This window comes from Carcharodon carcharias, chromosome 12 (genome assembly GCF_017639515.1).
Source record: "Carcharodon carcharias isolate sCarCar2 chromosome 12, sCarCar2.pri, whole genome shotgun sequence".
Lineage (NCBI taxonomy): Eukaryota > Metazoa > Chordata > Chondrichthyes > Lamniformes > Lamnidae > Carcharodon > Carcharodon carcharias.
The window spans coordinates 150,031,755-150,134,057 of record NC_054478.1 but is presented as its reverse complement, the minus strand read 5'-3'; the positions used below and the strand labels follow the sequence as shown (position 1 = coordinate 150,134,057).

Below are 102,303 nucleotides of genomic sequence, written 5' to 3'. Positions count from 1 at the left end.
CACCATTTCCCCCTCCTGTTCCTCCACCATCGCCCCCTCCTGTTCCTCCACCCTCTCCCCCTCCTGTTCCTCCACCCTCTCCCCCTCCTGTTCCTCCACCCTCTCCCCCTCCTGTTCCTCCACCCTCTCCCCCTCCACCACATCTTCCTCCACCATCTCCCCCTCCTCTTCCTCCACCATCTCCCCCTCCTCTTCCTCCACCATCTCCACCTCCCCCTCCCCCTCCACCACATCCTCCTCCACCATCTCCCCCTCCTCTTCCTCCACCATCTCCCCCTCCTGTTCCTCCACCATCTCCCCCTCCTGTTCCTCCACCATCTCCCCCTCCTGTTCCTCCACCCTCTCCCTCTCCACCTCCCCCTCCACCTCCCCCTCCACCACATCCTCCTCCACCATCTCCCCCTCCTCTTCCTCCACCATCTCCCCTCCACTTCCTCCACCATCTGCCCCTCCTGTTCCTCCACCATCTCCCCCTCCTGTTCCTCCACCATCTCCCCCTCCACTTCCTCCACCATCGCCCCCTCCTGTTCCTCCACCCTCTCCCCCTCCTGTTCCTCCACCCTCTCCCCCTCCTGTTCCTCCACCCTCTCCCCCTCCTGTTCCTCCACCCTCTCCCCCTCCACCTCCCCCTCCACCATATCTTCCTCCACCATCTCCCCCTCCTCTTCCTCCACCATCTCCCCCTCCTCTTCCTCCACCATCTCCACCTCCCCCTCCCCCTCCACCACATGCTCCTCCACCATCTCCCCCTCCTCTTCCTCCACCATCTCCCCCTACTGTTCCTCCACCATCTCCCCCTCCTCTTCCTCCACTATCTCCCCCTCCTGTTCCTCCACCCTCTCCCTCTCCACCTCCCCCTCCACCACATCTTCCTCCACCATCTCCCCCTCCTCTTCCTCCACCATCTCCCCCTCCACCTCCCCCTCCTCCACCATCTCCCCCTCCACCTCCCCCTCCACCACATCCTCCTCCACCATCTCCCCCTCCTCTTCCTCCACCCACCTCCCCCTCCACCCCCACCCCATCAGCCTTTGAAACCCTGGGCTGGGCAAGCGGGAGCGCCGCGCGGTCTCGAGTCTGTGGGCGGCGGGCGCGCGCGTGCGCACGGCTCCTCGCCATTGTTGGCTTTGTCGTGGGCGCGTTTCCCCGCCCCCGCCCCCGGGGGCCGGGAGCGCGCCGGGAGGCCGCTGATGGTGTGTGTGTGTGCGTGTGCGTGTGTGTGTCCGTGCGCGCGCGGGCGGGCGGGCGAGGCGAGCGGGATACATTGTTACCGGGACGGGGCGGGATACATTGATACATTGTTACTGTCCCGACATTGTATCCAGAGGCTGGGAATTCACCAGGAACAACTGGGAAAACTCTCCCCGAGAAATGGAGCCGCAGATCCAGGTGGAGTCTCCGCTTTTTGCTCCTTTTTCCTGCGTGTGTGAGAGAGAAAAACAGGGAGCGGAGTGTGGAGAGGGTGGGATTGAGGAAACTGAGGGGGAGGAGGAGGAGGAGGGGGAGAGAGTGGTAGTGAGGGTGCTAGAGAGTGAGTGGGGAGAGGCTGTGAGGAGAAAGGGAGATGGGGCGAGTGAGTTGGCAAGGGAAGGGTGAGGGGGAGAAGAGGGGATTGAGGGGAGAGGGTGTGAGTAAGGGTGAGGGGAGTGGGAGGGAGAGGGTGGGAGAGTGAGGGTGAAGGGGAGGGAAGGCTAGGCGAGGGGGAGGTGGGCGGATGGGGGACTGATGGGGAGGGGCAGTGGGAGGTGGAGTGAGGGTGAGGGGAGGGGGAGTGAGGGCCAGGGGAGGGGGAACGAGGGTGTGGGGAGGGGGGGCGTGGGGAGTGGGGGCACGGGGAGGGTGTGGGGAGGAGGGGCGAGGGGAGGGGGAGTGAGGGCATGGGGAGGGCGAGGGGAGTGAAAGCAAGGGGAGCGAGCGGGTGAGGAGGGGGAGCGAGGGGAGGGGGAGTGGGAGCTGGAGTCGAGCGGAGCTGGAGGGGGAATGGACGGGAAGGGGAGGGGAGTGGGAGGGAAATGGGAGAGGGGTGTGGGCGAGAGGAGGAGGAGCGGGGGTTTGGGGGACGGGAGTGGGGTGAGGTGGAGGTGAGGGTGAGGGCTAAGGGGGAGCGGGACGGGAGGGGGCGTGAGGAGGAGCGGGAGGGGAGTGAGGTGAGAGCGAGGGGAAGAGGAGCAGGGGTGAGGGCGAGGGGAGGAGGAGCAGGGGTGAGGGCGAGGGGAAGAGGAGCGGGGGCGAGGGCGAGGGGAAGAGGAGCGGGGGCGAGGGCGAGGGGAGGAGGAACGGGGGTGAGGGCGAGGGGAAGAGGAGCGGGGGCGAGGGGCCTGAGGGCGAGTGGTCGGAGGAGCGGGAGGGGAGGGGCTTAGGGCGAGGGGCGGAGGAGCGGTAGGGGAGAGGGTGAGGGCGAGGGGAGGAGGAGCGGTAGGGGAGGGGGCTGAGGGTGAGGGGAGGAGGAGCGGTAGGGGAGGGGGTGAGGGCGAGGGGAGGAGGAGTGGTGGGGGGGTGAGGGCGAGGGGAGGAGGAGCGGTAGGGGAGGGGGTGAGGGCGAGGGGAGGAGGAGCGGTGGGGGGGTGAGGGCGAGGGGAGGAGGAGTGGTGGGGGGGTGAGGGCGAGGGGAGGAGGAGCGGTAGGGGAGGGGGTGAGGGCGAGGGGAGGAGGAGCGGTGGGGGGGTGAGGGCGAGGGGAGGAGGAGCGGTAGGGGAGAGGGTGAGGGCGAGGGGCAGAGAAGCGGGAGGGGGGTGAGGAAAGGAGGAGCAGGAGGGGGCTGAGGGCGAGGGGAGGAGGAGCGGGAGGGGCAAGGGGAGGAGGAACGAGGGGAGTGCGAGCGAGGGGAGGGGGAACGAGGGGAGTGCGTGTGCGGGGAGGGGGAACGAGGGGAGTTTTGGCGAAGGGAGGGGGAACGAGGGGAGTGCGGGCGAGGGGAGGGGGAACGAGGGGAGAGCGGGCGAGGGGAGGGGAACGAGGGGAGTGCGGGCGAGGGGAGGGGGAACGAGGTGAGTGCGGGCGAGGGGAGGGGAACGAGGGGAGTGCGGGCGAGGGGAGGGGGAACGAGGTGAGTGCGGGCGAGGGGAGGGGAGTGAGGGGAGTGCAGGCGAGGGGAGGGGAGCGAGGGAGTGCGGGCGAGGGGAGGGGAGTGAGTGGAGGGGGAACGAGGGGAGTGTGGGCGAGGGGTGGGGGAACGAGGGGAGTGCGGGCGAGGGGAGCAGGAGGGCATGTGGAGCGGGTGGGCGAGGCGAAGGGGATTGAGGGTGAAGGGTGCGAGGGCAGGGGGAAGGAGAGTGAGGGGGAGGGGGAGCAGAGAGGGGGAGTGAAGGGGAGGGGCAGTGGCGGGGAGCTGGAGTCGAGCGGAGCCAGAGGGGGAGTGGAGGGGATCGGGAGTGGGATTGGAGGGGGTGAGGGTGAGGGGAGGAGGAGCAGGAGGGGGTGAGGGTGAGGGGAGGAGGAGCAGGAGGGGGCTGAGGGCGAGGGGAGGAGGAGCGGGAGGGGAGGGGGCTGAGGGCGAAGGGAGGAGGAGCGGGAGGGGAGGGGGCTGAGGGTGAGGGGAGGATGAGTGAGGGGGAGGGGGTGAGGGCGGGGGGGCGCGGGTGAGGGGAGTGGGTGGGCGAGGGGAATGGGGAGTGAGGGCGAGGGGAGGGTGGAGAATGATGGTGAGGGGTGTGTGGGGGGAGTGAGCGGTAGTGAAGGTGAGTGGAGGGGGAGTGTGGGGGGGGTGAGGGCAGGGGAGGGGGAGTGAGGGTGGTATGGGGGTGCGGGGGGGAGTGGGAGGTGGGTGAGGGGGAGTGGGTGAATGAGGGAGAGGGAGGGCGAGGGGGAGGGGTGGGGTTGGGAGTGGAAGAGGGAATGAGACCCCCCATTCTTTGAGGAGTTGACCATTGACCGTATTGGCCTCAGGTGGCAAGACTGGACTTGGGCTCTGATCCCACTTTGTTGAGGGCTGAGCTGGAGCTGTCTCGATGCAGAGAGTCTGGATCAGGCAGCCTGTGACCAGTCCCTGGGCCTGACTTTAACTTTGTGCAAGTGAATGGGATTGAGTGGGTTAAAATTCCCCTGTCTCCCAGCCTCTTTTAAACACAAGGTGCTGAGTGCTTGCTCCCTTGCTTGAAAGTATGTTAGTGTGTTCCTAAACCCCGCTGCTTCCCCACCCCCACCCCCATCCCCCATCCCCCGCTTCCCCATCCCCCTGCTTCCCCACCCCCATCCCCCTGCTTCCCCACCCCCATCCCCCTCCTTCCCACCCCCATCCCAGTGATTAACATTTGCCCTTCTGTTTTATTTTCAGTAAAGCTAATAATTCATTAAATGTAGCAAATTTTTAACCAATGTTAATTTCTGTTATGACTGTGGATTGTATTATCAAAGCTGCATTCGGTATGTCTGGTATTGGGTATCAGTTTTGGTGCTGTTCCGGTCGTGCTGAATTGTGCAGTCGTGGTGACTTCATGGCTTAAAATATTTTTTTAAAGGGTTTAAAATGAGTTTATCTTTATGATCCTAGAATTGGATGTAAATATGCCTTTGGGTTTGTCGCAGTGCATCTCGCTCATGGCTAACAGAGGCAATTGGAATGTGTTGGCCACCCATATGGAAAAGCATCTATTCACGGTGTTGATAGTCGCCGAGATTGGTGGCAGTGTAAACTGTGTTTAAAAGAGAGACCTACCCGGTGTCGTATTTTAATGACTGTTAATCTTAATGCAGCCTATCTCGATCTAAATTTACAGGTGTGCACTTTCAGTCAGTTCTGGTTGTTTGGAGTGGGATCTTACCTTGTGTACAGTACATTGAGCCTTTGTGATCTCAAACTGGGAGTAGCCAAGTGTGTTGTGTGAGGGGTGGGGACGCAGGGACGGGTGGAAGAAAGAGGGAGGACACCAACCAGCGCGGCTTTATGCTGCAGGATAAGGGGGGCTGGATGTGACATGTCCGTCCCAGTGCTATTGAATGCCGCAGGTTATGTCTTTGCCCCTTACCTTGCCTTGCTTTGCCAGTGGTCAGAAGATGGAAGTGGTGGATCCAGAACTTTTAATGAGCTGGCCGGTGTTCTGAAACCCGCACCCTGCAGTGTAGCTGGCTGAGCCAGAGTTCTGGGATCTGCCCCATGTAGGACTGGTTCCAGGGGAAGCAGTGGGGTAGAATATTCATTTTCCATTTCATGCTGTAAGGCTCTCAGTGATACGGAATCAAAATACCGCAGGTGTTGGAAATCTGAAATAAAAACAGAGAAGGCTGGAAATACTCAGCAGGCCGGGCAACATTCGGGTTCCGGATCGATAACAGCCCTTGGTTTATCTTAGCGATATAAGCAAGGCGCTACTTTTCATTATTGCGACTTTGGGAAGGCAGAGTGGTGTGTGCACGCGTGGGTCTGTCTGCGTGTGCGCGTGCACCCGGGTCTGTCTATAAAGCCACCTACCCTGAGCATTTGATTGCGGCCCTTTCTGTTGTTAAATTGTTAATATGAGCTGCATGGTTTGCTGTTGTAAGCACAGGTGACGCACCCTCCTCTGCAAACGTCAAGCTGTGCATATCCAGCGGTAATATCAGTGTTTCTAACTGCGCCTTTTCATTCTCAAATGTTTGAGAGATTCCCAGCTAGCTCCAATTTGGGTTTGGTTTGTAATGTTTCGTTTCCAGATTTAAGTAAAATGAGGGACAGGACAGCTTTTTTTTTTCGAAAAAGCTGGAATTATTCAACAACTCAGCCAGCGATTGTGGTGAAACTGAAATCAAACCAGCCGGCTTTTCCAATCTTGCAGCCTCTCTGTCGGAGCATCTTTTTTTTGCCATGGGGTTTTGCAACAGCTGCCTACAAGCTATGACTGATGTACGTTTTCACGGGTTCGCTACCAGCAAGCATACCACTGTGCTTTTGCTTGTTTTTAACCAAGTCATTGTGGCACATCATTTGAGTCAAGAGAACTTTATGCACTGATACTGGAACTGCAGTATAATAACTCACAACCTGCAAGAAATAATCTCAAAGGGGAGGGGGGGGGGCTGTAACATTGCCTTTTCCAGATCAAATACTTTTCCTCCTGCTCTTTACCCCCACCCACCCCTCATCCCCATGTAATTTCACCCTGGTTAACTTTCACAAGGGTAAATGTGCAGAGACGTGTGCAAGCAAGGACACTTGTATTTGGCCACCATTTTGTGTGTATATTTTCAGTGACTGCAAACAGAGTTCTGCATTGGCACACGTCCAAGGGTGGTAGGGGTGGGGGGTCCCCACTTGGCACAACTTGCGAAAGCAAAGTGGTACAGTGTGATCACACGCAGGAAATCGGAACAGGAGGAGAGGCCATTCAGCCTGCCATTCAGGGAGATCATGGCTGATCTGGGACCTAACTCCATAGACCCACCTTTGCCCGTGTGTTCCTGACCACCCTTGCTTAACAAAACTCTGCCACTCTCAGGTTTAAATTTGTGGAAGAGAATTTCAATTTTTACCACCCTTTGTGTGTGTGTGTGTGTGTGTGTGTGTGTGTGTGTGTGTGTGTGTAGGAGCATCTCCTAGTTTCACTCTCGAAGGTCTGGTTCTTATTTTTAGACTCATCTAAAAGTCCTGGACCTCCCCCCCGCTGCTGACCCAGTGGAAATAGTTTTGCTTTATCTACCTTATCAGTTCCCTTTTAATATCTTGAAAATGTCAATCAAATCATCACTTAATATTCTAAATTCCCGGGATTACAATCCTTGTTTGTTTCAATAAAAGGAAAATACTGCAGACGCTGGACATATGAAATAAAAACAGAAAATGCTGGAAAAGCTCAGCAGGTCTGGCAGCATCTGTGGAGAGCGGGACAGAGTTAACATTTCGAGTCCGTACAACTGTTCTTCGGAAGAGTCATATTGGGCTCAAAATGTTAACTCTGTTCCTCTCTCTACAGATGCTGCCAGGCGCGCTGAGTTTTTCCAGCACTTTCTGTTTTTATTCAGAGTTTGTTTAACCTCTCCCCATAATTTAACTCTCGGAGTCCAGGTGTCATTCTGGTAAATCAGTGCTGCGCTTCCTCCAAGGGCTGAGGTATGTAATATTCCTTTTAGAGATAGCAGCATGTCATCATTAGAAGGGAATTTTGTCATGTGATCCAGCCTCAGTTTCACTTCAGCATGTGAGCGGAACACAGTACACTCAGCCCTGCTTCCAGCCAGGTACTTATATGTTCTCTTGTGCCTGTTTTTTTTTAATTCATTCACCGAATGTGGGCTTCACTGGCTGGGCCAGCATTTATTGTCCATCCCTAATTGCCCCTTGAGAAGGTGGTGGTGAGCTGCTTTCTTGAGCAGCTGCAATCCATATTGTGTAGGTACACCCACAGTGCTGTTAGGGAGGGAGTTCCAGGATTTTGACCCAGCGACAGTGGAGGAACGGCGATATATTTCCAAGTCAGGATGGTGAGTGACTTGGAGGGGAACTTTCAGGTGGTGGGGTTCCCATGTATCTGCTGCCCTTGTCCTTCTAGGTGGTAGGGGTTGTGAGTTTGGAAGGTGCTAACTAAGGAGCCTTTGGTGAATCCCTGCAGTGCATCTTGTAGATGGTACACATTGCTGTTATTGTGCATCAGTGGTGGAGGGAATGAATGTTTGTGGATGTGGTGCCAATCAAGCGGGCTGCTTTGTCCTGGTGTTAGGCTTTTTGAGTGTTTTGGGAGCTGCACTCATCCAGGCGAGTAGGGAACATTCCATCACACTACTGACTTCTGCCTTGAAGATGGTGGACAGGCTTTGGGGAGTCAGGAGGTGAGTTATTTGCTGCAGGATTCCCAGCCTCTGACCTGCTCTTGTAGCCACAGTATTTATATGTCTGGTCCAGTTCAGTTTCTGCTCAGTGGTAACTCCCAGGATGTTTACATTGGGGGATTCAGTGATGGTAATGCCATTGAATGTCAAGGAGCGATGGTTAGTGTTATAGAATTGATTTTCCAGGCAACTATTTTTGGTGGAAACATTGAACTTTATTTACAAGACAGCAGCAGCTACATATTTGCATCTAGCTCTGTAAAGAAGAACTCTCTCCCAGAGGTTCCCCTGTGCTGCTAGCCCATTGGTTTACACAGATCATGTGATCTTACAACACAGGATTATTCTTAAAGCTACATCATACGTTTATCAGAGCTATAATTACTAGACCCTTCCCCCTTTAAATCTTCTGAACATTTTGTATTTACAAGGATATTTATCTCATGACATTACAATATTTACACAGGGCATGAAATTACAAATTTACTCTTTCAAGTGGTTTCCTGAACCATGTGGAACATCGTAGCTCCACGACTTTCGATTCATTGACTGGAACTGCATTAACATCAGGTACCTCATTAGGCACAGGCAGTTCAGTGTCTTCCACTCCGACAGAGACATCGGGCATGTCTGTCCTTGGCTGAGCAACTTCAACAGGAAGCACAGGTTCAGCAATGGTTACATGTGGATCATCATTTGTTGGGATATCTCCCTTTTTCTTAAATGATCCACATACTTATGGATGATCTGGCCTTCCACTTCCACATGGCACAACTATGGTCCGGTCACAGAGCTTACTTGACCAGGTAACCACTTCGATCCTCCACTGAAATTCCTTACATGTACTGCTTCTCCAACAGTAAATTGTCACTCACAACAGTGCAAATCATGAGTCACTTTTTGGCTCCCTTGACGTTTCTCCGCCTTCGCCTCCAAACTGGGAAGTATCAGGTTTAGTCTTGTTTGAAGACAGCGCCTCATCAGTAATTCTGCATCCTCTTTCTACGTAACTTCCTCTTTCTACCACAGAATTTAGTCTGGGCTTTCTTTTTGACTTCACTGTCAGCCAGACTCCCCCAGGTGAAATCTCAACTTGTCTTAGTTCACTAGTTGAGCTACCCAAGACTTCATTATCTACTCGCATCTTGGAAAGTTCTATGATTTTTGCTTTCAAAGCCTCTTTAGCTTCATTCAGCTGATTCTTCAGCTCTTCTCTCTCCTTCTTATATCTAGATGAAAAGTCTAGATGTTCTGATGAAGAGTCATACAGACTCAAAACGTTAACTATCTTCCTCTCCGCGGATGCTGTCAGACCTGCTAAGTTTTTCCAGCTATTTCCATTTTTGTTTTTGTTTCATATTTCCAGCATCCACAGTATTTTGCTTTTATCCTTCTTGTATCTGTTGGCTTCCTCCTGGAACCTTGAACATTGCTGTATATTCTCTGCCAACTGGTTCTTCAGTTTCAGAAAGAGGTTAAATTCTTCCTGTTTCTCTTCGTAATTATCCAGAGGTACAAACTTTGACCTGAGGGACCCTTGTCGCGTGTGAAGGTCTTTCAACAGGTTTTCCTTTTCTTTGCAAAGCTCACTCGCTTCATCTTGAATTCTGTAATTCAGCAGAGTCTCCTTGAGTTTCTTCTGCTGCTCTTCCATGTCGTTGTTTAAGACAATCTTCAGGTTGCTGAATGCTTACGCACCCCTTTTTCATCCTGTTGCAGTCCTTGGACACTCCAGGCTCTTTCTGAAGTACCTTGCCTTGTTCATTTTCCAACTCAGGAACTCTCCCTGTTTCCTTCTGAAATCTCACTGGCCGATCAAGGTTAATTTCCCTCAACCAATTTTGACCCTGAAGGCTTGGTCCTCTGCCTTCTAACACCATCACTGGTATTTGTGCTGTTTGGTGTCTGTAATGAACGGTTACTCCGGTGACAAAAACAGAAACAGAAGTACCTGGAAAAACTCAGCAGGTCTGGCAGCATCGGCGGAGAAGAGCATAGTTGACGTTTCGAGTCCTCGTGACCCTTCAACAGACCTGCAGAGTTTTTCCAGGTATCTCTGTTTCTGTTTTTGTTTTGGATTTCCAGCATCCACAGTTTTTTTTTTATTTTTGTTACTCTGTTGATACCTTTTACCTGGATTTCTTCACCTGTGTACATTTTCAGCTTGGAGGAGGTTTGTTCCAAATTTAATTGTTGATCACCTTTATTTAAATATCTGAAAGTGTGTTCCCCTATTATAGTGGTAGAAGCTCCCATGTCTACTTCCATTTTCCACTTGCAATGTGACAGTAAATGGCTCTGTCTTCCCAACTTTCATGTTGAATAAGAAATAAATGTCAGAATTGGTTGTTTCTGGCTTTTCCACACCATAGACTTCATTAGACTTTGTTTGTTGCCTGGAAGCCTGTTTAAATCTCGCTTTGCAATGTTTCAACATGGGTCTGCTTTTGTGACAAAAATAACACACTATCTTTCTAAATTGTTAACCGTTAGGAGTATGATTGTTTCCATATCAATAAAAATTAGTTTTCGACCTTATTGCTAAGCTGTTTCCTCTAAGTTTTCGTTTAGCGGGGGCTGTTTCCCACTTTGTGGTGGAGTCCTGGCTTTTTGCGCCACTTTTGGCTGATTGTGCCCACCCAGTGAGGAGAATGGTGCCATTTTACGCACCTTGAATGGCCTCTGAATCCCTTGCAGTGCTTTCCATTTCAAGCGCTATTTCTAACGCTTCCTTAAAATCAAGATCTACTTCAGCCAGCGATCTTCACTCAATAGCATCCTCTATGTCACGAACCAAACGATCCCTGAGCATGTTTCACCCAAGTCACAATGTTCCGTTAGTCGTTTCAATTTCGCCATATAGGTAGCAATGGTCTCCCCGGAGCTCCTATTCCGTGAATTGAACCTGAACCTCTCATTGTGACTGCGGGCTTGGGTTGAAAATGCCCCTTAATGAGGTCTGCTAATTCACTGAAAGTCTTTGAATCTGGGGCACTGGGGGTCATTAAGCTTTGAATTAAACTGTAGGTCTTGTTCCCACAAAAACTCAGGAGAATTGCTCTCCTCTTTTCCTCCCCTGTGATTTCATTGGCTTGAAAGTAGAATGCAAGACATTCTATATATTGAGACCAGTCATCTGTGGCTGTTTCAAAGGGATTGATTCTGCCAAACTGTGACATCTCGGATGAGTCTATCTTCCTTTCCTTTTAATTATCTTAGAGTACTCCCAATCGCTGGGTGAGGTACAGTACTGGATCTGATTTATCCTCGTCGCAAGTTTGTTACAGAGTTGCTTTTCCAGGCAACTTTTCTTTGTGGAAACATTGAACTTTACTTACAAAACAACATCAGCAGCTATATGCGTGCATCAAACTCTATAACTAAAGAACTCTTTCCTAGAGGTTTCCCTGCGCTGCTAACTCATTGGTTTACACAGATCATGTGACCTTACAACACAGGATAATTCTTAAAGTCCTACGTTTATCAGGGCTATAATTACTACAGCTAGATTCCCTCTTGTTGGAGATGGTCATTGCCTGGCACTTGTGTGGTGCGAATGTTACTTGCCACTTGTCAGCCCAAACCTGGATATTGTCCAGGTCTTACTGCATTTGGACATGGACTGCTTCAGTATCTGTGGAGTCGCAAATAGTGCTGAACATCGTGCAATCATCAGCGAACATCCCCATTTCTGACCTTATCGGGGAAGGAAGGTCATTGATGAAGCAACTGAAGATGGTTGGGCCGAGGACACTACCCTGAGGAACTCCTGTAGTGATGTCCTGGAGCTGAGATGACTGACCTCCAACTACCACAACCATCTTCCTTTGTGCTAGGCATGACTCCAACCAGTGGAGAGTTTTCCCCCCAATTCCCATTGACTTCAGTTTTGCTGGGGCTCCTTGATGCCATAACCGGTCAAATGCTGCCTTGATGTCGAGGGCAGTCACCTCACCTCGGGAGCTCAGTTCTTTGTCCATGTTTGAACCAAGGCTGTAATGAGGTCAGGAGCTGAGTGGCCCTTGGCAGAACCCAAACTGGGCATCAGTGAACAGGTTATTGCTAAACAAGTGCCTCCTGATAGTACTGTTGATGACCCCTTCCATTACTTTACTGATGATTGAGAGTAGACTGATTGGCCGGTAATTGGCCGGGTTGGATTTGTCCTGGTTTTTATGTACAGGACATACCTGGGCAATTTTCCACATAGCCGGGTAGATGCCAATGTTGTAGCTGTACCAAAACAGCGGAGGTGTCACATTCTGGAGCACACGTCTTCAGTACTATTACCCGAATATTGTCAGGGCCCATAGCCTTTGCAGTATCCAGTTCCTTCAGCCATTTCTTGATATCATGTGGAGTGAATTGAATTGGCTGACGACTGGCATCTGTGATGCTGGGGGCCTCCAGAGGAGGCCAAGATGGATCATTCACTCAGCACTTAGGGCTGAAGATTGTGCCAAGTGCTTCAGCCTTATCTTTTGCACTGATGTGCTGGGCTCCTCCATCATTGAGGATGGGGATATTTGTGGAGCCTCCTCCTCCAGTGAGTTGTTTAATTGTCCACCACCTTTCACGACTGAATGTGACAGGACTGCAGAGCTTAGATCTGATCCATTGATTATACGATCACTTAGCTCTGTCTATGTCTTGCGGCTTATGCTGTTTGGCATGTGAATAGTCCTGTGTTATAGTTTCACCAGGCTGACACCTCATTTTTAAGTGTGCCTGGTGCTGCTCCTGACATGCCCTCCTGCACTCTTCATTGAACCAGGGTTGAACCCCTGGCTTGATGGTAATGGTAGAATGGGGGACATGCTGGGCCATGAGGTTACAGATTGTGTTTGAGTACAATTCTGCTGCTGCTGATGGCCCACATCACCTCATGGATGCCCAGTCTTGAGGTGCTAGATCTGTTCAAAATCTACCCCATTTAGCACAGTGGTAGTGACACACACTATGATGGAGGGTGTCCTCAATGTGAAGGCAGGACTTCGTCTCCTCAATGACTGTGCGGTGGTCACTCCTACCGATACTGTCATGGACAGATGCATCTGCAGCAGGCAGGTTGGTGAGGATGAGGTGGAGTATGTTTTTCCCTCGTTGGTTCCCTCACCACCTGCCGCAGACCCAGTCTAGCAGCTATGTCCTTTAGGACTCGGCCAGCTCGGTCAGTAGTGGTGCTACCGAGCCACTCTTGGTGATGGACATTGAAGTCCCCCACCCAGAGTACATTCTGCACCCTTGTCACCCTCAATGCTTCCTCCAAGTGATGTTCAACATGGAGGAGCACTGATTCATCAGCTGAGGGAGGGTGGTACGTGGTAATCAGTAGGAGGTTTCCTTGCTCATGTTTGACCTGATACCATGAGACTTCATGGGGCCTGGAGTCAATGTTAAGGACTCGCAGGGTAACTCCCTCCCGGCTGTATACCACTGTGTCACCACCACCTCTGCTGGGTCTGTCCTGCCAGTGGGACAGGACATACCCAGGGATGGGGATGGTGGTGTCTGGGACATTATCTGTAAGGTATGATCCTGTGAGGATGACTATGTCAGGCTGTTGCTGGACTAGTCTGTGAGACAGCTCTCCCCATTCTGGCACTAGCCCCTAGCTGTTACTAAGGGAGGACTTTGCAGGGTCGACAGGGCTGAGATTGCCGTTGTCGTTTCCGGTGCCTAAGTCGATGCCGGGTGTGTCCGACTGGTTCCATTCCTTTTTTGAGACTTTGTAGCAGTCTGACACCACCGAGTGACCCGCTGAGCCGTTTCTGGGGGGTGTTAAGGGTCGACCACATCGCTGTGGGTCCGGAGTCACGTGTAGGCCAGACCAGGTAAGGATGGCAGATTTCCTTCCCTAAAGGGCATTAGTGAGCCAGATGGGTTTTTACGACAGTCGACAATGGTCATCATTAGACTTTTAATTTTTTTTTTAATGGCGGGATTTGAACCTGGGTCTCCAGAGCATTCCCCCGGGCCTCTGGATTACTTGTTTAAATAAATGAATCCACAACATGTTTATGCGGTCCCTTACGAGTGATTGATGCCTTTATTTCATGATAAAAGCACAGCCTCTTGGTGCGCAGAACTGCTGACAGTAACTCCGGGTGTGATTTAACCAGGGCTTTGTCTAGCTGAAGCATGATTTCTTACCCCTCTTGTATTCTAGTCCTGTAGCTATCAAGACAATCATTTCATTAGCTTTTCTGATAATTTTCTGTTCCTGCCCATGATCCCCCTCCCCCACCATCCTGCTGCCAAGCCTCTTTGGACCTCCAGGGTTGTAGCTTTTCACTATTCAGGCAGTACCCTTTTCTCTTCTGTTCGGTCCAGAGTGGATGATCTGACATTTGGGCTGTGTTGAAAGCTGTTTTGGCACAGTTTTTGCCCTTTTACTTCATCTGTTAACTCTTTGTAGCATTATGTTTCTATAACAGCAAGCGGAAACGTACACAAATATTAGCCTCTAACTAAAGTCGATACCCGTGTTTTGCTGTTATATAGGCAACTCTTTATGCGCTCACTCTCAGATCTGCCCAGGGAAGGCTGTGGGAATTGTCAAAGCTCTGCCTGTGTGCGGAGCAGGTTTCAATTGATGGTCTCATGTGGCTCAGGAATTCCTGCAATACCGAGGCAGCACCAGAAACATAACTTCTGTGAAGCGGAAATAGCCAGTCTGGAACTTCCTCATAACTCGCTCCAACCTAATTGTCCTCTTTCCCCTTATTGCTCAATTTCCTCTCCAGACGGATTTTGTCAGGCGAAAGTCTTTGTGAGTTTGCCCAGGGTGTCCTTAGCTGCAGACGTGGGGAAGGTTCCGAGTTCAGTGCTTGGTCTGCGGAGAGCTACCATTGATCTTTGTGCCCTGGGTTAGTGGAAGTAAATTCACCTGTGCTTTTCTAGCCTAGATTGCATTGGGCATGCGTGCGGTGGTCAGGATGACTGAATCGGATTTTGCTATTAATACTTCCTGATGGACTGAGGGGCTGATATGAGGATGGTCCGTGGGGGCTGAGTCAGCACCTGCCCTAACCAGACATCCACACATTCTAGAAGGTGTCATGACAACAACAGTGATTCTCCCCACCCTAGCCGAGGGGCAAGTGAAGGGATGCAAACATTTGCAAGGCTCTGAGGGAAAAGGGGGTCAGTGGGACTAACTGGATAACCCTTTCACGAGGCGGATTAACATGTGGGCTGAGCCAGGTTAAAGCTCATAATGCAACCACTGGCTCAGAAGGCCCTATTTCTTCATGGATTTTATTTCACGTAATGGATCTGGGCCAGGGGGTTTGTCCCCCCTGATTGCCCAGGGGCAGCTTACAACAAAACCCGACCCTGGCCTTGTCTGAAGTCTCTCTGCTCGGCACTGCCTCTTCCAGAACAGGAGGAAATTGGAAAGTTTATGAAATGCTTTTCAGGGAAGCAGCAGTACCTCTTTCCGATGTTGTAAATCATCAGTTTGTGTGGCTATAGTTCAACTCTAAAGTGGTAAATCACCCCAGAAGCTGTGTGTATCTGAAGTTATAAAGGGTGAAATGGTTTCTGCACAGCCGAACCTTAATATATGTGTGGGAATAATTGTGTTAAAGCCTAGCACGGTGGCAGTATTACAATTTTCAATTCTTTTGGTGTGGATCGTTGGAATATGGTTTCATTGGCACAGGAAATGGTCAGTGTGAAATTTCTTCTTCTTCCAGTCTCATCTAGTGTTCCTCTCTCATTATTCCATGATTTCCTTGCCAAAGGCTTGGAGTGTTGGCTGGCTGTTTTTGGATCCCTCACCTCGTTGGCCGTGGGTGAACCAGGTATGTGCCTCACTTCGCTGTTGAGGTGAGGAATGAGGTGGTGAGTTGGGGGAGGCAGGAGAATTGCAGCCAAATCTTATCACGGAATCATGCAGGACAGAAGGAGGCCATTCGGCCCGATGTGCCAATGCTGCCTCGTGAAAGAGTTATCCAGTTAGTCCCACTGACCCCCTTTTCCCTCAGAGCCTTGCAAATGTTTGCATCCCTTCACTTGCCCCTCGGCTAGAGTGGGGAGAATCACTGTTGTTGTCATGACACCTTCTAGAATGTGTGGATGTCTGGTTAGGGCAGGTGCTGACTCAGCTGTGATGCCCTCGATGGAATAGTATTCCTGACACTCAGCACAGTCAGTGTGAGTCCGCATTTGCGGGAGGAAAGGTGGCAGAGATGGAGACAGTTTGTTGCCGCTTTTAATATCGTATGCGTATATTTCTGTCTCATTGAGTACTGCTGCAGTATAACAGCAAATATAACCAAATACTCGCAAGACTACCGATTATGACACTTTTCTCATATTCGTTGGATAGTAAACCGCAGTGGGGAGTTCTGCTCTGTTTCAGCTTTAGCTTTTCTAGTCCAGCGGGAAGTACTGAGTTCGGATCCTTGCCTGCTAACCTCATCAGTATTCCGTTGGACCCGTGAGGATTCTGCAACCCCCGTTAAACTGATGCCAGTTAATTAAGGAACATAAGCTGCCATTCAGCAAGATCAGGGCTGATCTATTTGTGTGTCCAGTTCTACGTTCCTGATAGCAATTGTCGGAGCTCTACCCAGAACATTTAAGGTAGCGTTCGGGGATGCATCAGCCTGAGTGTGGTATGCTTGCTGATTTTGTAATGCCTTTAGTAGCCCAGCGCAGAATCTGTGGATATTGCATTGAAGATGCACATCTCCCTCTTTGCTGAACTGAAATGTTTTTCCACTTTGCAATGCAAGTGCTGAAGATGAAGCCAGGAAACATTGGCTGGCTGGAGCAGAGAACAGTTGCTTGCGGGTAAAGCAGTTCACTGTCTTGTAAGCATTTGACTTTTGGCTTTGGAACAACCCAAATGCTATCAATTATGGTCAGAAAACTGTAAGCTGGTTCTGTTTTATTATATCCTTTGGCTGAGTTAATTTATATCTTACAGGAATAAGCCCAAGCAGCGTTCCTTTTGGAGGGTTGTGGGACTGGAGCATTTGCCCTTTTGTTTCTGCTGATTTCCGATGTTTCGATCCTTCTGGAAAAGTTGGAGTTCTAAATATATGTGGGGTGCTATTACGCTCAGAATAGCTGGGATAGCTCCTCCAGTAAATGATTAATACTCCAAACTTCTCATGCTCAAAGCAGAGAAGGCTCCACCGTCAGAGAGTGTAGCCATGAGCTTATTCGGACCATGAGGTTCAATTCCAGAAGATTGGAGTTAGCTAACCAGACTCTAATTGGGAATGCCTCGATTGACTCCAGTAGTTAACGAAGACAGTGCGGGGTTGGGGGCGAAATCAGCGAGGACCCAGCCTGCAACGTGTCCTGTGCCAACTGCTCGGATGTGGGATATCTAGTGAGCACAAGTTCCAGCTCGGCTGTGGCTCACTTGAAGGAAGGGCTTACTCACTGGAGTCAGCATGAATTGGGATCTGGGGACCTGAGGCGGTTGGAGGGGGGCCGGCGGGGATGGGGGGGTGGCGGGGGGCGGGGGGGGGGTGGGGGTTGGGGGAGGGATGGAGGGTGGGGGGGGGGAAGAGCAATTTTCCTCTTTTTAATCACTACATTTCTGGATTATTGCACACTCCTGTTATGTTACAAAGGAAACCTAGTAATTATAAAACTGCAGCTTATTACATTTTCCACTCATTTCACTTGTAAAATAGGTCGCTGTCTACGGATTTGATGAGTGCAATTTTAGGCCTGTCTTTTATTTCCCTTGGTGCATTAGAGATGTGTTATTTTATTTCCTCACTTCTCTCCCGAAAATAGGATCTCTTTGCTGTTTGCCCTCCGGTATATCCACAGGCGACCACCATGCAAGTGTGAATCTCAACATTCACCACCACCACCAGGTTATTCGAGTGAACGACTCTCACTTGACCTGCATCCGCTTCAAATCCGACATGGATCACTGAATAAGGATCAGGAGCAGTAACACGGCTTGAGTTTTTAAACATATTGTTCTCAATATCAGGGGCACTGAGGCCAATTGTAGAGCCCCAGCATGCTGCTGTAGCTGGGATACACTGCCCACCGGTGAAGAAGTGAACCTGGACTGTTGTATAAACCAATTAATTCATTCGAGGAGAGTCGTGCATTACCAACAAACACCGCTAGAAAAATCGGGATGGGGGGGTGGTGGTGGTTGGGAAGCGTGTTAAATGTCAGAAAAATGACAATTTGTAACAGCTGTCGGTGAGTTTTAAAGGGATAATCCAATCTCCTGGTTCTTGAGACATTTTCAAATGCGTTTTATTTTGTTCGTGTTTCTTGATGTTGAAGGAACCAGCTAAATGAAGGGTGCTTTGAGTTTACTGCTGCTCCCTTTGTTCCTGAGCAAATAAATGCAAGCAACTTTCCTCTAAAGGGGACAGAGCCTGAGTCAGCAGTTCTTTCAGTTTCTAAGGCAACTGTTGCTGAAGTTAAACTTTGGATTCCAGTGTTTGAAAACATTTCCTTCATGCAGTTTTGTAATGCTATTTTAGAATGGCATGGGCAGCTGCAAAACCTTGGAACAGCACTTGGCTGAGTGCTGGTTGCACCTCTTAGCTTTGAGGCACGGGAGAAAGCTACATACCTAATAGCTTGAGTGTGAGAGGTAGCACAGAGTGGATAAAATAAGGTCTGTCTTTCAGATTTTACTGGTAAGTCATATAATTTGTAGGGGAAACGATACAGCACTTTGGTTAGATACTTTCAACTGCACTGTGCTCTGGCCAACAGTTTTGTTTCAGTAAAATCATAAATCTATTGACCTCTGCCTTGAATGTACTCGATGACTGAGCACTTACAGCTGTCTGGGGTAGAGAATTCCAAAGATTCACCACTCTTGAGTGAAGACATTTCTCCTCGGCTTGGTCCTAAATAGCCGGCGTCTTATGAGACTGTGATCCAGGTGTTCTAGATATCCCAGCCAGAGGAAACGGCCTCCCGGTGTCAACCCAGTCTTGCCACATATAAGATTTTATGTTTCTATCAGATCACCTCTTTTAAACTCCGTAGGTCTGGTCTGCTCAGTTTTTCCTCTTAGAACAGTCCTCACATTCCTGGAACCAGTCCAGTGAACCTTTTGTGGCATTGCTTCTTGGGCAAGAAGGTCCTTCCTTGGATAAGGAGACCAGTACTCCAGGTGTGGCCTCACCGATTTCCTGTACTGTGTATTAAGGCTTCTTGATTCACTCAGCACCTCCCACTTGTTTTACAGGGACTCTATCACTGCGTCTAATCAGGGGGAAGCCTGGGGTAAGTTGTACAGTTGCAATGACCAGTCAAATGGGAGTTTGTTGGAAGTAATTGAGCTTTTGTAAAGTGACAAATGAAGTTCGGATGTTTTATTTTCAAACCCCACTTCCTGCTTAGATCATCATTGGCTCAGACTGATACAGTCCTTGGCTAACACATTTATCAGTGAACACACAGAACATTGGAAGCCTGTTTCAGTACGTTATCCCAGTGTTGGCTCTCCATTGACCAAATCAAATATACACAGTGGTGTGCCTCCCTATCAGCTCCCTATCATAACTGAGTAGTGGTTGGTTGATTTGATCCTCTTGCCTCAGAGATCACCCCTCCTGGGCTCACTTTCAGCTCAATCTTTGCTTTATATCAACATGGTACCATTCCTTCAACTGTCAACGTAGTTTGAAACGGAACAAAAACAAAAAATGCTGGAAAAACTCAGCAGGCCTGACAGCATCTGTGGAGAGAGAGAGAGACAGAGATAACGTTTTGAGTCCATATGACTCTTCTTCAGATCTAAAGGGTGGTAGAGATGTGGAATATATACTGTTTAAGGGGGGGTGGGGTGGGACAGGTGAAGCTGGATAGGAGGTCAGTGATAGGTGGAGGCAAAGGAGAGATTGCAAAAATATAGGAAAAATATTTGATAAAAGGGGATCAAAAAATCATTGAGTTCAACAACTTCAGATCATGAGCTCTCTCCTCCATCCTCACCCCCCTTTCCGATCCCCTTTCTTCAAATATTTTTAATTTTTCCCCCCTATTTCTATTAATATTTTTAAAATTTATTTCCATTCGTTGTTTTATCCCCACCTTTTAGCCTATTTCGATCTTTTCTCCCACAGCGTCCCCACCCCACCCCCAATTGGGCCATCTGTCACTGGCTCACCCTGCTTTCTACCCTTAATGTCACCGTTAGCACCTCCTTTAGCCAGTATCACCACCATCAACACCTCTTCTACTTTCTGTTTATGACATTTTTCCCAACTCCCCTGTGCCTCCACTTATCACTGGCCCTCTACCCAGCTTCACCTGTCCCACCCTGCTTAAACAGTATATATTTCACCACATACGGACTCGAAACGTTATCTCTGTCTCTCTCTTTCTCCACAGATGCTGTCAGGCCTGCTGAGTGATTTCCAGCATTTTGTCTTTATTAATTGGAAATGTACCTGTGCTGTGAGTGAATTGGTTGAGGAGTCCATAACCTGGGGCATAGATTTAGGATAGGAGGGTAAGATGGGAATTTAGGGGAAATATGATGAGGGTCTGGAACTCAAAACCTGAAAGGGTAGAGAGGCAGAAACCCTAATAAGATGTGCATTGAAGTGCTGTAACCGACAAGGCTGCGGACCAAGAGCAAAGTGGGATTAGGCTGGATGGCTCCTTGTCAGCCAGTGTGGTCACAATGGGTTGAATGTCCTCATTCTGTGTTGTAAAATTCTATGATCTCTTTAAAATGCCGTATTCCATCAGTTGAAAACTGCACGATGAAGTGCAGAAGACCTAGCTGGTTGTAATTTTAGAAGGTTTGAAAGTGCAAAGTTGTATGAAAGTGGAGTAACTCAAAAATAGGCTTTGCTTCAGCGGTGGATGGTCTTGCATGACATGGGGCTCAATTCCAGTGAGCACAATTGGGCAGTAAGTTAAATGTCACCGAGAAGCCATCACCTTAGCTGGTATGGCAATGTGGAAGATTTTGTACCTGCAAGGGTGCCTTTCTGTGGTTGGAGTAGATCTGGAGCTGCTTGGTGATGGGTCTCCAGGAAAAGGGAAAAGGCATGTCATCCCCCAGCACTGATATCTCTCACCTTAACATTATTTTCCTTTTGAAGGTCAGGAAGGTTTTGATCTGCATTTCCGCCAACTCCAGCATGATGCCACCACCAAACACATCTTCCCTTCACCCCCACTGTCGGCATTCCGTAGGGATCGTTCCCTCCGGGACACCCTGGTCCACTCCTCCATCACCCCCTACTCCCCAACCCCCACCTATGGCACCACCCCATGCCCACGCAAAAGATGTAACACCTGCCCCTTCACTTCCTCTCTCCTCACCGTCCAAGGGCCCAAACACTCCTTTCAAGTGAAGCAACATTTCACTTGCATTTCCCCCAACTTAGTCTACTGCATTCGTTGCTCCCAATGCGGTTTCCTCTACATTGGAGAGACCAAACGTAAACTGGGTGATCGTTTTGCAGAACACCTGCGGTCTGTCCGCAAGAATGACCCAGACCTCCCTGTCGCTTGCCATTTTAACACTCCACCCTGCTCTCTTGCCCACATGTCCGTCCTTGGCCTGCTGCATTGTTCCAGTGAAGCCCAACGCAAACTGGAGGAACAACACCTCATCTTCCGACTAGGCACTTTACAGCCTTCCGGACTGAATATTGAATTCAGCAACTTTAGGTCTTGACCTCCCTCCTCTATCCCCACTCCCTTCTGTTTCTTACCCCTTCCTTTTGTTTTTTTTTCCAATAAATGAAATAGATTTTTCTTTTTCCCTCCTGTTTCCATTATTATTAAATATTTTTACATCTTTTATGCTCCCCCCACCCCGACTAGAGCTATACCTTGAGTGCCCTACCATCTATTCTTAATTAGCACATTCGTTTAGATAATATCACCAATTTTGACACCTATGTGTTCTTTTGTTCTGCTGTCTGTGACATCTTTTGATGATCTGCTTCTATCACTGCTTTTGCCTACAACCACACCCCCCTCCACTTCTCTCCCCCCACCCAACCCCAACCCCCCCACCACCTTAAACCAGCTTATATTTCAACCCTTCCTGGGATTCACCTAGTTCTGTCGAAGGTTCATGAGGACTCGAAACGTCAACTCTTTTCTTCTCCGCCGATGCTGCCAGACCTGCTGAGTTTTTCCAGGTAATTCTGTTTTGGTTTTGATCTGCGTTGGGCAGCTGCATGTGACTCTGGACTGAATAAATCTCCATTGTGCTTTGAAATCTGCAGCAATAGTCACCAATGCCACTGGTGTAATTGAACTTTTTCTAAAGAAGGAAGTCTCTTGATGCACTCCCCGAACTCTCACCCTGTTGAAGGAATTGAATTCTAACCCAGTACTGCGCTCGTAAATGCTGTTGCATTCATCAATTATATAATCACCTGCTTTAGATTAACTGCTGGACAAAACATGGATTGATTTAATTGAAATTGCTTTGGAGGATTGAGTAAAAACCCAACTAGCAGCTTCATTATAGTTACTTTTGTGACTGAATATATAGGTACAAGGTGGCTGAACTGATATTTTCTTGCATTCTGTCATGTGTCTCGAGTTTGGAGCAGATTTGTACTACCATATTTGCTTACACTAAATTGTCTTGGAATTGGTTCAAATGTGAAGTATACTCCGAGATTTGGTCCTGGGTAGGTTTTGTATCAGTCTTTGGTGAGTCACCCCCACTAGGGCTATCTGTACCTTGCTTGTCCTGCTTTCTACTCTTAATTAGCACATTCATTTAGATAATATCACTACCTTCAACAACTCTTTGTTCTTTTGTCTATGACATCTTTTGGTTATCTCCACCTATCACTGGCCCTCTATCCAGCTCTACCCCCACCCCCTTAAACCAGCTTATATTTCACCCCTTGTCTAATTTTCCTTAGTGCTGTTGAAGAGTCATTCAGACACGAAACGTTAACTGTGTCCCTCTCCACAGATGCTGCCAGACCTGCTGAGTTTTTCCAGGTATTTTTGTTTTTGTTTTCGATTTCCAGCATCCGCAGTTTTTTGCTTTGATTTCAGTGAGTTTATACTGGCGGCACAAGGTCAGGTGAAGGATCTGCCACACCCTTCAATTATCAGTGTAAACAGGAAATATTTTGATTTGGTAAATGGGTTTTCTTGTCAACTGTGGGTGCTTCACTCTGAATTCCTTGCCCTATACTTGGGGTATCGCCTGGTTTGACACTCTTGAGGGAGTTGTGTGCTTGTAGTTGTAAGTGGCGTTGCAAATTGTCGGTGCTGCATCTGATTTCCTACTCCCACATCGTGACAGTATCCAGTACCCCCACCATAGCTCAAGTTCCTTTTTCGCTGCATTAAAGATTCTTCACACCACCCCCCCCCCCCCACATCATACATTTCATGCCCACCTCTCATCTCTGTGCATTTGTTCCACCCCGTGTCCTGCTTTAAAACCCTCTTTCTCTACCGCCCCAACCTTGTGCTGAATTATTCCTCTCTCACCCTCTGCACTGAACGTCTCATCCACTGTATTTACAATCACCAATTCACCTTGCACTCCCACTTCTGATTTCACCGCTGCCTCATCCTCCCAGATAAACCCTTCTAAACATCTTCACCTCCATCTTTAGCATTGTCACCTCATGTGGTCTCACGCTCTCAATCACGAGGCCATCCCTGACCACTTCCTTCTGAGCCTCACCTCTGTCCAATCTCATTTCTCTGTCCACTCTGGGGGCTGAGGTGGAGGGAAACATAGCACTTGCAGCTGTGCTTTCAGACATCCAAATGCCTCACCATTTGCGTGCATTCATGAGAAACCTATGGGCCTGTTTCTTTCACTGTGATCATCTATTGAGCTGTCTCTGCTGCTTCTCCCCATTTCTCCTTGTCCAAGAAGTCAAACCTGCCTAAGGCTCCCACTGACCAACACCCCCCCCCCCCACCCCCCACCCCCCCAAGTTGTCCTGAGCCCCTCTCTTTCTTTTATTTCTCTCCTATCTCCCCCCACCCCCCCACTTCATGCCTTCTCTCAGAATCACAGTGCAGAAGAGGCCCTTCGGCCCATCGAGTCTGCACCAACACATGAGAAACACCTGACCTACCTACCTAATCCCATTTACCAGCACTTGGCCCATAGCCTTGAATGTTATGATGATGCCAAGTACTCATCCAGGTACTTTTTAAAGGATGTGAGGCAACCCGCCTCCACCACCCTCCCAGGCAGTGCATTCCAGACCGTCACCACCCTCTGGGTAAAAAAGTTTTTCCTCACATCCCCCCTAAACCTCCTGCCCCTCACCTTGAACTTATGCCCCCTTGTGACTGACCCTTCAACTAAGGGGAACAGCTGCTCCCTATCCACCCTGTCCAAGCCCCTCATAATCTTGTACACCTCGATCAGGTCGCCCCTCAGTCTTCTCTGCTCCAACGAAAACAACCCAAGTCTATCCAACCTCTCTTCATAACTTAAATGTTTCATCCCAGTTTATTTCCACACATGAGACCCTCCTCCAGTTCCTTTGACCCCCATTCCCACTAATCTGGACCCCAAGCTAGCTAATGCTGCAAATGTCCTGTATCATCATGTACTATCCCCCATCTCAATCAAATTAACCTTTATCATTCCTCTCCTTTGTTTTTTTGAAAAAAACACACAGGATCCTTCTGCCCTTGACAGCTCCCACAGATTCCCAGCATCCCATTTCTCTCCAGTGTTCTTGTATGCTGTTGCTTCCCTTTTTGCCCCTCTTTCCCAGAATTCCACATTTAAATCTCTCCAGTTAAGTTTGCACCCTGCAGCAGCACTTCAATAGCACTAAGCAAAGTCACAAGTTGCACTGACTGTAACCATGGTATCTTTTCCCTCCCTGTCCTCTTCAACTACACATTCTTTCACATGCTTGACCACAGCATCCACCTCCACACCCTCTTTCCCATTGTCCCGCTCAGTGGGACCGCTCTTTCCATTCTAACCTATCCAATCAGAACAAGAGCGTACCTAGCACTGGGTTGTCTTCCCATCCCTACATCATTCCCTGTGGAGCCCTCCCAAGGATCAGTCCAAGAATCCCCCCAACTTCATCTGACTGCTGCCTCATTGAAACATCGTCAAGAGACATGGTGTCAGCTTCCCGATATACGCTGACAGCACCTAGCTCTACCTCTTCACCTCTGTGCTGTCAGATGACTTATTTCACAACCATTCTTGATTTAACCCCAAGTTCCTCCAGTTGAGCATTGGGGTGACTGAAGCCATCATCTTTGGCTCTGCCACCAACTGCTTGTCATTGCCACTGATTCCACACCCCTCCACAGCCGTGGCGTCACATTCCACCCTAAGTTGTGCTCCCAGCCCCTCTATCCACTCAGTTTCGAAGACTGCCTATTTCCAGCTCTACCATGGCCCATCTCCACCTGCCTCAACCCATCTGATGCTGAAAGCCTCGATGATGCTTTATCAAGCCCACACTCTAACGTTCTTTTGACCGGCCTCCCGTCTTCCAGCCTTATAAACTTCAGCTCATCCAAACCTCGCTTTCATTCTGGTAGCTGTTGACCATCAGAGGCTCCTGGTGACTCCCAATGCCTTTACTTTAAAATTCTCACCTTTGTTTTTAAATCGTTTTATGGCTTTACCCTCCCCTCCCCCTCAAATTGTCAGATTTTAATTAATATAAGTCGAGAGATAAATTAAACATGAGATGAGAGTACAGGTCAGATCAAGACAAGAAATAAAGATAAAGAGCAAATGCTACTATAGAACAGAAGCATAAAAAGACTCTTAAAAATAAAGAATGAAAGGTCTTAGTACCAATGAATTAAATTGCCTATATAGCAATGCACACAGCTTTGGAGGGGAGGTGATGGCATCAGTGGTATTGGACTAATAGGGCCCCAGGGTAATGCTCTGGAGACCCGAGTTCAAATCCCACCACGGCAGCTGGTGAAACTTGAATCCAATAAAAATCTGATGGTGACCATGCAACCATTGCCGATTCTCTTTTTTAATAAAAGATCTGGTTCGCTAATGTCATTTAAGGAAGGAAATCTGCCATCCTTACCCGGTCTGGCCTACATGTGACTCCAGACCCACAGCGATGTGGTTGACTCTTTGTAAAAAAAAAAATACATAAGTGCCCTCTGAGTGAGGGCAATTAGTGATGGGCAATAAATGCTGGCCTAGACAGCGACACCCACATCCCATGAATGAATAATAATAAAAAAATAAAACTGGGAAGCCAGCAACGAAGGAAGATAAACTGGGAAACAAGTTGCCAAACAAAGCAATAGAGCAGCAGTGGAAAATATTTAAAACGATGATCATTAGAGAAATGTATTCAGCTAAGAAACCAGAACAAACTGGCTAATAATGAGACGTCACGGATGAGTAAGTATATTGGCCTGAAGTTTCAGCTCAGCTTTCTTCATGCAATTCGCCCAAAACCAGTAAAATCAGGGCAAAGGTTTGTGGAACTTTGAGTGCAAACTGCAGTCAATGCGCACTGAGTTTCCATGTCCTTTTGCACTGGCGGTAAAAAGCATTGCGCTAGTAGCAGACCCACCTTCAAAACTCGCCCCGCTCCCGGATCCGGTTCATCACCAGGCCCGAGCTTCCATTCACTGGGCCTACGTCAGGCAGGCTCTGAAAATTAAAATGGTCCTTTTGGGTGCAAGGACACTTGTAGATACCCTTTGAATGTCATTTGCTTAACATTTACTAAGAAGCTGTGGCATCGCAACAGAACCAGCAAATAATTCTGTGTGGTTTTTTTTAAGAGTCATTTTCAGGGCTGTAATTAAATTCAGGTTACTCACAGGTGGTTGACTGGCCATCCGAATTAAAATCATAAAGCCATTTTCAGTTATATTAATCAAACCGCACCAGGTTGCCGTTCTTAAATAAAGCAGGGGAAGTATTTTGAAGCAAAACGCTTCCCAAAAAAAGCATTCTAAAATGGATTGCCTGACTGCGCTGGTTCACGGCTGATTTTACATTTGGCAGTATGCAAATGGGTTTGAGCTCAAACTCGTGGGGAAAGGAACGCTTATCAAAACGAACGAGAGCTTCACCCGGGTTTTGCTGAGTCCGTCCAAAGCGGAACCTTAAATTGAAGCCTTCGAGAAAAGGGGACACGCTAAAGACATGGACAAAAAGGAGGTGACGGTAAAAGGCATGAGGGAAAGGATTGGAAAGGAGTGAAAAAAAATCCACAGTGCGAGCAGATAAAGTGGAATGGTGATATTAAGTTATCTAGGAATGGCCAGGTATCCCACCGACACACAAAAAGATTAGGCAGTATAGAGATGGAGCCACCGCCGCGTTAACCCACAGATACGCTGAAATGGCAGAAATACTGATTAATTGCTTCAGTGTTTACCTTGGAGACCAATGCAGTCAACATGATACTAGAAAAAGAGATTGAAAAATGTTTTTGACAGGCTGGAGGAACGAGCAGATAAAGCTCTGGTCTCTGGATGGATTGCATCCACACATTTTAAAAAGTTGTTCTGAATGAGATAGCAGAGGCACATATTTTCATACAGAGATTCATCAGAAAAAGGGAATAGTGCCAAAGGATTGGAAAATAAGTAATGCTATGTTTATATTTAAGAAGGAAGGTGGAGCAAGTCCAGGGAACTATAAACTAGTTAGCTTAACAATGATGGTAGAAAATATAATGGGATCGTTACTCAAAGATACAATGTAGAGCCGTCTAGAAACTGAAAATATAATAAAGACTAGTCAGCACAGATTTCAAAAAGGGAGGTTATGTTCGCACATTGGATGTAAGGGACAGAAACAGACCATTCAGTACAACAGTCCATGATGATATTAATACTCCACATGGACCCCCTCCCACTCTTCCTCAACTAATTCTATCATTGTAATCTTCTACTCCCTTCTGCCTCATATGCTTCCCTAGATGATATTCACTTCAGCCACTCCCTGTGGTAGTGAGTTCCACATTCTCACCACTCTCTGGGTAAAGCTTCTCCTGAATTCCCTATTGGATTTATGGGTGGCTATCTTTATATTGATGGTCCCTAATTACGCTCTTCCCCACAAGAGGAAGCAGTCTCTCTGTATCCACTGTGTCCAAACCTTTCAGAATTTTAAAGACCTTGACTTGCAGCCTTCTCTTTTCAAGAAAAAGGAGACCCAGCCTATTCATCCTTTCCTGATAGGTGACCATGCAATTCTGGTATCAACTTATAATCTTTTTGGAACTTTCCCCAGTTCTGCTATATTTTTATAGTATGGTGACCAGAACTGTACACAGTGCATCTGTGTGGTCAAACAAAGGCTCAGTGCATGTTTAGCATTCTTTCACAGGATGTGAGCATTGCCGGCTAGGCCAGAATTTACTACCCATCTCTAATTGCCCCTTGAGAAGGTGGTGATGAGCTGCCTTCTTGAGCCGCTGCAGTTCATATGGTGTATGAACACCCACAGTGCTGTTAGGGAGGGAGTTCCAGGATTTTGACCCAGTGACAGTGAAGGAATGGATTCCTTGGAGGGGAACTTGCAAGTGGTGGTGTTCCCATGCATCTGCTGCCCTTGTCCTTCTAGATGGATAGGTTTTCTACTGTTCATTTCTATCCCTCTGGAAATAAACCCTGTGGCCCAGTTTCTGTTCCTCTGGTTTTATTAACCTGTGTCTGCACTTTGTGATTCCTTTGCTCCTTTATTCTATTTAGATCCTTATTTTCCAAGAAATATGTGACCTCCTTATTGCTTTTGCCAAAATGCCTCATATTGTTTTTGCCAAAATGCTTCATGTTGAAATCTCTTAGCCAATTATATGTCCATTCTACAAATTTATTCATATTTTCTTGTAATTTGTTGCAGTTAATCCTCAGTGTTGATCTCCCCCTATATTACGCTCACTGCCACCCCGCCCCCCCCCCCCTCCCCCAAATCCCGGCGCACTCAATTTGGTGTTGTCTGCAAATTTAGAAATTTGTACACTAAGATTTCACATTACGATTTGCGAAATTGGATTTGAAAAGAACAGGTAATCCTTGGCCAACCCCATTGAACTCTTTGAAGCAGTAACAGGGAGAGTAGCCAATGGTCATGTAGCAGCCGTAGTATATTTGTATTTTCAAAAAGCCTTCGATAAGTGGACTCAGGGCAGAGCCTGTCAACTCAGAGATAAGTAACAGAACGGATAGAAAGAAAGAACTTGCATCTATATCAGGCTTTTTATGACCTTGTTATGTCCAGAAGCACTGTAGAACCACCTGAGTACTTCTGAAATGTAGTTAGAATAAATAACAGAGTATAGGGGTAAAGGCTAGTTAATCAGACTGGCAAATGGTGGAATGTTACTTACCACCTGGAACTACTGCTCACAATTTGCCAAAACACTTTGGACTTGGGAGTCAGACACGTTTCCAAAATTTACAGAAGGTATCAATTTTCTTCTTTCTTTTATGGAATTTGGGCCTCACTGGCAAGGCCAGCACTTGTTGCCCATCCCTAATTGCCCTTGAACTGAGTGACTTGCTGGGCTATTTCTGAGGGCAGTTAAGAGTCAACCACATTCGCTGTGGGCCTGGAGTCACATGTAGGCCAGACCGGGTAAGGACGGCAGATTTCCCTCCCTAAAGGGCATTAGTGACCCAGACGGGTTTTTACCATAATCGATGATCATTTCATGGTGACCCATGTCCCTAGAGCATTAGCGTCGGCCTCTGGATTCCTAATCCAGTGACATTACCACTACGCCACCGTCTCCCCTTTACAGAATGACGCTAGTACACTGATAGGACGGACATCGAATTGGCAAGTGAGCTTCAACATAGACAAGCGTGAAGTGATGCACTTCAGTAGGAGGAGTAAGGAGGCTGCATACGGCTTGGAAAATGGACGTATAAATGAGGTAGAGGAGCAAGGAGAAGTAAGGATACAGATTTACAAAGCACGAAAAGTAGCCACACAAGATTGTAAAGTCTTTTGATAAAGTAAACAAAACAAGCTCGTTCCCAAGGAGAGAGAATTGAAAGGTGAATAAGTTATGTTTATAACCTGTACTGAACCTTGCTTGGATCAGATTATGCACAGTTCTGGTCTAAAAGGGATATTTTACTATATTCTTTCATGGGACGTAAACATCGCTGGCTAGGCCAGCATTTGTTGCCTATCCTTAATTGCCCCTTGAGAAGGTGGTGGTGAGCTGCTTTCTTGAACTGCTGTGGTCCCTTGTGGTCTAGGTACACCCACTGTGCTGTTAGGGAGGGAGTTCCAGGATTTTGACCCAGCGACAGTGAAGGAACGGCCGATATATTTCCAAGTCAGGATGGTGAGTGACTTGGAGGGGAACTTCCAGGTGGTGATGGTGTTCCCATGTGTCTGCTGCCTTTGTCCTTCTACATGGTAGAGGTCATGTGTTTGGAAGTTGCTGTTAAAGGTGCACTGGTGAGTTGCTGCAGTGCATCTTGTGCACACTGCTGCTATTGTGTCTCAGTGGTGGAGGGAACGAATGTTTATGATGATGGATGGGGTGCCAATCAAGTGGGCTGCTTTGTCCTGGATGGTCTTGAGCGTCTTGTATTGTTGAAGCAGCACTCATCCAGGCAAGTGGGAAGTATTCCATCACACTTCTGACTTGTGCCTTGTAGATGGTGGACAGGCTTTGGGGAGATGGGAGGTGAGTTACTCGCTGCAGGATTCCCAGCCTCTGACCTCTTTGTAGCCACAGTATTTATGTGGCTGATTTAGTTCCATTTCTGGTCAATGATAACGCTCAAAATGTTGAGTAGTGGGGGATTCAGTGATGGTAGTGCCATTGAATGTCATGGGGAGATGGTTAGATTCTCTCTTGTTGGAGATGGTTATTGCCCAGGCACTTAAGTAGCAAATGACTTTCATGCCACACATCAGCCCAAGCCTGGATATTGTCCAGGTCTTGCTGCATTTGGACATGGACTGCATCAGTATCTGAGGAGTTGCGAGTGGTGCTGAACATTGTGCAATCATCAGCGAGCATCCCCACTTCTGACCTTATGATGGAGGGAAGGTCATTGAAGCAGCTGGAGATAGTTGAGCCTAGTACACTACCCTGAGGAACTCCTGCAGTAATGTCCCGGGGCTGAGATGATTAGCCTCGAGCAACCATCTTCCTTTGTGCTCGGTATGAGTCCAACCACTTGTTATGGACAGGCAGAGAGTTAATTTAAACAGCACTAATTCCTCCTCTCACCACCCGCTTGTAAACAGGTGTTTTGATTTGTTTCCCTCTTTATAAGCAGTAGCATATTCACTAACCCCTTCGTCTTGCTGTGGCCCGATTTTCTATTAATAACCGCACAGTAAGCTTGAGTACTTAAAGGGTTAATTTATTTGCACACGTTCAAAATGTGGGAGGAGGGTCACAGTGTTGTCCCCTTTATACTCATAGAGTAAAAGAGGGATAGAGAAAAGAAAGATTTACAGTCCAGAGACCGCAGAGAAAATAAATATCATTTCATTTGGTTTTCAGAGCCCAGAATCAAAGTCCAATGAGGCATTCCATCATGGAGGTCAGTGAGCTGAAAACCGATGCTGTATCATTCACATTTCTGGTGGTGTTGACTTCACACGATAAGATAGGCACATAGAGATGGATCAGTGTTGTAGGCTATGACAGAATTTCCAGCAGAAGCAGTGTAGATGGGGCCAAGTGTCCAATTTGGGCCAGAGCTCCTTGTCTGTTAATCAGATGGTAAAACAGCAGAACTGAGACTTTGCAGTTCAGCAAGGCCATATTACTAGTTCCACAAGCCAGAGGCCCATTTCACATGACTCCTACCTCCCCATACTGTCTTTGACAGTATCCCCCGACTGGATCCTTGAGATTGTTGAATGTCTAAACCATTAAGAATTGAAAGGAATGTTGCAAGATTCTTAGTCTTAGCAGATGAGCAGACTCCTGTTGACCAGCCTGGGTTATGAAATGCAGGTGGCCTTTGTATAGCTCTCTTTGAAGTTGGTCTGTGCAGCCCACAGAGGATCATTAGTGACCCTTCAGGTATAATAAAGTGTGAGTTTCCCCGACACTGCCAGGCAGCTTCTTATCTGCGGCGGGGGGGTGGGTGGGGGGGGTCACAGACAGACATAGGTTCAGCCCTTTTTAGGTCTTTGTCCAGTTTGACATTCTTAGAGATAACAATGAGCATATCTCTACATATTTTACATATAAAAAAATACAGGGTGAGGTCTTAGTCCTTTACACAGTGAAGAGATTCCCCCCCCCCCGATTCCCATGGACTTCTGTTTTGCCAGGGCTTCTTGATGTCACACTCTGTCAAATGTAGCCTTGATGTGAGGAGCAGTCAGTCTCACTTCCCCTTGAGTGGAGGTACTAGAGCAGATGTAGATAGATTCACAAGGACGATGACAGACTGAAATGTTATGCTTACCCCAAAAGGTTAACCAGGGTGAGACTCTTTTCACTAAAAAGCAACACACTGGGATGCGACTTGATAAAGATCTTTAAAATTACGAAGGGTCTGGAGGGACAGACCCTGGGGAAGATGTTCCCGAATGTGGGTGGCCCCAAACAAAGGGGGTCATAAGTATTAAACAGTCACTAATAAATCCAATAGGGAATTCACAAGGAGCCTTTTTACCCAGAGAGTGATTAAAATATGAAGCTCGCTACAGTGGGTGGTTGAGTGAAATGCGGAGATGTGTTTAAGGGATATTATCTAAATACTAAATAAACGCATGAAGGAGAAAGGAATAGAAGGTTATACTGATAGACGAAGAGAAGTGGGAGGAGGCTTATGTGGATCACAAATGCCAGTTGGGCTAAATGACTTTCTATATTGTGATGTAATATCTATCTAATTCTACATAATCTCCTCCAGCCCTACTGCTCAGTGATCTTTAGCGCTGACCCGTGCCGTAAATTACCTGCGTGAATATGAGCTATGCATCTTTATCTTTAGATCGATGTATATGTGAAAGGTATTGAATGCTGTACAAAACGCACTTGTCCGTTCCTGCTTGCTGTCTCACGCTGGTTGCAGTCACTGCTTTTGTCTAAACAAGATAGTCTGACGTGCCAGATTTGTCGGGGTCACATGAAGTGCGCCAGTGAGGAACGGCTCCACCCTCATTACTCAACAGATAGAAGAGCAGCAAAGGTCTTAACGAAATCCATCCACGCCCAGTTGAGTATTTCTAAGCACACGTCAACTCTAAGAAAACATTAGCAGCAGATGGAGCCAAGGATTGGACAACATCAGTCAATGCTGTGACACTTGGGGGGTTGAAATATGTCTTAAAGGCAATGCCAGAACCCTTTTATAACCACTTGTCAATAGTTTGATAAAGAAGGACTTGCGTTTATAAAGTACCTTTCACCACCTCAGGGCATCCCAAAGCGTTTTATAACTAATAAGGCACTTCTGAAATGTTGTAATATTGGAAATGTGGCAGCCAATTTGTGCACAGCAAGATCCCCACAAACAGCATTGTGGTGACGACCAGACTTTGATGTTGATTGAGGGACGAATGTTGTTGAGAATTCTGGGGAGCTCTGCCCCTGCTGTTCTTCGGATAGTGCTGTGGGATCATTTAGATCACCTGATGGGGCCTCGGGTTAACCTCTCACCTGAAAGATGGCACCCCTGATAGAGCACGTTCCTGCAGCACTACCTGAAATTTTGTGCAGAAGCCACTGGAGTGGGACTCAAAGCCACTGCCTCTGATCTGAGGTGAATTGCTACCAACTGAGCCAAATTCAAATTGTGGCCAACTGAAGCAGCAGACTGAAACCTCAAAGTCAGCGCAGAGACCCACTGTCCTCCTTTGGTATGTCCTTCTTTATGTAAAGGCGACTGGAATAGGCCTTGCCAAAGAAGATATTGGTGAATCTTCCTACTGGACATGTGTTTTATCACAAGCCATCCAAAATCTTAATGTACTGAATCAGGGGATCCAGTAGATCCATTCTACTGGATATCTCATACAACACTGTAGCCCTTCTTGCCTAGCTGTGGGTTAGTTAGCAGCATTGTTGCCCGAGTCTCAAAGTTCTGAGTTCAGGACCCACCCCAGAACTTCAGCAAAAAAAAATGAAGGCTGACACTTCAATGCAGTACACTAGGAGTGCTGCACTGTAGGAGGTACCGTCTTTCAGATGAGATGTTAAACTGAGGCCCCGTTTGCTCCCTGGGGTGGATCCTATTTTGAAGAAGAGCCAGGGGAGTTCTCCCCTCTGTCCTGGGCAATATTAATCGCTCAATTAACATCACGAAAACAGATTATCTGGTCATTATCACTTTGCTGTTTGTGGGAGCTTGCTGTGTGCAAATTGGCTGCCACATTACTTATATTTCAGCAGTGCACTTCACAATGTACTTCATTGGCTGTAAAGAACTTTACAATGTACTGAAAATATTAATATTTTAAAATTCTGAAGCATTACTGACAACAGAAGGAACCTTGTTCTACACAAAGACCATAGCAACTGTATTCTATCTATTATATGTAACATGGAGCTCTTCCCTCTGCTGTGCCTACCAAAGTCATGGGTTCTTCTGTTTTGTGTCAAGCTTGGTGGTACCTGGTCCCAGCACTTCTGTTACTTAGAAGCAGAATCAGGGAAGATATGTCTATTTACCAGTGGAAGTAGTTAGTGTCAACCATATGATGGCCAAAAAAAACTTGTATTTAGCTGTAAATTTTGGGACATTCTTAGAGATCGTATCTCTTAAACTGATGCGATGTTATATGATTTATTTCCTCTAGATGGTTGGCATAACAAGTGGGACTATGATAGTTAAAGAGCTGGCGGCTGGCCTATAGAAGCTGCTGTCGATGAACAACTTTTGTGTCCAACATTAAGTCGGATAGTCCCAGGAACCATGGCAGCCCAGCGAATTCGCTCCACCAACACGAGTGGACTTCCTCGGTGTAAATCCGAAGGGACGTTAATCGACTTGAATGATGGTTTCTCTGATCTCGGGATGAACGATGTCAAAGGTGAGCATTTGCGATTCAAATTTCGTTAATCGTCACAATGTGATCCATCGCTGTAGGATAAGTCTGTAGGTTTCTCAGGCTTCTGTGGGACGCTCGGTTTATTAAAGTAGAGTCCTTTTACTCTTATGAAGTAGGAGTTTGTTTTAATCCCGGTCTCCTTGGCAGCTGTCAGTCTCTTGATGGTTAAACCTGATGCCCTGGACAAGTTCAGCTTAAGGGTTTGAGTTGAAAAGGCTTCTTCATGGGCTTGAATCGTAGAGATCGGCTTGGCAACAATGGAAGAGAGAAGATGACCACCTCCCTTGTTTAGTAACCACATGATTAATGCCAAGAGAGTGGTTTAGCTTTCCGCTACATCCTAAAAGGTTTGCTTTTCACCAATGGCTGTGGTCTCCAACTTCAACAGGCCATGCTGAAGAGACTGCTGTAAAGTAGCTGTAGTTTCTTCCACTTGTTCAGTGAATAACCCATGAGTAATTGTTCTTAAAAACAAATACTGACTGCACCCAGAAAGCCCCACATTCGACCTGCTGACTTGGCTGGTCGGAGTTGCAATGGAGTCAGCAAAAACTGCAAGACAAGTGGTCACTGTGACCTCAGGTTAAGGAGGGACAAGCATATTCTCTCCCCACCTGCCCTACTCTGTCATCGCTTGCGGTTCAGAATCTTTCTAGTTGTTGTCGGATGAGCTCCTAAAGGGTGACCCATACCTCAGAATCACAGAATTGTTATGCACAGGAGGAGGCCATTTGGCCCATCCTGTCTGTGCCGGCTCTCCAAAGGAGCAATTCACTGAGTGCCACTCCCCCACCCTCCCCATTAGCTCTGCACATTCTTCCTTTTCGGGTAATAATCCATTTCTCGTTTGAAAGCCTCAATTGATCCTGCCTCCACCACACTCTCAGGTGGTGCATTCCAGATCTTAACCATTTGCTGCATGAAAAAGTTTCTCCTTATACCTCCATTGCACGTTCTTCCAATTACCTTAAGCCTGTGCCCCCTGGTTCTTGATCCTTCCACCAGTGGGGAAAGTTTCCCTCTATCTACTGTGCCCAGACCCCTCATAATTTTGAACACCTCTATCAAATCTCCTCTCAATCTTCTCTTTTCCAAGGAAAACAGTCCCAGCTTCTCCAATCTATCGATAAAACTGAAGTTCCTCATCCCTGGGACCATTCTTGTGAAATTCTCTGCACCCTCTCAAATGTCTTCACATCTGTCCTAAAGTGCAGAGCCCAGAATTGGACACAGTACTCCAGTCGAGGTCGAATCTATAAGTCCTCCTTTGACAGCACCTTCCCAACCTGTGACCTCTACCACCTAGAAGGACAAGGGCAGCAGATTGATGGAAGCACCGCCACCAGCAAGTTCCCCCCCAAGTCACTCACCATCTTGACTTGGAAATCTATCGCCGTTCCTTCACTGTCGCTGGGTCAAAATTCTGGAACTCCCTCCCTAACCGCACTGTGGGTGTACCTATACCACATGGACTGCAGCGGCTCAAGAAGGCAGCTCACCACCACCTTCTCAAGGGGCAATTAGGGATGGGCAATAAATGCAGGCCCAGCCAGTGGCACCTACACCCCATGAAAGACTAAAAAGCAACTTTTTAATACCTTCTGGAAAAGAGGAAAAATTGGAGGACTGAGAAGGAAAAGCTTCAGTTACTTTTTTCTCTGAATAGCCAAACGGGTTAATGTGGAATGAGTACTGGTCGTTGTAAAATAAACATGGAGAGGCCTGAAATGGTTCATAAGTTACTCACTGCTGAAAAGCAGTTCTTTTTTTAATACGTAATGAATCACCTTCGGGTATTGAAAGCAGGCATTCAGCAACCAATAAATGTTTAACCAGTTTAGTTTCATAATGGTTTTGTCACCCACTGAACTAATTTAGGCAGGCTCAAATGTGGCAGTGCCCCAGGCCTACTTGTTATAGCCTGTTCTGCCTTGGAACAGCGTGCCAAGAAAGATCAAGATGCAGAAATCAGGAAGGCTCTCATTAAATAGATGGAAAGAATGAATTCCCTGTAGGTTGGTTGACGTGCAAACAGTGCTGTAATCAGCCTAGGACATCTCTTCTGTTTGAAAAGGCAGTCGAGTACTGATTCTTAATTTGTTCCCTGGCAGTTCATTAATTTACCAATTTTATTTTTGTACACAAGAATGAGGGTCAGAGCTGAATTGCAGACGTCTGGAGAGTGTCTCGTTGGCTTTGGGCCAGCACGTTGCTCATGCGTTCGCGATACCAGACTGAAGCCAGCTCTGCAATTTACCTCTCTTATCTTTGACAAGCATTATTGTTGATAGCTAATAACGCACTCTTCTGCTTGAATGCATGAGCTCGTTCAGGTGATCAGCCCTTGCTTTAATGGTATGGCAGACTGAAAAAAAATCAACAGTTACAGGGACAAAACCTGAAAACACCAGGTGATTTGTCACACTTGACTCATGTTACGTGTATGGCTCTTCTGCATGTTTTATTGTCTTTCAGTGGTGATTCTCACTAATCCATTCAGTGTTCTTTTTCTTTGTTCACCGCCTGCTCCCCGGGGCTGATTGTTATTTTTGGTTGCTTGCTCCCCTTTTAATTGCAGGTGAAACCGGGACCTTGCGTCTCACAAAGACGATTTTTTTTTCTGGCTGCCTCCTCCCCAGTTGATGGCTTGTGTCCCTGGTCATGGGACTTGGAATGACTCCTGTTGCAAGGCCTTATCTCTGAGAACACATTGTATGTTGGGTTGTGGCTGGCTAAGGAATGATTGCAGACGCATCTATATGTCTGAACAATAGCTGGTTTATCGGATGAACACAACTGTATACGAGATTAGATATTACTCAATCCAAGCCATGAGCTTTTTCTTTTCTCCTCGACTCTTAGTCATGTGTCTCTCTCTTACATCATCATGGTGACGATACTGGTTCTCCTGCCCCACACATTAACCCTTTCGATCCTGAACACCCTAATACTACCCCCCACCTAATTGGGTCTGAAATTGCGGTCCCATTGAAACGAAATGAATGGGAGGCAGCTCTCTGAAGCAGATAGCATCATAGAGTGGCTTTGATTGGGCCATCAAACCAAATATCTTTTCAGGAACATGGGCAAAGGAGGAAACCATTCAGCACACCCAGCCTTTCCGCCATTCCCTTTGATCATGGCTGCGCTGTATTTTGACTTTGCCTGCTTTGATTCTGTAAGCTTTAACACTTTTGCCTGACAAAAATCTGTCAATCTCAGTTTGGAAATTGGCAGTTGACATCCAGCTTCCACTGCTTGTTGGGCAGAGAGAGTTCCAGATTTCCACTCCCCTCTGTGTGAAGAAGTACTCGCTGATATCATCCCTGAACGGCCTGGCTGTTTTAATGTTCTGCCTCCTTGTTCTGGACTCCCCTCACCGAAAGGAAATAGCTTCACTCTGTGGACCCGATCAAGTCCTTTAATCATGTTAAACATTTCAATGGGATAACTCTTTAATCTTCTACGATCAGAGGAACACCAGCTTATCGCAAAACTTAAAATATATGTTGAAAATATAAAGCTCCTTGCTGTTTTCTGTTGAGTGAATTTGTGAGGAAATTTTGTTTGACACATATGTGCACTGTTTTGCAAAATAGACAAAAGGGTTGAACAATAGCATTTTTCAGCATAGATTTTGGAGGAATCTTCAAGCTAAAAGCTCCCTCCTTAGACTTCTCTTCAAACTGAAACCAGTTGCATCGCCTGATACCCACGCTCAGGGGATACCCAAAGTTGCTTCCAGTCAGTGACAGCTGTAAGCTTTAACAAACAGCCTAGTTTTAGATGAAAAAGGAAGATGCAGGAACAGTTTCCCTACTCGAGGCGTCTCTGGTTTGTATGGCTCAGCTCGCTAGGACATGGAGACTTGAGAGAGTCGCTGGACAAAAGGTCAATCCAGATTGCCATCTATCGCCCTGGTAGTTGTGTGATACCAAATAATGGAGTTGTTGATTAATCGTAGCAATCAATCTCTTATCAATTAATCAATAATAGAGCCAGACATGTCAGAAGAAGGAGGTCAGTGGTGGAGGGAAAAGGGGCTACTCGGTGATTACGTTTGCTGAGCCTCTCTGGTAGTGCCCCGCTCGCTACACATGCACGCTGGCTCGCTCGAAAATTGGGTGTTGCTCTTGCCTAAGTGGAATAAGATCCCATCCTTGAGTTTCTCTTGTTGCAATCAACAATATTGGAGAAAGTGAAGTTATTTATTGATGCTGATATCGTACTGTTGTCATTTGTAGAGTTGGTAAGTTGGTTACAGCACAGTAATAGAAACAAGGAATAATATCTAGAAACCATTATCAAAGTTTGTGTAACAATTTGAATCAAATTTCGATTTTAGGACAATCATCTATTCAGAATGCCCAGCTTTTGTTCTTTATTTCCAAGCATTTTTGATAAGAACACCACCAAATATCTGTATGCTGGGCAAATGGATAATCGCTAATAGATTTGTCCATATTTTAGCTCTTTGAAAGAGCCAGCATCGTAATGATGGGCAGAATGGCCTCATCCTATTTGCAACATTATTACTGTAAATTAATCAGTTTGCAAAAGCTTCAGTGTTCATGATATATGATAGCTTATTGAACTGTTGTTAAATTTGGGGAATATGTTTGTTTGAAATGATTAAATAGAATTCTAATGTCAAAAGGCATAATCCTGGTCTGTGAGCTAAACCTGCTTGAATTAATGTTCCTCTTCTCTGAAATCTGCAGGGCCTTCTCCTAGCACCTTGAGGTTGAATACATCTACATCTTTTGGCAATGCACGTGAAGTTGTGGCTATCAAGGATTACTGTCCTACTAATTTTACCACGCTCAAATTTAACAAGGGGGATCTCCTGTATGTCCTGGACACCTCTGGAGCTGAATGGTGGTATGCCCACAACAACACTGAAATGGGCTACATTCCTGCTTCCTACGTTCAACCTGTTGGCAGAAGTTCCTCCCTTTGGGACAGTGGAATGGTGGACAACATTGGGGACAGTTCTGACGAAGGTGCCAAAGAGATGGACTTACTTGGAGAGTGGGGAGATGCCTTTGAAAAAATGTCTTCAAAGCCCCAACACAATAACCCATTTTTGAACGGCTTTGCATCCTCCAATCCATTTTTAGATGGAAACGTACAGAGCCTCGGTTCCAACAGTGAACAGGCAGCCAAATCGGAGGTGGATCTACTTCTGTTTGACCCTGTAACGCCACCTTTCACAGCCAACAGTGTAAGCAATGGTGCTTTTGAGGAAGACCCGCTAATTAGCTCAAAAGCTGAGTTTGACCCACTCCTGGGTAGGAACAATCCGTTCTTCAGGAGCAAGCGATCGTACAGTATGTCTGAGCTTTCGGTCTTGCAAGCCAAGTCTAATGGACCTCCCTCATCTGGATTCTTCAGCGGTATGCAGTCTCCAGACCCTGAACAGTTCAAGAGCAGGGAGGACTTCCGAACGGCATGGCTTAACCACAGGAAAATGGCACGCTCGTGCCACGATCTAAATTCTCTTGGGCAAAACCCTGGCTGGGGTCAGACCCAACCTGTGGAGACGAATATTGCGTGCAAGCTGGAGAGTGCAGGCGGGGCAGTTCAACTTCCAGACACCAGCATCAGTATTCACGTGCCAGAAGGACATGTCTCTCCCGGGGAAACCCAGCAAATCTCAATGAAAGCCTTGCTGGACCCTCCCATCGAGTTGAACAATGACAGATGCACCACCATTAGCCCCGTGGTTGAGATCAAATTAAGCAACATGGAAGTCAAGACCTTCCTTACCCTGGAAATGAAGATCTCTGCTGAGCTAAAGGACGATGTAGCGAGCAAGAAGGATGCTGAGATCACCTGCTTGTGCAGCGACAGCAAAGATGGGCCATTCTCACCAATGCCTCAGGTTTATCACTATGGCGATACAGTACAGGTGCAGCTGGACAACCTGGAGCCTTGCATGTACATTGTCGTGGTGTCTCAGGCCAGGGCTCTGCAGTACCCTGACACCGTGTGGGATTGCATTAACAAAAATGTCACAGTCGGGGTTTATGGGCCCAAACATATCCACCCTTCATTCAAGGCAGTGGTGGCCGTTTTTGGCCATAACAGCGCGCCCAAGTCTTTGCTGGTCAGCGAGGTGGGTCAAGAAGTTTTGGCCACACCCCCAGTGGCGTTGCAGCTGTGGGGTAAGCACCAGTTTGTGTTAGCCAAGCCCCAGGACCTGAAGATCAGCATCCATCCCAATATTTCTAACTACGAGGTCAAACCCTCCGACCAGGTTAAGGTCGTCCGTGGGTTTCAGGTGAAGCTCGGGAAGGTCAGCCGCCTCATCTTTCCCATCCACTCGCGCGTCCCGGACGAGCTTTCCGACTTCACGCTCAGGATCCAGGTGAAGAACGACCAGGAGGCGATGATCATGCAGTTCTGTGTGAGGACACCGCAGCCGCCCCCAAAGCCCGGGGCCCGTAACAGCGGACAGCGGAGGTTCCTGAAGAAGAAAGAGATCGGCAAGATCGTTCTCTCTCCCTTGGCCGTCACTAGCAAATACCCCATCTTTCACGACCGCAGAGTAAACAACCTCAAGTATGGCAAACTGCTGAAGACTGTGGTAAGGCAAAACAAAAACTATTACCTCCTGGAGTATAAGAAGGGAGATGTGATTGCATTGCTGAGTGAAGAGAAGATTAAGTTGAAAGGGCAGCTGCGAACAAAGGAATGGTACACGGGCTATTACCAAGGGAAAATCGGGCTCGTGCATGCCAAAAATGTGCTCGTGGTCGGAAAAATTAAGCCGAGCTTCTTCCTTGGGCCTGACCTCACCACCTCAACGCTCTTGGACCAGATCCTGCGCCCCAGCAAGTTTCTGACCTACATTTATGCCTCTGTAAGGATGACACTGATGGAAAATATCAACAGTTGGCGGGCGTTTGCAGACGCCCTGGGTTACAAAAACATGCCGCTTGTACACTTTTGCCGGACAGAGATAGACAGTGAGCCGGAGCGTGTGGCGTCTGTACTGGAAAAGCTCAAGGAGGACTGCAACGACTCTGAGAACATGGAGAAGAAGTCCTTTCAGAAGGAGCTGATGGCTGTGAGTACCCATTGGCCGGAACTGCGTCATCTCTGCGGTGTCTTTAAGTTGCTAAGTTACATATTTGGCTTTGCAGTGCAGGGGTTGAAAAGTTGCTGTCCCTTTAATAAGCTGCAGTCTTAATATACATTGTGGGCATGAGCCACCTGGTGTAGGGGGAGACAGGGTGCCCTCTGAACCTTCCCAAAAAAAATAAGCGTGCTTTGCGATATAGTTTATAACGAGCCCCTGACTTTAATGACCTCAATAGCAGGAGATTTTTTTTTCCGTTTTCACTAGCAATCAGACCAACTACAACGTATTTCAAAGCAGCAGTGACCTCTATTTTTCAACTAAAACTGCAGAGCAGCTGTCCCAGGGCCAAGATGACAGATGGATGGACAAAAAAAAACCTGCCAAAACGGAATGGGCTTGCATATCTCGCCAAAAACATGCTTCCCTCCCCCTTTTATAGCTTGGCCTAACGAGGGAGCAAGTGTCAAACCAGTGGAGAACCATGATCGGGGCATCTGTGTGTCTGCACCAGCCCAACGAAAGTGCTTTTTTAAAAAAAAAAAAATTACTTTAGATTTCTTAATGAACTAGAAGTAAAATTTGAGAAGCAGTTCCTGAAATTTATGTCTTTTGGGTGAGAGGATCCCTCTGGGACCGGTCCTTTAAATAGCCAGAACGGCGTTTAGGCTATTTTGCCACGAGTAGGCCTCAACTGGAATATCAAGGCTACCACACTTCAGGGAAGATTTGCATATCTTAGGAAAGGAAGGAGGAGGTTTACCGGGATGTTACCAAGGATGGTGGGGGGTGGGGGTCCTTCAGTTATGAGGAGCAGTTAGAAAAGTTTGGACTGTTATCCTTGGAATGTGGAGAGTTAAAAGGTGACTGAATAAGAGGTTTTCAAGATGATGAGAGGTTTTGGTCAAGTGGATAAAGCAAAACTATCCCCCCTTGCGAGTGGGTCAATAGCCAGAGATCATGGATTCAAAATCATTGGGTAAAGATCGCAAGGGGAGATGAGGAGAGATGTATTCACTCCAGAGGGTCATCGGGATCTGGAATGTTCTTACCGAGAGGGTGATGAAAGCTGATTCCATCGATAACTTTAGAAGTGAGTTGGACAGTTTGCTTGGGGTTGAAGAGTCTTCAGGATTACAGAAAAAAGAGGGGAGGGGGGGTGTGGGGTGTGGGACTAAGTAAGGCTATTCTTTCAAAGAGATAGCACAGGTGGGTTGGGCCAAATGGACACCTTGTGTGCTGTAAGACTCTATGGTATGGGGACCTGTCAGAACAGTTGTTCATGGTGCTGAGCGCCTCAAATTTGCCATAGGTTGGAACAGATCGAGTCTTTGTGCCCCTTTAGGTAACCTCAACATGCACACCTGAAGTGAATTTAATATTTGTATGAGGAGTACAATATCGAGAAATAGGGAGCATTTTCTTTTCAGAATGACCTGTTAGAATCATAGAACAGTTACCAATATAGAAGGAAGCCATTTGTCCCATCATGTCTGTGCTGGCTGTCTGCATAGAAAGGAGGAACAGACTCGAGAGGCTCAGTGACCTTCTCCTGTTCCTATGTCCATACCTGAAACATCTGCCAGCCAAAATGGTTCTGGTTTCTAATGACCCTTTGGACAGGTACTTGGTCTCTTCACGTAGAAGAGGAAGATTCAGTTCCTAACTGACCCAGGTAGCTCATCTCGGCTATGGTGGTGTTAGGGAAGCTGCAGTTGGCCTCAGTGCCCTGAGCTAAGGAGGAGGGATAGTAAGGCTGGGTTTCTGCATCCTGTCACTCACTGCTGTGCGTGGACACTGGGTGAGGACAGGACGGTGCCTATGGTGATGCTTCTGGAATCACTCTCAAGATCCATCCTGACAAAATGATTATTTAGTGAAGGGGGGGGAGGTGGGTGGGGTAGGGTAGAGAGCAGGTCTGTCAGCAGAGCCTGTGGGGAGCTATCAGCTAGCTAGGCGATGTGGGATAAGGAGGAAAGTTGTAATAAAAAAGGCTAAAGATAACTTACTGTTAGGTTGGACATGAGCAGAAACATAGAGAGCTCCTTCAGGAACCGTTTGCAGTTGAGTTTGCTGTCTGTTTGACCACATGTCATGCAACTATAACTGTGGAAAATCTGCATCTAAAATCCCGCTAAACTGACTCCAGCTAGTGTAGGAGGGGTACGTTTTTGTCCTCTTTTTCTATTGATGTTTTGCTCCAAGGAAGGGGGAGAGAGAGAGAGAAATAACATTGAGTTTTGTTCAGGTTAAATGGCAGGGAGAGTCAGAGAAACCACTGTATGTACTAATACATTGAGCAGGTATAAAAACAAAAAAACTGCGGATGCTGGAAATCCAAAACAAAAACAGAATTACCTGGAAAAACTCAGCAGATCTGGCAGCATCGGCGGAGAAGAAAAGAGTAGACGTTTCGAGTCCTCATGACCCTTCGACAGAACTTGAGTGAGTCCAAGAAAGGGGTGAAATATAAGCTGGTTTAAGGCGTGGGTGGGCGGGGGTTTAGGTGGGGGGAGAGAGAGAGAAGTGGAGGGGGTTGGTGTGGTTGTAGGGACAAACAAGCAGTAATAGAAGCAGATCATCAAAAGGTGTCACAAACAACAGAACAAAAGAACACATAGGTGTTAAAGTTGGTGATATTATCTAAACGAATGTGCTAATTAAGAATGGATGGTAGGGCACTCAAGGTATAGCTCTAGTGGGGGTGGGGGGGATCATTAAAGATTTAAAAATATTTAAAAATAATGGAAATAGGTGGGAAAAGAAAAATCTATATAATTTATTGGAAAAAAAAAGAAGGGGGAAACAGAAAGGGGGTGGGGATGGAGGAGGGAGCTCAAGACCTAAAGTTGTTGAATTCAATATTCAGTCCGGAAGGCTGTAAAGTGCCTAGTCGGAAGATGAGGTGTTGTTCCTCCAGTTTGCGTTGGTCTGTCCGCAAGAATGACCCAAACCTCCCTGTCGCTTGCCATTTTAACACTCCACCCTGCTCTCTTGCCCACATGTCTGTCCTTGGCTTGCTGCATTGTTCCAGTGAAGCCCAACGCAAACTGGAGGAACAACACCTCATCTTCCGACTAGGCACTTTACAGCCTTCCGGACTGAATGTTGAATTCAACAAATTTAGGTCTTGAGCTCCCTCCCCCATCCCCACCCCCTTTCTGTTTCCCCCTTTTGTTTTTTCCAATAAATTATATAGATTTTTCTTTTCCCACCTATTTCAATTATTTTTAAATCTTTTATGCTCCCCCACCCCCACTAGAGCTATACATTGAGTGCACTACCATCCATTCTTAATTAGCACATTCGATTAGATAATATCACCAACTTCAACTGTGTTCTTGTGTTCTGTTGTCTGTGACATCTTTTGATGATCTGCTTCTATTACTGCTTGTTTGTCCCTACAACCAGACCAACCCCCTTCACTTCTCTCTCTCTCTCCCCCCACCCAAACCGCCCCACCCCCCCAAAAACACACCTTAAACCAGCTTATATTTCACCCCTTTCTTGGACTCACTCAAGTTCTGTTGAAGGGTCATGAGGACTCGAAACGTCAACTCTTTTCTTCTCCGCCGATGCTGCCAGACCTGCTGAGTTTTTCCAGGTAATTCTGTTTTTATTTTACATTGAGCAGGTGTTGTTCACGATAAATGGAAGATTCTCACTTTGTCAGTGGGGTGCAACACTGGTGACTAGACAGCAATAGAGACCCCACGTCTCTGAGACTTGCCATCGGGCTTATTCAATAGCGCCCCACCCAGGAGGGTGGCTACAAGGAGGATGTGGCTGTCCATTTCATTGCTGCCCCCTTGGGAGCACGTTGTAAATGTGAACACCAGTGGTGATATAGAATCACAGATTCGCTACAGCTCAGAAGGAGGCCATTCAACCTGTTGTGTCTGTGCTGGCCCCCTGGAGGAGTAATTAACCTAGTGCCATTCTCCTGCCTTTTCCCAACAGCCCTTCAAGTGTTTCTTTTTCAGATAATGATCCAGTTCCCTTGTGGAAGCCTCAATTAACCCTGCCTCCAGCGCAGTCAGGCAGCCCATTCCAGAGCCTAACCACTCACTGCATTAAAAAGCTTTTCATCATGTCTCCACTGCTCCTTTTGCCAATCAACTTAAACTTGTGCCACCTTGTTCTTAATCCTTCCGCCAACAGAAACAGTTTCTCCCTATCCACTCTGTCCAGACCCCTCCTGATTTTGAACATCTCTATCAAACCTCCTCTCGCTCTTTTCTCCCAGGAAAAGAGTCCCAGTTTCTCCAACCTTTATGTAACTGAAGTCCCTCATCCCTGGAACCATTCTCATGAATCTTTTCTGGACTTCCCCTTAATGCTGCGGAAGGTGTGGCACTCAGAACTGGACACGGTACTCCGGTTGTGGCCAAACAGTGTTTTGTGCATTTTTAACTCAGTGCTCTCCTTTCTGGTTTTGCTCTCATACTGAATTGAGAGTGTATGATCCCTTCAAAGGTTTAAGATGAAGAACTGTTCCTGTAGGTGATTGCCATGAAATATGCAAACTAGTTAATCCCTGCCCCTATTGATAAAGTCCAGGATGCCGTATGCTTTATTAACCGCTCTCTCAACCTGTCCCCTCCACCTTCAATGATGTATGCACATATAAACCCAGGTCCCTCTGCTCTTGCACTCCCTAAAGAATTGTACCCTCAATTTTATGTTGTCACTGTGTTCTTCCAACCAAAGTTAATCACTTCACGCTTCTCTGCATTAAATTTCATCTGCCCATTCCACCAACCTCTGTCCTTTTGAAGTTCTACACTATCCTGATAGTCTATAGTCCTATTAAATACCAATATATGACTTGTATTTTACAGGACTACGTATAACCTGATCGGTTCTGCGCAACAGATGCTGTATAAATTCTATCCCCATGTGAGATGAACTGGATTTAATAGTTCAGTGCTCTCCTTTCTGGTTTTGCTCTCATACTGAATTGAGACAGTGTATGATCCCTTCAAAGGTTTAAGATGAAGAACTGTTCCTGTAGGTGATTGCCATGAAATATGCAAACTAGTTAGTGGATTTGAAGTGGAACTATGTTGCTAGATCAATCGAGCATAAATCAGAGGCACCAAGATATTCAGAGCATCAAAACAATGCAGAAATGCACAACCAGTCTATTCCCTGTTGCACCATCTCACCAAGACTCCTTCAACAACCACGACCCACAACCTCTGCCACCTAGGAAGGATATGGGCAGCAGGCACATGGGAACACCACCACCTGGAAGTTCCCCTCCAAGTCACTCACCACCCTGACTTGGAAATATATCGCCGTTCCTTCACTGTCGCTGGGTCAAAATCCTGAAACTCCCTCCCTAACAGCACTGTGGGTGTACCTACACCACAGCGGTTCAAGAAGGCAGCTCACCACCACTTTCTTGAGGGCAATTGCAGATGGGCGATAAATGCTGGCCTAGCCAGCGATACCCACATCCCAATGAATCAATTAAGAGAAAAGAGAATTAAGTTATGATGGGGTAAGACTGGACCATGTGATGTATCAACTTTGGAAGGAGATATCTAAGAGGCACAGAAGGCACCAAATGGTTAAACTTTGAACTGCTTGGACATTGGAGCAAGGAGTCAGGATGCTTGACCCTATTGGTCCTTGTTACCATCTATTCTCCATGTCGTCAATAACCTTTTTGAGCATCTTGATGTAGTTTTTGCCTTAGTTGCTAATGTTGGTGTAGTATACCGTGACAGAGAAGCCTGGGTTCAATCTGTCTGAAGTGAGTTTTGGGTTAATGTCTGGACACTTCATATTGAAAGGTGTTTCTACATTGCTAATTTTCCGCTGTTCCTGCCCAGAGAGAAAAATCTCTGTACGCTGATTTACATCGTTTTGCTGTGATACAATGCAAAGACCTTACTGCCCACAGAAACACGACTTTGGGGACCAACCCCATGCGTTTACGGAGAGTGGCCCCTTTAACCTGAACGCCCAGTTGTTTGTACAATGGGCGATGGTGGACAGAAAGAGAAGGCCATGTCAGCCTTGAACTAAGATTGGAGCAGCTATGTAGAAATGGCTACATGGCCAGGTAGGGCAACTGTGTGTGTCACTTCTGATGGAATAAGTTGAATCAGATGTACGATACCTTTAGGTATATTTTCAAGAATCATGGAATAATACATCACAGAAGGACTCCCATTTGGCCCATCGAGTCTGCACTGGCTCTTTCAAAAAGCAATCCAGTTAGTCCCATCCCCCCTTGACTTACCCCATACTCCTTCAAGTTGTTCTTCTAGTATGTATCTAGTTCCCATTTGGAGGCAGCTATTGAATCTGTATCAAACACCCTATCGGACAAAAAGCTAACCACCCATTGCGTTCAAATAAGTTTTCCTCGGGTCGCCTGTGGTTTTCCCCCCCCCAATCACCTTAGATCAGTGCCCTCTGCTTATTGATCCATCAACCATTGGAAATAGTTTGTCTTGATTTAACTTAATCCAAACCCTTTGACATTTTAAACACCTCGATCAAAGCTCCCCAGCCGCCTTTGTGTAAACCTGTGGGTTTTGAACACGAGGCTGACCCCATGCCCCCAGACTTAACATTCATGTACGCAATGTGCATTTAATAGACACTGTGATCTGTTTACCTGGGAAATATTCACCTCTTAATTACTGGATAGCGTCACTTTAAACATCTCAAGTATGGGTGGTAGCAATGAACAGTGAAACCCTGAGCATCGAAAACAGGAAAGTCTAGTTACTATGGAGAGGCGTCCTTTAATTACAGTATATTCTTTCCGCCCTTTTCTTTCCATTATTAAACTTCTAGTCAACTATTGAAAGATAATTAACTAACAAATCATAAGCCCATGTGACTGATCGGTGGTCTGACCTGTTCAAACTGATACTCTTTAGCTTACTACCTTGGGGAAGGATCATTATAGCTGTGCTGTATTATGTTACTACGCAGAATGACCTGTCGTGATACAATAGGCAATAACCTGGCCAGGTTCCTCCATCTTTGGCTCATAATCATGCATAACATTGTTAGTTACATAAGAATGTAAAAATAAGAGGCCATTCATAGAAACATGGGACACAGGAACAGGAGTAAGTCATTTGGCTCTCCGAGCCTGCTCTGCCATTCAATATGATCATGGCTGATCTTTTATCTCAGCACTACACTCGTCTCTCCCCATACCCCTTGACACCTTTAGGGTCCAGAAATTTATCTGTTTCCTTCTTAAATATATACAGTGACTTGCCCTCCACTGCCTTCTATGGTAGAGAATTCCACAGGTTCACCACCCTCTGAGTGAAGAGGTTTCTCCTCATCTCAGTCCTAAATGGTCCACCCTGTATCCTGAGACAGTGACCCCTTGTTTTAGACCCCACAGCCAGAAGAAACATCATCTCTGCGTCCAGTCTGTCCAGCCCCATCAGAATTTTATACATTTCAATGAGATCCCCTCTCGTTCTTCTAAACTCTAGTGAATACAAGCCTAGTCGGCCCAATCTCTCCTCATATGACAATCCTGCCATCCCAGGAGTCAGTCTGGTGAACCTTCACTGCACTCCCTCTATGGCAAGCATGTCCTTAGGTAAGGAGACCAAAACTGCACACAATATTCCAGGAGTGGGTTCACCTCGGCCCTGTACAGCTGCAGTAAGACATCCTTGCTCCTGTACTCAAGTCCTCTCACAATGAAGGCCAACATACCATTTGCCGCCTTAACTGCTTGCTGCACCTGCATGCTTGCTTTCAGTGGCTGGTGTACAAGGACACCCAGGTCCCTTTGTACACCAACATTTCCCAATCTATCACCATTTAAATAATACTCTGCCATTCTGTTTTTCTTACTGAAGTGGATAACTTCACACTTATCCACATTATACTGCATCTGCCATTTATTTGCCCACTCGCTTATCATTCAGTCCCATAAGCCTGTACTATTATTTAATTAGATCATGGCTGATCCTTGTCTTAGCTCCATTTACCCAACCTTGGTTCTGTAACCCTTCATACCCTTGCCTAACACTCATCTGTCAATCTCCATTATGAAATCTGCAACTGAACCCCATCCTCAATAGTGTTTTGGGAGAGAGAGCTCCAGATTTCCATTACCCTTTATTGTGAAGGAGTGCTTCCTGACATCGCCCCTGAATGGCCTGAATTTAAGTTTAAGATTACGCCTCCTTGTTCTGGACTCCCCACCAAAGGAAGTAGTTTTCTTTCTCTGTCTTCTTACCCTCAGCTCCTTCATTCATCTTAAACACCTCAATTATATCAACTCTTAACCATCTATGCTCAAGAGAATGCAAGCCTACTCCACCTAGCATGTCCCCACTTAGCCCTAATGTCATTCTGGTCAGCCTTGTACTGCGCCCCCTCCAAGGCAAATATATTCTTCCTGAGGTGCAGTGCTTAGAACTAACTGCAGCACTCGAAATGGGGATTAACCAGAGCTCTCTCAATCTGTAATATAACACCCAGCCCTTTGTATACCAGTTCTTGAGATATTTTTAAACAATGTTTTTCTACAGTTCCAGTAGTTCTCAGTGATTTCTGTACTTGGATCCCTAAATCTCTCTGTTCCTCCACTGTTCCTAGCTTCACCCCACTTGGAAAATATTCTGATCTATTTATCTCATTTGGCCTTATTGAACTCCATCTGCTACAGTTTTGCCCATTCACTTAATCTATGTGTCCCTTTACAACCTTCTGCTCCTGTCTACACTACTTAATGTGTCACCCAAATTGGTGGAGTCAGCAAACTTGAATGCACGACTCTCTCTATCTCTTCATTTATAAATATGGTGAAAAACTAAGGCCCCAGTGCAAATCTCTTGAATGACACTATTAGTGACATCTTGCCAATTGGAGCCCATGCCCATTATCTCTACTCCCTGTTTCCTAGACCGTCAGTTGCCTCTATTTCTATGCGCTCCCTTTTTTGTTCACCCTGGGCTCCTTATCTGCTACATTTGAAAAAAGTATCCTAGACCGGAGGCCAGCTGTGTAAAATGGGAGCTCTTCTCACAAGCTGATAAGAACAATTATTATGTACCTTCGAGCTGTGAGCTTTCCATACTTAGTCCTTCAATTCACCTCACTTCACTGTCGCTGGGTCAAAATCCTGGAACTCCCTCCCTAACAGCACTGTGGGTGTATTTGCAACACATGGACTGAGTGGTTCAAGAAGGCAGCTCACCACCACCTTCTCAAGGGCAATTAGGGATGGGCAATAAATGCTGGCCCAGCCAGCGACATCCACCTTGCATGGAAGAATGAACTAAAACTTGCTGTTCTACCAGGCCGTTGAAGAGACTGGAGCTGGAATGCTGGTTCATGGGGAGTTCTTGCTTACCACTCCACAGCTCTGTTTCAACTCATCTTGGGGATGGGTGGTTGGCTGGAGACAAACTTCTGAAGGGGAGAGGGGTATCCACGGTACTTTGGAAGTGGATTTTGATTTACAATTCTGCAGATAGGAGCTGCATGTAGTTGAGAGTCAAGGTCTTTGCTTGTTCATCGATCGTCACCTTGCTATACCACTGTGTGTACAGTCGGAGCTTAATGAATTGTCTTCCTCAGTATAAGCATTTTGCCCTGGATATGGGCTATTTCAGGAATTGCTAAAGGCTTCCTGACTTCTGTTACAAAAAAATGTGTTGGGAGTTCTCTTCGAGCTGCTAAATCCAACAGATTTTTCCATTTGCTTCAATCTTGTTTCCGTTAACCTCATTCATTAATAAACTGGAGAGAGGTATTTTCAGACTTGAAATAAGATCTGTCAATGAGAGTTGTCCACCAGTTGGGAAACATAGACGGTGTGTTGTGGTACCAGTGCACGTTTTCAAAATGAAGAGGTTTCATTGTTCTCTACCCAGTCTGCTGCTTCAGACTACTTCACAAATAATGCTGGGAAGCAAGAACTCGTCTATGGCGGCCATCAAAGATGAGGCAAAAATGGTCTGTGCCCCTCTCGAATCCTGAGGGCACTCTTTTTAAATCAAGCCATGAAAATTCACATCTAACCTCTGCTCAATGACTGGTGTTCAAAGTCTCTGACTCATGGCTCACCCACCACACTGTCTGGCTAGCAGGACCAACGCATGTTGAAGGTGGGATTCGGCACATTGTTTAAAAGGCAAAGTCAGGAATTCACATTAGTGCGCATTTTAAAAGCTGGGAGACTTACTTTAACATTGATCCATCACACAAAATGGAATTGACAGTTCCTGACTCAAACTAAATCCACTGTTCAAATGAGTTACCATTTCAGTATTCCAGCCCAAGTTTTGTTTTTGGTGTGGAAATATAATGCCTGCTTTCCCTGCTGTTTATGAGTTGTTATTCTGGGATCGAATTGGTTCCCACTATCCACACAGTCCATAAGCGGCAAGTCCAATTGGGTTGGAGTGTTACATTCATACACACGCCAAAAAGTGTTGTTGTCTAAGTAGGTGGCAATCCAACCCCTAACCAAAGTGCTGTAAAGTCAGATGTCCACATGCTCCCCTATAAGGCGAGAGGCTTTGCAAGCTGCAGTCCCTGGCAATCTGATTCTGAAGCCCTGCTATATTTGAGCTCGTATTTTATAATCACTCTTTGAAAATCTCCAAGATCCAACAAAAATTCAAAGGACTGTTGTTAAATTGGGGCACCAAGATGCATTATTAACAATATTGAATGCAAACTAGAGCAAACAGTTAATTTTAAACTAATTAGTTTCAGAGGTTCAATATGCAGACCTGTCAAAAATACAGATGTTTTGATAACCCTGCTGTAGATGGTTATGAATATACGAAATAGGAACAGGAGTAGGCCATTCGGCCCCTCGAACCTGCTCCACCATTCAATAAGATCATGGCTGATCTGTTTGTGTTTTGAATCCCACATTCCCATCTAACCCTGATAACCTTTGATTCCCTTGCCTAACAAGAATCTATCTACCTCTGCCTTAAAAATATTCAATGGCCCCGCCTCCACCACCTTCTGAGGCAGAGACTTCCAAAGTCGCACAACCCTCAGAAAAAATTCCCCCTTATCTCCGCCCTAAAAGGGAGACCCCTAATTTTAAAACAGTGCCCCCCTAGTTCACCCACAAGAGGAAACATCCTTTCCACATCCACCTTGTCAGGACAGTTCTGGATCTTGAGTTTTGATTGAATGCTCTCAGATGATGAGAGAGAGTTATTATTAAGTAACGGCTGAAGACTAACCTGTGTTGTTGACAATGCAGGCACCATCCTTGTCTCAGTGACAGGAATCAAGAGTTTGAATATCACGGACTAAAGCCCAGCTCCTGCGACTTGAGCACGTGATCTAGTTTAGCAATTATGTACAGTACTGACGGAGTGCTACACTGTCAAAGGTGCCATCTTTTGAATGAGATGTTAAACCAAAGACTGCCCCCCTCAGGTGGATGTAAAAGACCCCATGGTGCTATTTGAAGAAGTGCAGGAGTTTGCAGCGAGGGGGAGGGAGAGGGGTTGGTTGGGACGTGAGGATTCTCCCAATATCCCTTGGATAACATTAATCATATTATCTGATTATTTATCTGACCACGGTTTGTGGGGGGAGGGTTGTTATGCACGCATTAGCTACCGTACCTCTCAACATTACAGCAGTGACAATGTGACAAATATACTTGATTGGCTGTAGGGCGCTTTGGGATGTCCTGAGGTTACGAAAGGTGCTATAGAGGCGCAAGTCTTTTGTTAATGGAGTGGTCAGTAATGTTGCCAATTGCACAGAGCCATGATGCCAGATCCCCTCGTGCCTGTTTTATCTGCAGGGGCTGTTGCACTAAAGCCATAAATCCGATCCTTAAGTTTTGTCTCTCGTCCACACGGTTCACTCCTGAATGACAGTCCTTTCGATTGACTGACTGGAGTTGAGGGAAGAGAACCAACCCTCAGTACTCTCTCGTGCCGTTTGTCAGCAGTGGAAGTGACAACAACGGAAATAGGTTGTTTTCAAGGAATTTTCGGCTTTGTTCCAAACAGGATGTGCTGCCTTGATTAATCACGTTTTAAAACCGAAGACAGCACTGTTATCCGAGCGATATTGGGAGAATCCTCACGTCCCAACCAACCCCTCTCCCTCCCCCTCGCTGTTTTGCATGTCAAGGAGAACGGATGCAAATTATAGAGGAATCTTGGAGAGGCACTGGCTTAACCCTGCAGCTGACCTCTCAATTGTTGCAAAAATGTTTTAAAGAGCCCCAAACTTGTTTAAATGTCAAATGGATCATTAGCTACCAAAATTGGGGAGGCGGGGGAAGGAAATTGTCAATGATTTTGGATTAAATCATTTTGTATAACGATTAAGCTATGGTGCAAATCAAAAACGACGCTGTCTGATTTCACTATAATATTGGCAAAATACTTAACCAAATTCTGCTATTGCATCCATCTTATGGTCTTATCTGCTGTTGTTGGCAAATACTAAATGTTCTGTACAGTCAACAGTTCAAACAATGAATCATTAAGGCCGACTTGCACCAGGGCAGTTTCTTCACTTGCAGACTAGTGAAGACAATGTACATGTATTTTTGTCAGTTTGCCATATCCTTGAACATTGCATCAGAACCCATGAATACACTCACTCATATAGAACCACAGAAAAGTTACAGCACAGAAGGAAGCCATTCGGCCCATCTTGTCCATGCCAGCCCAAGGACACCCAGGTGCCCTTTCTAATCCCACCTTCCTACACCCTGCCCATAGCCCTGCAGCTTACAGCACTTAAGGTGCAAATCCAGGTACTTTTAAAAAGAGTTTAGAGTTTCTGCCTTTACCACCAACTTGGGCAGCAAATTCCAGACACCCACTACCCTCTGTGTAAAAAAAAGTTCTTCCTCATGTCCCCCCTACACCTTCTGCCACTTATCTTGAATCTATGTCCCCTGGTTCTAGAATTCTCCACCAAGGGAAACAATTTCATTCTGTCCACTCTATCTATTCCCCTCATAACTTTGTACACCTCAACCAAGCCACCTCTCAGCCTTCTTTGTTCTGTGGAAAATAACCCCAACCTATCCATATCTACCTGTCATCCATTTGCTGTTTAGAATTCTTGGCTAAAGGAAATATAGGAACATCCATCTTGTGTTGAACTCCCCCTTATTAAATGTGGTACGTACAGAGTCCTAACCTCGGGGATGTGCTCCAATACAGAGTTGAAGTGGTCTTTGTGCCTCCAATGTCCTGTAATTTTCCCGTATTCGGCCATTGGCTGTCGAAGGCAACGCCCAGATATGTTTTTTTTTTCTGGATGCTTACAGCTTCATGTTAGAGAGAGTTGACCAGCAGAAACTATGGACATAAGAAATAGGAGCAGGGGGTGGGCTCGTCAATCCCTTGAGCTTGCTGCAGCATTCAAGAGGATCATGATCGATCTTTTACCTCAACTCCACTTCTCCGTCCTATCTCTCAATTCCAAAGATCCATTGGTCCTGTCTTGAATATATTCGATGACTGAGCATCCACTGCTCCCTGGGACAGAAAATTTGAAAGATTCATCACCCTTTGAGTCAAGAAATTTCTCCTTAACTCAGTCCTAAATGGCTGACCCCATAATCTTAGACTGTAACTTCCAGTTCTAGATTCCCAGCTAGGGGAGACAACCTCCCTGCATCCTCCCTATTCCTTTACATGTTTCATTGAGATCAACTCTTATTCTACTGAACTCGAGGAAGTATGGATCTAGCCCACCAGGAATCACCCTGGTGAGCCTTTGCATTCATTCTGAGGCAGGTATATCCTCCTGAGCTGGTCTAGATTTCCCCATAATGGCAAGAAAGATGACATGTAATGTAAATTCCGCCATCTATAACCTCCTTTGTATTTTTCTGCTTCTCTATGGATTTTACCAAGGTTTTTGATAAGTCCCCACATGGCACACTGATCAACAAAGTAAAAACCCTTGGGGACTTAAAACAACTTGAATCCAAAATTGGCTTGGTGGCAGAAGGCAAAGGGTCATGGTTGAAGGGTGATTTTGTGACTGGAAGGTTGTTACCAGTAGGGCTCAGTACTCAGCCCCTTGTTTTTTTTTGTAGTTTATGTTAATGATTTTAACTCAAGTAGGGGACTTGATGACGAACTTTGCAGATGATACAAAAAAGTGGCCATGCGGTTGACAGCGAGGGTGAAAGCTTTTGGCTGAGGGAGGATATAGATGAGCGAGGGCAGGAACGTGGAAAATGGAATTCAGTCTGGAGAAGTGTGAGCTAATGCATCTTTGGGAGGTGCATCAAGGCCAGGGAATACACAATAAATTGGAGGACACTGGGTAATGTGAAGGAACCTTGTAGTGTATGTCCACAAATCTTGAATGGTAGCATGCTGGGTTGATAAGTTGGTTAAGAAGGCACATGGCAAGCATTCCATTATTGGCTGAGACGTAAAATATAAAAGCAAGAAGATCCTACCCTAACTGTTTACAACACTAGTTAGACCACAACTAGAGTATTGCATACAGTTCTGGTCACCACATTATTGGAAAGATGCAACTATACTGGAGAGGGTGCAGAGAAGATGTACAGAGCACCGTGTCAGGACTGGAGAATTTTAGCCATGAGGAAAGATTGAATAGACCGGGCTTGTTTTCCTTGGATCAGAGGGGACCAAGGGGTGATGTAATTGAGGTGTATAAAATTATGTGGAGGCCTAGGCAGAGTCAGCAGGGGTGATCTATTGACCTTAGTAGAGGGATCAAAACCTGGGGGGCACGGATTTAAAATAATCGGCGGAAGGATTAGAGGGGAGATGAGAAAACATGTTTTCACCCAGAGGGTGGCGGGGAGCTGGAACTTGCTGCCTGAAAGGGTGATAGAGGCAGAAACCTTCATCACGCTTAAAAAGTCCTCGAACGTCCACTTGTAGAGCCATGACCTCCTGGGCTATAAACCTACTGCAGGAAGGTGGGGATTAGCCTGGTTGGCATTTTGTTGACCAGCATGGGCACGATGGGCTGAATGGCCTCCTGCGTTGTAAATGTTCTATGATTGTAAACAGAAAGTGCTGGAGTGAACATGGCAGCATGTTCAGCATGAGTACGGAGAGCGGCCAACGTCTGCTCCAATCCATTCAGCGACTGTCCAAACCCTTGGTACATTCACGTAAAACTGTGACCAAATTGATGTCTTTGCTTCTCCTTTCCACAGCTTCCTGGTTGACCTGTTGAACGGAACAATTTTAAATGACAGTATGTGAATTGGGAGAAGCATAGTAATGGAAAATGTGAGCAGTTGTCGGTTAAATTATCCTACAAGGCCACTTCATAAATGTCAGCTCGGAGTAGTCTGCCCTGTAAACACCTTTCAGATCCTGTAATCTCAGTGGAGGCAGGCAGAAATGACCAGGGCTATTTATTAGGCGACCCTAACTTGGGCCTTTTCAGCTTTTATCTGATAAAACTTGTTCTGCCATTTCAAATCAACGCACAAGTTATTCTATTCAACCTAAACATAGGAATGTAGGAGCAGGAATAGGTCATTCAGCCCATCAAGCCTGCTCTGCCATTCCATGTGATCATGACTTCCACTTCAATGCCTTTTCCCCCACACTATCCCCATATCCCTTTATGTCACTGGCATTCAGAAACCTGTCAGTCTCTGCTTGAGACGTACTCAGTGACTGAGAATCCACAGCCCTCTGGGGTAGAAAATTCCAAAGATTCACAAATTGTTGCTTCTGTCTTTACAGAGGCCACTGTGTGGGCCATAATTCTAGTTCAATGAATTTTAGACCGTTGTTGGGGGCACGGTCAGTTCGCTGTGTGGTTAAAGTCAAGATCATCGAGGGACTTTATGATACGACAATTCACAACAGTGGCTTCCATAAAACAAGAGTCTAACGTTGAGGGAATGCTGGAGGTAAAGGTGTCAACATGTACTTTTTTTCTGCTGAGTGTGAATGCTCCTGTTTTCTGGAGGAATTCACGCTGTTGGCAGACCATCCGACACGTTATTTCCCAGGCACGGTTGGGGGGAAAATAAATAAGCAAGCAGAAAAGAGCTATGAAAGTTAAATACTGTTTTGGCGAAGGTGATAATGGGGCAGTCCACGGAATGTTGAAATAGCTTAAGTTATGGTATACAACATATGCTATAATTTCCTTGGATAATAGCATATGCCATTAATGTCACTTCCTGGCTGCTGGAAGCTCAAAGCTGAGATGGTGCAAGTAGCTGATCAGCCTGGCGTAGCTGGTGCTCTTGAGCTGTAATGCTAAAACCATCCCATTAAGACCCCGAGATAGAAGCAAAATACTGCAGATGCTGGAAATCTGAAACAACAACAAAAATACCTAGAAAAACTCAGCAGGTCTGACAGCATCTGCAGAGAGGAACACAGTTAACGTCTCGAGTCCGTATGACTCTTCATCAGAACTAAGAAATATAGAAATGAGGTGGAATATAAGCTGGTTTAAGGCGGGGGTGAGGCAGATAGAGCTGGATAGAGGGCCAGTGATAGGTGGAGGTAGCCAAAAGATGTCATGGACAAAAGGACAAAGACGTGTTGACAGTGGTGATATTATCTAAGGAATGATGACATTAAGGGTAGAAAGCAGGACGAGCAAGTGACAGATAGCCCGAGTGGGGGTGGGGTGGGGGGAAGGGATCGAAATAGGCCAAAAGGTAGAGATAAAAAAATGGATGGAAATACATTTAAAAAATAATGAAAATAGGTGGGAAAAGAAAAATATATAAATTATTGGAAAAAAGGGGGATCTGAAAGGGTGTGGAGATGCAGGAGAGAGTTCATGATCTAAAATTGTTGAACTCAATATTCAGTCTGGAAGGCTGTAAAGTGCCTAGTTGGAAGATGAGGTGCTGTTCCTCCAGTTTGCGTTGAGCTTCACTGGAACATTGCAGCAGGCCAAGGACAGACAAGTGGGCATGAGAGCAGGGTGGAGTGTTAAAATGGCAAGCGACATGGAGGTCTGGGTCATGCTTGTGGACAGACCGAAGGTGGGACACCAGCCTTTGTGTGTTTAGTAAAGCCCAAAGGTGTGATTCTCCGTCCCTCCACTATGATGCTCAGTTATTGGAACAGTTGAGGCTCTACTGCATTGATGTCAGATCCACCAATTCAGCTTTCAAATGTTAAAAGAGGAAATGGAGACACACCTGTCAGTGCCTTGTTAACTGTTTGGCTGCCTTATTAATTTAAGTCTGTTTAAAAGCAGCCTGGAGGGATAGGTGTTTGAGTCGAACCCTTGCCCCCGACCCACATCATGAATGTGAAGTGCTGTAATGAACAGGGCCAGCGAGAGAAATCATGGACCTTGGTGATTAGCACCATCTGCATCGCCCTCTCCCAGGGCCTGGTAAAGAACTGTTGTTCTTTTTCATTTCAGTGATGTAGAACCCCCAAAGATGGGTTGCCCTTTTTAAGGTGCACAAGATAGTCATTTCAGTAGAATACCTCTATATAGCAGTTTGTGTATAAAGAAAGTGTAGTTCCCCTTGTATAAGTTAGCTACAATCATGAACTCTTTTAACTGTCTCTCCAGTTTGTCTTTAAACGTATCAAAAATGTTTTACACACACTGCCTAACGAGATGGCCATGTTCACCCAGCAAGACCCCAAGTGCTACAGCAAGTGAGTGGCTACTTAACCTTAGGAATTACTAGACACAAAAAGACCGAGGTCCAACTCCTTCACCTTCGACCAATCTGATAGTGGCATGGTGCAATGACAATGAAATTATTGATTAATTATATCACCCAATCTCCATCAATTAGTCCACAATCCGTACAAGCATGATTGAAAGACTTGTATAAACAGAGTGTAATATAATCACCAGTATTGTAGCCCAGAATAATACTCTGTGATTATTGGGGAAGGAACTTTAGTCATAACGTGGGAAGAATCCATTACTCCTTGCGTAGAGCACAGGGATCTTTTAACATTTACTGGAATGGGTGGATGCGTCTTTGGATTGATGCCCCATCCAAAGGATGGTGCTTCTGGCATTGCAGCACCCTCTCGGTGAGTACTGCAGTAAAGTGTTAGCCTGAATTGGGCGCTAGAGTAGAGCTAGAGCCAAAGCAATTCGAACTCTTGAGGTGAGAAAGCTACCACTTTATCTCCATTTCATGGTTTAAAATTTCTAACACAACCCCACTGCTTCATCACTTGGTAAGTTTGAGATCAAGGTCTTAAACTTGGGCTGAATGATATTACACTAGTATTGATGACATTCATGTTTGCAACTCTGACAGAAAGGGCAGTTCCTGCGTGAGCTGGTGCCATGTTTGATGCCATTTTAGCAATGATGCAGATGGGAAGTTGTGATTGAGAAAACGTAAGACCATGTCAGTTGCTGTTTGGAATTGGATTGCTGATTAGTCTAGATTTGAATCTGGATGAGAAATGAGGGCAGTTTAAAGATTTTGAAATTATTAGTTGTATCATTGTATCAGATGGAAGTTCTTTATATAAAAAGACCCTTTCCTACATGTAGGGAAGTCCCATCAATAAGTGAATAAGGTTGATCTATCTCTTCCTCCCACCCCAGCAGTCCTAATATGCATCCTACATGCAGGCCACTTATGAACTACCTGTGCAGGTAGAGAGACCGATTCAGCTCAAAAACCAGGATTGGGACTCGCACCTTGCTGTAACGTATCTGTACTGTCCTTGGCTGTAACGTACTGTAATGCCCCTCGCTCGGACGCACCGTACCGCCCCACCCTGCCCCTGTCTGCAGATCACCCCCTGTCTGCAGATCACCCCCTGTCTGCAGATCACCCCCTGTCTGAAGCAAGTTGCATATTGTTGAACACCTGTTGCTGTACGGAGCAGAGATGATGAAAGCACAGATTTTAATTGTCGGGTCTACAGCACATTGAGCTCCTCTGAATGTATAATAGCATGAATCCAGAACTTGTCCACAATAGTTATTTTATCCTTTTAGCAGTCTGGTTGCTTACAACTGTGTTTAAGTGATGAATGAGAAACTGCTTTTGATCCATTGGCATTTTGCAAGTTGGCCACAGTGCATGAGGAGCTCACCATGTAACACTGCCCATCAAACAGGAGTTGCATTTCAAGCATTTACTTATGTGAAACACATCTTATTATCTCGTAAAGCACTGTTATGCAAGTGCAAAGATCACTAAATTTCTGTCCCAGACACTGCAGCTAGGTTGTATTTCATGGGAGAGAAAAAAAATGATTTGGGTAAGTTTCTCTTATTGTCCTTCAGTTTTGTTTTGCTTGTGTGGTTGGCATGGTGCCTGCGACCCAGCTGCTTCAGCATGCCTTATCTCTGTGTATCTTTACTGAACTACAATTCAGCTTGGGAACTGGGGAGGAGTGCTCAGACTGATTTATCTTCACACTCCCATGCACACCGTGTTCTTACACATGCATCACGAAACAAAACTGCCGATGCTTCTTGAGAAGGACACAGCTGGTGTTTCTCTCTTAAGGCTCTGTGCGTTGGCAGTGTGTTCACAATGCAGAGAACTGAATGGATGTATTATCTCCTCTGATTGAATTACTCAATGTCATTTTAGTATTAATCATCCCCCGAGATTCTTCATATTAGCTTTTTTCAGTTTGATCTCTGTTTGTAGTACTCATTTTATTTTTGAAAATTTGATCAGTATTCCACGTCAGCTTACCAATTGTTGACTCATGCACTAAAATGAGCTGGTTGAACCAGTCTTCATTAGCTTTGTATTGGGCAGTGTTTACAGCTGTTTTCCTCCCACACTACCTCCTCCCCCCGACACCCCTGCCAAGTGGAACAAAAACACTTTCTCCTGGGGCATTTAAACATTGCTATAAGGAGGCCATTCGGCCGATCAAGTCCCTGCTGGGCCTCTGTAGAGCAATCCAGTCTGTCACATATCCCTGTTCTATCCCCATGACCCTGCAAGTTTAATTCCTTTAAGTGCCCCATCCAGTTTCCTTTTTGAAACCGTTGATCATTTCCACTCCTGTCACCATAACTAAAAGGATAAACTAACCATCAATCTTTGGGTTGCCACTATTGTACGCTCTGAAGAAACCCTAGAACCGAGAATTAAGTCCCCTGCTTCCGTTATCTTTGATTCCTCATTGTGGAGACACTTGAGATTATTCAACCCCTTTCAGAGGGGAGTTGTGTTACAGTTAGGGGAATGACCACCCCAATTCCTGATCTCAACAGAACCTGTCTGCTCTTTCCCCTGTTCTTTGGAGGTAGGTTCCATGCAGACTATGTATCAAACTGCTGTGAGTGAGTGGGTGGGGGCAGAAGAGAGGAGAATATAGAGGAGTTCACTATTGGTCCTGAAGAATCCTGCTCCAGACACTATGAAGTAGGCTTCGTAGTCTTCAGTATGTAACAGCAAGTCTATTATAAGCTCATAACTATATTTGTATATACCAGACCCTACTACAACGGCCCCTCTCCAAATTATTGAACATTATCTTCATTAGGGTCGGGAACTTCCTTGTTGGAACACCCACTGGTAACTAGCTGATATCTCTCCTTTTCTACTCAGAAGGCAGTGGCTTATCCAGTGCCAGCATTCCCCCTGTGATATCCTGTCCAGGCAGAATCACCCCTGTGATACCCTATTGAAATAGGGTCGCTCCCTGTGCTACCCTGTCCAGGTAAGGCCACTCCCTATGATACCCTGTCCAGGCAGGGCCACTCCCTGTGATACCCTGTCCAGGTAGGGTCGCCCCCTGTGATACCCTGTCCAGGCAGGGTCACTCCTTGTGATACCCTGTCCAGGCAGGGCCACTCCCTGTGATACCCTGTCCAGGCAGGGTTGCTCCCTCTGATACCCTGTCCAGGCAGGGTCGCTCCCTGTGCTACCCTGTCCAGGCAGGGTCGCTCCCTGTGCTACCCTGTCCAGGCAGGGTCGCTCCCTCTGATACCCTGTCCAGGCAGGGTCACTCCCTGTGATACCCTGTCCAGGCAGGGTCACTCCATCTGATACCCTGTCTAGGCAGGGTCGCCCCCTGTGATACCCTGTCCAGGCAAGGTCACTCCCTCTGATACCCTGTCCAGGCAGGATCACTTCCACTGATACCCTGTCCAGGTAGGGTCACTTCCTCTGATTAGGGAGAGAGTTCCTGGATTTTGACCCAGTGACAGTGAAGGAACAGCGATATATTTCCAAGTCAGGATGGTGAGTGGCTGGGAGGAGAACTTCCAGGTGGTGGTGTTCCCATCTATCTGCTGCCCTTGTCCTTCTAAATGGTAGAGGTCTTGGGTTTGGAAGGTGCTGTCTAAGGAGCCTTGGTGAGTTTCTGCAGTGCATCTTGTAGATGGTACACACTGCTGCTACTGTGCATTGGTGGTGGAGGGAGTGAATGTTTGAGGATGTGGTGCCAGTCAAGCGGGGCTGCTTTGTCCTGGATGGTATGAAGCTTCTTGAATGTTGTTGGAGCTGCACTCACCCAGGTATTACTGTTTGTGGGAGCTTGCTGTGTGCAAATTGGCTGCCGTGTTTGCTCCAATACTGCAGCGACTACACTTCAAAGGTACTTCATTAGCTGAAGTGGGTTTTCAGATGCCCCGAGGTCATGAAAGGTGCTATATAAATGCAGGTTGTTCTTTATTTGGGACTACAGTGAAAGAATAGAAGGGAAATCCTAAATTAAAGGATACTGAAGAGGGGAAATGACAGACTGTCTTGTGAATGAGATGTAAACAATTGTTAACAGAATTGATTCAGTTCTGAATTCCATCTTTGCTGGCTACTTACTTCCAAGTTATTTTTAGCAGTGAAGTGTTTAAAATGATTTCATGCCGTTTTTTTTTTAAAACAATCCCCTTCCATGCGGCGCAAGGTCTTTTGACGCAGCTCTAGAATTCCTGCTACATGGAAAGGAAAGGATGTGCATTTATACAGTGCCTTTCACGACCTCAGAACACCCTAAAGTAGAATGGGACATTACGATGTAGTCACTGTTGGACTGTAGAGAAAGCCACAGCCAATTTGCACACAGCAAGCTCCCACACAGGACGTGATAATGAGCAGATAATCTGTTTTATTTGTTGGTTGAGGGATAAATGATGAGCAGGACGTAGTGGGGAACCCCCCCCAAAACCCGGCCTCACCTTCTGTAAAATAGTTCATCCGAGAGGGCAGGCAGAAGCTCGACTTAACGTCCATTTGAAAGATGGCACCTCTGACCGTGCAGCACTCCTTCAGTACTGCATCGACAATGCCTGCGTGGGTATCTAGAGTGGGAATTGAGCCCACAGCCTGCTGAGCCAAGTCTCACACCTTTGGAGCCCGTATTTCATCTGCCAACTGCTTGGCTCCTGCAGCACTGCAGCACTTCCGCAAGGTGAACTGTACGTGTTAAATGCAGGAATGTCGGAAGTATGTCACCAAGTATCCTGAATGGGGAAAGAGCCAAGGAGTAGGACTAACTGGATTGCTCTTGGAAAGAGCTGGCACAGACTCGATGGGTCAAGTGGCCTCCTGCTGTACTGCATGATTCTATAATTCTACAAATACCATTGAGGAACTACAAAGACATAATTTGTAATACTCAAGATGGGTTCATTATATCCTGGTGCAGTGCAATCTCTCTGATTCAGCTGCTTTGGTGCCCACAATGGATGACACACGTGCTCAGTTGATTGGAAACCTTGTGTTGTAATTATGTTGTTGCCATTGGCCTTCCCCAGCAGCAGGTTACTGATGCTGTTCTTCCTGGAACAGCCTGATGGGGCTGGTTCATAAGGTGCTTCTCTCCCCCAAAAGCAGCAGAACTTGAGCTAACAGGAGTATGAAGGTCCTTTGTGTGCCCCTTTGCTCCCACTCAAATTAGTAACTAACCCTTAAGTGTTTGACAGATTTTTACATTTCAATCTTGTCTCATCGATCGAAGTTTGTAATGCTGGAATGAAAATTACCTCCTGATCTGCAGCCCAAAAGATATAATTAACAGATTAGTTTCATCCTGGAGGTTCGTTACTAGCGGTGTTCCCCCAGGAATTGGGTCTGAAACCAGCTACCATCTTCATTAATGACCTGAGCACTGATGTTGGCAGCTAATGTGAAAATCCCTGCAAGGGTGAAGAGTGTATAAGGAACGCAGTCAAATGCAAAGTGGTTTAGTTATGCAAGGAGGGGCCGGGGGTCGGGGGTGGTGGGGGGTGGGGGGGGGGGGGGGGGGGGGAGGCGGGGAGGGGTGGGGGGTGGGTGGGTGGTGTGTGGTAGTGCCACTTAATGACAAAGGGTATTTAATTTAGATAAATAATCATGCATGTTGGTCGGGCCACGCGGTATATATGTCTCCTTTTGTAGGGAACAATACTGAAAGAGAATTACCTGGAAAAACTCAGCAGGTCTGGCAGCGTTGGCGGAGAAGAAAAGAGTTGACGTTTCGAGTCCTCATGACCCTTCGACAGAACTTGCGTTCGAGTCCAAGAAAGAGTTGAAATATAAGCTGGTTTAAGGTGTGTGTGTGGGGGGCGGAGAGATAGAGAGACAAAGAGGTGGAGGGGGGGGGTGGGGGTGTGTGGTTGTAGGGACAAACAAGCAGTGATAGAAGCAGATCATCAAAAGATGTCAACGACAATAGTACAATAGAACACATAGGTGTTAAAATTAAAGTTGGTGATATTATCTAAACGAATGTGCTAATTAAGAATGGATGGTAGGGCACTCAAGGTATAGCTCTAGTGGGTTTTTTTTTAATATATAATGGAAATAGGTGGGAAAAGGAAAGTCTTTATAATTTATTGGAAAAAAAAGGGAAGGGGGAAACAGAAAGGGGGTGGGGATGGGGGAGGGAGCTTACGACCTAAAGTTGTTGAATTCAATATTCAGTCCAGAAGGCTGTAAAGTCCCTAGTTGGAAGATGAGGTGTTGTTCCTCCAGTTTGCGTTGGGCTTCACTGGAACAATGCAGCAAGCCAAGGACAGACATGTGGGCAAGAGAGCAGGGTGGAGTGTTGAAATGGCAAGCGACAGGGAGGTTTGGGTCATTCTTGCGGACAGACCGCAGGTGTTCTGCAAAGCGGTCGCCCAGTTTACGTTTGGTCTCTCCAATGTAGAGGAGACCACATTGGGAGCAACGGATGCAGTAGACTAAGTTGGGGGAAATGCAAGTGAAATGCTGCTTCACTTGAAAGGAGTGTTTGGGTCCTTGGACAGTGAGGAGAGAGGAAGTGAAGGGGCAGGTATTGCATTTTTTGCGTGGGCATGGGGTGGTGCCATAGGAGGGGGTTGAGGAGTAGGGGGTGATGGAGGAGTGGACCAGGGTGTCCCGGAGGGAGCGATCCCTACGGAATGCCGATAAGGGGGGTGAAGGGAAGATGTGTTTGGTGGTGGCATCATGCTGGAGTTGGCGGAAATGGCGGAGGATGATCCTTTGAATGCGGAGGCTGGTGGGGTGATAAGTGAGGACAAGGGGGACCCTATCATGTTTCTGGGAGGGAGGAGAAGGCGTGAGGGTGGATGCGCGGGGGATGGGCCGGACACGGTTGAGGGCCCTGTCAACGACAGTGGGTGGAAAACCTCGGTTAAGGAAGAAGGAGGACATGTCAGAGGAACTGTTTTTAAATATAGCATCATCGGAACAGATGCGACGGAGGCGAAGGAATTGAGAGAATGGGATGGAGTCCTTACAGGAAGCAGGGTGTGAGGAGCTGTAGTCGAGATAGCTGTGGGAGTCGGTGGGTTTGTAATGGATATTGCTGGACAGTCTATCACCAGAGATTGAGACAGAGAGGTCAAGGAAGGGAAGGGAAGTGTCAGAGATGGACCACGTGAAAATGATGGAGGGGTGGAGATTGGAAGCAAAATTAATAAATTTTTCCAAGTCCTGACGAGAGCATGAAGCGGCACCGAAGTAATCATCGATGTACCGGAGAAAGAGTTGTGGAAGGGGGCCGGAGTAGGACCGCAACAAGGAATGTTCCACATACCCCATAAAGAGACAGGCATAGCTGGGGCCCATGCGGGTACCCATAGCCACACCTTTTATTTGGAGGAAGTGAGAGGAGTTGAAGGAGAAATTGTTCAGTGTGAGAACAAGTTCAGCCAGACGGAGGAGAGTAGTGGTGGATGGGGATTGTTCGGGCCTCTGTTCGAGGAAGAAGCTAAGGGCCCTCAGACCATCCTGGTGGGGGATGGAGGTGTAGAGGGATTGGACGTCCATGGTGAAGAGTAAGCGGTTGGGGCCAGGGAACTGGAAATTGTTGATGTGACGTAAGGTGTCAGAGGAATCACGGATGTAGGTGGGAAGGGACTGGACAAGGGGAGAGAGAAGGGAGTCAAGATAACGAGAAATGAGTTCTATGGGGCAGGAGCAAGCTGAGACGATCGGTCTACCGGGGCAGTTCTGTTTGTGGATTTTGGGTAGGAGATAGAAGCGGGCCGTCCGAGGTTGGGCGACTATCAGGTTGGAAGCTGTGGGAGGGAGATCCCCAGAGGAGATGAGGTCAGTGACAGTCCTGGAAACAATGGCTTGATGTTCAGTGGTGCGGTCATGGTCCAGGGAGAGGTAGGAGGAAGTGTCTGCGAGTTGACGCTCAGCCTCCGCGAGGTAGAGATCAGTGCGCCAGACAACAACAGCACCACCCTTGTCAGCGGGTTTGATGACAATGTCAGGGTTGGAACTGAGAGAATGGAGTGCAGTAAGTTCAGAGAGAGACAGGTTAGAATGGGTGAGAGGAGCAGAGAAATTGAGACGACTAATGTCGCGCCGACAGTTCTCAATGAAAAGATCGAGAGAAGGTAAGAATCCAGAGGGAGGGGTCCAGGTGGAGGGAGAATATTGGAGATGGATAAAAGGATCTGTTGAACTGGGAGAGGACTCCTGCCCAAAGAAGTGAGCCCGGAGACGAAGACGGCGGAAGAAGAGTTCAGTATCATGCCGAGCCCGAAATTCATTGAGGTGAGGGCGTAAGGGTATGAAACTAAGTCCTTTGCTGAGCACTGAACGTTCAGCATCGGAGAGGGGAAGGTCAGGGGGTATAGTGAATACACGGCTGGGGTTGGGATTGGAAGAAAGGGTGGGGACGGAGGAACAGGCAGGGGTGGGGGGTCCTAGATGGGTGTTGGTGTCGATGAGTTGTTGTAGCTTGCGTTCCTTAGCACTTGAAAGAGAAAAAGTTTCTTGTTGAGGCGTCGGATGAGCCGAAGGATAACATGAAACTGGGGGCACGCGCAGCTTTGAAAAAGGGTATGGCGGTGCTGCTGGAGGGAGAGGTCGAGTGTGTTCATATGGCGGCGCATGGCACTGAGTGTGGATTTCAGAATGTGACGGGAACAGCAGTCCGAGAAACGTTTTATGTCCCGGAGATACCTGTAATCCTGGGTGGGTTCGAAACATGAGGGGTAGAATTTCAGTTGAAATCCACGTGGGGTAAGTCGGAGACGGAGACAGTCACTGAGAAAGGAGATATGGCACCACCCCATGCCCACGCAAAAAATGCAATACCTGCCCCTTCACTTCCTCTCTCCTCACCGTCCAAGGACCCAAACACTCCTTTCAAGTGAAGCAGCATTTCACTTGCATTTCCCCCAACTTAGTCTACTGCATCCGTTGCTCCCAATGTGGTCTCCTCTACATTGGAGAGACCAAACGTAAACTGGGCGACCGCTTTGCAGAACACCTGCGGTCTGTCCCCAAGAATGACCCAAACCTCCCTGTCGCTTGCCATTTCAACACTCCACCCTGCTTTCTTGCCCACATATCTGTCCTTGGCTTGCTGCATTGTTCCAGTGAAGCCCAACGCAAACTGGAGGAACAACACCTCATCTTCCGACTAGGGACTTTACAGCCTTCTGGACTGCATATTGAATTCAACAACTTTAGGTCGTAAGCTCCCTCCCCCATCCCCACCCCCTTTCTGTTTCCCCCTTCCCTTTTTTTTTCCAATAAATTATAAAGATTTTCCTTTTCCCACCTATTTCCATTATATATTAAAAAAAACCCACTAGAGCTATACCTTGAGTGCCCTACCATCCATTCTTAATTAGCACATTCGTTTAGATAATATCACCAACTTTAATTTTAACACCTATGTGTTCTATTGTACTATTGTCGTTGACATCTTTTGATGATCTGCTTCTATCACTGCTTGTTTGTCCCTACAATCACACACCCCCACCCCCCCCTCCACCTCTTTGTCTCTCTATCTCTCCGCCCCCCACACACACACCTTAAACCAGCTTATATTTCAACTCTTTCTTGGACTCGAACGCAAGTTCTGTCGAAGGGTCATGAGGACTCGAAACGTCAACTCTTTTCTTCTCCGCCGATGCTGCCAGACCTGCTGAGTTTTTCCAGGTAATTCTGTTTTTGTTTTGGATTTCCAGCATCCGCAGTTTTTTTGTTCTTAATACTGAAAGAGGTTGAGTGGGGAAAAGATCTTGGTGCGCATGACTCATGACCAGCGTAGAGAAACTGTAGCCAAAGCTACCTGTATCAGGTTATTGGGTTCTGTGAATGGAGCTTTTCAGTAGAAATCAAAGGACACCATTTTGACATTATACAAGTTACTTAATGATCCCCACTATGTTGTGGGTGATATATTAACTTGGGGAAGGGCCAATAGGAGAGCGACAAGAATGATTCCTAGCTTACAGAGCCTCAGCTACTCCGGCTCAAGGACCTTGCTGAGTTTCCAGGGAAGAAACGGACTTAGAGGTGACCTGATTGAGGCCTATAACATAAAGTGCTGGGAAATGCCTCTATTGGCAGATTATTCTGGTTTAAAAGATTGAGGAGGACCAGAAGAGTTTAAAATGGGTGAGAGCAGGAGTCGGCTGAACATTCGGCGACCCTTTTCCCAGAGAGCAGCCAGTCCCTGGAATGTGCTGCCAGCTGGTGTGGTGGACCCCAACTCTCTCAATCCCTTTGATCTGCCACTAGCTTGTCCTGCTTGCGACCCTTAATGTCCCCATTAGCACATCCTTTAGATAATATCACCACCGTCAGCACCCCTTTGCCCTTTTGTCTATGACATCTTTGGCAATCTCTTCTTGGCCTCCACCTATCACTGGCCACCTATCGAGCTTTACCTGTCCCACCCCCCTCTACCAGCTTATATTTCATCTCATTTCTATATGTCTTAGTTCTAATGAAGGGTCATACTTCCAGGAGACTAAACAGGTGCAGGGAGTGGGGAGGAAATATTTCAGTCATGACGCTCCGGACATTGAGTGTGATGAGGCTGGATGGATCAGTTGGCCTTTCCCTGCCCATCTATTTTTTTTTTGTGTATCTCATTTACAGCTTCTGAATTCTTCCCTTTTCTATTGTCCACAGGCTTTGTTAAAACTGGACTGCCAGGGTTTGGTCGCCAGGCTCATCCAGGATTTTGTACTGCTCACCACTGCGGTAGAAGTGGCCCCGAGATGGAGAGAACTAGCTGAGAAACTGGCCAAAGTTTCCAGGCAACAGATGGAAGCTTATGAAGCCCCCCACAGGGACAAGAACGGGGGCATTGAAACCGAGGTGAGGTTATTCAGCCTGTGCCAGTTTCGCACAGCCTAGGTCAGTGCGCGCACAATCTGGAGCTGGGGTTTGGAGCACTGTATCAATCCACATCCCGTTTTAATCGCTGTTGTAGGTTCAAATGTCTGTTCCTGGCAGAGCATTTTATGCTCAAACAATCTACATCTTTCTTTAAATCGTCTAACCTCATCCATTGAACCGACTTAGCTGCATATTGTTTAATTATCAAATCATCAGTGGAAATATTGTCTTTTAATTTGGTTCATTAAAAACCCTTTATAATTTATCTCCAATGTGCTGACCATTTGCCTTCCCAGAATCACTGTTTCCTCCACGTTTAAACAAGCTCTCCCTAATTTGGCATTTTCAGCAGTTCTCAGGACAGTGTTGCCTCTCTCCAACTCCAGGTGATAGAATGGTTACAACTTGGGAGGAGGCCATTTGACCCATCATGTATATGCTAGCTCCTTGCAAGAGCGACACAGCTAGTTGCCCTCCCCCGCCTTTTCCCTGTAGCCTGCGGATTGTATAATCATCTGAAGAGAAACAATTTCCTTTTGAAAGCCAGGATCGAACCTACCTCCGCTACAGTCAGACAGAGCATACCAGATCCTAACCAGTAATAAAGCTTTTCCTCATCTTGCCACTGATTCTTTCACCATTCACCTGAAATTAGTGTCCTCTGGTTCTTGACGCTTCTGTCAACAGGAGCAGTTTCTCCCCATTTGTTTTGTCCCTTATGACTTTGAGCACCTCTGTCAAACCTCTCAATCTTCTCTCCTGTAAGGAGAACAGCCCCAGCTTCTCCAATCCATCCACATAACTGAAGTTCCTCATCCCTAGAACCAGTCTTGTGAATCTTTTCTGCCCCTCTTAAAGTCTGGACTCAGAATTGCATACAATACTCCAGTTGAGGCCAAGTGATTTATAAAAAGTTCATAATACGTTCCTTGCTTTTCTTTTCAATGCTTCCATGTACAGTGCTCAAGATCCCATGTGCCTTGTTAGCCATTTTCACTGCCTGATGATTTGTGTGCATATGCTCTCAGTTTACTCTGCTCCTAGAGTTTCACCCTTCAGCTTATATTGTCTGTTCTTGTTCTTCCTACTAAAAGGTATAACTTCACACTGCTCTGCATCAAATTTCATCTGCTACATGTCTGCCCATCCCACTAACCTGCTCACCTCCTCTTGGAAGTCTATCACAATCCTTCTCGCAGTTCACAATGCATCCACGTTTTGTGTCATCTGCACAGTTTGAAACTGTGCCCTGCACACCTCAGTCTATAGGTGTCACCATCTGTTGAGAAGAGTTATTGGTCTCAAAATTCACCATTTCTCTACTTCCGTTTTAGAAGCTGGAGGCTGATTCTTTTCAGCCGTCCTGCCCGGTAGAAGCTGCCAAAAAATAGTGGGCGATGACCCATTGTCACTGTGGGGGCAGCATTGTTCTCCTGGGCCTATTGTTGGGTAACTGCAGCAGCTTCAGAGTTGGTCGGTGGGCCAGTTTAAAATGGAGGTCAGAGCCCAGTGACACCTATAGGACCCCCCTGTTGTCAATTCAGGGTGCCGTACATGCTCACAACCAGCTGCAGGCGCATTTCTATCAGAGGCCAGGGGAAGCAGGAGCGCTCCTCAAGACTTCATGAACCCCGCCAGGCTTTGCTTCAGCTCCGGTTTTCCAAACACCCCGCCACCCCCATTATCCATATCTCAGGTTGTCCCCCTTCTCCCTATTCGGACTGGAGGCAGCAGCCTGATCCGAGCTGATTGGGCTATCCCAAGGCGTTGTCCCTTTCCAGTGAAAATGAGGCTTGCGAACGTCCCCGATGTGGACCGAGCTTCGTCGCTTTGGGAGAAACGTCACCCGTGTGCGTTGTGTTATCAGGGACTGTCAGGACTTGAGATTTAAAGGTTTTCACCATTGAGTGGAAGACCCCCCCCCCACAATTCGAATGCATCCTCTGTTCAGCCATTGCTTCCTGCTCCCTTCGCTCCTCCTCTCCCCTGCTTTCCCACCTCCTTTCCTTCGTCCCCTTCGCTCCTGGCCTGGCACAAGCAGCCTCCCGTTCCGGCATCGAGAGCAGGCCGCCCCTTCTTCCCACCCTATCTCTGAGTAGGAAGCGGCGACGTCCCCTGCGACCGGAGGCAGATCGGACCTCGCGTCGCCCTCCCTAAGGCGATGAGGAGCGGTACGTGACTGAGAGAAAAGAAATGAAACACCGCCAAAGCGGAATGCTTGAAGGTGTGCTTATTTTCTTGAAGACCATGGCGGTCGCACAGGCGAGTTTTAACATGCTCGAGTTGCCCTGTTTCACACACGCTCTTTGCCGCCCTATCGGATGCGGCTGTTTTTAGTCCCGCGGAGCAACAATAAACAGGCAGCCGTTCCCAGACTCGGTCCAGCTGTTGCCTGGACGATGGCGTGAGGCACCACCAGAGGTGCCGCTTTGCTGCCAGTCTGACCATCGGCCCTCTCTTCGGCCCGAGGCCACTCCCCAAACACGGCTAAAATAAGTTGTGCCTGTGCGACACCGTCCGTCACTGGATAGCTTGACTTGCGAATAACAAGATCCCTAATGTTAGCCAAACCTTCCCTATTTCTCCTGACCACTTTTTTTTTTGAACAAACTGGCCTGCCAGCCGCAAAATGCAGGAATTCCTTAGGCCTTGAAGAGAGGGGCGTCACCAACTGGTTCACGGCCAACGACGCACTGATAGGTGGGGAAGTGCGGTAGCCAATTCGTACATAGCAAGGCCCCAGAAATGGCCGGTTAATCTGTCTTGGCTACAACATTGCACCTTAACCTAACCCTCGGAGGAGCACTCTTACTGCACTTGGAGCCGATTTAAGGGTGCTGTTGCGATCCAGCAGTATATCTCGTGTGCTTGAGTAATTTCTGTTTCACCCAGAGCTATCGTGTCACTTTCAAGAAACCTGATTGTATGTGTTCTCTAATCTAACAGGTACACCGTGACATTACACCCTGTGATAAGTCTATCTATGGTATTGAGATGAGAGGAACAGGGTGTGCCCTGCCAGAGAAAAATAAATACACTCCAGTTGCTGGAAGAATTTCGATTCAACAATCAGTTTAACTCAAAAATGCAAGGATTTAATACTGAGAAAATGGAAGTATCTTTGTTAAACATTACGTTCGACAAAATAGTTTCCTTTCCACCCTCCTGTTCCCACAGGCATGGAATGGTCGAGCAGTACTCCAAGAATCAGAGAATGGTTAGAGCACAGGAGGAGACCATTTGGCCCCTTGTGTCTGTGCTGGCCCTCTGCAAGAGCAGTTCACCTAGCGCCACTCCCCTGCCTTTTCTCCGCTGCCCTGCAAAACCTCCCTCTTCTTCAAATAATGACCCAGTTCTCTTTTGGTAGCCACCATTGAACCTGCCTCCATCGCGCTCTCAGGCAGTGCATGCCAGATAACCACTCGCTGCGTGAAAAGGTCTTTCCCCATGTCTCCATTGCCTTGCAGTAGCCTCGAACCCGTGCACCCTGGTTCTCAACCCTTCCACCGGTAGAAGCAGTTCTTCCTAATCTACTCCGCCCAGACAGCCTCAAACTCGCTGGTATCTGAGCCGGTTTCTGGAGTGGTCCAGCCAGCTAAGCGCTGAATTGTGTAGATTTAGGATGGGGTAAATATTCTGGAGTTTCTCTTGTGTACCTTTGAGGAGTATTTAAATGAAACTTCTGCTCGGGAGATTAAAGGGAGGGGCTGAAGCCCATGACCGGGTAGATTGTGCGAGGAGAGTGTGGCGGGGGTGGGGGGATGTTTTCAACAAGAAGCACTTCCAACCTCCATTCCCTGATTCCCGCCTTGGGACATACCAGTGCATTAGTATGTCCCAAAGACACTACGTAAATGTAAATTGTTGTTGAGGGGATCGCAGTCAAACTGATCCCGTCGTTATTCAAGAGTAACACAAGCATTGCCTTGGGGCCTGACATGAATAATGCTTAAGAGCAAGAACCCTATGTTGCCTTGTATCTCCCTCCTTCCCCCTATCCCCAGTTACCTAGGAAACTGGGGGTTGGATTTCAAAGTCATTGAGCTGCAGCACAACTGGGCTACCCAATGTAAGCTTGTGACAAGTAGCAGAATTTCCAAAGTCTGGAGCTTCTCCCATTGATAAATGATTTGCTTTGGCAAACTGCATTGGTGGTTTCCAGCCTGATGTGATTGGAAGCGTCCAGCTGTTTCTTTCCAGTGCTGGATCCGAGACACGGGCCATTGTGAATTTGCTTCCGACCTGGATTTTTAGAATTATGCAGTCCTGCGTGTCTTTCCGCAGAGCTTAATTGAGATTGGGGGAAAGGGTGAAGTCAGTGTTGGGAGGCATTCTGTTGTTACGTAGCGAAAAATGGCTGGCAGCAAGATTAGACCCGATTCAAACTTAAACTCCGCAGTTTGGGAATCTCACTGAGTCCTCCCTTTGTCTGCTATGTGGTCTCTTGCACGTGATCAGACTCCAGTTTGGCTAGGTAAGTCTCATACAGCTTCTAAGCTGTCAATAGATCAGAAGAATGCAGCAATGATGATGAAATGGAAGTACCCTTTGCCAGTAGAAGGATTGGTGTGTTTTACGATCTTAAATGGCGCTATATGGATGCAAGTTGTTGTTGTACCCGGCATCAGGACTAATTGATTTGTACTCTTCCAGGCGATGTGGAAACCAGCCTATGACTTCTTGCTGACCTGGAGTGCACAGATTGGAGACAGCTACAGAGATGTGATTCAGGAACTGCACCTGGGACTCGATAAAATGAAACACCCCATCACCAAGCGCTGGAAGCATTTGACGGGGACCCTCATCTTGGTCTACGCCCTGGAGATTCTCAGAGCAGCAGCATTCAGGCCCCCTGACCAGGACGACATTGCTATTTAGCCTGGATGCCCCCAAGCCTGTTGCGTGGGGAAGGCGTAGAGTGAAGTCCAGCAAGAGGGGGAGAGTTGGGGTGGGGGGGAAGAGTGACTGCAAGATTTTTGCCTTGAACGACTCGAGCTGTTTGGACCCAGTTTCCCGAGGCTTTTGCCAGCGGGACTTAACAGACCTCCTTACAGCCTGGAGCACTGAGGCATTTTCTGAGTTGCAAAGATTTGGCTCAGTTGTCGGTTTTATCTTCGCTGTGTTCAAACTATCACGGTCAAAGGCAAAAGCCAGCCTGGCCCCCAAGACTTCTTAAGAAGCCCCACCTCGTTTTGTGACTCGGAAGTGAATCCTGATAGCTTGTTTTGCACACGGAATCAATCAAATTAAATGGGGAGGGTGGGTGCGGGTGAATTCACCATTGGGTTATTAATGAACAAAATTCTAACTAAATCCTGTTCATGTCTCTGAATTGATAAAGATTGTGCTTTAGTGTAAAGAGACGCTAACCTTTCCATTGCATTGTTTCTGCCTTTTGAATAGCACTATTTTATTGGTACTATTTTTAACTGTGTCAAAGGTCTGAGCAATGTCCCAGAATTGTTCTTCAGCCCATATCTTAAGAAATTGACTGAATGTAGTTTTTAAGCTTTGTAAAAACAGCAGGATTCCTAACTACCTCAGGTACACACCGCTTTTCCCTGATCTGCTTTTAATCATGAAAGCTCTCCCCTTAACCCCCCCCCCTTCCCTTGTACTAGAAGCTCTGTGTGTGGGGTGGTGGGGGGTGGTCAGCTCGGTGCTGATCCCAGCTGTCTGCCTGGCGTTCTGCCTTTTCAGGCTGAGAGCTGAAAGGTTTGCGGAGGGGAGCTATACATGTCGAGACATGCCCACGCTTTGAGCTGGGGAGCTGGTCCCAGCTATCGCATTCTGGAAAGCTGAAATGTGCCACTCAGGTTATTCAGCAGTTGCCAAGCTAAGGCAGTGTTTTCCCTTCCAGTTTCAAGCGGCGTAGCTTCGGGTCTTTGTAAAGCAATGGAAAATACTGCCGGGCAGGGGTAGAATGAGGAAGAGGAGGAGGATTCAACACAGTTTGAAAGGTAGAAATGCTTTGAGAATACAGTCAGCCAGTGCATTTAAAACAATGAGGTCCTTGTGCATCTCCTGCCTCTCTCTCTCTCTCCTGGGTGTCACCCGTTAGCCCAATTCATTACACACTTCACCTTTCTTTAACCCGCTCACAGCTGCCAGGGGGATGTATTTCATTTGGATTTTCTGGTTTGGAGGACACAGTTTCTTAATGGGCTTTAAGTGAGGCACGGGGTGGGGTTACACCAAAACGCGGGCTGCCACAGTCGGTGGGATCGTTACAGCTTGTTGGATTTAAATATGAAGATTAAGAAATTGTGTGCACTTGTGTTTTCCTCTTCACTAACTGAAATTGGGCTAATTAATGCAATGTAATCATTCCAAACCCCCTCCCCCCTGCCGGATTAATTGATCACAGTGAGGCTGTCTGTAATGCATGGTATGGTAAACACTTGGTCATGTTCAGTGGGGAAGTTGAAGCAGCAGATCCCAACAAGAATTCTCATATTCATTGGCCAAAACTGTTAATGCTTTTGAAGCAGACCGTGTTAACTGGGAATAACTGGGGTGTATTAGACAGTACCATACCCCACTCCAGACTTCGCTTTAATATGTAGTCACTCATTTCAGAAACTTTTATCATCAAATATTCTGAATAAAATGACACCTTTTTTTTTTATATATACCCTTTCCTCTTCATTACTCTGTCCTAAGGAACTACTTGCCTCAAACATGTCCCCCCCTCTCTCTCAGTTGGTGTAATAAGGGAATCATGCCAACTTAACGCTCATTTTGCGCTCCTGGTGAAAGATTGGCGCGATCTGAATTTCTTTCAGCGGTCTCCTCTTTGCCTCGCTTGACTTGGGGGGGTCACGTAGGTTGTGTGTCTGCTTGCACATCCAACATCATTTCCTCGCACAGTATTTTGTGGAATGTGTAAGAACACAGAGTTCAAAATACATTTCCCAAACTGCACAAGCCGCTCCCTTTGTTCAAATCAGTGGTTGTACCTCTGGTCTTCATCGCTGGTCATCAGTATGGGGCTGCCTGCATCGAGCTCCTCAAAAATTGAGAGCTCCCTAACTCAAGCTGTCGCCTGTCTGAATGTATTTGCCAGTGGGCGCAGGTTCAAGAACTGGTGTCTAGAGATTGTACGTTAGTTCTTGTCGTCTTCATTGGCGAAGCTATTAATATTAGAGGAGGACTCCTAGAATAGTTCTGAATATTGATGTGGATGAGGTGATTCTCATTTTGGTGTGAGCTCAGGAATGAATACGCAGCTGGTGACAAAAGCTGATGATGATCTTTCTCTTGCTGCAGAGATCTAATTTAGCCCTGGTGCTTTCACCGAGTCCGGATGAATGGGAGCCTTCCTGCGTATATCTGAACACTAAATATTGATTTTCTAAGAAAGCCAATTTTCTATTTTTTTTTGAATTTAAAAAAAAAGTGCTGACACAGGACGCTTCACAGTTTGAGATCTGTTTGATTTGTAAAGGGAATTTGTACATTTATAAATGTAGATATTTAAATAATATACAGCATACTTCTAGAATTGCAGTAATAATTAAAATAGTGAGTAGTCCAGGATAGAAATGTCAATTTATCCCATCCAGCTCATCACTCTGCCGCTTCTCAAATAACCCACTCTAGTGCCCGTCTATAACGTGAATCCCCCCGAACTGTTCAAGTGCAGAGCATTACTTGGTAGAACATTAACTTAAAGCGTGATAAACGTCTACAAAGCCTTTTCTTTCCTGGGGCCTGCTTTTAAAGCACTTTTTAATTTAAAGTTGTGCCCTCTAGGCCCACTGGACTGACTGACCAAGTAAGATCGCGGGCTCACTCCGTCATTGTTGTAAGGTGCTTCCGACTCCTCAGTGAGGCCATCCTTTAAACTTTATCCAGACCAAACCTCATGTTTTTTTTTTTAAACCCGCACTTAGAGTGTGCTGAACCTTTGAATTATTGGTAAATGCACTTCAGGAGTACGCTGAAATTGGAATCAAAGTGCATGCTCCCACTAACCACAGAATTGTTTCAGTGCAGGAGGAGATCATTCAGCCATCATGTCTAAGCCTATGGAAAAGTTATTCCTTTGACATTTTGACAATGTGAAATGCTGTTGATTGTTGATCAGCAGACGTCTTCTGCCAGCTTGGCTAAGCGAACTCTGAAACTGGACAACCCCATCAGCCAGCTTTACTGGAATATTTTGCAATGTTGGACTTGGGAGGGAGCGTTAGCAAGTGAACCTGTCGTTTCTCTAAATGCCATGGCCTGGTGAAGATGTCCTCGAAAGGAATAGATGGCTCTGAAATTGACAGGACTGTTTAATCGAGACAGTTTGATTAAGTTTCTGCCCTTTGTGAAATCTTTCTTCTGGCGGTAATTGGGGAATTCATTTACATTATTCCCCACCCTCTCCTCATCTCTTGCACAGCCAGTGTCCCTTCCAAAACAACCTTTTGAGCCTGAGATGTCACTCAATATTTGACGTCTTTAACCCTGTGATTCATTTGCCTGCAGGTTGTAAATTAATGTAAATTTACTGCTTTTGTAACCTATCTGCTGTTCTGGCCACATTTTCGCTATCTGGCTTGATTTCTGCATTTTCTTTTGTGTCCTAGATAAGGTACAATGGCTGAATTTGCTTCAGAAGTTGTGTATCATCCATGGAGAGCATTCTAGTGCCTGGTCTAATTGGTGTAAGATTCTGACTTTAAAAAAAAAAGACTAACTTTAATTTCGTCAACTCAGACCTGATGGCCATAATCTCGACATGTATTCCCCGCCGACTCGTGTCACATAGTACAGGCTGTCACAGTCTAACATGTCTAAGAATGATATTCTGTTCTTCACCAGGATGCGTGATTATGCTTGGTTGCTCACTGTTCTTGCTCTAGTGCACTGATCACACTAATGGTAGCCTCTGGGTTCGCATACCAAAAAAACACCTTAACCCAGAACTGATCAATCTTATGCAAATCCTTTCTTTGTTTCTATGTGCGCACATCTCTTCAGAGTTCAATGTCACTACAACTTTCCCAAATTTAAAATATGTATTTTGAAAATTATTGTACAAATATAGTCTTGATTTTTACTATCTGCGCTTCTAAAGTAGGATTGATTTATTTTTCCTCTGGTGTTGGGTTGAGAGAGCACACCAGTTTTCCATTGTTTGAAGATCAACATCCTGGAACTCCCTCCCTAACAGCCCTATGGGTGTACCCACACCACGTGGACTGCAGCAGTTCGAGAGGGTGGGGGTCACCACCACTTTATCAAGGAATGGGCACTAAATGCTGGCCTTGCCAGCGATGCCTACATCCCATAAAGATATGTATGCCAGTTTGAGGTGGTAAGTAATTTGGAATGAACTGATGAATTCGCAACGGATTCTCGGTTTTCTCATTTCCACGACCCACGTCATGTCATCTTGATTCAGTCTTAATAAAAGTGATGCTCCCATTCTCCTTTCCGTCCACCTTGTTACATCACCAAATAAATACCAGTCAATAAGCTAATCTTCGGCTCAGTGCACTTTCTGCCACATGCTTTCGTCCGTAAGTTGCTGCCATATTACCCCACACTCGCTTTCTGACACACAAGGCAAAACTGTTGTTATGCTGACTGGTATTGTAGACTGCTGTTTGACGATATGGATTGCCTTAGATCTGTGTTTTTTTTTAAAACCACTGCTTTCCATTGCTCTGTATATTTATAAAAAGTAATTCCTAGTTATATTGACACTTCCTGTCTGGTTTTAACCACCATTTTTCAATAAAAACCATCTTGTATTTTTGCGTTTCTCACTTTCGTGAACTTTGTTACTACGCAAGCCCGCTTAACGGCGTCTCTCCTTGGCTAAGTAGTTTGGTGTTGTGCCATTTTAGAGCGATTCTGATGTTGCATTAAAATGCTCCTGGAGTTTTAACACTTTTGTCTAATCCCAATTCAGTAGTCTTCAATGTCGAAGAAAGGTGTTTCACTGTACCTCACACCTGTCCAAAAAAGAAACTTTGATGTGTCCCCTTATTTTGCGACTATTTTTGCGTACACTCGACCCCACGAGGTTGATATGTTGAATGAGGGAGGAATGTTGGCCAGGACTGCTCCTTGGATAATTTTACAGAACGTCTTCATGTCCAACTCTCCCACCAAATCAAGAGAAGGGGACTTTTATGGTACATGTCTCCCCCAGCGGTTTTGCCTCGGGGTTCACCACAAAAAGAAAAATTGGCTTGCATAAGCTCGAGTTTCTGTGGTGTGAAAGCAGAGTCCTTTATAAGTGCTGTGCTTAGGATATTTACCCAGGCTTAACAATGACTCCAGAATTGTATCACCCAACACTGGATATCATGCAAGGCGCTCACCATCCACCCTTTCTTCCAAAAGATTGAAAAATATCATGCCAGTGGGTCACTGTGTACAAAGCCGAACACTCGCCTCAGGTTTACTTGGGAGATTTTAAAATGCACACGTTTAATTATTACCTTGGCTCGACATTCAGCCGATAAAGAGCAAGATAACCAAATGAACAGTTGCTTTGAAATTTTTTTTTAAAAAGCTGGAACTGGTCCATGAGGAGAGCAAATACACTCCTATTGCAACACCTGAAATATGGAATAAACCAGGATTTCCTAGACTTTCACATGTCAAGGTTTTATGTGGATGATGCAACTTTAAGCACATGTAGGATAGACTATTGTTTTCACTGGACAGAACCTGGAGAACTGGATTGCGCGCACTGGAGAATCCACCCGAGTTTCATTCCATTGTATCCGTGCTGGAATTGAATAGAGGATGGAAACCCTAGTGGTAAAACACCAAGGCAATACTGTTCCGAAAGCAAGCTAACTGAGGAGTTGGAAGTTATTAACTTGTGGTTCTCCTTAATGTATGATGAATGTGTTTTCCTGTGTCTCCAAGCTGCTAAGAAATTAATACAATGACCTCCGACTGCTCAGTCGTTCTGACAGGTTTCAATCCTTCCTATCTGACTAATCTGATTGATTTTTTAAAAAAATGTCGGTGTGGCTGGGAAGGGCGGGGAAGGAGAAGAGAGAAAGACTTTAAAAAAAAAAATTGCGACTCTAACCAATTGACACATGGATCAAAACAGGACACTGTCAAAAGTGATGGTTAACAAGTGTGCTTCGCTGAAACCCTAGCAACGAGCCTAAGCTTGTTTGATTTGTATATCTGCGGCCAATTGGCACAGTAGCTTTTCCGATTAGTAGATTAATGTTACAGAATTGTTACAACATAGAAGGGAGGCCATTCAGGCCATCATGTCTGCTCCGGCTCTCCCAATGAGCAATTCACCCAGTGCTGTTCTCCCACCTTCTCCCTGTAACCCTGCATATTCTTCCTTTATGAGATATTCCAGTTCCCCCTTGAATGCCTCGCTTGAATCTGCCCCCACAGCGCTCGAGCAGTGCATAGCAGGTCCTAACCATGCACTGCGTGAACAAGTTTTTCCTCCTGTCTGCACTGCTTCTTTTGCCCATTACAATAAATCCGTGCCCTCTCGTTCCCCAACCTTCCATCAATGAGAACAGTTTCTCCCTATCTTCACTGTCCAGACCCACCATGATGTTGAACACCTATATCAAATCCCCTCTCAACCTTTTCTTCAAAGAAAACAGTCACAACTTTTCCAACTGAGCTTGAATTAATTTTGAGAGGTTTCCTAGGAGATCCAGCGGACTTGGCCAAACTGATTTGATTCCACCCTATGTTCACATTGCCACTGATACAAGGTGTCAGTCTTTGTTCCACGTGTTACACTCTTGGTTTCTCAGTTTGGGAGGGTGGGGGGGTGGGTTTCAACTCCAAATACAGAGACTTGAGCACAAAATCGAAGTTGGTGTTCCAGTGCAGTACAGAGGGAGTGCAGCATTGTCAGGAGGTACTGTCTTTTGAATAAGATGTTAAACTGAGGCCCTGTTTGCCTCCTCAGGCCAATTTCTTTTAACCCTCAACAAATAATGCAGATAATCTGATCATTATCGCATTCCTGTATGCAAACTGACTACTGCGTTTCATACATTAGAACAGTGTTCCACTTCACAAGTGCCTCATTAGCGTTGGAATGTCCTCTGGTCATGAGCGCTATAGGAATGCAAATCATTCTTTACCTTTTCACAAAGCCCCCTGAGCCTGAGATTCTCACCGTGGCTTACACCAGGATCACATTGGGCTCCTGCTCTGAATTCACACTGCAAGTTTAACATCAACAAGAAATGGAAACTGGCTTGGCTAATGGCAAACCTGTTGTGTAACTGTCCCCATAGAGAACATCATAACACTAGATCGATGAAAGATGCAGTTCTGCTACCAGACAAAAGGTTTTACAACTGGCATCCTAACAATGTATTAGATTATGAACAAATTTATCCAAATATGGTCTTGAAGTTACTTCAATAACTATATTAGTTTTATATGGCAGTGGGAGATGTATTTTGTCAGAACTGTTAATTGAGCTAGCAAGATGGTAGCCATTGCTGCCAATGTCTTAAATCTGCTAACGTGGCTTATCCAAATTTTTTCTCAATTATTACAAAGTTGGCTTTAACACTAATTAGATTCCCATCAGTGGTCGAATGAATTTCACACTCTCCCCGGCTATTTTATAAAGTCTGCTTTAATATTTTCTGACCTGGTAGCTCCCATGCCTCTGAGTCAGAGATTGTGGGCTCAAGTCCCACTCCAGGACTTGAGCACAAAAATCAAGGCTGACCATCCGGTGCAGCACTGAGGGAGTGCTGCACTGCCAGAGGTGCCGTCTTTCAGATGAGGCACTAAACCAGGCCCCCATCTGCCCTTCTCGGTGAGGGTAAAAAGCCCCGCTGTCACTGTTTTGAAGAAGATACAGGGGAGTTCTCCCTAATGTTCTGGCCAATATTCATCCCTCAATCGACATCACCAAAGGTAAATCCAAAATGTAAAATACTGCAGATGCTGGAAATCTGAAATAAAAACAGAAAATGCTGGAAATGCTCAACTAGTCTGACAGCATCTGTGGAGAGAGAAACAGAGTTAATGTTTCAGAATCGAAACCAAAACAGACTATCTGGTCAGCACCACATTGCTGTTTGTGGGAGTATGCTATCTGTAAATTGGCTGTCACATTCCCTGCATTCGGAAGTAACCACACTTGGTTGGAAAGTGCTTTGACAGGCCCAGTAATCGTGAAAGCGCATTAGGAATACAGGTCTATCTCTTTCACAAAGATTTTCCTTTATGTATGATCATGTTAAAATTAAAAAAAAACCTGGAATATATTACTCTATCCTGAAGATGGGGGCTAGCTCAATCATCCTCCATGATTTTGCCCAAGTGATTGTCCTTGCAGAGTGAGGCTATATTGCATGTTAGTCAAGGAGAATTAAAGAAAGAGGTTTTTGTTTATATAGCGCCTTTCACAATGTCAGGATGGTCCAATGTGCTTCAGAATCCATCAAGTCTTCCTGAAATGTTGTAGCCAATAGCAAGTTCTCAATAGCCATGGAGAAAATGACCAGATAACATGTGCTTGGTTGAGGGGTAAATATTGGCCAAGACAGCTCCTCTTCAAATAGTGCCGTGGGATCTTCACATCCACTAGTTGGGAGGGGCCTCAGTTTAATGTCTCATTCGGAAGACAGCGCCTCTGATACTGTAGCATGACCTCAGCACTGAAGTGCAATATGCAGCGCAGTGTTAACCCACCTCCGTCTTGGTTCAGAGTGCTGCCACTGTGGGAACACCGACCTCCAACGTTGGGGCTGTTTAATAATTGCACCATGAGAAGTGAGCCTGCTCCTGGTGGGGCATTTGCACTCGCTTCCAGCAGAGTTACTGGGTAGTGAGCGGGAGCCCTGATTAATAAATAGCCTTTTCTTCCCCATTCCACCTGGACCAGGAAACCAATGCCTGTACATGTTGCTGTCACCCAGCCAACAAAGCGCTGACTGCGCGGGGACCGAACCTGGCTCTTGGTGCTGATGTTTCAGTGCTGCACCATCTTCCTGCTTGTAGATTTGTTCTCCCATGTTCGTGTTAATTTCCTGTGAGTAATTTTGAAACATTGATGGCCTTTTGTGCGTCGTTCTACCTTTCTGAGCACCTATTGTGACTATTGCACCAATGGGCATTCCCAGTCAGCCAGTGGCACTGCTGAGTGGGGCGTTGAGGTGTATGGAGGAGAAATGTCCCATCTTAATCTGTATCCAAACCGCTGATCTCAATTCTTTCATACGATTGGGCAAAGGCGGTGAAAGTCCGCCAGAATTTCCACTTCTGATCATGAGTCATAGCAGAATAATACCTGGGATGAGCGGGGTTGCCTTCTGAGGAAGGTTTGGGCAGGCTAGGCTTGTATCGGTTGGGGTTTAGAAGGGTACAGGGCAACTTGATGTAAGATCCTGAGGGGTCTAGACAGGGTGGATGTTGAGAGGATGTTTCCTCTTGTGGGAGAATCTAGAACTAGGGGTAAAAGCAAAATACTGCGGATGCTGGAAATCTGAAACAAAAACAGAAACAGCTGGAAAAACTCAGCAGGTCTGACAGCATCTGCGGAGAGGAACACGGTTAACGTTTCGAGTCCGTATGACTCTTCATCAGAACTGAAATAGGGGTCACTGTTTAAAAATAAGGGGTCGTCCATTTAAAGCAGAGATGAGGAGAAATCTTTTCTCTCAGAGGGTCGATGGTCTTTGGAACTCTCTTCCTCAAAAGCTGGTGGACGTAGAATATTTTTAAGGTAGAGTTAGATAGATTCCTGATTAACAAGGGGGTGAAAGGTTATCAGGAATAGGCAGGAATGTGGGGTTGAGTTTACAGTCAGATCAGCCATGATGTTCCTGAATGGTGGAGCAGGGCTGAGAGGCCTACTCCTGCTCCTAATTCGTATGTTTGTAGGCACATATGTCCTGGAAAGTGAATGTGTCATAGATGTTGGAAGAGCCCAGAATCCGACTTGTCTGTCATGTCCTTTCATAATGGGACAGTGGGCAGACACTCAGTTGCCTCATTAGAAGCTGCTATTTATCTGAGTGTTTCTGGGACATGCTAAACTGCATCTCATTCAGCAGTGGTGAGGGAAACCATTGCAATGACTGCATGAGCAGTTGCACTCTAGCTGTGTGCATCACCTGAACGTGCCTTGGCTGAACGCAGGCTGTGTCAGAGCACTTTGCTTCTCATGCGGAATAATTCTCCCCAAGTGATTGCCAGGAATGTAATAGGCCTGGAAGCCTTGCTTCAAGCCTCTGTAGGCCCACACACGTAGATAGGTATGTGTTGTGGAAAGACCGTGCTTCTCACACACACCTACACATTTTGTGTAAGAGTTGTCAAACGTACATCAGCGAGTGAGTAAAGCCAGATGCACCAAGCTCACCTTTCTCTTAACTGGATCAACTCCATTCTTAAGTGCATAGGTTAAGTAAGGAAAAGCCAGTAAAACTCGGAAGTGACTGGTACTGGTCTGAACTGGAGTTCCATTTTAAAGTATACAAAACCATTTTGGACCGGTACCAGTCACTTCCCAAGTTTTACTGTTTATTTTTAACCTTCTGGACAGTTACATACCAGAATCAAAAATGGTAGCTGTGCTGGAGCATCTAAACTAGAGAGATAAGTGAACAGTTCAACGTGATGTTCGCCTTCTCAATGGCATGTTTCATTTTTCACTTCAGCCTTTTGTGCTATTTAGAAAAAAAAATTCACTCACCTCAGAATACACTCAGTAAGAGATGAAATTTTTTGTGACAGTCCAATTGTGGTTGTATGATTGGAATAAGTCTGCTATCGCCCTGTCGCTTGCGTTTACATAGTGCCTTCAACATGGTAAAACATCCTGAGTTGCTTCACAGGAGCGATATCAAAATTTGATGCTGAGCTGCATAAGGAGATATTAGTTATTAAGGAGCGCCTTAAAGAAAGAGAGAGATGGAAAGACTGAGACATTTAGGGAGGGAATTCCAGAGTTTAGGGCCCAGCAACTGAAGACATGGCCACCAATGGTGGAACGATTAAAATTGGGGAAAGGCAAGAGGCCAGGACTAGAGGAGTGCAGGTTTCTCGGAGGTCTGTGGGGCTGGAGGAGGTTACAGGTATAGGGAGGGGCAAGGCCTTGGAGTGAATTTGGATTGAAGGATGGGAATTTTGAAATAAAGTGTTGCTTAACCAGCAGCCAGTGTGAGTCATCATGTGCAGTGGTGATGGGTGAACAAGACTTGGAGCAAGTTGGGACAGATGTCAGAGTTTTCGACGAACATATCTCTTCAGGTGGTAGAAGACTGGAGACCAGCCAGGAGGTGGTTAGAATAGTCAAACCTCGAGGTATCAAAGGCATGAATGAGGGTTTTCAACAGCAGATGAGCTGATGCAGGGATGGAGTAGGACAATGTTATGGATGTGGAAACAGGTGGTCTTGGTAATGATGCAGGTATGTGGCCAGAAGCTCATCTCGACACCAAGGTTGGAGCAGTATGGTTCAGCCTCAGACAGTTACTAGGGAGAGGAAAGAAGCAGGTGACTGGGGACTGGAGCTTGTGGTGGGGACCAAAGACAATGGCTTCAATCTTCCCCATATTTAATTGGAGGAAGTTTCCGCTCAAACAGTACTGGACGTTGCATAAGCAGTGGCAGTTTAGAGATGGTGGAGGAGTCGAGGGAGGAAGTGGTGAGGCAGAGCTGGGTGACGTCAGCATGTACATGTGGAACCTGACACAATGTTTTTGGATGATGCCACCAAGAAGCAGCATGTAGGTACAGTCTGCACGCAGGAATATTTGGCATTGATTTCTGAACAGCCACAAGATTTGCGAGGCAGGATACTTCCCCCAAGTGTATTCAGTGCGTATCTAGAAAGTTGGACTCATCAGAGCCAGACTGGATTCATTAAAAGTGAGAATAGCCATTGAAGCGAAGCAGTTGCCCAGAATGAGATGAACATGAACAAAGTGAAATTCTTCCCTCAGAGAGGTTTGTATTTGATTATTTCTGACTCTGATGCCAATGAAAGATGAATGATAGCATCTCAAGCTCTTATTGGTAGCTTGGCGTTTGGGTGCCTTAGTCATTGTGAATAACAAACTATAGTTCCTCTGCTGAGACATCTTTCCATTTTAGAGGAAGTCACCAAGCGTTTGATCGTTACTCCTTGGCTGCTTTTGATAGGTACAGTGTGCCAACTGAGGCAAGTCCCGTTGTGGCACTAGTGAGAGCTGGGTGAGTCAGGAGGACCAACCCCAGCCGGGTGGTAGCGTCGAGTGAATCGAAGGAACTGGGGCACGATTTTCCAGCCTGGATTGTCCTCTGCCACCTAACGTCAATGGAATTTTGGCGGGGCTGCCACATTCTCCGGTGGCAGACCTCACCACAGCGGCTCCGGAGAATCCCAGGCCTAGTCTCGTGTGTTAAATCCAGCTTCAACTTTAGGCAGGCGAGGAACATTAAAATGCATTGCTGCACCAGACCCGAAGGCTAACAACATTGACAGGTCCTTGGCATTTTTTTTCATTCTCATTATACTTTAATGAGGCGTGGGCATCACTGGCAAGGCCAGCATTTATTGCCCACCCCTAATTGCCCTTAAACTGAGTGTCTTGCCTGACTATTTCTGAGGGCATTTAAGAGTCACCCACACTGCTGTGGGTCTGGAGTCACATGTAGGCCAGACCGGGTAAGAACGGCAGATTTCCCTCCCTAAAGGGCATTAGTGAACCAAGTGGGTTTTTACAATTAATGATAGTTGCTATGCTCACCATTACTGAGACTAGCTTTACATTCCAGATTTATTAATTGAATTTTAATTCTACCAGCTGCCATGGTGGGATTTGAACCCATGTCCCCAGGTCATTAGCCTGGGCTTCTAGATTATTAGCCCAGTGACATTACCCCTTCCGCCACCCCCAAACTCCATTATGTTGGAAAGTTACACAGCAAACATGTCAAGCAGCACCATTTGCCATGTGCCAAGCTTAAGCAGGCTTTAAGAGGAAGAATAACAGAGCCTGCAAAGTGGTCTCAGGCCCAATTTTTTCCACTCAGGAACAGACATTTGATGGAGGGAGAACCAAAGTAACGGGGGGAGGAAAATCATTTCCTGATAAATGTAGTCTGTCATGGGGTAAACACGACACCCCTTTCATGGTGTATATTTCTCCAGATTAATGCCATTTTTAGAACAGGGAGGATACCGTTCCATGGGTTGTACCATGAATAGATAGAGGTGAAGGTATGACCTTTTCACTGAGGTGCCAGGGAGGGTTATACCTTATCAACATTCTTGACTTGGATTCATAGTTCATCGGGTGGGTGAGGTCGGTTGAGCTACAGGAATGTCCCTTTACGTAGAAGGAACTGTTGAAGAGTCATACGGACTTGAAACGTTAACTGTATCCCTCTCCTCAGATGCTGCCAGACCTGCTGAGTTTTTCCAGGTGTTTTTATCTTAGTTTTGGATTTCCAGCATCCGCAGTTTTTTGCTTTTAACCATTTCTCTTTGTTTGGGAGTCTAGGACTAGTCTAAAGAAATGCCAGGCCTTTCAAGAATGAAATTAGGAAACATATGCTACGGTATCTTTGCAGTGCTTGGAGTTGAAAGTACCCAACTGGAAAACTAATTTATTCCGGTTTGACTATTTATAGATACGTACACAATGGCCACAAAGAGCTGTATTAATTTGGAACTGTCTTCCACAAATAGCAGTTCATGCTGGGTCAATTGTTAGTTTTAAATTTGAGATTGATAGATTTTTGTTGACTAGGGGTATTGTGGGGTATTGTGGGATAAGGGGCAAAGGTGGCTGGATAGAGCTAGGTCACAGGGCAACCATGATCTCACCAAATGGCACAACAAGCTTGAGGGGCTGAATGGCCTCCCCCTGTCCCTGTATTCCTCAGCAATTGCAATGTCAATAGTTGGGGAATGAAGCTTGATTGAGAAAACCTGACTGGACAAGTGCAGCAGCCCCAAGGCAGATAGACGTGTCAGGTACAGGGCTTCATTCCTGGATTGAAGGGTGAGCTGGAGTACCATTGCACTGAGGAAGATCAAATCAAAATCAGTCAGGGTTTTAAATCCAGGTCAAAATCCCACAGCCTCTGGCGCAAAGTGTACACTGGGCTTTGGGTAAGCACAGAATCCAACATGGCTTTAAAAGCTCACCCCCGTGGCTTAGTTACTCCAGCAGCACTTAGGTCAGAGTTCAATTTTGTGGCTTTTGCATCATTGCAAAAAATGTGACGCTGGTGGGTTGTGGGAAACTGAGGAATGAAATGTGGGCTCATGTTAAACATTCAGAGCCACCGGAAACGCCAATGGCAGCCAAAGAAAACGTCTCTGGGAGGTGCCAGAAACAAGTGGCAACGATGGAATGCCCTGTCTCTTTCAGTAAAGAGTCTATAGGATGTAGCCAACTCCATAAAACTCTCACAAGTTGGGTGCCTCTGTTGTGGGGGTGGGGAACAGTATGCAGCAGAGCAGCAAACCCTCTCTACCAGCTGTGAATATGATCCCAGGGGCTGTTGTAATTTAGCAGAATCCAGATTGGTTCATATGAAAGCCTTGGTTCAGCACTTTATAAAATCGAAGAGGTCTTTATCCTGGTTTTTTGCCTAATGCGTTTTGGTGAATTTGCATAATTTTGCATAAATCGTTCCGTAGCAGCTGACAGTTCTTATTGACTAACAACCCATGACAACGTTTTATTGCTTTTCAATAAAAAGGGACCCGATAAAGCTTTTTGTCATCTACAACAATAACTTGTGTTTACATAGCACTTTATCATGGGATAAAATGTCCCAAGGAGCGTTTTCAGATACAATTTGGAGAGGCCAGAATTGGAAGAATGCAGTGATCTCGAGGAGGGATTGTGGAGTTGGAGGAGCTACTTTAGTGACGGAGATGGGATGGTGAAATGTGTTGCCACTCCTTAACAATTAAGAATGCATGCACAGCTATCTGCTTCCGAACTCCAACTTCTTGTATGAAAAACAGAAAGTTCCTTCATTCCTTATTCTCCACCAGAGGGTAATACATCCGGGACTTAGCGCACCCCGCTGTCAGCCAGCTTTTATATTACAATGCTTTTTAACCAAAATGTCCTTTTACAAAAAAGCGTAAACATTAAACACAAATATCACAGATGGGAAATGAGACCCATGGTCTGTAGTGTTGCAGTCAGTTCAATGTACTCAGAACTATAGAGATCAGATCAGAGCTCAACTGTGAATGGTTCTCTGCTAATTGAGAGTCTGGAGGAATTGCTAGCAATATTGAAAAATGGGTTTGGTGAACACAGAGATGAATGACTATGAATGGTTGGTTCATTGATAGACAACTACTGTTGGACTCAATGGTGGAGTTGGGGGAGGAGGATGTCAAACTTCTCCTCCTTAATCATTGAGATTGGCTAAAGGAGGACCTCCACCGCCCCCCCCCCCCCCACCCCCCGCCCCATCTCACTTCCAAGAACTGGTCACCTGCGGCCTGTAAGACTTGGCTAAGTGTGGCTTTGCCATGAGCTGAACCTACTGAATGAGACAACCGGCAAATCTCTCTATTCTGCAATGTTCAGTCAGCACAGGCCATAATGTGCCAGTAGAGTGCCAGCCTCCTGTGGTGACATAGGAATACATCATTATCATGAGATTCTTTACTCTGAATAAACCCAAGTGTTGTGTGCAGACTACAATGTCAACATTAGCTTCTGAATATTCACTAAGGCAAAGCAAATATTGTTTCTCTGTTATTCTTTCACCCACTGTAGACACAGTGACTGAGAACCTTTCCTTCCTGTGAGTGAAGCTGGGGGAGGGGGATGAGAGGGTACAAGGTGGTGAGTGGGGGGTGAGATCTACCCCCATATGCCCCCAGCCCTACCCCCCACCCGACAGTGCTTCTCAGCCAGTCACAAAGAGGTGCACAGCACAATCTCATCATAACCACAATCACCAACATCCTTGATTCTCTGGCAAATCCTAGAAATTCTCGGTCAATACTTTAATTTTCACAATTTAATGGGAGATATTAAAACTGGTAGTTACTTTCTACCAAGCAAAAAAAAATAAACTCTATTCCTCTCTGCTCCCCTGGGGTAGTATTTGGGATGCCTGAGCCTTCACATCGGTCTGCTGAATTGAGTAAGTATTAGAGAGACGCAAGTGCTGTCAACATTGCGCTGGAGAAGATGGACTCTCCCTCTGACTGACCCCTTTGCCCCTCTTTGACACTCTCCTATAGTGACACTCCTCTGCTTGATGTTTTAATGTGATCATCAGTCCACACAAGCTCCATGCCGTATTGGAATAGAACTGTGACCACCGATAGGATGGAGTCTCGGGTTCAATTGAAAGTTTCAAAGCTGAGATTGATAGATTTCTGTTGTAGAAGGTAAGGGACCAGGGCAGATAGATATAGTTAAGATAGGGATCAGCCAGGATCTGATGCAATAGCGGAACAGGGTGTGAGGGGCTGAATGGCTCCTTCTGCTCCTATGTTTAATGTAAAATGCAAACTACCATTCTGATCCTTTGCATAAAAGATTGAAATGCATATTGCTTGACAAAAGACATTTTGTTGAAGCTTTTTGTCTTATGCTCACCAGGACAATCACAAGGATGCCAATGTCAGGGGAAGCAACAACTTTATACTGTATGAGAAGAGACTGCTGATTGGTTGGCAAGTGGAGTCTGATTGATAGAAATGTTGCCATGGAGAATGCACCAGTTGAAAGTGACTGACGGTTAACTGCCAAGCATTGTTTGAAAGTTAAACTGGACAGCCTGACCCTGATTGGTCAAGGAATTGCCCTGAGGAATGGACCAGTGAATGGCTGTCACTTATTTTGTTTGGCTGAAACAGGCACAATGTGTGTATATATTCTTTCTGTCTGCAAAGAACAGGGCCCTGTGTATTAATATAGGTAGCTTTCCAGTACATGCAAATGCGCCATATTGCGAGTCCGACTGACCTTTTTAAATTGGTTGGCAGGGTAATTGTTAGCACACTGAGGTTTATTTAGCAAATGTTGTCCAATCGCAAAATGACATTTAATTTTGGACACCTTGTTTGGAGTTTTGCAAGTAGGGGGTGGTTGGGTGCTGCCTGTTATGAGCATCAGAAGGGGCATGTGGTTTGATATGATACTTTTTGAAACAGACAACAGTATAACTGCATGACTTACAAGTAATTTTATTAACTTTATATTTGCTCTCAGAACGTGGGCTGTGCAGCAGGGCAACATTTCTGGCACCTCCTGTTGTTACAACTGGCCCCCGGAGGAGGTCCCCCAATTTTTTAACTCCCTGAGTAGGACCCCAGTTTTGATAAGCTCTCGGGTGAGGAGGAATGAGCCACCTCCCCTTCTTTATTTAACCCCCTCAGCTGGCCGCAACAAGGTTAATTTAAAAGGGATTCCCTTCCCCACACAGATACCTTTTCCCATTCCAAATGTATTAAATGTACTAAATTTAGAAGGAGAAAATTTAACCAGGCTTTCTTGAGTCAAAGAAAGAGTAAGTTTATTAGTTACTAACGCATGATAAAAATAATAAAAATGCAACACACATGCACACAGATCAGAAATGTGGAGTTAAGAATCCAAATAAAAGCTAAAAAAGATATACAAATCGATCTTTGGCTTGTTCGTGAGGCATAGATGGTGGTACATTGCGGCTGTTAAGTTGAGTGATTCCAGTAGAGCTGACTTTGGAAGTTTAGCAGTTGGTTTGGAGGCACTTGGTTCTGCAGGGTGGTTGAAAAGGCTGTCCTATTCCCTTTTTGATTGTGGCTTCTGCTGATCCTTGCCTCCAGCAACAGAGAGAGACAGAGAAACTTTGCCTACAACAGCAGGGGTGACTAGTTGGTCTTGTGCTATCACTCACACAGCACACCGGACACTGCACTGCTCTGAAGCGAGTTTTATAACCCATTCATTTTCTGTGTGTTCCAGAAGAGGAAATGGTCGTTTTGCATTCATATCGAACTATTTACATATTCTGAGATATAAATCAGTAGGAGATGGATTTTTGGGTGTCTGCTGAGACATGCAAATCAGCCTTTTTCTTCACAACCACAGGAGATTAAAGTTCAGTCGGCCATGATGCATTTTCAGGTGTGACTTCTATGTTCTCTCAGGACAGGTCCGTCAATATAATCCACGTCAGACTTTCCCAGAATGTGGTCACCTTAGATTATCAGCCATCCTTTGCTCAGTGTCCTTGTTCGTATTTCTTTAAAAACACACACACCTTCCTTAAAAAGTTCAAAATGGCCCGTAAGTAATTTGTGGCTGTAATCGGCTTCTCGTGACACTGTATATTGCTCTTTACGATCTCTGTGGAGACCACATTGAGTGCAACCCCTGTGGAAAATGGCATGTGGCTTTCAAGTTTTAAGGACAGCACACGCCAGTGGAGGAAGTTATCAGAACAATGCCTTGTTTAATCTCCAAATCCCTAAAAAATTGCTAGATGATAAAAGACCAAGCTTCATCTAGCTTGTCACAAGGTACTGCGATAGTTATAATTAATAGTGATAATGATACCAATCAATCTCTATTAATGAGTCTCTCTCTGGCAGCTCCTTGAATCGAGAAGGGCGCTTGGCAAGGAGCCTGTGGCAAGAGCCTGTTCATGGAGGCTTTTAACATAAGGAGGCTGCTCCGCTGCTACTGTCAGACAGTTCTGGCTGACCGGGAAACTCTCCCAATCTTACTATCTGCCGCTGGCATATTGGAAGGACTGACTGGTTGGTAACATGTTTGGCCGTGCAATGCACACTGTAGCCATCATGTCCTGGGCTGGGATTTTGTGGCCTTGTCATGGGGTGGGACCTGCCGTGGGTGAGACAGTGCCCACCGCCAGAAGCCCATTGACTTGCAGCGGGACCGGAAGATCCCACCACTGGAGTGGGACTCCAACCCAGAGCTTCTGGCTCAGAGGGAGGGATGCTACCCACTGCACCATAAGACCCCCTCATCCCATCAGGCTACAATGAGGTGAGGGAACCTCTAGCGGTGGAAAGCTTTTGGGAACTAGAGGATCCAAATTATATGATCCTCCCGAGCACGTTATGCCAGGCCTTAAAAGAATTTCTGCTTTGCTTTACCGCATCAAGCGAAGCCCTCGTAACACCCGGAATGGAGGCAAATAGTTCCTTTTCAAAAAGTCCATTTGTTGAAGAGTTTTAAAGGGAAAGCTCCACATTCAGAAGCTTTCTACTTCATTTGCAAGGTGTTTTCAAACCTTTTCTGCTGGCTTCCCAAACACTCTGAAAATGTCTCATAGTGGTGTAAAGGCACTGTTACATTACTGGGCAGCTTGGTGACAATGATGCAGGGCTGTATCTTTGGATTGTTCTCCAGACACCAGTGCAATCAGCTGCGGGTTCCTCAGCTCAAATTCATTCACCTCATTTCATCCACCTAGGTAAAGCTGCACCAATTTCTCCCCTACTGTTAGACACATCAATCAGAGTCGCAATGTTTGTAGGCTCCAGATGTTGGTGACGATTGCAGGCGTGTAAGCCAATCTCCGATCTGGCTTTATGCTTCCCAATTTCAATGAGTTGGGTTGTCATAGAACCATGGTATGGTTCAGCACAGGAAGAGGCCATGCTGGCTGTTGCGTCTGTTCCAGCTCTTTATAACAGCTGCTCAGCGAGTCCCACTCCCTTGCCTTTTCCCCAAAGCCAGGCAAATGTTTCCTGTTTAGATAGTTAACTAACTTCCTTTCAAAAGCCTCAATTGGATCTGTCTCCACTACACTCTCAGGTAGTGCAGTCTCAAGTCACTTCCAAATAATTCTGTAATTGAACACGAATTGGTATTTCAATTCCCAAGAGAGCAGGAGGTGTGAGAAATGTTGGTGTTTCAGTGGGATTTTTGTCAGGATTAGGGTGCACTGTTGGGCAGAGTTGATGGAGATTAGCCCCACACTAAGCCAGAGTCAACAGCCTGGTACTCAGCACTGATATGTCTTAGTGCGGTAAGACGTAGAACTGATCCTGTAACAAAATGATCCCTTATAGAGAGCTCTGTGATAATGTGTACCTGATACACTGTGAGAAAGGATAGAAAGAAGCTAACCTCCTGCCTGTTGTTGCCCCCAACTGATGAGATTTAGCAAGTACATTTCCGTGCGCTGGCATTTATTAATCCACAGTTCAGATCTATTAACTAAAGTACCCTTTGGAAATTGTGATACATGCCTCTCAGATGATCTGATGTAGAAACATGGGCCATTGTACCTTAGAATTCAGGTCTGACTATCAGCAACTAACCATTTTTGGCAGCTGAACTATCTGGGACTGCAGTTTTCCTCAAAAGCACATATAGCACTTTCTGAACCAGGGGCTTGAGCCGGTGTGAGTGACAGTTCCAGCAGCTCTCGAACCACTCACTTTGACTCCCAAATCAAAAGACAGGCTTTAGCTCAGCCAGTGTGACAGCTGGAAATTCCAACAACCACTGGCGTAAGTCTCAGATGATATGGGGTTGTCTTCCTGCAGGTGTGGCAAGTGATTAGGAAGGCAAATGGAATGTTGTTTATTCCAAGGGGAACGGAATATAAAAGCAGGGATGTTTTGCTGCAGTTGTGTAGGATGTTGGTGAGACCACAGTTGGAGTACAGTGTACAGTTTTGGTCTCCTTATTTAAGAAAGGATATAAGTGCGTTAGAAGCAGTTCAGTGAAGGTTCACTCCACTGATTACTGGAATGGTGGGGAGTTATCTAATGAAGAAGGCTTGGACAGATTAGGTCTGTATCCTTTGGAGTTTAGAAGAATGAGAGGTGATCTTATTGAAGCATATGAGATCCTGAGGGGACTTGACAGGGTGGATATTGAAAGGATGTTTCCCCTTATGGGAGAGACTAGAACAGGCGACACAGTTTAAAAATAAGGGGTCCCCCATTTAAGACAGAGATGAGGAGAATTTTTTTCAGAGGGTCGTGACTCTGTGGAACTCTTTTCCCCAGAGAGCAGTGGAGGCTGGGTCAGTGAATATTTTTAGACAGAGGTATTCTCGACTAACAAGGGAGTCAAAGGTTATCAGGGTCAGGCAGGAATGTGGAGCTGAGAGCCACAATCCGATCAGCCACGACCTTATCAAATGGCGGAGCAGGTTTGAGGGGCTGAATGGCCTACTCCTGCTCCTAATTCGTAGGTTTGTACATTCATATGATCTGTCAGCTTCAGCCCCCCCTTTAAATTCAAATAGCTGCCAAAACCTATGGGACATAGCCTCATTTAAATATTATAATTACTGGCCGGCCCTCTCCGGAGCAGGTTACCGGGACGACACCAAACCAGCCAGCGTTAAACTGGAAGTAGCCGTGTTGGGTGGTGTCGAGCTTCACATATTTACCAAATTTAAAGCCTTGGCGCTTTCCAGTTCGTCCTCTTGGGAGTTCAAGTTACTCAGGTAGAATACGTAAGCGAGGAAGTTACCTTAAGCCTTTACAAAACACTGGCTAGGCCTGGGCTGCAGCACCATTCACTAGAATGGTACCGGGGGATGAGGGACTTCAGCCATAGAGAGAGCCCGGGGTCGCTGGCGTTGTCCTACTCCGAGCAGAGCAGGAGAAGGGGAACTTTAACAGGGAGTTCAAAACGATGAGGGTTTTTCTAAAGTAGGCCGGGAGAGATTGTTAACAGCGGCTTGAAGGGTCAGTAATCAAAGGACGCAGATTGAAAATAATTGGCAAAAAAGTCAGGGGCAGGTGAGGGTTGTGGTAATCTGGAGCATGCTGCCTGAAAGGGCAGTGGAAGCAGACTCCGTCGCAAATTTCAAAAGGGAAGTTGGGTAAATAAACACTTGAAAAGGGAAAAAAAAAAAATTGCGAGGCTTCGGGGAAAGAGCATTGGGGCCGGGACTAATTAGGCAACTCTTTCACAGAGCCAGCAGAGGGATGATGGGCTGAATGGCCCCCTCCTGTGCTGGCTGATTGCTGTTGAGCTGATTGCCGCCTTGCCTCTAGCACCCTGTGCAAGACCCCACCAGCGTTCCCTGCTGCGCCAGCCGACAATTTGTCACATTGCCTCTGCAAGCGAAGCCAACGCTTTTTACTGACATTAGCTGTGACGATTGGAGCTTTCATAACTGAGAGACCGATAAGAGTTTTGTGAGGAAAGGGGTATGGGGCAAAAGAGTGATGAGTGGAATTGAGGTCACAGCTCAGTCTTGACCCAGTCGAATGGTGGAACAGGCCCAAAGGCCTATCCCTAATGTCCCTACGTTAACATCCTTTGCACAACTTCCCAGTGCTTCCGTTGGGCTATTGTTATTTCATTAGCCAGCCCACGCACGCTGGGAGTCTAAAAGTCACTCGATTATGCGTTGTCGGTGGAAGTGCGGCGTTCTTTATTCGTTTTTTAAAAAATCTCAGGCCCTCTCATACCGGGAGCTTTTACTCGGCTTGGAAGTGTGCCCGCTGCGCTGACAGCACCGCTGTGTCTCCTGCCAGCGCGAGGTGGCCTCCCAAGATGGGCACCGATACCCGTCTGCGCCTGCGCACTGCTCCACCCGGGAACGCCGCACCGCCCTCCGCTACACCCAGCTCGCCGGAGGGCCTTCTAGTCCCGTCCGGTTGAGTGAGGGGTTCGCGTAGGCCCAGGCGGAGCTGCGGGCGCGGGACTCAGTGAGTCATGGGAGGTTGTGGCCGCTCCACGCCAATTGAATGAGGACCACATTGTCACCAGCCAAGGCCCAGAGTGAGGTGGTAAGCAGCTCCTTAAACCACCGAATCTCTACCCGGGGCAATGTCCAACTCCATCGTTCGGCGGCCTCCTCCGGCTTGAGGAGCTGAGGGGTGGGTGTTGTTGGGCGCAGTGTGAGCTCTTTAAATGGTCTGGCGACAGGGTCTCGTCTGGTGTTTTCTTCCTGCGTGTGCTTAAAGCATCTCTCAAAATTCACTTTCGAGTACAAACCCATTTCCATCTGTTCCTTTTCAGATGAAGTTACGTTGTTTCATAGTTTGCCAGTGTGAGATTTGAACTCTTGATATTCTTGCAGTTTTACATTTCAATTCCTCCACGTGTTTTTGCCTCGTATGTAACTCTTTCGAGTACAAACATGTTTCCATCTGTTCCTATTCAGATGAAGTTACATTGTTTCATAGTTTGCCATTGTGAGATTTGAACTCTTGATCTTGGGGTTACAAACCCAGTACCATATCCACTTGGCTATTTAGGCCAAGCCTCTCAAAAAAATTCACGGGGAAGCGTCTTTAACAACTGCTTGATGAGCACCTCGGCTGCTCCTGGCCGCTGCCTAATCTGTCGCTCGCAATGATGTCAGGGAGCAAAACGCTGGAACTGCGCATGAACGGGGTTGGCAATGAAGGCGGCTTGACAAGAAGCCTTTGTTCACGCACACAGCAGCAGCAAGTCACCTCACACTGAAGTAGCCTTGACTAAACACAAGAGCACAGCAACACTGCCATCCAGAGGACCAATTGTGGAAGCAGACATTGTGCCCTCCACAGATACGCCCTCAACTCCAATACCACAAACATCCTGGCAACTGACAAATGTCGAATCATATCGCACTGAGGAGGCCATTTGGCCCATCATGTCTGGGTCGGATCATGTTCCTACCGCCCAATGAAATGTGCTGGGAAAGGTCAGCATTGCCCAGCGACCAGATTCGTTAGAATAATTGGACAGGTTGCTATGTGCCCACAGTGCCTTCCCTTGCTGACAGAGAGTGCTGTCTGTGCTCTCTCGATCTACGCTTGTGCATCACTTAGATGCAACCTGAGCGGCAGCTGTATTTGGGAAGCCCCTCTCATCCCAAAACCGATAGCTGAGATCCCCAGTTGCATTCCACATCTTCCACTGCTGCTTTCGTCTGGCTCATGGCTGACTGTCCTCTGCTGTGATCCTTGCCCGTGGGAATCTGCCTGAAATCGAACCCCATTCCTGTGTTCCATTTCTGCCATTGGAATTACCATGGCCCCTCATGGGAACAGACAGGAAATAGCAACAACTCGCATTTATATAGCATTTTTAACATGATGAAACATCTCCAGGTGCTTCACAGGAGCATTCGAACGCAACATTTGACAATCAGCCACATAAAGTGATATTCAGGCTGATGATCAAAAGCTCAGTCAAAGGGGTAAGTTTCCAAGAGCATCTTCAAGGAAGAAAGACAGAGAGGCAGAGAGGAAATTCCAGAGGTTAGAGTCCAGGCAGCTGAAGGTACAGCCACCAATGGTGGAACGATTAATATCAGGGATCAAGCGACAGGAGTTAGGGTAGCAGAAATATCTCAGAGGGCTGTGGAGCTGGAGGGGATTACAGACATGGGGGGGACACAAGGGATTTGAAAACAAGGATATATTGATGCATTGGTTAACAAGGAGCTAATGTAGGTCAGTGGGGACAGGGGTGGACTGTTTGGTGTGAATATGGACACGGGAGCTGAATTTTGGATGAGCTCAAGGGTCGATTGTGGGAGGTCAGGCAGGATTGTGTTGGAATAGCCAAGTCCAGAGGTGACGAAGGCATTGGCAGACTGAACCACTCACAGATGTGCTGTCAAAAAGAGAAGTGCCGTGTCACAAAACCACAGGGCCTGTCCCTTTAAGATATTGCTGTCCTCTATCTCCAGCACACGGTTTCTCACACTGGGATAGGATTTTCCATATAGGGAACTCTCCGCCGATCCTGGAGATCTGCACACTGGCTCAGGAAGGTGGTCCTCTTGGCTGTAAAGTGCTTCGGGCCATCCTTCGTGACTCTCCCATGGTAAATTTCCTCTAGCGACTATGCCAGTCATGTCTAGTTTTCTGGCTTACCTGACTCCTTCCCACCTTCCCCTCTAAATTCGGCGTTATTAAACTCAATCTCACCCTGAGACGGTGTTTCAAGAATAACTCCGCAGGTGTGACACCTGTTGTTGTGTGAGGGGTGGTCCTGTAATGAAAAAGGAAGCGTGCTAGCTTGGTTGCCAAGGAATCACCAGTTAGATTTTTCATGCCTGTCTTGAATATTTGAACCGCTCTTTCGGCCAGTCTGTTTGAGGAGGGTTGGGTACGGTGCAGTTTGCACATGAGTGATACCGTTGAGCCTGATAAACCGTTGAAACTCAGCACTCATAAATGCTGTGCTGTTATTGGAAACGACTACTTCTGGTAGTCCGTGAATGGCAAAACTCTGATGTAGCTTCTCAATTGTAGCAGCCAATGTTGGTGACTTCACCTCATATACATCCAACCATTTTGAATGGCCATCGACAATGAGCAGAAACATTGTTCCCAGGAAAGGTCCAACATGGTCAATGTGTAACCACACCCAGGGTCTACCTGGCCACTCCCATGGGTGTAACAGAGCTGTCACTGGCAACTTTTTCAGTTGCTGACATTGTACACAGTGCTTTACTAAACTCTCTATTTCACTATCCATCCCAGGCCATTATAGACAGCTGTGTGCTATGGTCTTCATTCGGGAAATTCCTGGATGTACACTGTGTACTTCAATTAACAGTGGCTCCCTTCCCTTTGGAGGAACTATCACTCGTGCTCCCCACAATAAGATGCCATCCTGACTGGTTATTTCATGTCTTCTGTTGAAGTACAGTTTCATTTCATCAGATACGGGCTCCTGTGACCAACCATGTGGCACTTGTTCTCGTACCTGAGATAAGACTGAGTCCAGTCTCTGATCTGTCGAGCACAGACAGGGGAGGGATTTAAGAAGTTTAACAATAAAGCAAGTTCCTGTGGAACTGGGACACGCTCCTCATTTCCTTGTAGAGACAAATGACTAAGGGCATCGGTGTTTGCGATTTGATTGCCAGACCTGTGTACGAAAGTGTATTCGTATACTGCCAGAATTAAAGCCCATCTTGCTGAGGCTATGGGTGGTATAGCCTTGTCCTCACCAAACAATCCGAGCAATGGTTTGTGGTCTGAAACGATTATAAAATGATGGCCGTGTATTTATTGGTGAAATTTCTTGACAGCAAAGACGATGGACAGGCCTTTTTCTATCTGTGAGTTTCCCTTTTCCACTGTGGTGAACATTCTTGATATGTATCCTATTGGCCGTTCCGTGCTGTCATCCATCCAATGAGAGAGCACGGCTCCCACTCTGTAGGGAGATGTGTCACATGTCAGCACCAATCCTTTCCTCTGGCCATAATGCACTAATCGATTGGACGAGTGCAACAATTGTTTCACCTTTATGAAAGCTTCTTCCTGGGGCCCCTCCCAAGACCAATGTTGGTTCTTTTTGAGTAGAGAATGCAGGGGGGGCCAGCACTGTAGACAAATTGGGTAAGAATCACCCATAATAGTTGATCATTCCTAGGAATGATTTGGGCTCTGACTCGTTCTTTGGTGCAGATGCCTCTCTTATGACTCTCACTTTCTCCTCAAGGGTGGGGGCCCTGTGAATCTACCCAGTGACCCAAATAGATCACCTCCCTCGATTGGAACATGTGCTTATCTTTTTTAAACACACTCCAACTTACAAGAAACATTTTAAGACTTCTTCTAAGTTTACCAAATGCTCTTTTTCAGTGAATCCTGTCACCAATACACCTTCTAAATAGACCACAACCTGGGGCAGTCCCTGCAGTAAGCTTTCCATTGGTCTCTGAAAGATGGCACAAGCGGAGGAGACAATGAAATGCAATCGTGTATATTGGTACAACCCTTTGTGGGTATTAATTGTGACAAATTCCTGGGAGGCATTATCCAACTCTAATTGTTGATAAGCATGACTCATGTCAGGCTTTGTGTACATTGTCCCTCCTGCCAACTTGGCATACAGATCTTTGATTTTTGGAATGGGGTGCCTGTCTAGTTTAGCTACTTTATTAACTGTCAGTTTGTAGTCTCCACAAATTCAGATGCTTTGGTTGGGTTTAAAGACAGGGACTGTGGGTGCTGCCCATTCTGAGAACTGAACAGGTTATATAACGCCCAGTTTCTCTAGGGTGTCCAGTTCAATGTTGACTTTTTCTTGCAGGGCACATGGCACCGGTCTCACCTTCATGAAGTGAGGGGTTGTTTCCAAATCCACATGAATCTTGGCTTGCAGGCCCTGGATTTTCCCCAGTTTGTCCTTGAAGACAATGGCGTACTTTCTAAGTAGCTCTGGTAACCCACTTGCACTCAACTGG

General features: G+C 46.5%; 1 protein-coding gene and 1 pseudogene across 2 annotated transcripts; one reads left to right on the top strand and one right to left on the bottom strand.

Annotated features, from left to right (window-relative positions):
• The first annotated feature begins 1,237 nt into the window (after positions 1-1,237).
• LOC121284926 (SH3 domain-binding protein 4-like) lies at positions 1,238-79,970 on the top strand. 2 transcript variants are annotated; one of them, XM_041200851.1, is made up of 5 exons: positions 1,238-1,389; positions 34,427-34,660; positions 39,400-41,750; positions 70,012-70,200; positions 74,875-79,970. In XM_041200851.1, exons 2-5 carry the CDS (start codon positions 34,543-34,545, stop codon positions 75,097-75,099), a joined length of 2,883 nt encoding a protein of 960 aa, XP_041056785.1. In that variant the 5' UTR covers positions 1,238-1,389; positions 34,427-34,542; the 3' UTR covers positions 75,100-79,970. The 2 variants fall into 2 exon arrangements, with proteins under 2 accessions (XP_041056785.1, XP_041056786.1); XM_041200852.1 differs by lacking the exon at positions 1,238-1,389 and adding an exon at positions 31,170-31,209.
• Positions 79,971-100,003: 20,033 nt separating this feature from the next.
• Positions 100,004-102,303, bottom strand: part of LOC121284743 — a 2,797-nt pseudogene continuing 497 nt past the window's right edge.

Excerpts from the sequence above, each read along its gene's own strand:
- LOC121284926 (XM_041200851.1), top strand. The coding sequence starts at position 34,543 with ATGGCAGCCCAGCGAATTCGCTCCACCAACACGAGTGGACTTCCTCGG. Across the intron at positions 34,661-39,399 it reads CGGGATGAACGATGTCAAAG|GGCCTTCTCCTAGCACCTTG; the intron begins GTGAGCATTTGC and ends TGAAATCTGCAG. Across the intron at positions 70,201-74,874 it reads ACGGGGGCATTGAAACCGAG|GCGATGTGGAAACCAGCCTA; the intron begins GTGAGGTTATTC and ends GTACTCTTCCAG.